We start from the raw sequence: 144,179 nt of genomic DNA, 5'->3' as shown, positions 1-144,179 counted from the left end.
CATGCTTTGGAGGAGCTATCCCCATGCACCTCAGCGCTGAATAAAAGCATACCTACTTTACAACTTTAACTAGTTGCGGAGTATGTCCGCTTATCACTTCGGCGAGCCAGGCAGGAGGCCTCTGTCCGGCTGCAGGATCGGCCGAGGGGTGCACATCCTCGGTGCCACCGCTGCTTGCCTGGAGGAGCTCCGCTTCCCGTCTGCTCACTGCGGGGACAGACAACGACCTGTGCCGGCTGCGGAGAAACGGTATGTTTGGGGTTATGGTAACTTAGGGGGCCTGTAAGGCGTACGTGTGTCCCGGGGTGCTGGTAAGGCGTGCAGAGACGTCTGGCGCACAGCGAAGTTCCCCTTGGGAGGTGGCTTGCAAGCGGGGGGCTCGCCGGCCGATAGAGCGGCTGCCAGCGATCCTGGGAGCGGATCGGGTGAGCCCGGGTTTTCCTGCATCCCGAGTTTTGGGAGCCCGGACCTGCCAAGGGAAGCAGGTGAAGGGTAAGCGAACCCACCAGGGTTCTGCTGCATCTCAGTTCTGAGAACCATGACCGTAAGAAGTTCTGAGAACCATGACCATAAGAAGCAGGAGGAGGGTAAGCGGAACCATAGTGGGAGTGTGTGGGATCCCATGTGTAAGTTTGTGTTTCTGTGTGGCTGAGATGTAGCATAGCTACGAAGCGAGTGTGGAGTCTATCCGCGCATCAACTCAACAGTCCCAATGTGCTCATACTCATTCATTAGTGCCATAAAAACCTTGAGATTTGTTTAGTAAGTCTTGATATGCAGAATACTTTACTTTCATTTTAAATGGACTTGTGTCAAGGCCTTTCTGACATTATATCTGTATAAAACTTGAAGCTATGAGCTTTCGAACTGTGTTTAAAATAACTTTGTCAAGGCATATTTGAGCGTTTATTGCTGTATTAAACCACTTTTTATTGTGTCATAAAATGCAGAGACAATATTTACACTTCCAAATATTTTAAACTTGCAGCCAAGGCCTTTAGAAAAGATGTAAGATTGGCATCCCTCACTATGAGGTGTTGTTTCATGCAGATACTGCTGTGTCATCCTCTCATTACTGTGTGGATGTTTTTGCTGGAGTATAAATAACATTTTGGTTAATACATCTTCTGTGGGTAGGGAGCTTACCTGATAGGCAGCCCTTACTGGAAGGCTTGCTTTCCTCTGAATTGATCTTGTCCAACAGTGTCTGGCTTTGTACACAAACCCTTGCTAAGCTTTCAGTCTGCACTCTGGCTGTGCTAAGTTGTCTCATACCTGTTGGTATACAAAGCTCAGAAGAGATTACTGGTTGGACAATGCTGATATTTTAGAGCTGTAATCTGGAAACAGACTGCTCCAATGCTGTACTGACTGCCATGTCTGTAACAGCCAGTTCAGGCTATGCTGTATTGCTCCAGAATTAGGAGCTATAGTGGCTTGGCAGAACAGAGGACACAGATGAAATCTGTGCCTCTCAATTAGTTGGTCATGGCAGAAGAATCCCATTCTCTTCCCAGTGTCAAGTGACATGGGGAAAAGATGGGCTGCTGTGAGGTTGTGCTAAGTAAACCCTCTTCTGTGTACTGAAGAATTTGTAAGAGTACTTAAAATGCTTCTATGTTCACAAAACTGAAGTGTGCTCCTCAAAATTGACCTGCTTGGCAAGATCTGGACTTTGATATCATGCTCTTATGGAAAAGAACACCTAGGGAACTGGTTCAACTTTCAGTTATGTTTCTTGGATCTTTACAATTTGGTGTAAAAGTGACTCTGTAACCAACAAAACTAAGGAATCTTCTTTCTTTCCCTTCTGTCCTATTAAGAAACCTCCTGTTCAAGTTTGGCAGTGTCTAATCAAGACTCTGGCCTTCCTTTAACAAGATCAGGGCTAAGATGTCTCTCTTCTACCCACTAGTTAGTTTCCTAATGCGTATAAGAAATTAACAACTCTCAGCTCTGATAATTTGCCGATTTTATTGAAATACAGATGACAGTTTTGAGTTTGGTCTCTCATAACCAAAGACCTTCACTGGCTTTTGGGTACCTATTTTAAGTGTCATCCTGTAAAGAAAGTGTCAAATGTGTGTGTGATATCTGTTGTTTATGGTTAACTTTAGAGTGATCTAGGGGGCTGTGAAGGACAGTTCCAGATTTGTTATTGTTCTTGGCTTTTTTACTCCTTTGGCACCATTTTGGAGTGATTTTCTCCACCCCCCTTCTGATTGTGCTCTAAAAGGTGCAAGAAAAACAGTTTCAGCAGTTGAATAGTCAGCAGTAATATCTCTAGTTCCTTTGTCTTCCCCCTCCTGCAATCTCTTGGTTGCCTTTGCCCTCATTTCACATCAAGGGATCTCCTGAAAAAATGGATAGCGTATGTCCTATCCCCAGGAATGTTTGTCTCTTAGAAGTACCTTTACCTCACTTTAATTCACGTTGTTTCATTTACTTACAATATCATACAGTGCACCAGAAGTACCACAAACATCTCTGGTGCAAGACAGGTGGTCAGAAACCACTGTCTGCTGAGGTACATGTTTTGAATGATCTGACAATGGTTGGGAACTGCACAACTCTGAGCCTGGGCTATTACCATGTATTTGTTCTTATGGGGGAGAGGAAGACACTGCTTGCTTTATCTTAACTTAAAAATAACATTATCTATGCTTTGAAGAAGCAAAATGTGTGTGCCTAGCCCTGTTCTTTGTGTCATTGTGAGCTGAATGTTCTGTAAGGCTTTAAAAAATCGTTCTGGTATTTGCATATCTTCTTTTGCAATGGATAGATTCAACATGTTAACAGTTCTAAGATTTCCTTTTTATTGTGCTGATGTAATAAGTTGTTATATTATATGGCATGTTGAACATAGTATTTGGTGGTCTTGGTAGTCTCAGATATTGCCTCTGTCTCTCTGCTTTTACTTCCCACCCACCTAATCTGCTTATGATGAAAAGAAGTAAATGTAGTTTCTTAGCTCTTACAATGCCTGCCTGTCACAGTATTTAAATGTCTTGCCTCCCCCATTTTAGCCATTCCTAATTCACTGGAATAAAGTTTATTATATAACTAAAAGCTTGAATTAGATTAGAGCTTGGTCAGCAGGTGATTTTCTACTTGCCATGTAATGATGGGCTGTTTTCTTAAGGATTCTTACTTGGTAGTGGTGCTTGAAGTTCAAAACCACCATGGCACATGGTGTGATGGAATTCTTGGTTTTGAGAGTCATTTGTATGAGTTTATAGCTGGAGTGCAGAAGTCCATTCTTGGGCTGAGATCTGCTTTTTATAATGAATTTGTTGTTCAAAGAAGCTTTTATTCTTTCCCAATTTAATCATTATGCATATTTAATAGGTTTAGCTATGCAATAAATTACAGGTGTTACAGTTTCACTTTTTTGTTAATGCAAAAATTATGATATCATTTTTAAATTGAGCTCTGCAAGTCTCTAAACCGAACAGCTCCCTTCAGATGTTTGTAATTCAGGCTTGCATAAACCATGAAACCTATGTTCAGCCATATCGTCTGAATCTGAATAATCTTTCGTACCTTTTGTGGTTGTTGACTAATATTTTGAGGTCATGATCCAACAAAACACTTATATACCCACAGCAGTTAATATTGCTGTTGAATAAAACACACGAGTACTTGAAGACTGGAGCCAGAAGAGCAGTTAAATGTGAGGATATTTTGTTTTCACTGTTTTCCTTCACTGGTATAATGAGATGACACCTTGCCTTTAGTACATTTGTAAAACAAGCTCAGCCATTTCAAATCCTGCTAGTTTATTACGCTCATCTGAATGTGTGGTTCTTTAGAGTATGAAACAGAGCTGGCTTCCAGCTCTAGAGAAGGGTGAAGTTTGGACAAAATTTAAGGGGTTTCTGTAGGATATAGTGTGGGGTTGTTGTTTAATAGGAGCTGAGTAAAGGACATTCAATTTTGTGAATGGTTTTTGTTTGTTGAATGAGGTTGTTGGTTTGCTCTGAGATTGGATTTTCGGTTTGTATGCCAAGGATTTATAGAAGCACATTATATAAAGTCAAAGTAGGAAATCGGATAAAGCACAGCCCAACCCAATTAACCAATGCCACAAGGCCTGCAGGATTTGGGATTGGTACCAGTGATGATTTTGGACAAATGATTTAGTTTAGTCTCAATATACTTTTCTATAAAATGGACTCAACATTATTTTCTTGCTCCAAAAGCATGGTGAGTCATAATTAACTGCTGGTTTGTAAAAGTTATGTGAATGTCTGCTGTGAAGTGGGTACAGTGTGGATGGCCCTGATAGGACTAGAGCATTCTGAGATATAATGGCTTTCTGATTTCATGAGAAATTAGAGGTAGGGGTAAATACATCCTGCCAGTGCCACACTCTGGAAGATTTCAGTGTCTTGTCACTGAATCAACTTCATAATAATAAATATGTTATAGATATAAATAAATAATCTAGTTCTGTTACATTTGCACTATCTTTGCAAGATTCCTTTCTCAGTTAGTGCCAATCTGCAGATACCTTGTAGCTCAATCTGAAATACAGTGGTTAATGGCTCTAGGAGCTGGAGTTAAGGCGATGGACTGACCAAAGTGGTTTATAATCTGATTCGTCTTCAGTCTTCTGATGCTTTTTCTGAGCAATTTGACTTTAAGAATGATTCTTACCTATGTTTTTTTTGTTTTGTTTTTTAATTTATTTCTGTGAAAAGTAAGAAAAGAAACAAAACATAATTTAGCTTTATTATGTGAACTTCTTCCTTACCTCTATACACAGCTGGCTAATTGGCCACTCTGCACCTCCTTGGGGGCTCTCAAGGTGCAAGAGAAAAATGCCTATAGGCATTTTGGATGCAAACATACCTGCATTTATCTCATTTTCCTCACTAGAAAAATAATAGTGGAAGGGTTTGGTGAAAAGTTTTTTGTTGTAAAGGGCTTTGATAAATTCTATAATTGAGTTAGTCAGAAACTTCTTAGGGCTCCATCAAGTGTGCAAGAAGTGCTTTTGGTTAAACTTTGGGAGTGAACTGATAAAAGATAAAACCCCTTAATCACAGTGAACATCTGGAATTCTGTTTTGTTTGGTACCTGCAAAATAACCAGCCACCATGAAAGGCTGCACAAAATGGCTGTCCCTTAGCTCCCTCAGACACCGGTGGAGTGGAGGAACCCCCTGGGGTGTGTTATCAAACACTGTTAGGAAGGGAATAAACACACAGGGAATAAACAGTGAGGTTTGTGTTTCCTATTACAAAGGCATAAACACACGACAGGCTAAACCCAAAGCGTGAGGTGTCTCTGCCCACGGCAGCGCCCTCAGCCGGCACTGAGCCGCCATTAGCCTCTTTCAACAGGGAAGGCGGGAGAGGGGGCGGTTGAGGCGGGAGGGGGGGATGAGGCGGGAGGGGGGGGGGGGGACGGGAAAGGCAAGGCACCGGAGGAGACGCCCTGCCATTGGCTGGGTTCTTCGCGGGCTAGGAAAGCTAGCCTATCAGAGCGTTCGGCGGGAAGGGGGGGCTATAAATGAATGCAGCGGGAGAGGGTTACCTCAGAGCTCTGAGGGGAACAGAGGAGAGAGGAGGTGCGCGGAGCCCCCGCATTTGCCGTTAGTGCCTTAGACATTAATGGATGGGTGTGGTGGGAGGCAGAGGCTTTTAGCAACTTAGGAGGGATGTATGAAGGACTTTTCCCACCACCATCCAAGTGGGAATGAGAAAGGAATTCTCATGCATAACTGAAGAGAAAGTGAGGGGAAAGGGGGGAGGTGTGCTGGCTTGAGGAGGGCAAAATGGTGAAAAAGAGAGCTGACATTGGAAAAAATTGGAAAGGTGCTGGCAGAGGGGAAAAAAGGAAGTTGGGAGACAAATCTAGAGGGAAGGTGAAACATTACACTGCACTAATGTCTTGTTTGTGTATAGAGATCAGATTATTACTCCAAATAATATATTTTACCTCAGAGTAGCTTTTAAAACATACTCATCTGAGAGAACCTGGTGTTGTCTTTCCAAAACAGAATGCAGCTGAACTTAAAGAAAAAGCAACATTGAGCAAGAAGAAGAACAGCGTCCGGCAGAAGAGGGGGCACAAGAAAGGCACCCTGGGCAAAGGGACCCCCTGTGGGCACAGGGGGAGGTCACGTAAGAGCATGATGGCACCTTTGGGGTGCCGTGAGGAATGTTGTGTGCTGGGCGACCTCCCTGTAAGCAGGGCTCAGGTCTTTGCTACTGTTGGTTTTGGCCTTTGGCCGTGTTGCTCCTTTGGCTGCCCGGAGAGCGTGGCAACCCTGTAAGGAGGGTGAGAGCCAGCGTCTCCGCACCCGAGGGGGAAATGGAGCTCTCTGGACCCCCAGGCCACCCTGTAAGCAGGGGAGGGCCATTTCCCTGCCCAACTTCTCTGCCCCAGCAGCTTTCTGCCTGCTGGTGGCCTACCCAGCGTGACCCCCTGTTGTCAGGGCGTGTCACAGCATTTGCCCCTTGGCCTGTTGAAGTTCTCTGGCTTCCACACAGGCCTGGGCATGGTCTGAGGCTTTCCTCTCTTGCTGGTGAGTAGGGTGAAACCCCAGACATTGGCTGCACAGAGACCGTCTCCCTTTTTGGGACGTTCTGTTTTGTGTGTCTTGTCCTTGTCAATCAATGTGTGTGAGTGGTGAGGGAGTGAGTGAGCTTATCCTTTAGGCCCCTGTTTTAATTGCTGCAGCTTAGCTTAAACCTCCCTGGAGGGAGAGCAGGGATCTGTGCAGTAACAGGGGGGTCCCCTCTAAGTCCATGAGCGGAGGGACGGTCTGGACTCGCCCCTTCTTTCCAAGGACGGTGCCAAGCCACTTAGTTGTGGTGCAGGCAATGCGACCTGCCTGTAGTCAGGACCTGGGTCTCTGCCTGCATGGCTGCCTGTCCTGCTGGTGACCTGCCAGCGTGACCCCCTGTTGTCAGGGTGTGTCGCAGTATTTTCCCCTTGGCGTGTTGAAGGTCTCCAGCTTCCACGCACAGTCCCAATCTGTGGAGCCCTTTGTTCCCTGGAGCAGCCCCAGCCTGCTTTAAGCAGGGCATGGGAGGCTGTTCTTAGCCAGCCCACAGGAACGAGCCCTCCCTCGCCCTTTAGAGGGTGCAGGTTGAGGAAATGCAGTGCCACAGGTTGCAGGCCCACCTTTGGCTGGGCTGACCTCCCCCTGGTTGGGGTCGAGGTTGTGCGCTGGGCTCCTGAAGGACTACGTGATGAAAATGATGATGATGATGATGATAATGATAATGACAATGATAATGATGATGATGATGATGATGATGATAATGATGATAATGATAATGACAATGATAATGACAATGATAATGATAATGGTAATGGTAATGTTGATGGTGTGGTGCAGCCAGGAGGCCCGCCCGTAACTCGGACGCAGGTCGGAGCCTTGGGCTCCCTGGAGCTTATTTGGGAATGTCTGGCCCTAGTCTTTGAGAGGCTCGGGGCTGTATCCGCCAGTCCCCCGGCCTTTAGCTCTGAAGCTCCGGTACCTGGCTGTGGAGTCTCGTTCCTGTTGGTGCAGGGGGAAGGCCGAGCTCTGCGGCTCCCTGGGTGTGGACCAGCCTGTAAGCAGGTCCTGGGTCTGGGAGCCTTTGTGCTCCCTCAGCTGGCAGCCTGTGTGGTGTGACCGCCCCGCTAGTGGGGTGAGGGTGAAGGTGCCCCTCAGTCGGAGAGAAGGAGCCTCCGAATGCCTTAAGGACCAGGGCCACCCTGTAAGTCAGGGCCCGGCCATGAGTCCTGGGCGCTTTACAGTGCAGGCCACGGCTCGGGCCCCCTGTGAGCAGGGGTGCGCAGCCTCTGTGGCCGTTGCTTTGCATGCCCAGCGGATTTGCCCAGGGTGCCCGCCTGCGAGCCCGGCTCTAGCCCCGGCCAGAACTCTGCGGCGCATCAGTGCGGTGAGCCAGGCTGAAATTGAGGGAGGGTGTGCGGGCGGGTGGGTGAGTGGGTGGGCTGGTGGTGCCTTGAGGAGCTCCCTCCAGGGCTATGGATCCACGTTTCCTTCAGGGAGAAGAGTTGGCCCTTCCCAGAGCTAATGACATTTTCCTTCCTTGGCAGAAGCTGTCAGAGAAGAGAGAAGAGGCGGCGTGTCAAGAGAAGAGAGAAGAGGCTGCGTGTCAAGAGAGAAGAGGCGGCGTGTCAAGAGAAGAGAGAAGAGGCGGCGTGTGGAACGGCGAGGCGAGGAGCGGCGTGGGGCAGAAGAGGGGGCACGAGAAAGGCACCCTGGGCAAAGGGACCCCCTGTGGGCACAGGGGGAGGTCACGTAAGAGCATGATGGCACCTTTGGGGTGCCGTGAGGAATGTTGTGTGCTGGGCGACCTCCCTGTAAGCAGGGCTCAGGTCTTTGCTACTGTTGGTTTTGGCCTTTGGCCGTGTTGCTCCTTTGGCTGCCCGGAGAGCGTGGCAACCCTGTAAGGAGGGTGAGAGCCAGCGTCTCCGCACCCGAGGGGGAAATGGAGCTCTCTGGACCCCCAGGCCACCCTGTAAGCAGGGGAGGGCCATTTCCCTGCCCAACTTCTCTGCCCCAGCAGCTTTCTGCCTGCTGGTGGCCTACCCAGCGTGACCCCCTGTTGTCAGGGCGTGTCACAGCATTTGCCCCTTGGCCTGTTGAAGTTCTCTGGCTTCCACACAGGCCTGGGCATGGTCTGAGGCTTTCCTCTCTTGCTGGTGAGTAGGGTGAAACCCCAGACATTGGCTGCACAGAGACCGTCTCCCTTTTTGGGACGTTCTGTTTTGTGTGTCTTGTCCTTGTCAATCAATGTGTGTGAGTGGTGAGGGAGTGAGTGAGCTTATCCTTTAGGCCCCTGTTTTAATTGCTGCAGCTTAGCTTAAACCTCCCTGGAGGGAGAGCAGGGATCTGTGCAGTAACAGGGGGGTCCCCTCTAAGTCCATGAGCGGAGGGACGGTCTGGACTCGCCCCTTCTTTCCAAGGACGGTGCCAAGCCACTTAGTTGTGGTGCAGGCAATGCGACCTGCCTGTAGTCAGGACCTGGGTCTCTGCCTGCATGGCTGCCTGTCCTGCTGGTGACCTGCCAGCGTGACCCCCTGTTGTCAGGGTGTGTCGCAGTATTTTCCCCTTGGCGTGTTGAAGGTCTCCAGCTTCCACGCACAGTCCCAATCTGTGGAGCCCTTTGTTCCCTGGAGCAGCCCCAGCCTGCTTTAAGCAGGGCATGGGAGGCTGTTCTTAGCCAGCCCACAGGAACGAGCCCTCCCTCGCCCTTTAGAGGGTGCAGGTTGAGGAAATGCAGTGCCACAGGTTGCAGGCCCACCTTTGGCTGGGCTGACCTCCTCCTGGTTGGGGTCGAGGTTGTGCGCTGGGCTCCTGAAGGACTACGTGATGAAAATGATGATGATGATGATGATAATGATAATGACAATGATAATGATGATGATGATGATGATGATAATGATGATAATGATAATGACAATGATAATGACAATGATAATGGTAATGTTGATGGTGTGGTGCAGCCAGGAGGCCCGCCCGTAACTCGGACGCAGGTCGGAGCCTTGGGCTCCCTGGAGCTTATTTGGGAATGTCTGGCCCTAGTCTTTGAGAGGCTCGGGGCTGTATCCGCCAGTCCCCCGGCCTTTAGCTCTGAAGCTCCGGTACCTGGCTGTGGAGTCTCGTTCCTGTTGGTGCAGGGGGAAGGCCGAGCTCTGCGGCTCCCTGGGTGTGGACCAGCCTGTAAGCAGGTCCTGGGTCTGGGAGCCTTTGTGCTCCCTCAGCTGGCAGCCTGTGTGGTGTGACCGCCCCGCTAGTGGGGTGAGGGTGAAGGTGCCCCTCAGTCGGAGAGAAGGAGCCTCCGAATGCCTTAAGGACCAGGGCCACCCTGTAAGTCAGGGCCCGGCCATGAGTCCTGGGCGCTTTACAGTGCAGGCCACGGCTCGGGCCCCCTGTGAGCAGGGGTGCGCAGCCTCTGTGGCCGTTGCTTTGCATGCCCAGCGGATTTGCCCAGGGTGCCCGCCTGCGAGCCCGGCTCTCGCCCCGGCCAGAACTCTGGGGCGCATCTGTGCGGTGAGCCAGGCTGAAATTGCGGGCGGGTGTGCGGGCGGGTGGGTGAGTGGGTGGGCTGGTGGTGCCTTGAGGAGCTCCCTCCAGGGCTATGGATCCACGTTTCCTTCAGGGAGAAGAGTTGGCCCTTCCCAGAGCTAATGACATTTTCCTTCCTTGGCAGAAGCTGTCAGAGAAGAGAGAAGAGGCGGCGTGTCAAGAGAGAAGAGGCGTCGTGTGGAACGGCGAGGAGCGGCGTGGGGCAGAAGAGGGGGCACGAGAAAGGCACCCTGGGCAAAGGGACCCCCTGTGGGCACAGGGGGAGGTCACGTAAGAGCATGATGGCACCTTTGGGGTGCCGTGAGGAATGTTGTGTGCTGGGCGACCTCCCTGTAAGCAGGGCTCAGGTCTTTGCTACTGTTGGTTTTGGCCTTTGGCCGTGTTGCTCCTTTGGCTGCCCGGAGAGCGTGGCAACCCTGTAAGGAGGGTGAGAGCCAGCGTCTCCGCACCCGAGGGGGAAATGGAGCTCTCTGGACCCCCAGGCCACCCTGTAAGCAGGGGAGGGCCATTTCCCTGCCCAACTTCTCTGCCCCAGCAGCTTTCTGCCTGCTGGTGGCCTACCCAGCGTGACCCCCTGTTGTCAGGGCGTGTCACAGCATTTGCCCCTTGGCCTGTTGAAGTTCTCTGGCTTCCACACAGGCCTGGGCATGGTCTGAGGCTTTCCTCTCTTGCTGGTGAGTAGGGTGAAACCCCAGACATTGGCTGCACAGAGACCGTCTCCCTTTTTGGGACGTTCTGTTTTGTGTGTCTTGTCCTTGTCAATCAATGTGTGTGAGTGGTGAGGGAGTGAGTGAGCTTATCCTTTAGGCCCCTGTTTTAATTGCTGCAGCTTAGCTTAAACCTCCCTGGAGGGAGAGCAGGGATCTGTGCAGTAACAGGGGGGTCCCCTCTAAGTCCATGAGCGGAGGGACGGTCTGGACTCGCCCCTTCTTTCCAAGGACGGTGCCAAGCCACTTAGTTGTGGTGCAGGCAATGCGACCTGCCTGTAGTCAGGACCTGGGTCTCTGCCTGCATGGCTGCCTGTCCTGCTGGTGACCTGCCAGCGTGACCCCCTGTTGTCAGGGTGTGTCGCAGTATTTTCCCCTTGGCGTGTTGAAGGTCTCCAGCTTCCACGCACAGTCCCAATCTGTGGAGCCCTTTGTTCCCTGGAGCAGCCCCAGCCTGCTTTAAGCAGGGCATGGGAGGCTGTTCTTAGCCAGCCCACAGGAACGAGCCCTCCCTCGCCCTTTAGAGGGTGCAGGTTGAGGAAATGCAGTGCCACAGGTTGCAGGCCCACCTTTGGCTGGGCTGACCTCCTCCTGGTTGGGGTCGAGGTTGTGCGCTGGGCTCCTGAAGGACTACGTGATGAAAATGATGATGATGATGATGATAATGATAATGACAATGATAATGATGATGATGATGATGATGATAATGATGATAATGATAATGACAATGATAATGACAATGATAATGATAATGTTGATGGTGTGGTGCAGCCAGGAGGCCCGCCCGTAACTCGGACGCAGGTCGGAGCCTTGGGCTCCCTGGAGCTTATTTGGGAATGTCTGGCCCTAGTCTTTGAGAGGCTCGGGGCTGTATCCACCAGTCCCCCGGCCTTTAGCTCTGAAGCTCCGGTACCTGGCTGTGGAGTCTCGTTCCTGTTGGTGCAGGGGGAAGGCCGAGCTCTGCGGCTCCCTGGGTGTGGACCAGCCTGTAAGCAGGTCCTGGGTCTGGGAGCCTTTGTGCTCCCTCAGCTGGCAGCCTGTGTGGTGTGACCGCCCCGCTAGTGGGGTGAGGGTGAAGGTGCCCCTCAGTCGGAGAGAAGGAGCCTCCGAATGCCTTAAGGACCAGGGCCACCCTGTAAGTCAGGGCCCGGCCATGAGTCCTGGGCGCTTTACAGTGCAGGCCACGGCTCGGGCCCCCTGTGAGCAGGGGTGCGCAGCCTCTGTGGCCGTTGCTTTGCATGCCCAGCGGATTTGCCCAGGGTGCCCGCCTGCGAGCCCGGCTCTAGCCCCGGCCAGAACTCTGCGGCGCATCAGTGCGGTGAGCCAGGCTGAAATTGAGGGAGGGTGTGCGGGCGGGTGGGTGAGTGGGTGGGCTGGTGGTGCCTTGAGGAGCTCCCTCCAGGGCTATGGATCCACGTTTCCTTCAGGGAGAAGAGTTGGCCCTTCCCAGAGCTAATGACATTTTCCTTCCTTGGCAGAAGCTGTCAGAGAAGAGAGAAGAGGCGGCGTGTCAAGAGAAGAGAGAAGAGGCTGCGTGTCAAGAGAGAAGAGGCGGCGTGTCAAGAGAAGAGAGAAGAGGCGTCGTGTGGAACGGCGAGGAGCGGCGTGGGGCAGAAGAGGGGGCACGAGAAAGGCACCCTGGGCAAAGGGACCCCCTGTGGGCACAGGGGGAGGTCACGTAAGAGCATGATGGCACCTTTGGGGTGCCGTGAGGAATGTTGTGTGCTGGGCGACCTCCCTGTAAGCAGGGCTCAGGTCTTTGCTACTGTTGGTTTTGGCCTTTGGCCGTGTTGCTCCTTTGGCTGCCCGGAGAGCGTGGCAACCCTGTAAGGAGGGTGAGAGCCAGCGTCTCCGCACCCGAGGGGGAAATGGAGCTCTCTGGACCCCCAGGCCACCCTGTAAGCAGGGGAGGGCCATTTCCCTGCCCAACTTCTCTGCCCCAGCAGCTTTCTGCCTGCTGGTGGCCTACCCAGCGTGACCCCCTGTTGTCAGGGCGTGTCACAGCATTTGCCCCTTGGCCTGTTGAAGTTCTCTGGCTTCCACACAGGCCTGGGCATGGTCTGAGGCTCTTCCTCTCTTGCTGGTGAGTAGGGTGAAACCCCAGACATTGGCTGCACAGAGACCGTCTCCCTTTTTGGGACGTTCTGTTTTGTGTGTCTTGTCCTTGTCAATCAATGTGTGTGAGTGGTGAGGGAGTGAGTGAGCTTATCCTTTAGGCCCCTGTTTTAATTGCTGCAGCTTAGCTTAAACCTCCCTGGAGGGAGAGCAGGGATCTGTGCAGTAACAGGGGGGTCCCCTCTAAGTCCATGAGCGGAGGGACGGTCTGGACTCGCCCCTTCTTTCCAAGGACGGTGCCAAGCCACTTAGTTGTGGTGCAGGCAATGCGACCTGCCTGTAGTCAGGACCTGGGTCTCTGCCTGCATGGCTGCCTGTCCTGCTGGTGACCTGCCAGCGTGACCCCCTGTTGTCAGGGTGTGTCGCAGTATTTTCCCCTTGGCGTGTTGAAGGTCTCCAGCTTCCACGCACAGTCCCAATCTGTGGAGCCCTTTGTTCCCTGGAGCAGCCCCAGCCTGCTTTAAGCAGGGCATGGGAGGCTGTTCTTAGCCAGCCCACAGGAACGAGCCCTCCCTCGCCCTTTAGAGGGTGCAGGTTGAGGAAATGCAGTGCCACAGGTTGCAGGCCCACCTTTGGCTGGGCTGACCTCCTCCTGGTTGGGGTCGAGGTTGTGCGCTGGGCTCCTGAAGGACTACGTGATGAAAATGATGATGATGATGATGATAATGATAATGACAATGATAATGATGATGATGATGATGATGATGATAATGATGATAATGATAATGACAATGATAATGACAATGATAATGATAATGTTGATGGTGTGGTGCAGCCAGGAGGCCCGCCCGTAACTCGGACGCAGGTCGGAGCCTTGGGCTCCCTGGAGCTTATTTGGGAATGTCTGGCCCTAGTCTTTGAGAGGCTCGGGGCTGTATCCGCCAGTCCCCCGGCCTTTAGCTCTGAAGCTCCGGTACCTGGCTGTGGAGTCTCGTTCCTGTTGGTGCAGGGGGAAGGCCGAGCTCTGCGGCTCCCTGGGTGTGGACCAGCCTGTAAGCAGGTCCTGGGTCTGGGAGCCTTTGTGCTCCCTCAGCTGGCAGCCTGTGTGGTGTGACCGCCCCGCTAGTGGGGTGAGGGTGAAGGTGCCCCTCAGTCGGAGAGAAGGAGCCTCCGAATGCCTTAAGGACCAGGGCCACCCTGTAAGTCAGGGCCCGGCCATGAGTCCTGGGCGCTTTACAGTGCAGGCCACGGCTCGGGCCCCCTGTGAGCAGGGGTGCGCAGCCTCTGTGGCCGTTGCTTTGCATGCCCAGCGGATTTGCCCAGGGTGCCCGCCTGCGAGCCCGGCTCTAGCCCCGGCCAGAACTCTGCGGCGCATCAGTGCGGTGAGCCAGGCTGAAATTGTGGGAGGGTGTGCGGGCGGGTGGGTGAGTGGGTGGGCTGGTGGTGCCTTGAGGAGCTCCCTCCAGGGCTATGGATCCACGTTTCCTTCAGGGAGAAGAGTTGGCCCTTCCCAGAGCTAATGACATTTTCCTTCCTTGGCAGAAGCTGTCAGAGAAGAGAGAAGAGGCGGCGTGTCAAGAGAAGAGAGAAGAGGCTGCGTGTCAAGAGAGAAGAGGCGGCGTGTCAAGAGAAGAGAGAAGAGGCGTCGTGTGGAACGGCGAGGCGAGGAGCGGCGTGGGGCAGAAGAGGGGGCACGAGAAAGGCACCCTGGGCAAAGGGACCCCCTGTGGGCACAGGGGGAGGTCACGTAAGAGCATGATGGCACCTTTGGGGTGCCGTGAGGAATGTTGTGTGCTGGGCGACCTCCCTGTAAGCAGGGCTCAGGTCTTTGCTACTGTTGGTTTTGGCCTTTGGCCGTGTTGCTCCTTTGGCTGCCCGGAGAGCGTGGCAACCCTGTAAGGAGGGTGAGAGCCAGCGTCTCCGCACCCGAGGGGGAAATGGAGCTCTCTGGACCCCCAGGCCACCCTGTAAGCAGGGGAGGGCCATTTCCCTGCCCACCTTCTCTGCCCCAGCAGCTTTCTGCCTGCTGGTGGCCTACCCAGCGTGACCCCCTGTTGTCAGGGCGTGTCACAGCATTTGCCCCTTGGCCTGTTGAAGTTCTCTGGCTTCCACACAGGCCTGGGCATGGTCTGAGGCTTTCCTCTCTTGCTGGTGAGTAGGGTGAAACCCCAGACATTGGCTGCACAGAGACCGTCTCCCTTTTTGGGACGTTCTGTTTTGTGTGTCTTGTCCTTGTCAATCAATGTGTGTGAGTGGTGAGGGAGTGAGTGAGCTTATCCTTTAGGCCCCTGTTTTAATTGCTGCAGCTTAGCTTAAACCTCCCTGGAGGGAGAGCAGGGATCTGTGCAGTAACAGGGGGGTCCCCTCTAAGTCCATGAGCGGAGGGACGGTCTGGACTCGCCCCTTCTTTCCAAGGACGGTGCCAAGCCACTTAGTTGTGGTGCAGGCAATGCGACCTGCCTGTAGTCAGGACCTGGGTCTCTGCCTGCATGGCTGCCTGTCCTGCTGGTGACCTGCCAGCGTGACCCCCTGTTGTCAGGGTGTGTCGCAGTATTTTCCCCTTGGCGTGTTGAAGGTCTCCAGCTTCCACGCACAGTCCCAATCTGTGGAGCCCTTTGTTCCCTGGAGCAGCCCCAGCCTGCTTTAAGCAGGGCATGGGAGGCTGTTCTTAGCCAGCCCACAGGAACGAGCCCTCCCTCGCCCTTTAGAGGGTGCAGGTTGAGGAAATGCAGTGCCACAGGTTGCAGGCCCACCTTTGGCTGGGCTGACCTCCCCCTGGTTGGGGTCGAGGTTGTGCGCTGGGCTCCTGAAGGACTACGTGATGAAAATGATGATGATGATGATGATAATGATAATGACAATGATAATGATGATGATGATGATGATAATGATGATAATGATAATGACAATGATAATGATAATGACAATGATAATGATAATGGTAATGGTAATGTTGATGGTGTGGTGCAGCCAGGAGGCCCGCCCGTAACTCGGACGCAGGTCGGAGCCTTGGGCTCCCTGGAGCTTATTTGGGAATGTCTGGCCCTAGTCTTTGAGAGGCTCGGGGCTGTATCCGCCAGTCCCCCGGCCTTTAGCTCTGAAGCTCCGGTACCTGGCTGTGGAGTCTCGTTCCTGTTGGTGCAGGGGGAAGGCCGAGCTCTGCGGCTCCCTGGGTGTGGACCAGCCTGTAAGCAGGTCCTGGGTCTGGGAGCCTTTGTGCTCCCTCAGCTGGCAGCCTGTGTGGTGTGACCGCCCCGCTAGTGGGGTGAGGGTGAAGGTGCCCCTCAATCGGAGAGAAGGAGCCTCCGAATGCCTTAAGGACCAGGGCCACCCTGTAAGTCAGGGCCCGGCCATGAGTCCTGGGCGCTTTACAGTGCAGGCCACGGCTCGGGCCCCCTGTGAGCAGGGGTGCGCAGCCTCTGTGGCCGTTGCTTTGCATGCCCAGCGGATTTGCCCAGGGTGCCTGCCTGCGAGCCCGGCTCTAGCCCCGGCCAGAACTCTGCGGCGCATCTGTGCGGTGAGCCAGGCTGAAATTGAGGGAGGGTGTGCGGGCGGGTGGGTGAGTGGGTGGGCTGGTGGTGCCTTGAGGAGCTCCCTCCAGGGCTATGGATCCACGTTTCCTTCAGGGAGAAGAGTTGGCCCTTCCCAGAGCTAATGACATTTTCCTTCCTTGGCAGAAGCTGTCAGAGAAGAGAGAAGAGGCAGCGTGTCAAGAGAAGAGAGAAGAGGCTGCGTGTCAAGAGAAGAGAGAAGAGGCGGCGTGTCAAGAGAAGAGAGAAGAGGCGGCGTGTGGAACGGCGAGGCGAGGAGCGGCGTGGGGCAGAAGAGGGGGCACGAGAAAGGCACCCTGGGCAAAGGGACCCCCTGTGGGCACAGGGGGAGGTCACGTAAGAGCATGATGGCACCTTTGGGGTGCCGTGAGGAATGTTGTGTGCTGGGCGACCTCCCTGTAAGCAGGGCTCAGGTCTTTGCTACTGTCGGTTTTGGCCTTTGGCCGTGTTGCTCCTTTGGCTGCCCGGAGAGCGTGGCAACCCTGTAAGGAGGGTGAGAGCCAGCGTCTCCGCACCCGAGGGGGAAATGGAGCTCTCTTGGAGCCCCCAGGCCACCCTGTAAGCAGGGGAGGGCCATTTCCCTGCCCAACTTCTCTGCCTGCATGGCTGCCTCTGCTGCTGGTGGCCTACCCAGCATGACCCCCTTTTAGTAATCTGGCTATAAAAGCATAAGGTCAAGAATGGAAGATGGGATTAGCAATATTACTTTCCTAAAACTTTCTCATTACTTCTCAGTTAAGTGGTTTTATTACTTTGCAGCTCATGCCTTGATTCCCCCCATTCCCTCACCATCTTTTCTTGTTTTGTTCTTACTCTTTGAAGTGATTTGATAATTTAGCAAAGTGGAGAAGCAGCTATCTCTCTTTTACGTTAGGAAAGCTGAAGTCTTGTCAGTTGCTGTAGTTACTCTTCCCACCAATTCCAAGAATCGCACTTTGTATGGTGAAAAAGGAATTAAGGAGCAGGTCAGTTGTTTCCTACCAAAGAAATCCATTCAAGGAAGGAGAAACTCTTTTTTTTTTCGTGAAGTATGAGTTTTGGGTTTAGTTACAGTTCCCCAGCTCCGGAGTTGCCATTCATTGTAAGTAATAAAGCAAAGGTGACAAAAATCATCAGTGTTTTAGTGTTAATTTATTTTTAGTTCTGCAAAGAACTTGAAACAATGAGTTATTTGTTGGGTCTCACTGCTGCTCGAAGCCTCTTCATCCTACAGCAAGTGTGGTGTGCTTAAGGAAGTTAAAAGATCGCGTGGCCTGCTGAGCATAACAGGTTTTAACCACTTGAGGATCTGTTTTGATGAAATAGGAAAAGGCCAAACAGCATCATTCTTAAGAGAAAATATGTCAACAGGTAAGTATTTGGAGAATGCATAATAACCTGGGAGCATTAAGCATGAAAAATGCACATCCTAATTCAATTACAAGAAATAGCAGACTGAAGAAAGAAGGGCTCACTGGTGTTTTGTAGTTAATAGCACAGCCATCCCTTAGGATTTTTGAGAGGCTGGAGTTGGTGCTGCCAAGTTCATTGTGCATTTGGATTATTTGTAGTTTTTTTTTTTTAAATTGAGCTATTCATGATTAGTTTCTCATTTACAGCCATGTGGCTCCATCGAATCACCCTGAAAGGTTAGTTATGAAACATTTATTTCATGGGTAGCACCAAAGCAGAATCAGGACAGCTTTAAATGGGAGGCTGACTAGATACTGACAAATATGATTACAACCAATATTTGGTTAAAAAAAAACCCCAACCTTGCAATTCATCCTTGACTAAAGATGTAGGTATATTTCCATATATAAGCATTTGTGTGAGGGTGGAGCTGAAGCCTAAGAAGCTATGTGATAAAGAGAAACAACTTGCATTAATGGGGATGGAACATCTACTTTGACAACTGGGAACATTTATAAACTTTTATTGTGTTTACCCTATGTTGAAAACAACTATGAGAGTTACAAAACGACAGCTGATTGTAGGTTTGAGTTTATTTGCAAACTTTACAAAATCAAATAAATTACAGCTACTGTTTAAAGCTATTAACTACACTTATCATCAGCAGACTTTGCTTGTGGTTTAATTCAATGATGGCAATATATTCCACCTTGGAAAAAAGGAAGGGCTAATATATTCAAACTAAGGGTTATCCAAGGCTCTAATTATCTTAGAGTACCTCTGTCGATTTGCAAATTAATCACATTCTTCAAACTGTACAAAGCAACAACAGCCCATGCATGATCTCATACTCCTAAGTTAGCATAATGTTTACAGTGATACAGCATTGTCAGAGTTTAAATATCTTGATCTAAACAATTTGACTTCAAAATTGCCCATCTTCAGTTGTTTTCCTTGTGGCAGCCTTCCTGTTTTGCCTTATGGAACTTGCTCTTAAGGTGGGGATTACAAATGGTAGCATCTTTCCACCTTTTTGAAGTACCAATGGGAAAAACATGGAAGTCAGATGCTTATGTTATCCAGTAATATTGTGAAGTCCTTCAGTTTTTCAAGTAAAAAATAGATTTGTCTTGGCAGAAATAGATGCGTAAGATAGTAGTCAAAATGGAGAAATCAACTTTAATTCCTCAGTGATAAGCATGTGTAATAAATAATAAAATATTATTCCTGGCCAAAAAGTTGAGTTTCCAGTTCATGGGAAACTTCACTGTATAGAACTTCCCATGGACTGCAAATTGAGGTTATTTTGTCAGAGATGGATGCTCAAGTTTCCAGAACGCACAGCAAGGTATGTTCCCCAAGCCCTGTAGCTGCAGCAAAGCTGACAGAACTGCATCAACTAAGCCATTTCTAGGACAATGTGAGAGAATGTAAAGGCTCACTGGACTGTCTTGGAGGTGTGTGCTGAAATCCTGTGAGCATGGACCTGGGAGAGTTTGCCTGGTGGGCTTCTCCCAGAGCTACTCATCCTGTGATGTGGCATCTAGAATGTTAGTGGTATTGAATTTCTCTGTGTGAACACTGAGCAGAATCTACACAGCCCAGGCTGCTGAAGCCCTGTCCTGCACATCCTCCCAAATGCAAAGACCTTGGAAGGCAGCAGCATGGCCTTCACAGTGTTTGTTGAGGGGATTCTAATGTGTTTGATACGTGGCTCTTTTCAGTCTCTTCTGCTGTTTTTGCTCTTTGTATCCATGGAATTGGACTGGAACTAGAATGAGTTTAACCCTAGGTTGGTTTTGGTTTGTTTTTTTTTTTAATACCTGGTGAGCAGACTGAAAAAGGTATCAGCTTTCTAGGTGTAGCTCTACCATATCTTTATTTGATGCTGATGTTCTTTGAATCTGAAAAGGGTATCAAAAGGTATTTTGAGGGTATCAAAAGAATATTGAGGGTATCAAAAGAATAAAAAGTCAACTTACGTGAATTAAAAGCTTGGGTGGATTGAATGAAAATGTGATAATATCACAAAAAAGGTGCATTTGTAGTTCAGGAACATAAATTCACTTTGCATATAACATAAACATACTAATACATGTCTCTTAAATATGTTTAAAGCTATATACTACAGAAAAGTATAGTTTATGTAGCAACATATACCATTCAAAGCAAGTATTATAAAGCTAATAGGCATGTTTTACAGGCAGAGAGAATGTATACAAACCTAGTCTACAAAGTGGATGAAGCCATTATGTAAATCTAAAGTTGTCAGAGTGATCTATTATAACTATTTCTACTGTCAGCTGTTCCACATAGTGCAAATTCAGAAACGTACTCATCCTGATAGGGGAGAGTGTTTAGATATTATTCCAACTATTTATTAATTTTCCTGATTTCTACAGCGCCTATCGCAATGATCATTTTTGTTCTGGGGATTAGTGCAAAAAGCAGAAGGTGAAAATGAAAAGCTAACAAAAGGTGTCATGTTCATGACTTGATTATAAATCAAAGGTTATGAAGGAATGACATGGCTCAGAGAATGGGTGCTGGAGGCCAGTCTTTCAGCAGAGGGTCATGTTTAGAAACTAGAACAGGTGGGAGGGAACATAATGTCATTACTGATGGTGTTTGTCACCTATATGAGAGAGAATGTGCTCTCCATTCAGTCCCTAGTATGCTGCATACAAATAAAGGATCTAAGTGGGCAGTAATGTGAACCTTGCTGGCATTCTCTGCAAAGAGGTTGTGGGCTACTGTTTTGGCATCCAGAACTAGTTGCTGAATGTTTCTTGTCTCTTTTCACACAGAAGATGCTTCTCTAGGCTTAGGAGTGAGGCAGTATTTAAAAGGTTTTCCTGTCACTAATGTTGCTGCTTTTTTTTCATGGTGTGCTGCTAGAAATCTGTCAGTTCAGTTACAAATGCTATTCAAACATTTCAACTATATCCTCACTGTGAAAGTTACTTTAATTGTCTTGCTGTGTCTGCTTTCCTTTTAAAAGGTAAAGTAAAATATGTTGCTGCATCCTGACAGTTGTGCTTCTTCCCAAGGAGCAGGAAAGCTCACAGCTTTGAGCCAGGTCCTACAAAATTTATTATCCATTTCATGTGTTAGAATTTGACAAAAAGAAGTACATTAGACACCATTGTGAAGTCAACATATGTAAGTCTGAAAGGATTTAACCAGCTATATAGGCAGGAAATAATAAGGAAATCATTGGTTTCTTTGCTGTAAGGTCTGTCTTGTTACTTAGAGTTGGGGTTTAGAGTTTATGTTTTGTTTAAGTTTACTGCAAAATTTTCTTTGAGCCTGCAAAACATTCCTGACACATTTGTTGTTGAAACAGACAGAGATGTTTCCACCAAGCCCCATAGTTTTCATAAAATGCCATATTTTTCAGAGTATCATATAATTAGAGAAAATAGGCAATAATTAAACATCCCATCCAATCTGTAGACAGCGAATAAAACCATCAAAAGCTGTTAGCACTGAGCAGCTGAATATTGCTTGACATTATCATTTGCACAGATGAGATATATGTTACAAAGGGCATCTTAACATTTTGAGTCTTTACCTAACTTCACTTTGTAGTTTCTAGCTTTTTCCTCTGGATTATCATTTGGGGTGGAGGGACCTACACTGAACCAGGGCTTTGCTGTTTGCCTGTTCAGACAAAGAGCATGAGTTTAGTGACTTTTTCTCTATTTTATTCTGCAGCAGTTTTGTGTGTGTATTTGTATTTTGTGTTTGTATTACTGAGGCTGATCTGGAACTTTGTGCAGGATTTTTTATTGTGCAGTTATGGTTCCCTTGTGTTGCCAGCCATTAACAGCCGGCTTATTCCTTTAATAAACAGTTTATACATGTATGTATCGAAACAAAATACATGCTGGATATCTGGTCCTGTAAAAATAAAACAGAATGTTCCCAGTCTTCCTGAGGGTAACAGAAGTATTTTAGAATAAATTTTATCCCGAGTGTTGAACTTCTGAATGTTCAGGCATTACAATGATTAATTCTTTTCATTAAAGATAAAGAAGCCAAGCTGAAAAATGATATGTTTACAGATCTGTACTGAGGCTCTTCTAAGCACTAGTATGTATTCCTTCCATCTTTCTATAAAAGCATGAGCATTATGATCAGTGGGGATATCGCTAGTTCTCATCCAGAGCATGTCATTGCAAAAATAGTGTAGATCCCCAAGAAATCAGTGTGAGCTATGCTATGCTTTTATGACTTTTATGGGAGAGAGTTGAGTTCCACTAGATAGGATTTCAGAACAGCAGACAGTTCTGGTCATAGTATTTTGGGATAAAATTGTTCATTTCTGAAGCTCTTTTAACATTGGTAACCATACTTGAAATTGTCTTTAAAAGTCTATTTTTGGTAAAGCAGTTTCCTCTAAGTGGCATCCAGCTGACAGGTGTTTGTAGTAACAAAAGTTCATTAATCCTTCCTGATTATTGAAGAATGTTGTCTTAAGACAGAAATAAACTGCATACAGTCTGAACAGATTTAGTTAACCTTCTGGTATGGACTGTATAAGGAAGCATCTAATCCTCCTCATACTCTATATAATATAGAACTTTCAGTCTACAGGAATGTAATTTAAAGGATGAAGCATAAGCTCACTTTATGGCTAACCTTAAAGTATTGTTGTGTTGTAATGTTGTCTAATCCATTTGTCAGACCAGGGTTTCTATGTTGTCTTAGTTCCTCCTCTCTCCAGAAGATGCTGGGCTTACCAGAGTTAACCAGCAAGGGAACACTTTCTCTACCATTTTCATGGTCTGATAGCCTCCAGCTAGTTTTCAGTTTATGGAAAGAGAGGATTACTGTGTCCTGAGGATAGAACTACAAAGGGCAATCTGTGATAGTTTTGAGTTTCTGTAAAATTTATTTCTACCTTTCCAACAGATCTTTTTCTTCCTTTTATGCTCTTCCAGAAATGGACAGTAAGTAGCTCAATCAGGTGCTCCATAGGATCTCTGAAAAACATTGCCTCTTTTTCTCCTAAATTCATGTTACGTAAAACCATGTTTACGTTGTGCTCATCATTTGTGCTTCCTTGTTTCTCCAATTTCCTCCTCCCTCTCCTCATCTGCCATAATAGTAACAGGATAAAACAATAAAAAAACCCACACCAAAACCCAAACAAAACACCCCCCCAAAACCAGCACAAACCCCCCCCACAAGCAAACAAACCCCAACCTTTGCCTCTTTCCCTCCCTTCCCCCCCGAAAAAAACCCACACCAAAACCCTTTCAAGTGAATTATATCACAATTTGAGATATATTGTTGGAGTTAATAATTCGTTTTTATATTCTGTTCCATAGAAATTTTAATGTGAAATGGTTCTTTAATTCCCCATCACACTTGGTCATTGCTCTTTTCTCTCATCTCTACAGAATCTTTCTACTCTGTAGAAATTTAAAGACCCAGCTTAATTGCCCAAAAGGTTTAATCTTGTTTGGTATCTTGTTTCTGGTGGCAATATCTAGTTTTTCCTCTTTGTTTCTGTTTTATAATGGGAGAAATGCAAAATGTGGACCCTTCTGAAAAAGGTGGTGTTGAGATTCTCCTTTCAGTGAAGTTTGTTCTGTTGTAATCAGTGTATCAAATTCAGTCCACAAAGAATCAGAATCCAAAGTGCTCACATTTCAAGTAATAGCCCTGGCTTCCCACAGATTTCTGGAGTTGAGTGTCCTTACAGCTACATGTCCCTTTCTTTAGACTCAGGAAAGCTGCTTTTCTCATTGCCTGGTTATTTCTTTCCCTCTCAATGACTTTTAAAGTATTTTACACAAACTGGAAAAGTAACAGCAGGAAACAAGAGAAAACCACCTAAGTATAATGTCTGGGCACACTCCTGGGAGATGCTAAGGTACAAGTTCAAACCCTCTCAATTAATTAGTATGGCTCCCAAATCCCAGATAAGTACCTGACTAAAAAGCTAAAACATAAACCTTTAAAACGTTTCCAATAGTAAAGGAAGGTAAATGCTATTTGTGCTTTCAATAACGAGTATCTTACCTGAATTGATGAACAGAAGGCTTAGCTCTCTGTGTCTGATGTAGGTGGCTCTTTTGCTGATTTTGCTATTTTTCTGAAAGGTAATGTAACGATACAGATTACTTTTTTAATTATTATTATTAATAATAGACTGACATTGCATACATTGTCATGGATAGATAATCAGTTCAAGTCTGGCCAGAAAATGGTCAGTGCAGTTCTGCATAGCTGGCTGTTGCGTCCTGTGGTGGTCAGCATATTCATAGAAGACATAGAAAAGGGAATGAGCAGTGGTGATGACACAAGACATTTGTCAGGACAAGGGTAAACTGAAGAATGGCTGAAAGACTTTCTGAGAGTGAGACTGGGCAATAAAATTCAAGTGTAAAATCCCAAGTGACTATAATGGGGAAAGGCAGTCTAGATTCATGTATGAAATGGTGGATTGCCAGCTGACCTTTACCATTCAGGAGTTAAATCTGGACTAGTGATACCTATAGAAATGTAAGGATTTTTCATGCTTTGTAAATATTTTGTTAGACTCTTAATTCTTTTTTGTAGCCTTTTTGTGAATACATCAGATGAAAAATCATGGCATCTTTCCCTCCACAGTAGATAATGACTAGCATGTAACTTGGATTCCTTTTAGAACATGACTGATTACAACTAAAATTGTATAGCATGACTCATCAGCTGATAATTAGATCTCTCCTCATACCGTACCTAAGTCATGTCACCATAATCTGTAATGATAAAGGAAAGAATGACTGATTTCATGATTTTGCCAGGCAGAAGCTACAGTTTTCTAATACAGTCACAATAAAGAAATGGATAGTTTTTTCATGTCTTGACTTGCATATTTTCACACCTTTCATTCCAAGCATTCTTGCTGTCCTTTGTTTTTTTTCCCCCTCCAACTTCCTGTCTTGCACTCGTTATTTCCCACCAGCAAACAAAACTAAATGAGGATCAGGAAGGGAGCTATGGCTTCAGTATGGACAGACGTTTTTAAAGACTTACATGACAGAGTGTGAGCATTACAGGGCTGAATTCTCTTGGGTCAGAGGACAAGAGCAGGGAAAACAAAATCTCACTGCGCGTGCCCTTCATTGCACAATAACCCCCAACCAGGTACTCAGCCAAGGTTCATCTCTACCACCATGGCACTGGTGACATGGGGGTGTACCCCCACATTGCCTAATCTGCTGCAGTAGCCTGTGTAGGTTCCAGTTATCCAATGTAAATGCAGGGCTATTAGACTTGGATTAGTCTGCAGTACAAGAGGTTTAAGCTAACACGCATAATCTTTGCCACAGGCTGGAAGCATATTTAGTTACCATCCCTTTTTTGATGTACAGCTCCTTGCTACACCACAGTAACTTGATTGCATGGCCTAGACCTTTGTCGCTAAAGTAGTGAATCATCTGGGAACCACTGCCTTGCACCAAACACCAACAAGCTCATTATTATTCTTTTCTGCAAAACCAATTAAAATAATTACAGAAATGTCAATAGGGAATGTTAATAGGCGATGAGTAAGATATTGGTGCTATCAATCACTGGGAGCACCTCTAGCAGGAACTTTTCTTATGGGGGAGATACTAAGAGGCATCTTTGAGCACTAGCAGTGAAAGAGTGACAGAGAGCCCTGGCTGTAACATTTAATGAGTGCAAGCACCCTGCCTACACCCCCATCAGGAGTCCACGGTCCCTGCAAATCACAGCCTGCTAGTGGGAGAAGTGGGAAACCATGTTTATCTTGGAGCTTGCCCAGAAAACAGCTGTGGGACATCTACGAATGACATGTGCAATGGGTAAGGTGCAAATGAAATCAACAGAGTATCACAAATGGGAATGCTTTCGAGCTGTGCTGGTTCCTTGGACAGTTATGTCCCATTGCTTTGCACTTCCCTGTGGTTGCATTTGTCTGTGCTGCATTCTCATGTTGCTGATGGAGTTACTGCTTGTGGCCTTTCTCCTCCTTGCTCTGTCCTACTCCTCCTTTTGCAGTTCTTCTGCCCCTTTCTCCTCCCTTGGCCTTTCTTCTACTCTCTTTCTTCTGCACTTGACTTCTCCTTCTACACTGCTGTCCATTTGTCCTTTCTCAACCCTTGTTCTGCTCTTCTCATGCATCTTTCTTCAGTCCTTTCTCCTCCTGTTGCCCTTTTCCTGCCTCTGGAGTTCTCCTCTCCCCCCCCCCTTTGCTATCTCTGAGGTGCTTTTCAGAGTAGGTTGAAAGCCCATCCCTTGCAGGCTGCTAGGGCAAATCACAGCTACAATAAGTTACAGTAAGTTACAATAAGCTACAATGAGCTACAATAAGCAGCACCAGGAGCTACTGAAGCTTATTTCTCCGAGCATAAGAAACAGTTTACCGAAGCAGAGTCCTTCCAGCACCAGAAGCCAGAGGAGATGTGAACGGAGTACATGTAAATAACGGCTCAAAGAGCACAAAAGCAGCACGAGAACCAAGTACCAGGTGGAACATTGGGCACTCACGGCAGCAAACCTACAAGCAGAGGGTGCAGCAGCTCCGAATCCCAGCGTTCCCGCAGAGCTCCAGCAGAGCGGCCGCAGCCTCCGTGCCTCGGGGGCTCTGGAACAAACAAGCAGGCTCCGGCTCCCGGACCCCTCTTATAGGGGAGGGGCTCTGGGAGCGTGAGCTCCCATTGGCTGCTCGTAAATGAGCCCCCATACAAATGCTCCTGGGAGATCCGGTCGGGAAACATTCGGGAGCAGTCCTTGCATCAACAAGTACCGGGTTCGGAGCTCCGCGGCTTGGATCGGCTCAGCTCTTCCGCAGCAGCAACATCATCATCATCATCATGCGTTCTCTTGGGAGGAGGAGCTGGGGACGCTTCGGGACGAGCTGCAGTTCTGCTTCGGTCTCTGGTAGGATCCAACGTTTTATGATTTTTTAGGGGTCCTAGGACTTTCCACGTCGATGTTGACATAGGGCTGCGCAGCAGTGGCTGTCGAACTTCGCATGGGCTTTTGCTAGCGGCAGTGGATCTGTGTTGGTTTTTGCTCCCCCAAATGTCTTGTTTTCCCACTGAAAACTTAGCAGAAGTTTTTTGCAAATACATATAGGAATTTTTCTTTTATATTTGCTGCAGAGAAATGTACTCAGAGATCAATGTGATGAGATGAAAGCCATTTATTACTAAGCATCTATCCTTTTTATACTGTTGTCTGCATCTGTTTACAACAGCTTGGGGTTTTATAATTGGATATGTATGCAATAACTTAATTAAGACAATACCTAGCTCTATTAAGGTTGGATACATATTTGTTTGCTGAATTAAAGTTGGATACATATTTGATTGCTGTGTTAAGACTGGTTACGTATTTGATTGCTGTGTTAAGATTGGTTACGTATTTGATTGCTGTATTAAGATTGGTTACATATTCAATAGCTTGTTATATTAGTGGATCCATGTGCAATGTAGCACAAAGGAACTAGTATACAATTGGTTAAATTAAGTGTATGGTGACCAAGCTTTTAGAAGTTGCTAGCAGTTCAATATTGTGTTTTGGCCCATACCAGTTTCTTCTTATTGTGCTTGTATTGTTACTTTTGCTTCTTTCCCCATGGCTTTTTCCATTCTCAGTTCATGTCAAGCTCCATGTAGGCACTTCCTGACTTGGGAACGTGGCCTTTCTTTGCTAAAAAACCATCTACCTATAAGTTTACTGAAAATAGTCTATCTAATGGTAACATCCTGTGAACTGAGTTTCCAGACCTGGTATTTCCATTAGATGATAAGATAATTAGTTTTCTTCCCCTGCAGAAGCTTTCTAGCACTTTTTTTTCAGTTTCACTTCATTCAGACCCGTGAGCATCTAGTAGTTATTTCCTTTCCTAAGCATGTGTCCTTTCTTCAGGTGGGTAGTGAAAGCAGACAGGTTGTGCTGGTTCTTATTTGCTGTCCTACTGTTCTTAAGAACTTGCTGGTATGAAGAAGTTGTGTGATCCAAATGCATTTTAAATCCGCTTATAAAAGAAGCATTCTAAGAGGCACTTCATTGGAAAACAAGAAGCTGTCCTGTCCCACTTAAACCAACCAAAAAGCCCCAGACCCTTACATTTCTTCTTTTGCTCTTTGTTATTTGAATTTCCCTTAAATACAGCTACAGTTTTGTTCTCCTTATGCTTGCTGTTCAGCCTCCAGCCCCACAGTCTGCATGTTCTGGTGTATGTCATCAACCCTAGATGCTCAGAGCAGGTTTCTGATGCTTTGCTTGTCAGTGAATGGTGATAAGACCTCTCTTACTTGAGATTTTGAGTATCTGTGTGGTAGGGGTTAGGCTGGAGTTAGTTCTCTGGCCCTTGTTTAAGGGACTGGAGAGAAATAGTGATTTGCAAATGCCTACCTTAGGATGAAACAGATGACATTTCACAACTCTTCTCTCTGTTGCTCTCTAATTGGAGCTTAAAGAAGTAGTTCGAATGTAGATTTCTGCATTGTAGATATCTAAAAAGTAATGTGAAAGGAATCCTGCTGTGCTGTGGAGGTGCTGAGAGCAGGGGAGATAAAATCTGTTTCTTCTTTTGTCAGAAAAGCAACCTCCATCCCTTATTTCTGGCATGGTTCCACAGGCTTTCCAAGTCAGGTGACTCAGAATTCCTGATCAGTTGGATGAGTGAGGGGCATCAATGCCTCCTTATGCATTGGGGTTGATGGTCTTGTGCAGGTGTTTAACCTTCAGCTGGAAGGCCAGAAACACTGGCGGCTCTATAAACCAATGGTGCCTTTAGCTAGGGAATATAACGTTGAATCAGAAGACAGGATTGGGAATCCCATGCATTAGTTGATATTGAAGTTGTTATAATTGGATTATTGTATGTGGCCTGGGTTGTGGTTTCCAGAAAAGTAGGCACATGTAAAATGGTCTGTTTGTTGAAGGCAGTATTCTGAATGATGGTGGTTGTGAAGTTGAGGGGAGGGTTGGTGCACAAAAGGCCAGGAGCACAAGAGATTTGGGTGCCAGTTGTCTGACCTATCCTTTTTCAAAGGCTTCATTTGCTGTAGTATTTAAGCAATGGACTCCTTGGTTATTTCTGGGAATTGTCAGTGTTCTCCAAGTTGGGCATCCTGACTCCTGGATCACGTCTGTGGAGTTGTGTGCATGAAAAACCCTAGCCTTGTATATGGTTATGAAACATGTTAATGCTTTTACATGCTGTCTGTAATCCATCAGGCTGATCCTTCTATGCACTGAGACTTACTGCTTTACCAAGAGTTGTCACTGTTCTGGTGAATCAGTTTGAAATATTTACCCTTGGCTGTTAAACAAAAGCATGAACTAAACCCCAGATTAATTTTATGTGTTAGTTGGGTTTGGTTTTCTTTCCTCTTCCCTAAACCCCAAAGCAGTTATGACTGTTTTTGTTATTTGGAATGAAAAGAGCATTTAATGAAGGTTAATGAATGCAGCCCATTGGTCAGCAAGGCATCTTATCCTTGTCCCATTCTGCTCTATGTGCTTGGCTTTTGAGGCATGGTGTTGATCCTGCAGACAGCACCACTCACTTGGAAGCTTCATTAGTTTCTGTGCCTTGTGGCCTGTCTGTAGGACCTCTCTCTGCAAGGTCTCTGCTCTTCCCATTGTTCAGTCCTGCCTTTGGCTGTAGGTAGTTCCTGTATGACACATTTGATGTGATACTGACATCATGAGCTGTGTAGTTTAACAGCTGGGAATGTTTGCAAGTGTCCTGACCTATTGAGTGATACAAAACCTAGTAAATTACAAGTCCTTTTTTAATTTTGGGAACATTTTGGGCTGGACTTCAATGCCTTTGATTTTTATGGAGTAATGATGTTTGTCACAAGCCATTTTGCTGGCATTAATGGGGTGACAGTGCTTGCTTCTGGAAAGGGCTTATGAATGATATAAGGTGGTTTTTATGGTTATTCTGTTTGATGTTGTGCAGTTCTCATGACCCATTTGTGCTGTCACATTCTCATTGTTTGTCTGGAGCAGTCTCTGACTGGGATGCTCTCAGATTCCCTGCCCAAACATCTTGCTAGAATATTTCTGTTCTTGTTTTGTGTTCCTGCTGCAGTCTGCCTTCCTTGGGCAGTGTAGAACAAATAGACCATTTAGAGAGTGTACTGGTGGTGTTCTCCCTTCTGACCAAAACCTGGTAGGCGATTGAGAGCCAAGCATGCTGCTTTGTGTATGAGGTCCTAGCAGGCTGTGGCAGGGACTGGTTTGTTATCTGATGTCAAGCACAGCTTACTTGACAGGAGGTGATCTCTCCTTTTTCTGTATGGTTTTCCATTTTGATTTCCTGGTACTTCTCCCTTGTTCTCCCCTTCTTCCTTCAGTTAAGAGATAAGGCAGCAAAGTGATCAGATCTGCATTGTCTCTTGTCCCATGCTCTGTCCTCCCCCAGCCTGGCTCTTGCCACCTGGAATCTGAAGATGCTGGTTATTTTAATGGCAGTGTTGTGATTACTGGCTCATGTGAATGGTGGTGATGAGACTGTCCAGTAGACAATATGATCAATAAGAGCTGGACTTTGCAGTGAAGAGTGCTTGGAAAAATGGTGATCCCCTCTTTTTAGTGGTAGGCATAGGGAGCTGCAGCAGGAAATAACTGCTTTTGCAGACTAGTTTGTCACCGCTCTGGTAGATGTTCATGGCTCTTGGTGTTCCCCTGTGTGACCCTTCCTTTGGTTTACTTTCTTGCTGAGGATGTGCAACATAGCAAATGAAGAGAGTTAAAAATACTGTTAGTTGGATAGTGTAGTCCCAGTACTGGTAAGGAAGGCAGTTTATTAAAGAGAGACCAGCTTGCTTCAGAGCAAGTAGATCATACAAAGCTGATGTGTGATGCTTGTGAGAAAGGGGAAAGGAAACTTGATCTTGCCAAGTGCTGTGAAGCCTCATATTCTAAAGAGGCCTTTCAGTGAGAACTCAGGTAGCATTCACTTGTAATGTATTTGTGTTACAGTTCCCTGGGCTCTAAGTAGGTGATGGGACTGAATTTAGGGAATGGTAAAATTAAAATGGAATCAGATTTCACCTCTATTACTATATGAATTTTGACTGTGCTACCCAACTACATAAATGCTTATAGGAGAAGCCAAAAATAAACTGATTTTTGCTTCTTGGAGGCAATTTTGAGTTTTTTGTGCTTTTCTCTTATGTTGACTTCCCTTGAGTCTAAATTTTTATCAGTGTGGAGATTTAATTGAGATTAGTGAGAAGAAAGATGGGTGGGAGGAAGGTTATACCTGTTCAAGTGCTTTAACTGGAAGTTTCAGACAACAGTATTGTAACAGATTAATATCTTAATAGAATATTTGGCTTTCCTTGTGGGATATTGACCTTTTGACGTGATTTACCAAATTTACTTTGTATTGCTCCTCTGCTAACCCATTGTATTGTCAGCATGTATATATTGAGATGTGTTGTCAGCATGTATATACTGAGATGTATTGTTCATCTCAGCTGCTTGTCTCCTCTATGCAGCTCAGTTGGGGTATGCTTGTTCAATCATGGTACAAGCTTGCTTCCTATTTTCAGACTGGTGTATAGTAAATGTTGACAGTAAATTGGACAGTTTAAGGTATTGGACTTCTGGCTTAAGAGAGTTTCTATGTTATTAGTTTCTATTAGTTTCCGTGTTATTAAAGAGTACAGTGGCAGATCTCTTACTTTGTGACTTTAAAGAACAGCTGTTGTCAGTCTGTCTGCTCAGGGACTATTGTCTCTATTTTGACCACATTTAGGTTTGACCAAGTGCCCTGAATCAGTTCATTTTCTGGCAGCCAGGTGACTTGCTGTACTTCCCAAGAGGGACTATTCACTGAGCTGGCCCTCCTCCTGGGATCTCCTATTCTACACAAGTGACCATCAGTACCTAGCAAAACAAGTAAGTGTCAGAATTAAGTCTGTAGTAAAGATAAAAGCTGATTTAAGGATGTGATAACCCTGAGTGCATTACTTCCTCCAATAGAAGTGTGTGGAAAGTATGGTAAATGACAAAATGTCACACACTTAATTGTGTGCAGTGAGGCCGTATGCGTGTGCAGTTGGATAATAATGTTTTCTTCATTCACAGAGGTTGGCTTTAAGCTCAACCCACCGGTGGATGGCAAGTTCCTGAATGAGAACAAACCGGACCCTTGTCAAGCCAGTCCCTTCCCTCTGTGCCACTGACCTGGAGCTAGTGAGAATGCACATACAGTTTAGAGTGAGTTATTGCGTGGGGCTGCAGAGTGGTAATGGAAGGGCTAGAAGCATGAAGCAGATTTGGAATTGGAGCTCTGTGTTTCCAGCTTTGACATCAGTTTTCTGTTTTATTTCAGTGCAACTATTTTAGTCATTATAATTATTATTCTTTTTATTAATTCCTGTCCTTCAGCTCTTGTTGTGGTCTCTTATTGGATGCACTTCCTGGCCTTGTGTTTGATACAGCAAAATAAGTGGTGCTGGGGACAAGCATACGGAGGAAGCTGCTTATGGTAAGTAGGTGGAACTAGAGGGAATAACAGTGCATCCATGTGGAACTTCAGCTCTGTGGCAAGTGTGTATCTTGTTGATCTGCTTTGAAAGCTCAGGGCAAAGGCACTACCTTGTCCAGCAGCACAATCACTTCTCTTGAAGTCATTGACTCTTCAGAGGTTTGCTCTATCTGAAGCATTGTCTGCTTTTTTGCACTGCCTTCCTTTGGTATCACAGTGTCCTTGGATAGGTTGCTTCCTTATAAATGTAATGGTGTTTGCTTTGGTTGCTTCCTTATAAATGTAATGGTGTTTGCTTTGGAACAGTCAGACAAGCTTAGCTCCTGTTGGGCCAAGCTTTTGCATGTTTAGAAGCCAGCTAAGCTGTAAATTGTTCTGTGATCTCATTGCAGGAGTCCTGTTGTGTTGCCGGTCAGCACACAAAGAACAGGTCCCTTTTTCAGCTACACCAGCAAGTCTTCGGGCACAGCAGGGAGCTGTGGAGCGGGAGAAAATGAACATGGGATTTGGTGTGTGAACAGCTCATGGGGAATGCGTAGAAGAAAAGGTTGTGTTGGGAGTAAATGTTGACCTCTGCAAAGCTGAGGAATGTCCAGGTTTTTGCTGCGATACTGAACCTCTTTCTCTTTAGGCTAATCTGTTTAGCTTGAATCCATGTGGGTAACTATGTGCATGTTTAGCAGGTGGATGGAGCTGACTCAAGGAGAAAGCTGAGCAGCCTTGGATACTGAGCTCTGATTGGTGAGTCTAGAGGTTAGTACTGTTTACAAAGCTCATGTGTACAACTTGTTTGTTATTGTATTTGTAAAATTGTATATTTTGTAATCTTGTATTTGTAAAACCACAGTAGGAAACTACAGCCTTGGCAGAGACCATTCTGTGCATGAGAACATGGGAAATTACAGAGGCCTGACAAGACAATTGACCTTGGATATGCTAGCCAAAAATCGTCTTACATTACAGTAACAAGGCTTAGGGTATCAGGATCGCTCACAACGTGGCCTTGGCTCTTGAAGAATTCCACAAATCACCTTCTTGGTTTTGAGGGATCCAGATACCCTTTACAGCTTCTTCTGTTAGCAGTTCTTGTCCCAACTGAACTGCTCCTCCAAGTCCTGGATTTACCCCCAGGTTACAAACTGCTCTAATGCTTTTCTTTTTCCCACTCCTCAGCTCTAGTGTCCATCCAGGCCATTCCACCGGGGGAGCACTGGGATCCGAATTGGAGGGCAGTTCATCTGAACATGGGGACCAAACTTGTTTCAGAAGTGGCTCACCCTGCTGTAAGTGGCTACAAAATGGTTTTTGCTTTAACTCTTTCTTGCCTGAAATGTTAAACTGCTACTGATGACAACTTCTACATGAACCTGACAACAAAAAGTATCCAGAACAGCATCTGCCTCAACACACACAGAGGGGATCCCACCTCACCCAACTACAATATGGGAACCACAGAACCCAGACCATCATTATCCCAGCTCTGCAGCCATCTGACTTCCGCAGCGCCAGGACAGCGTCGATTCCAGCCGGCTCCTACCCCCTCATTCCCGATCGGATTTCGAGCCCTCTGGGAAGGTCACCGGTCTGCAGGTCACCTTTCGGATGCCGCTCGTCGACGCAGGAGTCACAGAGAACGTGGAGACCATCAATGGGATCAAGGAATGGCCAGAGTTTATTAGATACAGTGCTCTTCTTATACCCTTACAGCCTTATGTAACAGCCTTGGATAGTGAGCTCTAATTGCTTAGTGTGGAGGTTACTACCATTTACAGAGCTAATGTTTATAACTTGTTTGTTATTGTATCTGTAGAACTGTATTTGTATGTTTTGTAGTATTGTATTTGTAAAACCACAGTGGGAAACTACAGCCTTGGCAGAGATCATTCTGTGCACGAGAACATGGGAAATTACAGAGGCCTGACAAGACAATTGACCTTGGTTATGCCTGCTTGAATGTTCTTACATGACAGTAACAAGGCTGAGGGTATCAGGATCGCTCACTACGTGGCCTTGGCTCTTGAAGAATTCCACAAATCCCCTTCTTGGTTTTGAGGGATCCAGATACTCTTTACAGCTTCTTCTGTTAGCAGTTCTCTGTCCCAAGCTGAACTGCTCATCCAAGTCCTTGTGATTTACCCCCAGGTTACAAACTGCTCTAATGCTTTTCTTTTTCCTACTCCTCAGCTCCAGTGTCCATCCAGGCCATTCCACCGGGGGAGCACTGGGATCCGAATTGGAGGGCAGTTCATCTGAACATGGGGACCAAACTTGTTTCAGAAGTGGCTCACCCTGCTGTAAGTGGCTATAAAATGGTTTTTGCTTTAACTCTTTCTTGCCTGAAATGTTAAACTGCTACTGATGACAACTTCTACATGAACCTGACAACAAAAAGTATCCAGAACAGCATCTGCCTCAACACACACAGAGGGGATCCCACCTCACCCAACTACAATATGGGAACCACAGAACCCAGACCATCATTATCCCAGCTCTGCAGCCATCTGACTTCCGCAGCGCCAGGACAGCATCGATTCCAGCCGGCTCCTACCCCCTCATTCCCGATTGGACTTCGAGCCCTCCGGGAAGGTCACCAGTCTGCAGGTCCCCGTTCGGACGCCGCTCGTCGACGCAGGAGTCACAGAGAACGTGGAGACCATCAACGGGATCAAGCAATGGCCAGAGTTTATTAGATACAGTGCTCTTCTTATACCCTTACAGCCTTATGTAACAGCCTTGGATGGGAGGGACTACTGATTTCTGTACTTGTATGGCTTGTTTCTGTACCCCTATGATATTTTCCTCCCTGAATATAACTTGTTATAATTGTTGTCTGAATAAAAAAGAGAGGGTTGAGTTGGATGGGATGGACCATTGATTTTGTACTGGTTGTTTTTGTACCCCTATGATGTTTTCTTCCCTGGCTCTAAGTTGTTATAATTGTCTGAACTGAAAAAGGAGAGGGTTGGGGTGGATGGGACTGACTATTGATCTTGTATTGGTTGTTTCTGTATCTCTATGATGTTTTCCTCCCTGAATATAACTTGCTATAATTGTTGTCTTAACTGAAAAAGGAGAGGGTTGGGGTGGATATGACGGACTATTGATTTTGTATGGGTTTTTTCTGTACCCCTATGATGTTTTCCTCCCTGGCTATAACTTGATATAATTGTTGGCTGAACTGAAAAAGGAGAGGGTGGGGGTGGATGAGATGGAGTATTCATCTTGTACTTGTATGGGTTGTTTTTGTATCTATATGATGTTTTCCTCCCTGACTATATCTTGTTTTTTATTGTTGTCTTAACTGGAAAAGGAGAGGGTGAGGGTGGATGGGATAGACTATTGATCTTGTATTGGTTGTTTCTGTACCCCTATGATGTTTTCCTCCCTGACTGTTACTTGTTACAATTGCTGTGTGTATAAAAAATAGAAGGTTGAGTTGGATGCAATGTACCATTGATCTTGTACTGGTTGTTTCTCTACCTCTATGATGTTTTTCTCACTGACTGTTACTTGTTATAATTGCTGTGTGTATAAAAAAGAGAAGGTTGACTTGGATGCAATGTACCATTGATCTTGTACTTGTTGTTTCTGTACCTCTATGATGTTTTCTTCCTTGGCTGTAACTTGTTATAATTGTTGTCAGAATTGAAAAAGGAGAGGGTGAGGGTCGGTGGGATGAAATATTGATCTTGTACTTGTATTGGTTGTTTCTGTACCCCTATGATGTCTCCTTCCCTGACTATAACTTGTAATATTTGTTGTCTTAACTGAAAAAGGAGAGGGTGAGGGTGTATGTCACAGACTATTGATCTTGTACTTGTATGGATTGTTTCTGTACCCCTATGATGCTTTCTTCCCTGGCTGTAACTTGTTATAATTGTTGTCTGAATAAAAAAGAAAAGGTTGAGTTGAAAGGGATGGACCATTGATCTTGTACTGGTTGTTTCTGTACCCCTATGATGTTTTCCTCACTGACTGTAACTTCTTATAATTCTTGTCTGATTAAAAAAGAGGGGCTTGAGTTGGATGAGATGGACCATAGATCTTGTACTGGTTGTTTCTGTACCACTATGATGTTTTCCTCCCTGACTATTACTTGTTATAATTGCTGTGTGTATAAAAAAAAGATAAGGTTGACTTGGATGCAATGTACCATTGATCTTGTACTGGTTGTTTCTGTACCCCTATGATGTTTTCCTCGCTGACTATTACTTCTTATAATTGCTGTGTGTATAAAACAGAGAAGGTTGAGTTGGATGCAATGGACCATTGATCTTGTACTGGTTGTTTCTGTACCCCTATGATGTTTTCCTCGCTGACTATAACTTGTTATAATTATTGTCTGAATAAAAAGGAGAAGGTTGACTTGGATGCAATGGACCATTGATCTTGTACTGGTTGTTTCTGTACCTCTATGATGTTTTCCTCACTGACTGTAACTTGTTATAATTGTTGTGTGAATAAGAAAGAGAAGTTTGAGTTGGATGCAATGGACCATTGATCTTGTACTGGTTGTTTCTGTACCTCTATGATGTTTTCTTCCTTGGCTGTAACTTTTTATAATTGTTGTGTGAATAAAAAGGAGAAGGTTGAGTTGGATGCAATGGACCATTGATCTTGTACTGGTTGTTTCTGTACCTCTATGATGTTTTCCTCACTGACTGTAACTTGTTATAATTGTTGTGTGTATAAAAAAGAGAAGGTTGAGTTGGATGCAATGGACCATTGATCTTGTACTGCTTGTTTCTGTACCTCTATGATGTTTTCCTCACTGACTGTAACTTGTTATAATTGTTGTGTGAATAAGAAAGAGAAGGTTGAGTTGGATGCAATGGACCATTGATCTTGTACTGGTTGTTTCTGTACCTCTATGATGTTTTCCTCCCTGACTGTGGCTTGTTATAATTGCTGTGTGTATAAGAAAGAGAAGGTTGAGTTTGATGCAATGTACCATTGATCTTGTACTGGTTGTTTCTGTACCCCTATGATGTTTTCTTTCCTGGCTGTAACTTGTTACAATTGTTGTCTGAACTGAAAAAGGAGAGGGTTGGGGTGGATGGGATGGAGTATTGATCTTGTACTTGTATTGGTTGTTTCTGTACCCCTATGATGTTTCCCTCCCTGAATGTAACTTGTTATAATTGTTGTCTGAACTGAAAAATGAGAGGGTGAGGGTGGATGGGACGGACTATTGATTTTGTACTGCTTGTTTCTGTACCCCTAAGATGTTTTCCTTGCTGACTATAACTTGTTATAATTATTGTCTGAATAAAAAAGAGAAGGTTGAGTTTGATGCAATGGACCATTGATCTTGTACTGGTTGTTTCTGTACCTCTATGATGTTTTCCTCGCTGATTTTAACTTGTTATAATTGCTGTTTGTATAAAAAAGAGAAGGTTCACTTGGATGCAATGGACCATTGATCTTGTACTGGTTGTTTCTGTACCCCTATGATGTTTTCCTCGCTGATTTTAAGTTGTTATAATTATTGTCTGAATATAAAAGAGAATGTTGAGTTGGATGCAATGGACCATTGATATTGTACTGGTTGTTTCTGTACCTTTATGATGTTTTCTTCACTGACTGTAACTTGTTATAATTACTGTCTGAATAAAAAAGAGAAGGTTGACTTGGATGCAATGTACCATTGATGTTGTACTGGTTGTTTCTGTACCCCTATGATGTTTATCCTCAGCTGACTGTTACTTGTTATAATTGCTGTATGTAATAAAAATGAGAAGGTTGAGTTGGGATGTAATGTGACCATTAGATCTTGTACTGGTTGTTTCTGTACCTCTATGATGTTTTCTTTCCTGGCTGTAACTTGTTACAATTGTTGTCTTAATAAAAAAAAATTGAGTTGGTGTCTTATTCCTGTGTGTCTCTGCATCGTTTGGATATTGTTCCTGTTTTGCAGGTAAGTGCTACAGGTAAGTCGATTAGATTGGTAGACTGCTAGATGGCAGGCAGGCTGATAGAGTCATGGCAGGCAGGCTGATAGAGAGATGGCAGGCAGGCTTTTAGAGAGATGGCAGGCTCTTAGAGAGATGGCAGGTAGGCTCATAGAGACATGGCAGGCAGCCTGATAGAGATATGGCAGGTAGGCTGATAGAGAGATGGCAGGCAGGGTCATAGACAGGTTTCTGGCTTCTGCCTTGTGCCTTCTGTGTTTTGCCTTGTGCCTTCTGTGTTTTGCCTTGTGCCTTCTGTGTTTTGCCTTGTGCCTTTTGTCTTTTGCCTTGTGCCTTTTGTCTTTTGCCTTGTGCCCTGTGGACCGCACTTTTTCTACTACTATACTCTTTACTCTTTTATACTATATATATACACTATAGACTAGTATATATACTATATACTATACTAGTATATATAGTAGTATATATACTACTTTACCTATAGTAGTACTTACTAAAGTAGTAAAGTACTACTATAGGTAAAGTAGTATATATACTACTATATATACTAGTATAGTTTTTAGTATATATATTCGTATATAGCGTATATATATAGTATAAAAGAGTAAAGAGTATAGTAGTAGAAAAATTGCTGTCCACAGGGCAGAAGGCAGAAGGCAGAAGGCAGAAGGCAGAAGGCAGAAGGCAGAAGGCAGAAGGCAGAAGGCAGAAGGCAGAAGGCAGAAGGCAGAAGGCAGAAGGCAGAAGGCAGAAGGCAGAAGGCAGAAGGCAGAAGGCAGAAGGCAGAAGGCAGAAGGCAGAAGGCAGAAGGCAGAAGGCAGAAGGCAGAAGGCAGAAGGCAGAAGGCAGAAGGCAGAAGGCAGAAGGCAGAAGGCAGAAGGCAGAAGGCAGAAGGCAGAAGGCAGAAGGCAGAAGGCAGAAGGCAGAAGGCAGAAGGCAGAAGGCAGAAGGCAGAAGGCAGAAGGCAGAAGGCAGAAGGCAGAAGGCAGAAGGCAGAAGGCAGAAGGCAGAAGGCAGAAGGCAGAAGGCAGAAGGCAGAAGGCAGAAGGCAGAAGGCAGAAGGCAGAAGGCAGAAGGCAGAAGGCAGAAGGCAGAAGGCAGAAGGCAGAAGGCAGAAGGCAGAAGGCAGAAGGCAGAAGGCAGAAGGCAGAAGGCAGAAGGCAGAAGGCAGAAGGCAGAAGGCAGAAGGCAGAAGGCAGAAGGCAGAAGGCAGAAGGCAGAAGGCAGAAGGCAGAAGGCAGAAGGCAGAAGGCAGAAGGCAGAAGGCAGAAGGCAGAAGGCAGAAGGCAGAAGGCAGAAGGCAGAAGGCAGAAGGCAGAAGGCAGAAGGCAGAAGGCAGAAGGCAGAAGGCAGAAGGCAGAAGGCAGAAGGCAGAAGGCAGAAGGCAGAAGGCAGAAGGCAGAAGGCAGAAGGCAGAAGGCAGAAGGCAGAAGGCAGAAGGCAGAAGGCAGAAGGCAGAAGGCAGAAGGCAGAAGGCAGAAGGCAGAAGGCAGAAGGCAGAAGGCAGAAGGCAGAAGGCAGAAGGCAGAAGGCAGAAGGCAGAAGGCAGAAGGCAGAAGGCAGAAGGCAGAAGGCAGAAGGCAGAAGGCAGAAGGCAGAAGGCAGAAGGCAGAAGGCAGAAGGCAGAAGGCAGAAGGCAGAAGGCAGAAGGCAGAAGGCAGAAGGCAGAAGGCAGAAGGCAGAAGGCAGAAGGCAGAAGGCAGAAGGCAGAAGGCAGAAGGCAGAAGGCAGAAGGCAGAAGGCAGAAGGCAGAAGGCAGAAGGCAGAAGGCAGAAGGCAGAAGGCAGAAGGCAGAAGGCAGAAGGCAGAAGGCAGAAGGCAGAAGGCAGAAGGCAGAAGGCAGAAGGCAGAAGGCAGAAGGCAGAAGGCAGAAGGCAGAAGGCAGAAGGCAGAAGGCAGAAGGCAGAAGGCAGAAGGCAGAAGGCAGAAGGCAGAAGGCAGAAGGCAGAAGGCAGAAGGCAGAAGGCAGAAGGCAGAAGGCAGAAGGCAGAAGGCAGAAGGCAGAAGGCAGAAGGCAGAAGGCAGAAGGCAGAAGGCAGAAGGCAGAAGGCAGAAGGCAGAAGGCAGAAGGCAGAAGGCAGAAGGCAGAAGGCAGAAGGCAGAAGGCAGAAGGCAGAAGGCAGAAGGCAGAAGGCAGAAGGCAGAAGGCAGAAGGCAGAAGGCAGAAGGCAGAAGGCAGAAGGCAGAAGGCAGAAGGCAGAAGGCAGAAGGCAGAAGGCAGAAGGCAGAAGGCAGAAGGCAGAAGGCAGAAGGCAGAAGGCAGAAGGCAGAAGGCAGAAGGCAGAAGGCAGAAGGCAGAAGGCAGAAGGCAGAAGGCAGAAGGCAGAAGGCAGAAGGCAGAAGGCAGAAGGCAGAAGGCAGAAGGCAGAAGGCAGAAGGCAGAAGGCAGAAGGCAGAAGGCAGAAGGCAGAAGGCAGAAGGCAGAAGGCAGAAGGCAGAAGGCAGAAGGCAGAAGGCAGAAGGCAGAAGGCAGAAGGCAGAAGGCAGAAGGCAGAAGGCAGAAGGCAGAAGGCAGAAGGCAGAAGGCAGAAGGCAGAAGGCAGAAGGCAGAAGGCAGAAGGCAGAAGGCAGAAGGCAGAAGGCAGAAGGCAGAAGGCAGAAGGCAGAAGGCAGAAGGCAGAAGGCAGAAGGCAGAAGGCAGAAGGCAGAAGGCAGAAGGCAGAAGGCAGAAGGCAGAAGGCAGAAGGCAGAAGGCAGAAGGCAGAAGGCAGAAGGCAGAAGGCAGAAGGCAGAAGGCAGAAGGCAGAAGGCAGAAGGCAGAAGGCAGAAGGCAGAAGGCAGAAGGCAGAAGGCAGAAGGCAGAAGGCAGAAGGCAGAAGGCAGAAGGCAGAAGGCAGAAGGCAGAAGGCAGAAGGCAGAAGGCAGAAGGCAGAAGGCAGAAGGCAGAAGGCAGAAGGCAGAAGGCAGAAGGCAGAAGGCAGAAGGCAGAAGGCAGAAGGCAGAAGGCAGAAGGCAGAAGGCAGAAGGCAGAAGGCAGAAGGCAGAAGGCAGAAGGCAGAAGGCAGAAGGCAGAAGGCAGAAGGCAGAAGGCAGAAGGCAGAAGGCAGAAGGCAGAAGGCAGAAGGCAGAAGGCAGAAGGCAGAAGGCAGAAGGCAGAAGGCAGAAGGCAGAAGGCAGAAGGCAGAAGGCAGAAGGCAGAAGGCAGAAGGCAGAAGGCAGAAGGCAGAAGGCAGAAGGCAGAAGGCAGAAGGCAGAAGGCAGAAGGCAGAAGGCAGAAGGCAGAAGGCAGAAGGCAGAAGGCAGAAGGCAGAAGGCAGAAGGCAGAAGGCAGAAGGCAGAAGGCAGAAGGCAGAAGGCAGAAGGCAGAAGGCAGAAGGCAGAAGGCAGAAGGCAGAAGGCAGAAGGCAGAAGGCAGAAGGCAGAAGGCAGAAGGCAGAAGGCAGAAGGCAGAAGGCAGAAGGCAGAAGGCAGAAGGCAGAAACGCAGCCCTCATATTCTGGTCTGCATAGGCAGAGGAGCCGAGGTCTGCCTGGTCTACCCGCACCCCCCACCACACACAGCAGCCCTCATATTCTTCTGGTCTGCATAGGCAGAGGAGCCGAGGTCTGCCTGGTCTACCCGCACCCCCCACCACACACAGCAGCCCTCATATTCTTCTGGTCTGCATAGGCAGAGCCGAGGTCTGCCTGGTCTACCCGCACCCCCCACCACACACAGCAGCCCTCATATTCTTCTGGTCTGCATAGGCAGAGCCGAGGTCTGCCTGGTCTACCCGCACCCCCCACCACACACAGCAGCCCTCATATTCTTCTGGTCTGCATAGGCAGAGGAGCCGAGGTCTGCCTGGTCTACCCGCACCCCCCACCACACACAGCAGCCCTCATATTCTTCTGGTCTGCATAGGCAGAGAGCCGAGGTCTGCCTGGTCTACCCGCACCCCCCACCACACACAGCAGCCCTCATATTCTTCTGGTCTGCATAGGCAGAGCCGAGGTCTGCCTGGTCTACCCGCACCCCCCACCACACACAGCAGCCCTCATATTCTTCTGGTCTGCATAGGCAGAGCCGAGGTCTGCCTGGTCTACCCGCACCCCCCACCACACACAGCAGCCCTCATATTCTTCTGGTCTGCATAGGCAGAGCCGAGGTCTGCCTGGTCTACCCGCACCCCCCACCACACACAGCAGCCCTCATATTCTTCTGGTCTGCATAGGCAGAGCCGAGGTCTGCCTGGTCTACCCGCACCCCCCACCACACACAGCAGCCCTCATATTCTTCTGGTCTGCATAGGCAGAGCCGAGGTCTGCCTGGTCTACCCGCACCCCCCACCACACACAGCAGCCCTCATATTCTTCTGGTCTGCATAGGCAGAGCCGAGGTCTGCCTGGTCTACCCGCACCCCCCACCACACACAGCAGCCCTCATATTCTTCTGGTCTGCATAGGCAGAGCCGAGGTCTGCCTGGTCTACCCGCACCCCCCACCACACACAGCAGCCCTCATATTCTTCTGGTCTGCATAGGCAGAGCCGAGGTCTGCCTGGTCTACCCGCACCCCCCACCACACACAGCAGCCCTCATATTCTTCTGGTCTGCATAGGCAGAGCCGAGGTCTGCCTGGTCTACCCGCACCCCCCACCACACACAGCAGCCCTCATATTCTTCTGGTCTGCATAGGCAGAGCCGAGGTCTGCCTGGTCTACCCGCACCCCCCACCACACACAGCAGCCCTCATATTCTTCTGGTCTGCATAGGCAGAGCCGAGGTCTGCCTGGTCTACCCGCACCCCCCCACCACACACAGCAGCCCTCATATTCTTCTGGTCTGCATAGGCAGAGCCGAGGTCTGCCTGGTCTACCCGCACCCCCCACCACACACAGCAGCCCTCATATTCTTCTGGTCTGCATAGGCAGAGCCGAGGTCTGCCTGGTCTACCCGCACCCCCCACCACACACAGCAGCCCTCATATTCTTCTGGTCTGCATAGGCAGAGCCGAGGTCTGCCTGGTCTACCCGCACCCCCCACCACACACAGCAGCCCTCATATTCTTCTGGTCTGCATAGGCAGAGCCGAGGTCTGCCTGGTCTACCCGCACCCCCCACCACACACAGCAGCCCTCATATTCTTCTGGTCTGCATAGGCAGAGCCGAGGTCTGCCTGGTCTACCCGCACCCCCCACCACACACAGCAGCCCTCATATTCTTCTGGTCTGCATAGGCAGAGCCGAGGTCTGCCTGGTCTACCCGCACCCCCCACCACACACAGCAGCCCTCATATTCTTCTGGTCTGCATAGGCAGAGCCGAGGTCTGCCTGGTCTACCCGCACCCCCCACCACACACAGCAGCCCTCATATTCTTCTGGTCTGCATAGGCAGAGCCGAGGTCTGCCTGGTCTACCCGCACCCCCCACCACACACAGCAGCCCTCATATTCTTCTGGTCTGCATAGGCAGAGCCGAGGTCTGCCTGGTCTACCCGCACCCCCCACCACACACAGCAGCCCTCATATTCTTCTGGTCTGCATAGGCAGAGCCGAGGTCTGCCTGGTCTACCCGCACCCCCCACCACACACAGCAGCCCTCATATTCTTCTGGTCTGCATAGGCAGAGAGCCGAGGTCTGCCTGGTCTACCCGCACCCCCCACCACACACAGCAGCCCTCATATTCTTCTGGTCTGCATAGGCAGAGGAGCCGAGGTCTGCCTGGTCTACCCGCACCCCCCACCACACACAGCAGCCCTCATATTCTTCTGGTCTGCATAGGCAGAGAGCCGAGGTCTGCCTGGTCTACCCGCACCCCCCACCACACACAGCAGCCCTCATATTCTTCTGGTCTGCATAGGCAGAGAGCCGAGGTCTGCCTGGTCTACCCGCACCCCCCACCACACACAGCAGCCCTCATATTCTTCTGGTCTGCATAGGCAGAGGAGCCGAGGTCTGCCTGGTCTACCCGCACCCCCCACCACACACAGCAGCCCTCATATTCTGGTCTGCATAGGCAGAGAGCCGAGGTCTGCCTGGTCTACCCGCACCCCCCACCACACACAGCAGCCCTCATATTCTGGTCTGCATAGGCAGAGGAGCCGAGGTCTGCCTGGTCTACCCGCACCCCCCACCACACACAGCAGCCCTCATTTTCTGGTCTGCATTGGCAGAGGAGCCGAGGTCTGCCTGGTCTACCCGCACCCCCCACCACACACAGCAGCCCTCATATCTTCTGGTCTGCATAGGCAGAGCCGAGGTCTGCCTGGTCTACCCGCACCCCCCACCACACACAGCAGCCCTCATATTCTTCTGGTCTGCATAGGCAGAGCCGAGGTCTGCCTGGTCTACCCGCACCCCCCACCACACACAGCAGCCCTCATATTCTGGTCTGCATAGGCAGAGCCGAGGTCTGCCTGGTCTACCCGCACCCCCCACCACACACAGCAGCCCTCATATTCTTCTGGTCTGCATAGGCAGAGCCGAGGTCTGCCTGGTCTACCCGCACCCCCCACCACACACAGCAGCCCTCATATTCTTCTGGTCTGCATAGGCAGAGCCGAGGTCTGCCTGGTCTACCCGCACCCCCCACCACACACAGCAGCCCTCATATTCTTCTGGTCTGCATAGGCAGAGCCGAGGTCTGCCTGGTCTACCCGCACCCCCCACCACACACAGCAGCCCTCATATTCTGGTCTGCATAGGCAGAGGAGCCGAGGTCTGCCTGGTCTACCCGCACCCCCCACCACACACAGCAGCCCTCATATTCTGGTCTGCATAGGCAGAGGAGCCGAGGTCTGCCTGGTCTACCCGCACCCCCCACCACACACAGCAGCCCTCATATTCTGGTCTGCATAGGCAGAGGAGCCGAGGTCTGCCTGGTCTACCCGCACCCCCCACCACACACAGCAGCCCTCATATTCTGGTCTGCATAGGCAGAGGAGCCGAGGTCTGCCTGGTCTACCCGCACCCCCCACCACACACAGCAGCCCTCATACCTCACCCATGATGCCACACTTTACGTGTGTGTCATAAGTTGCGTGTTTCATAGTGTGCGATCTAGAACCTCCCCAATACCTAGAACCTCCCCAAAACCTAGAACCTCCCCAAAATCTAGAACCGCCCCGAAACCTAGAACCTCCCCAAAATCTAGAACCGCCCCGAAATACACGTCCCGCGTCCTCTGGGCGATCTGGAACCGCCCCAAAACCTAGAACCGCCCCAAAACCTAGAACCTCCCCAAAATCTAGAACCGCCCCGAAATACACGTCCCGCGTCCTCTGGGCGACCTGGAACCTCCCCAAAACCTAGAACCTCCCCTAAATCTAGAACCGCCCCAAAACCTAGAACCGCCCCAAAAATCCAAGTGCCCCTGTCTGCGCAAGTGTGGAAGATCACAAAGTGTTTGGTTTTTCTGTGTCTTGCATATTTTCACGTTACATTGCAGTGTTGGTGTACGCAGTCTTTGAGCAATTGAAAGCATCTTTTTTTATTGTGAGTCACAAATAGCAATATTTATTTTTAGTAATTATTTAATAAATAATTTTATTTATTAAATTTTAATAATTAATTAATACTGGAAAAAAATTATGAAAAAATATCTAACAATGAATGGCACGTTATAATTATCATCTATCTACTTACCTGTCTACCCATCTATCCTCTCTATCTATCATGTACCTATCATCTATCTGTTTACCTATCATCTATCTATTGATCATCTGTCTACCTATCAATCATCTATCATTTATCTGTCTACCTATCATCTATCTATCAGATCTGTCTACTTATGTATCAGTCTATCTATCATCTGTCCACCTATCATTTATCTATCATCTACCTGTCTACTTATCTGTCGTCTATGTCTACCTGTCTGTCATCTGTCTATCATCTGTCATCTACCTGTCATCCCTCATCTACCTATCATCTATCTACCTATTATCAATCTATCATCTATGTATCATCGGTCATCTACCTGTCATTTGTCATCTATATATCTGTCAACTATCTCTCTACCTATCATCTATCTGTCTACCTATCTATCTACCCATCTATCTTCTGTCTACCTATCTATCTGTATACCTATCATCTATCATCTGTCTCTTACCTACCTATTCTCTATCATCTACCTCCCTATCATCTGTCTACCTATCTATCATCTGTCTACCTATCATCTATCTGCCTACCTATCTGTCTCCCTATCTGTTTACCTATCATCTGTCTACCTACCATCTATCTGTCTACCTATTTGTCTGCCTACCTATCCATCTCCATCTCTATCATCTATCTCTCCACCTGTCTGTCTGCCTACCTCTGTCTCCATATCTATCTATCATCTATCTACCTATCATCTATCCATCTACTTATCTATCATCTGTCTATCATCTATCTATCATCTGTCTACCTATCTGTCTCCATATCTATCATCTACCTGTTATCTATCATTTATCTGTCTACCTATCATCTATCATAAATCTATATATCTGTCTAGCTAGCTATCATGTATCTTTCTATCATCTAGCTATCATCTACCTATCATCTGTCATCTGTCTACTTATCTGTCTCCATATCTATCATCTACCTGTCATCTATCAACTATCATCTGTCTATCATTTGTCTGTCTATCTATCATCTATCATAAATCTATCTACCATCTATCTGTCTAGCTATCATCTATCAACTATCATCCGTCTACCTATCATCTGTCTATCATCTATTATCTATCATCTGTCTACCTATCCATCATCTGTCTGTCTATCAACCTATCACCTATCATCTACCAATCATCTACCTATCATCTATCTGTCTACCCATCTACCTATCATCTGTCTACCTATCATCTATCTATCAGTCGATCTATCATCTGTCTACCTATAGTACATATACTATATACTTGCCTCATCTATCTGTCTACTTATCTATAATCTACCTATCAGATCTATCATCTATTTGTCTACCTATGTCTGTCATCTATCATCTACCTGTCTGTCTCCCTATCTATCATGTACCTATCATCTATCATATAACTATCATCTATCATGGACTCATCTATCATCTGTCTATCAGCTATCCTGTACCTATGTATCATCTATCAGCTATCGTGTACCCACCTATCATCTATCAGCTATTGTGTACCTATCTATCATGGACTCATCTATCATGTACCCATCTATCATCTATCAGCTATTGTGTACCCATCTATCAGCTCTCCTGTACCTATGTATCATCTATCAGCTATCATGTACCTATCTATCATCTATCGTGTACCCATCTATCAGCTATCAGCTATCGTGTACCCATCTATCACCTATCACTGACTCACCGACTCGTCTATCACCGACTCGTCTATCACCAACACACCTATCACAGACTGATGGACTCATCTATCATGGACTCATCTACTCATCTATATGTTTCCATAGGTATCATCTGTCTACCTATCATCTATCTGTCTACCTATCATTATCTATCAGCCTATCATCTATCTGTCTGTCTATCAGATCTGTCTATCATCTATCATATATCTATCTGACATCTAGCATCTATCTATCTACCTACCTGTTTCCATATCTATCAGCTGTCTACCTACCTATCTGTTATGTATCTGTCTAGCTATGTATCATTATCTGTCTATCATCTGTCTGTCTATGAGATCTGTCTGCCTATCTGTCTACCTATCTAATCGACTTACCTGCAATACTTACCTGCAAAACAGAAACAACATCCAAACCATACACAGCCTCACAGGAATAAGACACCCACTCCATTTTTTTTATTAAGACAACAATTATAACAAGTTACAGTCAGTGAGGAAAACATCATAGGGGTACAGAAACAACCAGTACAAGTACAAGATCAATAGTCAGTCCCATCCACCCCAACCCCCTCCTTTTTTATGGAGAGAATTGTAACAATTCTACTCAGGGAAGAAAACATCATAGTGGTACAGAAACAACCCATACAAGATCAATGGTCCATCCCATCCACCCTCACCCTCTCCTTTTTCAGTTAAGGCAACAATTATAAAAAGTATAAAAAAACCCTAATTAAAAGCCATTTCCCAGTCCAATCACACATACAGCAGAGAAAGGGCACACCAGCCCCACATACTTTGCCTTGCAGTGGTACTTCTGTGGCAGCACTTCATGGCACTTGGAAAACAGACACAATTTGCTCCAGAATCTTCACAGGCAGGGACAGAGCTGAAGAGCAGCATTCCTTCTACAGAGCCCAAAGAGCAACTGAGGCCCAGAGCTGGGTTTAAATCCTGGGTGTGGTCTGGTGCACAGGTGAGGCTGTTTAGGGTCATTAAGGCTTACTAATGCCCTCAGTGCCTTAAGGAGGCACCTAAGAGCAATGGAAAATCCTAGTTCTATCCACAGGGCCCACAGAGTGAGGTGTGATTGCAGTGTTGTGATGGGGTTTTGTTCCATCTGTTAGCTGGTTGGTCTTCTTCCTCACCCAGCCCCAGACACATTCTATCAAATGAATGTTCTGTGCATGAGAAGACGCAACCACTTCATTGGTGTGTGATTCAGTAAATCCTCTTGGAGACTTTATGATTCTGTTCAGTTCTGGGAGACTTTGGAAATCCATCACTACATCAAAGTAAATGCCTTGCTGCTAATAGAATAAATGTTTCTAGATAGAATGTAAATGAGACAAATGTATGCATTAGAGGACATTTAAGGAACTTTGAGTGGCTGGGTGCATGGAGTGAGCCTCATTTTAAAAACTGGCTTTTTGACACAATTTGATAACAAGTAATAAGCTCAGTTTCTGGTTCTCTTCTAATCTGACATGTAGCGAATTGTTATTAAATGTGTGTTCTGCATCACGCATGAAGCACACTCAGTTAAGGGGGTAGTAGTGGTGGCCTGTCTGGTTTATTTGCATCCCACCTGCTTCCTTTCCTACCTTCCCCATGGAAGGAGGTGGTTCTCCCCTGTCTGGCACTCCGCTGTGAGGGAATGCTGAAGTCAGCCTTGCTTAGCACTGAATGATGCCAGCTTGAGGATGCTTCCCTCTGCCAGAAGAGTGTGGGAGACTTTCAGGGGTTAGGAGAAGTATGAGACTAGAAGTCATGTACCTCCTGTGTTCCCTTCATCATCTTCTGCCTGGAGAAGAACCTGTTTGAAAAGCCTCTATTGGGCAGTCCTTGCAAACAGACACCTTGATGGAGATACCCAGAACACATCTGCACAGATGTGGCTGACACAGGAGGTCATGATCTCATTTAATGTCACTGCTTTATCTAAACTGAGGTAATTACATATATATGGCTGGCTAAAATGTCCCCAATGCTTTGCCTTTGGTCACCTCAAACCTAAGTACTTTATTTCTGCAGAAGGCCTCACCTTCTGGCCACAACATTATCATGTTACTGTGCAAGTGTTTAATAGCTGTTTTGGGCAACCTGGTCTGGTGGGAGGTGTCCCTGCCCATGGCAGGGGCTGGAACTAGATGGTGTTTAAGGTCCCTTCCAACCCAAACCATTCTGTGATTCTATATCCATCGCAGTAGAGCTATAGTTTGGTATTACTACTTCTGGGAACTTAAGAGTTGCTTGGGAAGCCCACAGGGTGTTTTTGCATGCTGCTGCCTTTGCAGACAGACCCATTAGGGTGCTCCACACTCAGTGGCACATTCCTATGCAGCCATAAACAGGGAACCAGAGTTCCCAACCTTAAAACAAGAGGATCAGCTCTTTCCCCCGTTCCTTGCTGTGCCTTTAAACTGTTTGTGAGCAGGGAATCTTTTTCTCCCCATGTGCAGTAAACTGAACTCAAGCAGTGTAACAGAATCAGGTGTGCAGGGCCCCCCAAGGTTCATTGCTAAGGGACTTTTTTAACCATGCCATGAGCAGAAGTGTGTGATGAGCTTTGGGAAGGTTTCACTTGCCTGCCGGGCATATGCTTTTCTGCAAGCAAGTGCTGATGCTCTCCACTCCCTGACCCAGCCCCATTTGAAGGCCCAAACCCATACACCCCCACTGAGCACTGAGCCCCCATGGCTCTGTGGGACTTTTCATCCCAGCTGGACTCTATGGAAGCAAACCTGGAGGACTGGAGTCTGCACAAACGCGAGGCCTGGGTAAGTGCCCTCCCTTGTGCTGTTCTTGCAAATGGAGACTGCAGACAAGCGAGTGAAGACATACTTCGGTTTTATTGTCATTTAGGCATGGATAGAAACATTAACTCTTTTGCACTCTTGGTTCCTGAAACGTGCCCATAGTGAACTCAGAGCAGTGAAAAACCCAGCTCCCAGGACTGGCAATTTAAAGTGCATAGGAGAACCAGCAGAATCCCAAAAGGTGAGGAGCTGTTTTATTTCCTTGTCCATAGCTGTGGAAGTTGAAGGACTTTTCTTCTCCTCTCCCCTGTGTTCCCCAGACTGTGGCATGAAAGTGTTCAGCCCTTCCCTATGCTTTCCCTTTGCTCTTCGGAGGTTTCTTCTCTGCATTTAAGGACTATGTGTAGTGTTATAAACACAGACAGGTGATGTTTGCACGCTCCTGCACAGGACTCGGTTACCGCTGGTCCTGGTCAGAGTCATGCCCACTGCATTGGTGGTGGCTGTTTCCTAGAAAGTACATATCACTTGGCAGTGTTCTTGCACCAAAAGATCCATTTGTACAGAAAGGAACTTTTTTGTGTGTTCACCTTTTATTTTTGGAAAAAATGGTGTTTAAAAATCTTAGAATTTTTTAAACAAAATTCTAAAAAGGAAAGAACAAAATCACAATATTTACACAGATAACAGAATGGCTTTGCCATGCAAAACAAATGGTTTTTTCCCCCATTTTACTTTGGTTGAAATATTAACCGAGATTGTAATTTTTTGTCTTTTTTTGCCAAATAAAACAGTAACAAATCAAAATTTAGAGGCATAAACCAGGATTTCCCTCTAATATGCAGCATAGAGTTTAAAGGACATCTTCTGTATTTTAATCCATGCCAATGCACTACAGGAAGCTTTTATTAAGACATCAGTCACTACCGCCCAGACATTTAACATTTTACAAATTTACAAGTAACAGTGTTTTTTCTTCCCCCTAAATAATGCAAAAGTGGCAAAATACAATTCCTAACGCCCATCTTTTTCTGCTAGTTATTTATTCTTTTTTGCCTACCACTCTATAAAAACTCACTTTTTCCCTGGATATTTGTAAGTGGAAACCTGATGTTCTGCTTACTCTACTGTTCCCCTCCATCAAAGCCACCTGTTACTGTCTTTCAGACTCATCTTCTGCCTAAGATCAAACTTCTCTCCCTTAAGTACAACTTTCTGTTGGCCATTCACCCTCTAACTTCTGATCAGTCCCATTCTAAAAACTCCCTCAAGCATAAAACAAGTTTATAAAGTTACAAACTTGAATGTAACTAAAGGTACAGAGACATTTCATTGTTACAATTATATGTACTGTTCGATAAATTAGGTACCAGTTAAAAACACTAGAATTATCTCAAGGTGCATTCAATATCTGTAGCATAGTTAACAAAAACACACTATATATATATATATATATATTCTATTTTTGTGGAAAAAAAATGCAGCTTTGATATGACCACTTTTTAAAAAAAGGTTTCCAATTCTGACTGGTATCATTGTGAAATGAAGGAAAGGTACAGTACTTTAAGGCAGCAGATAACATAAAGGAATCAAAATTAATCCACAATTCTGGCTCCTTATCCTAACTCTAACATGAAAGATGACTGTTAACGTTATCAATCAGCTGTGTCATGCTCTAGAAGAAAAGGACAATTAGCCACCATCTGTACACAGGCTAGGAATTGTCATTGTTTTCCTTGCTTTCATAGGCAGACTTCTTTGTGGAAACTCCTTGTTCCCTTTCTGTCTGCTCAGCTTCGCACGGCTTTTTAAGCATTCACTGTTATTACCAATTCAGATTATTGTTGTCACAGCTGTCACCCTTCCCCATCACTGTGATTTCAGGGAATGAAGAAGGAGTTTGACATTTCCCTTTAAGACAGTTTTACACTCTAGATACTTGCTACCAAGCAGAGGCTTCACTGATAACAATCAGAATTAGACATGTACCTGCTCAAAGGGTGTCATAAAAACAACCGAAATAAACCCATTACACTATACATCAGATTAACAGCAACTCCCAGAACAAAGCCTTACAGTGTATAAAAATAGCTACGTAAAACTTTACATAAAGGCAAACAAAAAAGAAATCTTCAGTGCAGACATTTACAAAACCATATTTCAAACAGAACACAACATGGTGACCGATACCATGGCTGTTGCCAACATTAGTTTGTTGGGGTAGTTTTAGCTTGAGATAATCGTGTTTAAAATCCTTTGAAAGCTTGGGAATATGATCTGTTTAATACTCGAACCATGAATAGCTGTCACTTCTTCGTATATGTTTAAATACAATCCACATTCATGCTTCAATTGATCTATATGTATTCTCTGCAAACAGGAAAGATAAAGACACTTAAACATTTGGAAATATGTTAACCAACTTAACTACTCAGTATTGAACCTTCAGATAAACAGCTACATGAATAGTGCTTTCTTCTATCACTCAGTGATGACAATATGTGCTTTCATGATAAAAATAGCTGTTGCAATATTATTCCCACTAAATCCAGTAGGTTTATCTGGTAAGTAATGGATTTATGTCCATTTCATTTATGTAGATCTATGGATCTGAAGAAATAAAATAGGTAGAGCAAAAGATTGCACCAAAGGCACACGATGTTATTTCAACTCCTGTATTCAATGAATACCCCCAGGTGGCTTCAGCTCCATCACCTCACCTCAATATCCCCATGTTACAGAAGGTACCAGGTCCAAAAAAATATACAAAACAAGCCCTAACTAAAAAGATGACAGAATTTTCCCACAGAAAACTGCAGTAGAAATACTGGGTTATTTACATGGCCACTCGTTCAGAATCCAGATTTACTTCTGTGCCACTTTCAGATCATTCACAGGGCATAATTTTGGTATTCTCAATCCCCTTTTCCAAAGTAGTAAAACTAATAATTTCAGACAATAGTGATATATTTAAATTATTGAGAGCTGCCCTTATTTAAATAAGGAACTTTTTAATGTAAATAACGGAATGTCATAATTCCACTATATGCTTTAAACCCAGGCTATCTCAAGCAGGTATCCAATGCTGTTTCCTTAAGATCAGGACTGTCTACAGCTTTCCTGTTGAGGCACTCACAATGCAGAGCTGGTTGGGTGCTCCAGTCTGTCTGTCCTCATACTACACCACTCAAAGTATCACTCCAGTGCCTAACCTCTGAAAGGTGAGCACCAGACTCCATGCTACAACTGTGATCACTAAAAAAGAAACGGTGGACAAAGAGATGTTAAATGCTGCAATAGGAAATGCTTACCTGGGGTGATGTCTGACACATTTTCTCTTAAGTTTCAGGTTTATGATTGTTTTCTTCTAGTTTTTTGTTCTCTTCTATATTTCCAAGGTCTTTGTCTACATGTTTTGATGCTGTCCTGTAATGCAAAAATAAGGTCATTTTTTGCATGCCTGCAGCATTTTGCTCCATTCTGTCTCCTCCCCTCTCAGTAAAACAGAGAACTCTTACAGTTCTGAGCAGAGCAAAAAGCTTGCATATGTCTGTAAACAGCTCAATAGCATTGGTTCCCTGCTGGCAGTAGCACCACAGGAAGTACTGCAGCAGGGTCATGTATTTGGGTTTGATTTACTTCTTGAGGAATCCAGAATTATCCTGAGGTAGCATTTAGTGAGGTTAAACCAGTTGTGCAGATACATGTTTCTTGGCAAGTTCACTGTGTAGCTTGTTCCAATAAACAAGAGTTTGCTTTAATGTACTCAAATGTTACAAGTGTGGCTAAGGTATCTTGATCACCATAGCAATCTTGTGTGTACTTGCAGGAATTGACTTTCAGAGCCAGTACCAAGCACAGGCTCTATAGATGTGAAGAAATTACTGCATTTTCTGGAAACGCCAGGAAAATCACCCAGTCTGGCTTCTCGATCTGTGCTGGCTGTGACTGGCAAGCTCTGGGTAAAGGAGAGACTGTAAATGTCGAGGAAGAAAACAAGGGGTATGCCTCATGTAGTATAGCAGGTCTTCCTTAATGCGAGTGGTGGGTATGAATTAATGAGTTAAGTGCTTAGTTTAGCTTAGCACAATAAAACCATTGCACCATTCATTTAACTTGTGAGAAGCCTCACTCTCTGCCAAGGTGAAAGATTCCTGCAGTGCTGTGATAACATTCTGAAGGCCACAATTTTTACAATGTAAATGGGCAAATGTGTTTGTGTGGGCCTAGGTAAATCCTTTGTGTCAAAGCAGATTATCCCATGCGCCTTTTTTTCCTCATGGATAATTTGTTTCCCCTACAGAAAAGTACTGTCTGTTGTGACAGATTCATGCATATGCTCACTCTTGTTCCAGGGTGAAGACCTGTAGTGACACTGACTTGCAAAGTACAATGAGGACACGGGTTAGCAAGGTCGTATGACACGTCACGCTGACACCATGCAGGTATGTACCTCTCGAAGTGGCTGATCGGAGTTTCTGCTAGTGGAGTGTTTCTGTGCACATCCTGCATCTGAGCAAAGGCTGAGAGCAGCATCTGAGCCCTATGAGTGCCCTGAACTGAAGTAGCCTTGAAGGGTAATATTAAGAGAGTACAGTTCGGTTCCTTGTCTCAGAAGAGCTTCTGAAGGGGTGCGAATGCACCTCACCCTCCACAGCTCTCGGTGCACTGTGGAAATGCTGCTCTCTAGGCTGGGGAGCAGAGGTGGAGCGCTAAGGGATCATGGGATTTTGAGCCCCAAATCCCACAGATTACACTGAAGGGCATCCCTGTAAAACAGTTTCAATTTTAGTGCAGGTCATTTCCCAAGTGCCTTTAAGTTTAAATGTTCCAAAGCTGCATTTACCTTTCACTACCGGTTTTAGAGTGAGTCTCTTATGTATGTGTCTGGAAGGTGTCTGGGCTGAACAGCCACAGAGATCTGAACTCCTACTTAGCACAGGCACAGGAAAAAGATGGAAAGTTGAAAGAATCTGGACTTGGGCATCTACCTGAGCTGAAATGAGTTGGAGCAAGAAAGCAGTATCATGCATGTCTGCACTCATGTAAACACTTATGTCTGCTCTTGCAGACAAGAGAGTGGACTGGACAGGGTATTAGCACTGCTCCCCGTGCTCCTTTTTTTTGCCTCTTATCAAGAGGTTTCCAGTGCCCAAAGCAGACTGACCTTACATGATGTGACACTTAAGAACAGAGGGACCTCTAACTGGCATTACTGGTCTTCGATTAGGTTAAATTTATTCAATGGCCAAGCCAGGGAGATTCTGCAGTGTTATCAGTTTCTGATTTTTGAAGTGCTCTATTTTAGTGTCTGCATTCAATGAAACTGTTCCCCCCTCACTAAATGTCACCTCTGTTTTCCTAAAGCCAAAACTGGTGAAAATGGGACATTTCAAAGGCAGCACTCTGACTCTGAATGAGGCAGGCGATTCAGAACTCTTTTGGAGGATGCTGTATACGCTTGCCTGGAAGGACAGCAGCAGTAGTTTTTCATGTCTGACAATTGGATTTAGATTTTCAGCACAGCTGTTTAATTCTGATGGGTTTGTGAACTTGCTGACTTTTATTTTTATTCCCCAAATACTGATATCTAGGCATATTCACCACCTCAGCACAAGCAAATCTGTTGCCTTTTTTAGTGCCATCTCAATAGCGTTATGAAGAGACAGGAGAGTAATTCTGCACTGAGTTGCAGCAGTGTGATCCATTGGCAGAGGAATAGCTGACCCTGGCATGGCACCAATCCTCGGAGCTCCACAGACATGGCCTGGGTTTGTAACAGAGAAATGGCTCAAAATCGCTTCCTGAGGTGACTTGGGGCAGAGGGAAAATAGTCCCTTGCCAGTTTAACATTCAACAACAGCTGTTCTTTATGGGTTTTGTGCATTACCTCCTATCAGCTTGCTCCATTTCCAACTCAAGAATGACTTCCTGATGCTATCAAAGCAGCTGGGCAACACGGTCCAAATGGAAAGAAATAGTCCTGAGAATTTACCAAAAAGAGCAAGAAAGCCCCTTTGCTGAGGCCACTCACGCACTTTGACGTTCTCTACAGCCCCACAAACAGCCCGTATCTTAGTATGCCCTGGCCATGGTTTTCTTATGTCTCTCAACTGTTTTTTGGGTTTATTTTTTTAATTCATCTGTAAAACATGGATCAGTCTGAGCTCTTGCTAAAATTATGACTCACATTTTACTTTTACCTGAGCTTGCTCTTCAGGAAAAAATTATCCTCAGGGAATCCTAATCACAACCTCTCCATAAGCAGTACCACAGTGAGGTTTTCAGTTTTCTTTGGAGTGTGTGTGTGTGCTGAGGGGCTGTCATTCTCACAGATTTTGTTCAGGTATTGCTAATGGTGTTGTTTGCTTTTAATATAAAGACCATTTCCCACCTCAGTTATTTTGCCTGCTGTAGAGACTGCATATAGATGATGCAGAAACTGCTGTTGTGATTTAATTCCTAATTTCTTTTGTTCTCACAAATCTAGGCCTCGCCCCCAGCATTGGTTAAGGAAGATAATCTGCTGCGTTCTTTCTCCTCTGTTCCCAAGTCTGTGATAATGACAGGTAAGAAGAATACACATCAGTGTAGTTCTGGGTGCTGAAGCAAGAGCCATGTATCGCTTTTGAAAGGCATGTTACGCACTCAACTGCATCGCTGCAGAAGGCTTTCTAGGAGGTAGTGGTCTTATGAACTGACACTTTCAGAGAGGTTTGTAACTATGTCGTCTCCCTGCAAGTGATCTGCATGAAAACAGTACAAATGCTGGTCCTAAAACATGCAGCGAGTTTCCTCCCTCTCTGGCCTGCCACACTTAGATTCATATGCTTATTTCCTATAAATTATCAGAAAAGCAGAATTGCTATGCTTCAGGTGTTCAGTTTCAGAGGCACTAATATCAGTCTTGATTACTATGGCCTACGAATAATGTCAAGAGTTTGGTATGCTGTGAGTATGAACAATCTTAAGACTGCTGCTGTGCTTCAATTTGCCCAGCTCCATTTCCCTTCACTGCATTTTAAACCACTTTAACCTTGCTCTAGCCTCAAGTGACTTGAGATTTGTTCCCCTCCAAGCCCAAGGATCAAAAATGGGACAAAGGTCCAATCTACGTGTAACACTCCCATGAACAGGGAGACATGGTGCTGGGTGTATTATTTCCTTTCTAAACCTTTCATTTCTGTTGTACTCTCAGCTGTTTCTAGCAAGGTGAAAATGTCATGTAAGGGACTTACTGAAGATGGGTGTCCTAGAATCACTCAGCTGAGGTCTGACACATTAGTTTTTAGAACGATTGTGAATTGCTAAGTTATATTCTGTTTAGCAAAATTAGTCTAAAATATCCTTTATGGAAAAAGGAGAAATCTCTAGAAAATGTGTCTTTTTGGCCTTCTGCTCAGATGAAGGAGAAACATGGCATGCTGGGGTAGGTAGCCTCAACTCTTTATCCAACAGGGGGCTGAGTTCAGGACGTGGAATACACAAGCCCCTCATTTATAGGATAATATCCATAGTGAAAATAATGGGGCAATAATTAGCTGTTGCATCAAGTAGAGCTGAGGAAGTGAATAACAATATAAGTGATTTATTGTGAATATACTCCCAAGCTACAGGTGGAATTCCTACTTAGCGTGGATGACAAGACAATCGGAGATTATACAAACCACAACACCAATAATGAACAAACAAGTAATGTTTTTCTTGCCTCGGTAGACTTGGAATGCTCTGTCCTGCCGCCTTCTCAGACTGTCTTTTGGCGTCACTTTGGGGACAGAGATGAGGTGAGTTACTGTTCATGAGTGGGTTCACAAAATAACTGCTAACTGTTGGCTTGTATAGAGGTGGAGGGGTTGTGATTAGTCACAGGCTGTTTACAGGTGGAAGGGCCTTTTTGCAGGGTCTACTTCTAGGCTCTAATTCAAAATGAAAACTGTCAGAATAGGTACTGACAGCACTTGCTCCTGCAGGTATGGCGTGCTGAAAGCAGGGAGGATAACAACAGATCAACTCAAATATATACTGCAAACAGGAGATTTTAAGCCATTATGCATCAATTAAGGGTTTCAGAAGCCACAACCCTATCTTAATGATGGGAGACTACTATTTAACTATAAAGGGATTTTTATTTTGTTCGCACTGAACCTGTCTCAGTAATTCTAGCTCTGGTATTTACTCTAAGCTTGCAGGAGGGAAGATGAGCATGAGGAGGTGGTGTCCATTTAGAATATGCTGTATTCTATCTTTCAAGCTGGAGAAGTTCTCTGAAATCATAACCTCATCTCAGCAAAGGACATGCTATATTTTAAGCTCATTAGCTCTCCCTATACTACATAACAGAAGATAACCCAAACCAGTGAACCACAGTTTCATGATTCCACATTCTGATATTCAAAAAGGAAAGACAAAAGGCAATTATTCTAGGCATTATTACACCTGCTCAGTTATGGCTGGAGTAAAATCCTATGTATTATCCCAAAAAGAGTATTTGCAAGCAGATGGAGAATTCCTTGTTGTACTTACACATGAAGACTTTTGTTCATAATAAAATCCCATTGTGTATTTTAGATCTCATTTGATCTAATTTTAACAAAAGGTCACAGAAAGAACAACTGAACTTTAAGATTGCTTCTCTGCCTGTACTGATTTGTGCACGGTATGCATAAAACTACCTTAATCTTCCCTGCAAAGATATAGCTGTAAGAACCTTTTGGAAAAGAAGCTTGCCCTCAGTTCTCCATGAAGACAGATGTATGGGGGTAAGGACAAATGGCACCCGGTTACGGCCATGCTTAAAAAGACTGAGAAACATGGTTACTTTTTGAGATCATCCAGTCTCAAGCAAGCCTGTGTAATGATGAAGAAACTTGAAAGCTAGCTGGCCTCACTGGCAAATCCTGTTCCTATGTCTGGGATGGATAAAACGTATTGATTTAGATGACATCAGCAACACAAGGTCTGTCATTCTCAATTTTACTTCAGTGATCTCAAAGTGCACATGCACAAATAAATCAATTAAGGGTCTCTCTTCTCCCTCAGATGCTGTAAACCTGATAAATTCTGTCATTTATTCTATTTTTAAAGCACACAAGCTACACAAGCTCTAAATGGAGGCCGGTTTCTAACACCAGTAAAGCCACACAGAAATGACATCCCACAATTAAGTAGCAGGTACTGTATTTAAATGCAAAAATAAGCACAGACTTGGCTGTAATGAAAGAAAATCTCTTTACAGGTGTTGAGCTACGAAACGTCCTGGATCACCACTTCCAGCAAATGAGGCCTGTGAAGCATTAGGACAAACTAACCAGAGGTAAGAAGTTTTGTTCTTCTACCTACTTTATCAACTTTTCCTCAGACAACTGGAATGCTGCAGGGAGGAAAACATGTAAGCCATACATACATTTCTGCTCATCATTATTCTCTATTTAGTATCAAGTTTTCCATAAATTCTTACTTTGATTTCTTCACATAGAGCCAGTAGATAACACCTGCAACCAGAGCAGCCAGCAGAAGACCGACTACAATCCCCACTATTAGTTTGGCCTGGTCATTAACCTTTTCACTATTGTCATCTGAAGCAAAGAAGAAAAGTCCATGAGGTGAAAGCATTACACGGTTTTAAAGAATTTCCATCAAAAACAAGAGAAAGGATCTGAAAGTCAACATTAAAAGGAAAAATAAAGGAGGCATTGTTTTTAAATAAGCTTCAGGACTGGTGAGGCTGCACCCTGAATACAGTGTTCAGGTCTGGGCCCGGCACTGCAAGACAGACATTGAGTAGCTGCAGTGGATCTAGAGAAGGGCAACAAAGCTGATGAAGAGCCTGGAGAACAAGTCTTGTGAAAAGCAGGTGAGGGAACTGGGGAGGTTTAGTTTGGGGAAGAGAAGGCTCAGAAAGAAAGGAGGCTGTAGTGAGGTGGGGGTCAGTCTCTTCTCCCAAGTAACAAGCCATAGGACAAGACGTAACAGCCTCAAGCTGTGCCAGGGGAGGTTTACATTGGATATTAGGAAAAATTTGGTCTCCAAAAGGGTGCTCAGGCACTGGAACAGGCTGCCCAGAACAGTGGTGGAATCACCATCTCTGCAAGTGTTCAAAAAGCATGCAGATGGGCCCCTTAGTGATATTGTTTAGTGGTGGACTTGGCAGTCCTGGGGTAATGTTTTGACTTGATGACCTTAAAGGTCTTTTCCAACCTAGTTGATGCTATGAGGCTTAGTCAGTCATGGCCCCCGCTATTTCAAATCAAATACATCTCTGAGGGACTGTGGAAATTGTTCAATGGCACTACATAGGTCTAGAACCGAGACAAGTAACACAAAAAGTTATGGAGACAGAAAACCATACGTACCATTTCTGTCCTCTGGCTCATCGTATTCTGGAATGTTTACTGGAATGAAAAGATATTACCATTAAATTAAAGACAAAATGTATTATAGCAGAACATCACATTTAATTGCCTATTTACAGCAATGACAGAAACAGAAACTTAATGTGTCTGCCAAATAACAAGGCAATTAATCTTATTGTTAAACAGAAATCTTGCCTTCAGAACTGTAACATATCCGATTGAAGAACCTTATTCAAAACCTGTAATATTGATTCAGAAATGTTTCTGACTCAGTATTTCCATGCTACCCTTCCACAAACTATCCTAGCACCACCTGTCATCATTGAAAAAGTGGCACTGATTAAAGCTCAGGACGGCTGATTTCTGTTCCAAGATGAGTTATATCAGTGATAATAAACTGGAATCTGGAGACTAAAAGATGGTGTTAATATCGTCATTAAGAATGTTGCCTCTTGAATAATGTGTTATTCTGCAATATTTCTGTACCATTATTTTGTGCTATTACTTTGTAATACTATTTACTTTTGTAAATAACATACTGCATACATGAGATTGTCTTCATAACTTCCTTGGCTAGCTAAGTGACTTCAGAAAACTATCAATAAATGTTAGGTACTAATGATACAGAGTGGATTTACAATTGTTTGACTTAGAAAAGGTCAAATATTTGTTTTACCAGCATCACCACACAGACCCACTCTTCATGTGAATGTAAAGGGGGTATTTTAAGTGATACTGTAACTGTAAGGGAATGGTCTTTACAAGACATTCACTGGCAGAGACGTTCAGAGAGGTCACAGTCCTTTCGAGCTCATTTTCGGCAATGCAAGTTAAAGTCACATTTTCCTCAGGAGCAATTATAATTTTACTGGAGAATTTTCCATTAACATATTTGGTCTCCTCTGTCTGAAAAGGTAAAACATGAAGATTACTTTCCTTGAAAATGCAAAGAACAATGCATGCGTTATCTGTATTACACACTGTGAAAATGTATAGAGGGAAATAACTTTCAACCCATATTTCAGTTTTCAAGCTACGGCAATAGAAATAATGCATTATTTCATTAGTATTTGTACAGAAACACTTTTGCTAAGATATTCGGCTATAGCTGTATTTTGTATCCTTATGTACATTTTGTATACTTATATAAAACGTAGCTACAGATGAAAAAGTGCTTTTTGAGAGCACTTAAAAAGTTAAAGAGGCCTTTGTCAGGAAATTAACCACGTTCTATGTTTGCTTTTGGGGTTTTGGTTATAAAAAAAATACTCCAAGTAATAAAACTCTTAAACAAAAACCCCCAAACACTTAGGGTCTAATTTCTCTCTTGCTACCAAGTTTTCCACTTCCAGTCTTCTGAGTTATGACAAAAGTAATAATAAAGGTACTTGCTTTATTTATGATGCTTCCAGTGCCAGTAACTGTCCATTGCACCGCTGGTTTGGGGAAACCTTCCACATGGCAGACAATCGTTTTAGACATTTTATTCGTGTTAGTTTTCTTTGTCATCTTGATCTGAGGTTTTCCTATACAACAACATTACAGTTAACCACTCTGAAAAGGACAATAATCATAGCTGTCTATCTGCTCTGTTACCTTCCACAATAAGTTTAAGTGTCTTTCTTTTCTTTAAACCTTCAACCCCCTGTAGAGTAGTTTCACAGATGTAGTTTCCAGCATCTTGATACTGAAGACTTGAAAATGATGGACTCGTTTGCATTCTGGTATTGTCCTGATAACAGAAGGAGTTAATCTCTGAGAATTCCAATTCACAGTACATGAATTTCTAAATGACAAATGTGACTTCTCTCAAACTTTAGCAGATCAGAGCTTCACTCTCAAAGTGTTCCCCCATTAGTGACTAAATTCGTATACGTGGTAGGAAGACAACAAGAGAAGTAGAAAGTACTGAAGATTTCTGACATTTCTGTAAGCTACATTGTTAATAAATACAAGGCATAAACGCACTGTAACACAGACAAATAAAATGTGAACATCACAAACCTGACTGCCTTAAAATACTGAACTGTCAAAAAATGTCTGAAAGAGTGGCAGCCTTGCCAGATAGATAAATGATAGATAGATGATGATAATCATAATGTCCCATTCATTGTTAGAAAATTTTTCTTTCTTTTCCATAAAAATAAATTATTTCTATAAAAATAATTATGGATGTTTTGTGACCCACAATAAAAAAGGTGCTTTCAATCGCTCAGAGTGTACATACACCAACACTGCAACGTAACGTGAAAATACCCAAGCCACAGACAACCAAAAACTTTGTGATCTTCCACTCTTCCCACTTGGAATCCACATAAATTTTGGGACACTCTATAGAATCGCCCTTGCCTTGCCTTGGAAATCACTCCAGAACCTACCTTGATCCAAAACACAGTGGCATTTCTGCTCGAGGAAATCGTGCAGGACACAGGCAGAGCTTCCCCAACCTTTTTGGTCACTTCTCCACTGGGAGTGAGCTGCACATCCAGATCTGCCACAGAAAGAACACGTGTCAGACGTTCACCCCAAGACTGTTTTACTCTGTGTCCAGGCTTTGCCTGACCTGTTTTGACTCCAGGGTCACTACAGCAGTTTTACTTGAGTCTGACACAAGACAGGGTGAAACCAGTAAGAGAAAGATCATGGAACACTTCTCTGTTTTCTATTATATAGATCTGGTGGTTTAGTGATTTCTTTGAAGATCCTACACTGAGAAAGCAGAGTTTGGCAAGCTAAACCTCTGGTTTGCTTCCCCTCTCATGGTTCCTTGCTTGTAAGCCAAGTTGCTTGGTGTGCACGACAGATGCACACACACACGCACACTCACAGACGCATGCTATCAAAAGGCAAGCACACGTGGTTGCATCATGGATATTGTCCTTGCTGGGAAAGGACTACAAAACTCCCCTTTTGGCTTTTAAGCAGACTAAAAAAAAGGATTAAAAAAAGGGGTAAAAATCACAGTTGGTAGAGGAAAGGGAAAACAGTGAGTTTTCCACAACAAAACAGTGAAGTCAGCTCTAGGTTTCATTCAGTGGTTGCCCTGGGTACACTATGGTAATCAAAGGCAGAACTTGAGGGAACAACAAGGGTCCATCATGTACTATTAGTCTATATTATTATCTGTGTTACAAGTCTAATACCTAGCCTGAAAGGTCACAAGAATTGTACTTTCATCTCTGCAAAGACCTTACCAACAAGATAAAATGGCATTTTGTTTCTGTATTCCTATGGGGATTCCTCACATGGCCTCCCCACACTTGTACATGCAACCAAACTAACAAGATTCTCCAGACCTCAGCATTGCTTCAACAAGCAAACAAAAGACCTAAACAAAACCCAGAATTAAGAACAGGACGCAGTCAGGGAGCACTGATACACAGATTCAGTGTACAGGATGGTTTCTCTTGCTCTGTTATTCTAGAGCACACAATACCAAGGCAGAGGGGTGGTTGAAGACAAAGCTAAGAGGTTTTTATTCCCTGCCCTCAGGATGAGTTTTCTTCAGCTTCTACTGCAACTTTTTGTTCTCTGGAGCAAGCAAACACCTCAAACCTCAGCGATCATCAAAGACCATACAGGAGGGATGCTATGACAGCATGCCTGTGACACCCCTACCCTGGTTTTTTGCCTGGGGGGTTATAACAGACTACAGTCCCTCTCACACAATGGTCTGGGTTGCTTTAGAAGTTCAGGAGAATGTACAGTGTGTGCGGTGAACCCCATACCTCTGAGCAGTATTTCTACAGTGACTTAAGAAGCAAGTACAGAATTAAGCTACTGTTTAGCACAGGATCCCTGCTAGGAACTCTACAGAAGCAAATCTCATTTGGATTAATATTCTGCCAGGTTATCTGTAGGCTCCACAAAGCAACATAGAGACTTCTACCTCTCAACTTATATGCTCTATCAAGTAAATCATTTCTTCTTGGTACACAAGTGTGAGCAGAAAATATTTCTTGCATTCGGAAGACTGTCAAAATTCATCTTCCTTGCCACTAAAAGAGAAAAACTTTGTTGCAAAGATTTTTCCATACATTTCCTGTTTGGCTTTGAACCCTTCTTCATAAACAAACTTTTCATCAGGCACCATTTTCAATATATGATAGCTCTTAATGTGGTCTCACTTGAAGTCTTGCATTGATTTCAGTACTGTCTGTGCATACCAAGTAGGACAGGGAACAGACAGAGAATGCATTTGGCATGTATTAACACATCATGTGCGAGAGGTATGGAATTAATGTGGGGAAGAATGTAGCAAACATTTCTGTTGTGAAACTCTATTGCCCTTACAGGACAGGCTCCCAGCATTTAAAGGAGGTCTACAAAGGAATACTGTGCTGCAACTGGGAAAACTATGCACAGCTCTTGCCTGTAGTCTCAACTCCCTAAATATACCAGCAAACAACCAGAAAGTTCTCCAAGTATACTGAGAATAGATTTTTCCATGCGACATTTAAAAGGAGATTTTCCCTGTCTTTGCAATGAGCCTATAGCACAAGACTATTAGAAGTACCTACAGAGAAACACAAATGCTAAAGCCTGTGATTTACTGGAAGGTTTGCCAACCTATTTCCCCAAAAAGCACATTTTAGCAGAAAGGAAAGCATCACACAGATCAGGTTCCACAGCCCTGCTCCATACTGGGTTTTACATGCAGAAACAACTACAGGAAGAGATAAAAGGAACTGTGAGTCAAAACAGTCGTCTGCTTCTTCATAGCTGAAGGAAGGAATGCCCATCCTGTACCGCTAGATTCTTTCCTTACCATGCACAGTGTTCTCTACTATAGCAGTTCTTAAGTGGTGGTAAGAAGGCTTTGCCCCTGCAGGCTTCCATCATCTGACCCTGACCAAACTCACTCAAGAAGCAGAGCTGGCAGGAAGTTAACAACCCAAACCCACATCAATCCTGTCGGGATGCACCCTCTGTGGAGGGACAAACAGCACCAACTGCAAGCACTTGGATATGCCAGACCTTAAACTGAGACCGTGCTGCACAGATCCTGCACCTGCTCTGGGGACAAGAGCTCAGGTTGTCAGGTTTTCCCTTATGTTCTGTGGGTAGAGGAAGAGGCTCTTTCTTACCCCCTTGCTTTACCTTATACATAAAACACTGAGTAATTGGGATGCTTTAATCTCACAATTCGCATTCATATATCATCAGATATTCTGCTACAAAAAATATTTAAGGTCTATAACATGCTGATGTACTCTCATACCAGTGCAACACACTTTGCCCTAACCTAGACACTGAAAGGAACCAGTGTAATTATAATGCTCAATAAAATCTGTTTGGGGAAAAGCACAAGAGTTGAAACGTAACAAATCACTATCAGTAGTTTCACAGATTTAAACTGAAATGATTATATTGCCTGATTCTTGTTGTGGTTTTGGGTTGGGGTTTTTGTAGTTTTGGTTGTTTGTGGGGTTGGGTTTTTTGTTTCATTTGTTTTTTTAAGTGAAAAGAAGAAAATCTGAAGTGCCAAGATTGGATGTGAGGAAACAAAAGCCCCAACTCAGAACAAAGGCTTTGTCAGTGTAAGAACATACACAGCAATATTCACCCATATGTGAAAAAGTAAGCAATAAAGCAAAAGACTGAGAAAAAGTGGGATTTGATAGGTGTTAATAAGTATTATTTGGAGGGCAAAAAACCATTATGCAGTCATTTAAAAAAATAAAATCTATTTAAAAATAATAATCTATTTAAAATAATATTAAAATAAATATAAATTTAAGTTTAAAATAAAATTAAAATAATAAATCTATTTAAAAAATAAAAGCTATAGCACCAAAAATATATATAAATACATTACAAGGAGAAAGCAGTAAAAATTACGGAGTTATGCTGGAAAGCTGATATAATGCAGGCAATTAAAAGATGCATGAGGATATTACAGAGCATCTAAGAGGTTTATGACTTTTTCAGGGGAGCTCTTCTCACAAGCAAACATGCTGCGTAAATGCTTTAGACCAGCATACAGCAAGATACTGAACCTGCTTAAAGATAACGCATGGTCTGGGCATTCAAGGGTTTCAGAACTACTCCAGGTCACTGAGCCTCACTTAAGCAAAGGCTTTACTGCAGATAGAGGTGTTGTAACAAAAGCAAAATGACACAAAATGAACCATAATTGATGAGAAGCAGTAGGGTCCTTCAGTGTACCTATGAGTTCTGGGTAGCTGTTCTAGCTGCCAACACTGGAAAGACTTCTGTCAAGAAAATACATGCTTCCCTTCTGTAGTAAAGCTCTTCTGACATGCAGACAAAATAGCGGCGAAAGGAAAACTGTCTTGTTATAAATAACTTGGAGCTGAGGAAGCCATTCTTTAGCCTAACTATTTATGGAAGTACAAGCAGACATGAAATCCACTTGGAGTAAAATAAAAGGGTCAGTTCTACCACAGTGAACTACCAGCAAGCTACCTTCGTTACTGAGCAGCTAGTGGCAGTAGTACAGAGCTCTCTTCACATCTTACATACCCAGGCTCCTGGCAAAGAGAAGGACTGGGAAGGAAAACAGCAGATGACCTTATTAAATGCAAAATATTCATTAAATGGAATAGTGTAATTATTCATGTACAGACATTTTCAGCACGAATTGTTCCTTTTCCAAGGAAAAAATTTAAACCCACGTATACAAACATGAGTTTTCTTTTCATATAAAGCATTATCACTGTGGAAGCCTTTAAACTTCGTTATCCATCACGTCCCTCCAAACCTGGAAGACTACAGACAACCACTTTTTTTAGGGGAAACCTAGAACCATTGGCCTGAGTCTCAAGTCATAGCCTGTGCTGGTACAGCCAAGTTCTGGAGCATTTCCTGCTCTTGTTTTCTCACATAAAGAGATCAAAAGCAACTATTGAAAAGCTATCCTTGTTTCAATGGTTCAACCAGTCCAGTGAGTGATTTCAAAGCACTGCAGATGAAGTATGACTAAATACTCTAATATCCAGCAAAAGAAACTCTACTGAGTGCTGTAGCTCTCATGATTCTGGGAAAAGGGAAAAAAGTAACTTGTCCTGTGTGAACATAAGGAATTCCTGAGTCTCTTCCCTTGACTTACACATTAACTTCACTGAGGGAAGATGTGAGGATATAAGACTAATGTGCATTTGACTATGAAGAATAACTTTCACTGATACCAGTGGGCCTGTCTGTACATGTTTGAGTACATTCCAAGGCACAGCTGAAGCATAACAATTTGCCATTTATACGTTCACATGAGTGAAACAGAGTACCAGAACTTTCACTGTATGTGAAAGTGCAATAATATCACAAAGTATACAACAGTTACATAAAGAGAAGCTATCTTGGTCAATGAACGAAGAAACTTAAGGTTCTCAAACAGAAATACATTAGAAAATATAAAAACACCCTAACACCACTTCAACAACATAGAATCGTAGAATAGTTAGGGTTGGAAAGGACCTTAAGATCATGTAGTTCCAAACCCCCTGCCATGGGCAGTGACACCTCACACTAAACCATGTCACCCAAGGCTTCATCCAACCTGGTCTTGAACACTGCCAGGGATGGAGCATTCACAACCTCCCTGGACAACCCATTCCAGTACCTCAGCACCCTCACAGGAAAGAATTTCTTCCTTAGATCCAAACTAAACCTCCCCTGTTTAAGTTTCAACCCGTTACCCCTTGTCCTATCACTACAGTCCCTAATGAAGAGTCCCTCCCCAGCATCCCTGTAGCCCCCTTCAGATACTGGAAGGCTGCTATGAGGTCTCCACGCAGCCTTCTCTTCTCCAGGCTGAACAGCCTCAACTTTCTCAGCCTGTCTCCATACAGGAGCTGCTCCAGTCCTCTGATCATCCTTGTGGCCTCCTCTGGACTTGTTCCAACAGTTCCATGTCCTTTTTATGTTGAGGACACCAGAACTGTACACAATGCTCCAAGTGAGGTCTCACAAGAGCAGAGCAGAGGGGCAGGATCACCTCCTTAGACCTGCTGGTCACACTCCTTTTGATGCAGCCCAGGATACGGTTGCTTTCTGGGCTGTGAGCACACACTGAAGCTGGCTCATGTTCATTTTCTCATTGACCAACACCCCCAAGTCCTTCTCTGCAGGGCTGCTCTGAATTTCCTTTTTGCCCAACCTGTAGCTGTGCCTGGGAATGCTCTGACCCGGGTGTAGGACCTTGCACAGTTCTCCTACATGTTAACTAGACTGATCTACCTACATAAAGCAGAGAGAGAGAGAGCATCCCAGAAGGTCCAAGAGAGGTCTGTATCCTAACTAGGAGTGCAAAATTCAATGACTTACAGTGCACAGTGATGGTGGTCGAGTCCATCATGCTTTTGTCAGTCAGAGCACACTTATATTCTCCTGTTGCATTTCGCCTCACATCTGTCATTACGTAAGTATCTGAGCTTCTTATGCCTTCTGTTTCTCCCTGTGGATGGAAAACAGAACATCTATTGCATATGAGCCTGCTAAAAACATTTGTTTCTTATGAGGATTTTTCTTATTAAAGGGTAGTGAAATACTCCAGAATACGTATAGACACAGCACACTGAAGTGTAATTACCTGTTAGTAATACTAAGGTTTATTTCCTGCATGACATCAGAGTATTAAAAACCACCTACAATTAAGAGCTTACTCTTTTAATTGAATGATTAACTTCTTTTAAGAGGATATTAATATACAAAATCCGAACATTTAGCAGAAAGAAAATGGGAGAAAGCAGGAGACACAGTGTTGCAGAAACCACAACAGCAGAACAAATTGTGTTTCTAAATCTGTATCTGAAATTATATATTCAGTTTAGGAAAAATCATTAAGTGTACTGCAGTGCACAGTTTTTAAACAGCGCAAACCAACCTTGCTCTATCCATATCACGGTATGGAGTCTGTTAGGGTATACACTACTTTATATGTATTTGTCTACAAGAACTGGTGTTTTGAATTAGGCAGCAAGCATTGCTTTCTGGCTGTCCAGTTCTCCAGTTCCCCCCCGTCCCAATTACAACTGACTGATTTAAACTACCTTTGAAACAAACGTAGAACAAACCCCTAATTTGTATCTCTGAATTCAGAAACAGATTTAATATACCCATGAGTCTGGCAAAGAAATCACCAATTCCAACTCACCTACAGAAAAAGGACTGGTATCAGGTAGAGGGAGACTGAAGGTAAGACAAACTTGGGTGCTTAGCTCACTCACTGTGATAGCAGAGCAAGGGGAGATACCACATACTGCCTTCCTTGGCAGTGGGTTCCCAGGGTGACTCACTGAATCTAAATGGCTGTTATAAGACAGGAGGACTTCAGCTCCTAGTTTCCCTTGCTGCTCTTTAGCCATTCAAACATGCCAGGGGTCCAAAGTGGATGAGGATTACGCTCAAAAGGTGACATGCAGTTTTGGAAATACCTTGAAGCATGTCACTGCCTCTGGCCTCCCTCAAAAACAGCTCTGCTTGCTACTGCAGTAGGAACAAAAAGGGATATAAAATAGGAAGAGAAGCAGGACTAGGAATATAAAGCCTCATTTGCCTGTGGATTTCACCAATACTAAGATTAATGGTACTATGCAACTTATGCATTTGACAGATTTTTTTCTACCCTTTCTTCTGTGCTGTCACACTTGTTCTTTTTGGTGTTGTTATGCCAACAATTAATAAATTAACTGAAGAAAAGAAATTGCACAAAGATTCATCTGTGAAAGTAAAAAAAAAACCAGCTGAATTGATTTCCTGTACTTTCCCTGCTAGGTCTTTGCTTGTTATGACAACAGATGAGACGGTTTCATTCAAGATGCTGAATGGCTTTAGTCAAAACTGCTTCTTAACAGAATAGCAGATGATGGAAAATGAACTAAGTAATTTTTAGTGGGTCCAAGCCTCAAGAAACTTCAGGTAGGTGGGGTGTAAGAGATGCTTCTTCAGAATAACTTGCCAACTCACGATAGGTATTCTGAGAGTCAGCTGCAATGGCTGATGTCTATCTTGACGTTTTGTTGCATTGAATTCCCTCCTTCATTTGTTAGAGAAACCACAGATACACTGGCATGCAGCAGTATCTGTAGGAAGGGATGATACAGAGTATTTCACTACACAGTGACATCAAGGCAGGACTTACTGGAATGTAAAACAGGAACTCCTGTGGAGGAGGGTTGCCATTTCCTGAGCACTTCAGAGTGATGTTATCGCCTTCTTTAACCGTACTACTGTGTGACAGCACTTGAATAGTCACCTTCTCTGTTGGATCTGTGAAGGAAATGTACACATTTAACAGCTTCCACAAAAAACCTGCACTCTTACACTATGCAGACAATATTCATGGCCAAAGAGTACATGATTTTATCATCCAGCAGGTGAAGGTATTCACACATGTAAAAAGAACTGACGTTAATCACACTTTCTGCATTTTTGCCAATGAAGTAAGTGCAAATAAGCCATATGATTTCATTCATTTCTGTTCACCAAAATACCTGTACCTGAAACAGCAATGATTACAACCATGTCATGTACTTCAAAGGAAAAAACCCCTGATGGGTACAAACAGTTCCATGGTGTGATTTCATTATGAGACGTTAACTTGTTCTCCATGAAGCTTACTTTTTGGAGGACTGCAGCAATCAGAAGAACAACTGAAGCTCTCCATGCCTTGCATCAGTACTAGATAATAACCTTCTTGCATTAAAAAGAAAGAAATATGAACTAAGTGACTATGTTCAGCCTATTCTATATGCTGAACACTACGGGCTTTCAGAAATATGAATCTGGTGAACATAATAGGACCCTTAACATAGTCAACAAAACTGAAAATGTAACATACTTCTGTCATGTTCAGTGAAGTTGGACTATAACTTACATTTCACAATGGTAATTTTTTAAACAGAGACAGAATATATTTAATAGATACTGTTCTTTTCAAGTAGAAACCTAAATATATTTAAAAAGGAAAAAAGAGGAAAATGAACAGAAGTACAGGAACAGGGGCAGACAGCTCTCCATGCTTTAGCTTTAACGGATAAATAAATCCCACCAAAGATGCCAGTCTTGCATCAAGACACAGTAGAGCACATCTTATTAGACACTAAAAAAGAAATTACATAGCAGAGAAACCCTTGCCTGACAGTTGATTTTGTATGGTTAGTGAAGCGTGTGCTTCACAGCCCTGCCGACCCTTAAGGCATTCATCCTGTCTGTCTTCTGCTGTGGGATTTCTCAATAACACAAACTGCATTTTGCTGTGGCCTCTTAATGACTGAGAACCCCAACACAGCATCCTGCCTCCTCATAGGAGGATGGGTATTGGGTTTCAACAAGCTACATCCTCCCTCCTTCAGATACAGTAGCCTCGACTCCCTTCCATGTCCAAACAGCTCCCATTTCAGCACCTTTGGAGCTGAAGCTGTCTCAAGAATGAAAAGGGATGAGGCATCCCCGCACATGGCAGGCAGATTGGAACTACATGATCTTGAGGTCCTTTCCAACCTTAACTATTCTATGATTCTATGAATTATAATGAAGATGACTTTTAGGATTTTAATTTGGAACAGGTTTTCCCACAGAGATGAACAGAATGGGATTAAAAATGGACAGATAAGAATGACTTCTTAAAAATCACCAGTCTTCCCTGCTGGAATATGTTACATTTCTATCTCCTGCAATCAACCAGGAGCAAATCTTTGATTTCATACTCCAAACTGGAAAAAAAAAGTATTTACAGAAGTAGAGAACAAATCAGTGTTTTGTTACTTAAGGTGAAGAGGTCATCCTTTTGAGGAAAGCACAACCTGATGACAGGAAAACAGCGTTCAGTGCAATGCTGAGCGCTGCTTAGCACAGGTAATGCGCTCCCTTACTTTCACAAATAAACAAGAGGAGCCTGGGGAAGCTGTATCTTGCCTCTCAGTGGCACATATCCCCAGCCTGGCCCACCTTACCATGTGTTTCTCTAAACCTGAGAGTCTGCTTTCCACAACAGCACAAGTCTGGGATCCAAAAGACAGTTACTCACTAAACGAATGCTGCTATCCCAGATCCACCATGGCCACAACTGCGTAATTGCAAGGGAGACACCAGTGCTGGAAGTAGCATGAATATAAAGTGTCTGACTCTAACCTGTTATGTAATCAAATTTATCCCAACCTTGGAAGACCTGTATTCAAGCGCATTACAGAGTTGTTACACAAGGTACAGCAAGATCCCATTAGCCGTTGGACTGTATACTTAGACTGCATCACTCACAGAATCCCAAGGGTTGGAAGGGACCTCAAAAGATCATCTAGTCCAACCCCCCTGCAAGAGCAGGGTAACCTAGAGTACATCACACAGGAACTTGTCCAGGCAGGCCTTGAATATCTCTAATGTAGGAGACTCCCAAAACAAGGACTTCTGAAACCCTCTTCCCCCCTTCTCTAATTGCTACCACCAACTATGACCTTTCCTTGCCAACAGCCCATTTCTTTTATCCAAAGGAGAATGACAATTTCCACAAAGCTGCTTTAGGACTTAGGCCAGCTGGAAGTCACTATTTATAGATTTTCTATGTAAAAATCTACCAGTATTCAAATGATACATTTTAAATGTAAAAATCAGCAGTTTACAGCTGTATACAAGCTACTGCATTATGTGCAAGGTAGTCTGCCTGCATTAGCTGTTTGGTGCTGTCTCTGCAAAAATGACAACATTTTAGTATACTAAAAACCACATTGTATATTTATTGCGTATTTCAGGGGGTACAAAGAGTCACTGATCAACCACTCTAACCTCTGCTAGAGCTCTGAAAAGTGTGTTTCACTAAGCTTTTGTGGCTACCACTTTCATCTTGTCAACACAGTCCTGAGATTCAGCATTCTAATGTTAGGAAGAAGTATCAGGTATATCTGAAGTAAAAATTACACAGAGTGTACTCAGGCCTTCTTGCTGCAAATCAGCTTTGAAGAAACCATCTCAACAGGCAAGCAACAATGTCTGTAATTCTGTAGAATGTCTCTGATTCTGTTTCCCACACCCAAGTTAGACTCCATAAAATAACAAGTGCTTTCTAATAACTTACAGTGAACATCGAAGACAACTGGTTCAGACTGTATTGTTTTCTGGCCAGATGGTCCATAATATGTCACAATGCAGGTGAACCTGGCGTTCGCATCTTCCTTTGTTGGCTTGTACTGAAGAGATGATGTCATGGTGAAGAGTTCAGTTGACTTGTCCACAATCTTCTGCAAATTTATGATCACAACTGAAAAGGAAATAGTGTTTCAGTGTCACACAGGCAAACCTGCAGCCTTTTTTCCTACATGTTATTGCTTACTCTGTATTGGTTATCAGGATACAAACAGGCAAGCAACACAACAAATTACCCAAGAGACTGTACAGTTTTCCTCTAGTATTGCCACTGATGTACATCAGGAACGTGTTATCAACAACAAAGTCCTAACATGCTGTACATCTCAGAGCAAATCAAACCAGAAAACTAACTGTAAACTGGTGGGGGTTTTAATACAAATCTCAGCTCAATCTTTAAGCAGAAAGAAGGTCTCAAAAATCCTGGGAAAAACAGTTTTTAGGATCATATTTACAACTGAATTTTGTAAGTATTGTCTACTTTATGGAAGGTAAAATATTGTGGTCTGATTAGCCTGTCAAAATCAAATTTGAAAGAGAGTGAGAAAACAATCATTCTTTGTAAATATCCTGGAAAATTAAGACCTGCATAAAGACATGATTATCTACATGTTCCAAACACAATATTGGCCAGGTATGAAACTGAGACAGTTAACACCTAATAAGAAGCTGGAAATTAGATTCAGGTTTCCACTAGCTACACAGGCTCAAGAATAGCTTTGCAATAGTATTAACAAAGGCAACCCTCATTCCCCATGATGTAGTTTTAAAGCTGGAACTGAAAGGAAGAGATTATATGGCATAGCTTGGGTGCTTTGAATGGCCTACAAGCTTCATTCCAGTTTCATCTTTCCAGGAGTTTTCATTAAAGGAATAATATATTAAACTAAAGTAGAGCAACTCTTACAAAGACAGTTCTTCACGCATACACCTGCCTGAGGATTTAGAGATCTTGCCTATTATTGAAACATACCTTCTTCTATGGGCTGCAAAACTCTCCCATTTTTGTACCACGTAACATTGCCTTCAGGATAACTGTCTCTTGCAACGCACTCCCCAAGCTGCAAGAACAGACAGGAATTAGTTGCTGTTTCTCTCCTCTATGTTTTAACATAAATTCAGTTTTTGCTTATGGTGCTTTGGGTAAAAATTTCTCATAGGTTCAAACGCTTAATCCCAACCGTTTTCCTTAAATAGGACAAAACCCATCAACAAGGCTTAGGTGCAGTTTGGAAGAGGGTTTGTTGGTGGGCCTAAGACAAGGATGGGCCAGTACAGCAGTGGTGAGGGAACTGGCTATAGACCACGATCTCTCACAGACACACATGCACCCTTCTCTGAGCCTCATCCCAACACCTTTCTCCATGTTGACTTCAGGCAGCTGTCAGGCACAAAACGTGGAGGGAGAATGATGCTCTTACCATTTGTAGCTTCTCTGTTTCTAAGAAGTCTGCTTGATGCAAGATTTCTGGTTGAGAGGGTTGTTCTAAAACATAAATAGGATAAATGTACTAGTGAAGGGAGCACAAACAGCTGTTGGAAAAACAGAATGTTACTAAAGAGCCCTCATGGACTTTGCCGTTACAAGGAAAAAGTGAGATACTTGTATTTCAGTATTAGCAAATGGATTGAAAAGGGAAAAGCCATCACTTTAAAACATGTCATAATGAATTCCACGGGTTCTGACAACACATTTTTTAGCCAGGCAGACCAGTGCGGCACCTGGGAAGGGAACTTGATCTGATTTATGTGATACACACGCTGGAGAAGATACGAGTGGTATAGAAACGATAGCAACAGAAAAGCAGCTTTACTGTGGGTATTACTGTAGCTGAGCTGTCACATTATAAAGGAACCAATTCAACGTAATCAATCTAATGTTTACTTTTCTAACTGTGATTGTTACTTGTAAGAAATTCAGATGATAGAGATAAATGTAATTACTTAAACTGATTCTGAGTTAGTTATGACTTCCTTAAAAAAATATAAACTTTTTCTTCAGTGCCAGTATGTCTTCTTATTTGCTTTTATTATGGTAGATGGACCTCTTAGCCTGCCAAAGTGGAGGATCTATCAATGTTTCCATCATAAAAGAGTACTTTCTAGAGACTATATAACTTGTCTGTTAAAATAGTTTGGCATGAAGCCCGGAATGCAAATTTTTTATCTTCAAAAGAGACAGTTTTCCCCACAATTTTATGGGGAGATGGGAAAAGCAAGGGGGAAAAAAAAAAATCAATGTTTATACAGTTAAAAAGCGCCTCTGCACCTAGCTATACTGCATTAAAATGCATTCATATTATATACTTTTACAGACGGAAACATCTTCAACCATGCCAGCTTATGGAAATCAAGCTCTACAATAAATAATGTGTGTGTGCCACTAATCCCAGCCCAAAGTGAACTTACTACCTTGCCAAAATCTCTACCCACTGATGAGCTGATGTGCAGGTGTGCTGTTCCTGCCATCACAGAGATTGCAAGCCAGCATGTTTCAACAATAATCCATTTGCTCTGTAGGCGTGTGCGTTTATATGTGTGTATTTGTGTGCATACAAACGCACACATATTGTTCACTTGGAAGACTACACCAGAATGGAACAAGAACAGCTCAAAAAGGAAATGAAAGGCAATAAAAGAACCTATTAACTTGACAGTTTAAAAAACTCAAACAACCAAAAAGAAATCAATGCTATACACCAAAACCATCACAGTTTCTCCAAAGGGCTAGTAAAGATTATTCTTTTAAGATATGTGCATACTTATTTCTCCTTTGCTACTTTTAATGGAAAAACGTTAACCTAGTCTCTGTAAGAACCTGTCAAGGACAAAACCTTTTAATGTTAATTCAAGCAAGTGTGGTTTCACAACACCATTAACAGGCTTTCTGGTTCAGATTTTTGGGTTCCATAAACATTCACAGTTTCATTGCCTGTTACAAATCACCAGCTGGTTAAGCTAAAACACCCTTCCTTGCCTCAGCTTTGCTTCCTTTCATCTCCTATCTCCCTCAGGTCTGGTTTGAGAAGAACACTTTTTGGTCCTTTGGGCTTCCCAGCCCTGCAATGCTCCTACTGAAGGAAAGGGAAGACTCCTGCTCTGTAGCCCTGTGTGGTTCTCCCTGTTTGAATGACCTGGTCACTGAGCAGAGAAATGTACCAGTTGAGAAGCAGCCACATTCTCCCTCAGAGGAGCCTCTGACAGCAAATACCCACTGCCAGATTCCCACAGCCACAGCACGTGCACCAAGGTAATTCCCGACAGAAGACTTATTTGGCATTTACTAGCTCAGGGTATGAAGCAAGAAGAAACTGTAAACTTGGCAGCAGCAGAGCCCACTTTCGTGGGTTTGCAGCTTCAGCCCACTGCTTATCTCTCAGTTTAAAAGCATGCCAGAGTATTTTGCAACTCTGTATAGATCCTATAATAGGGGGGAAAAAGCTTACTGCCTGCAAAAACCAAGCATGGCCATTTAATTCCACTAAAAAGATGCTGACAGATCCATCTGGAAAGCTGGTAGAGCTTGTTTGAGCAGTCCAGTAAATGAGACTAGCAGGTGGTACCTGTGCAATGAACCATTTCAGCTCCTTAGTTCTGAGTTAATCAGGTAGCACAGTTGAGGACATGACAAGCTCCAGTAAAACCCAGTGTCAGGCACCACTTCTGGGATACAGCTGAGTTTCAGGTGCACAAGATTTTGGTTTACGAGGGTCCGCACTGCTGCAGTTTAGCTCTGTATCTGTGGTTCAATAAGTTAGAAACTCTGCTGGTTAAATAAATGAAGCCTGCAGGCTATTCTTAACTCTTTTGTAATTAGAACAAGCAAGCCAGAAAGCAAGCAAGCAAAAATGAAAAACCAGAAACCAGACGTAAGGAAGTGAAACACAAAGAAATGTTAAAATAACCCTAAATAAAGTTGTGAACTCAACATTAAAAGCTGCAAGGGTTATTGCTCTTTGTAGTGCTAAGTTTGCCACAGTACGTGTGGCATCCTCTAACCTAACCTTCTCTCACAAATAGAAGATTTCTCTATTAGTACTAATGCATACAATAAAACATACAAGCTGTGCTCTGAAACAGGGGGAACACAAAATGGAATATATAAACTTTTAGAATTAGTTTTAAGCAATGTTAAGTTTGATGGCTTTGTAACAGTAGCAAAGGAAAATTACTGAGGTGCATAATACATAGAAAAACAATAGAGTACAGCTGGAGAACATCCTGGCACAAGATAAATCATTAGAGTTGATGTAGTCTTAAGAAAAACAGTCTAGAAGAACAGGATGCAGGAATAAGGAGTATCTGGGAATAGCAGGTGTCCAGGATAGGCTACGGGTAAACTAACCGAGGAGGACAGGAGGGTTATTATATCTCTAGTGCTAACAAACCAATTAAACTGGTACAAGCATCTACTGCGCGTGCTTCAAAGGCTGCCAGAAGTGATGAAGATTGTTGGAAGAAGTAAACGACCCTCAGAGACCAGCACCACAATTCTGTACACATGCGGGGAGCTTTCTGGAAAGTGATGTAATCCATACGTAGCCTCATGAATATGTATGTATGTCCAGGGAATATAGAAAGACAGCTTGTGTAGCAATAGGGAGACACGTTAGAAGGAGCTATCCCCCGTGCCTCCTGGTGCAGCAATAAAGAATACCTGCTTGTCAGCTTGAACACTTTGTTGGCAAGTTTGTTCCTGCAGTTGTCTCCGAATCCACCCCTTGGCTGAGTTAGCCTTGTGTTAATATTTAGTACAATACACAGTAATTCAAGCAGTTAGCATTTAATTTTACTGTATACCACTTTCTCATCTACCTATTTACTGCTGCGTGGTAAGTAAACATGATAATTCTTCATCATTTCCTTTGAAGCACTGTGCTCACTATGTGTGCTCTGAGCACACTCCTCCCTATTGTCATTAATTCAATTGTTCCTGCAGTCAAATTGAAAGTGAAACAAAGGAACAGAATTACTGTTGATTCCTAATCTAGCTTCAAATTCACTTATGCCACCAACAGACATCCCTGATGACTCTGACACCTTCTGCACAAGGCTGTCCTTCCAAAGCATGACTTAGCATTTTTCAAGCAGAAGTGTGATCTCTTTGAAACTGTCCATCCCTGCAGGCAACACACTGCCACAACAGACTTACTCTGTGTAAAGCTGCATCTGAAGAGCACCAAAGGCTAAAATACCCCACCATATAAAAACATGAAGCTGAGGAAGAGACCCACTGCAGTCACAGGGCAGCATTTACAGATGCTAACCTTTGTCCTTCAGACCTGTGCCCCTAAAAAGGGGGCTGAGTCAGGGTTTGCAGGATTACATTTCTGTCCTGAATCAGCACTGGGAAAAGGCCAGTTTTGTCCACACTCCTGTATGACCTGAGCACGACTGTGCCCCAGAGCACAGGGGTTTGCACTGCAGATCAGCCTTGCAGTTGGGTTATAGCAGTATCACTAAAACTTTGCTGTGCTCTAAGAGGGAACTGCAAATCGGTATTCCCCCTGGTAGCTCTGGAGAGGACAGAATAAGCATCTGGGGCTGGCAGCTCATTTTCCAGCCTCTCACTCTCTCCCTCGCAGTTTGTACCATTGCATATAGGCTGCTAAGTGCTGCTTTAAACCTCTCCCCTGATCTCATCTTGCAGACTGCACACAGTTAATGCTTCCCTCCTGCAGAAAAATTCACTTGGACAACAAATGGAAAATAATCAGTGCTAATTTTACAGTTTTCATTTCCAAGGCCAAATGACATCATATAAGTGAGTCATTATCAAAGCCTAAAATTCTCTTTGAGCCAGCATTTATCATGAATAAACTGCAAGTGCAGGCAGTCCTGTTACATAAATGCCACCAGTAGATTACATTCTGGAAAGCTGCAGAGATTTGCTAGTCTTAGTAATTGACTCAGCCAAACTTACTTTCTTGGCTTTAATCTTTCCCTTAAACAAAAGTTTCTGTACTTTACAATTGAGATGCTGATGAATGTTAATGGTAGTAACAACTAGATCTACTTACTGAAGACTTTGACTATCATTGGCTCTTCAAATACATCATCTTCTGTAACAAGCATACATACAAATCTCTTTTCATCACTGATTCTTGCATTCTTGATGGTTAATGTATAGTTTTCTGAGAGACTCAACCTGTCTTTGTACTCTGGTACATCATCATACTGCACGGTTTTTTTTGTTGATGATCTGAAGGCAATAAATACTGGAGATCCATTCGGCATTTCCTATAATAAAAAGATAAATACCTCTAGTTTGCACACTCATTTAGAAGTTCCTGAAGATCTGCAATTGGTACAAATGCATCATTTGATAGCAAAATCTGATAACTACATCAGATGGGTTTTTTCCTGATTAATTTCTGCTATACAAACTAGAAATTCAATGTAATACAAGAGCTAGTTTAAGACTGCTGTGGTACACACAGAGAATATCATCAGTAGAGATCATTTCAATCCCTTGGCTCAATCTCAGCATAGCAGAGGGCCTTCTCTGATGAGGCCTGCTGGTTCTGGCACCAGCTACTCTGTACAAAAAGAAGTACTTGAAACAGAAGCATTCTGTTGAGCTTGACTTGGAAGCTTCAGTTTCCTTTTTCTTTCCATGATTGTTTTACGTATTCACACTGTCTGTCTGGGATATACAGACTTCATTCCAAATGCAGGATTTAATCAGGCAAAAGTGCCTATTTTATTCTAAATTAGTTTTTAACTATTTTTTTGTTTGCTTTGAAAGGAGCCAGGAGCTTGTGGCATGGGACTATACATAAATCAAATGTTGTTACTTATGCATGCCCCAATAATCTGCAAAACACCATTTTCTAGACTTCCTCCTTGTATTAATCAGTATTTGCTGTTACCATCCTAAGAAGAAATACAAAGTTGACAACCTTGCACAAGACTCCCATACAAAAAATAACCATTTTTGAGAGACAAAGTTACAGGTGGAGTTCTGCAGGATTTGATTCCCCCCATCCTTACACACAGAGCAGGCATGGGTTCTGTTTGCCCGTAGTTAAAGTGAGGTGAAAGGCTGACTCTATGTTCACTATTGTGCTGGGAGCTGAAGGAGGTTTCCATTCTCTTTTATCCCTTGCACCTTGCAGCACTCATACAAGCTGCATTCCTAGCACAAAACCTCAGCTTGACTGCAGAGGCTGCAAAAGCAGGAAGATGCTGTTACAAGAGATGGGTGCTGCCAGAGATGGGCAAGGAGCAAGAGGCAACAGCTAAAGTGAAGGTTCAATTCCCTTACAGTCTTTCTCCTTCTCCCACTTTCAAATCACTCTAGATGTCTGTCACACAGGAAAGAAAGTATTGCCTTGACTTGGTACACAGGAAACTGGCTGTCAAGGTCAAAAGAGTTCTTAACTCTAAGCCTACCCAGTGCTCCTGGGCTCCCACCAGGAACATGAATTGCTGCTCCCAAAGCAGCAGAGCAGCAAATGTAGTTCCTTCTTCTTCCAATGAAATATTCACCTAGCCAAAACCCCTAACATCTGCTCACACACCAAGCACTGCCTGGCTGGGAGATGACCTGGGAGAACAGATACCATTTTTACTTGGTTATATGCACTGTGTCAAGAATTTATACAATAGCAACTAGATGGGCTCTTTTGTATGTTGGGTTTCACGTCCCTTTCCACTTAGAAGAAGCTATACCATTTGCTGCTTGGTACTTGTCTGAGATGAGCAATCCAAATGCACCAGACAGAGATAATGAGTTTCTTTTCCCTCAAAATAGCCTTGGATCTTCATATAGACTTGTGTCTTCCCCCAAAAAGCCAGCAGACTAAAACAAACACACTGCAAAATGCAGGCAACTGCATCTTCTGAGACCTTATGTGAAACAGTTCACTGAACTTTTTGGCATAACATTCCCCACTGACTTCTGCCATCACTTCCCAAAACATGTTTGTAGAGAAGGAACTCTTGAGTGGATGAGGGCTGCAAGAGCTGCAAACCTCCAGGTACAAAGGAAGGAGCTGGGAAGGATTATGACACACCTCCCAGCAGCAGACCAGGATAATGTAAAACAGTCTGGTAGATGCCATTTACAAAGAGAGAACTACATAATTATAAATCCACTGTTAGAGTAGAAATCACCTGAACTTCACAGAAGCAAGAAAACCAACTGTGCTGATGTCAGTCTGAAAAGCATAAGGGTTTTGGTATTCTGGTGTTTTTCAGTATGCATGCCTTCAAGGTTTCATTTGACTGATATGCTTATTCTCCCTTTGGCCTGGGGTACCAATCGCATATAGAAGCGCATCAGGTGATGTTCCTACTTCAAGCTGACCAAGAGAACCAAGAGGACACCGTGTTTTCACCTTTGTCTTCTGTGCATCAGAAACAGCAGAGTGAAACTACCAGAAACTCTAAGATCTGCTCTGCCCTCTTCTTCAGCATCCATTAAATACAATACAGCATGAAACAGTGTTCAGTGACTGTCAGACCAACCAAGCAAGGGACGTCGCTTTCCCAGGGACAAAGCACTGTCCTGCTTCAGGCAGCCCACTTCAGAAGTACTCAAATGTACAACGATGGCTCTATCAAGCAAGTGAGACACCACTGGGTAAAGTGCCAGATCTCTAATACAGGTTGGCAGAAAACTCCCAAATAATTATTTCTCTTGAACAATGAGATTAATTCCTCAAACTCTACCCTTGGCAGGAATTCTGCAGATTGGAATCTTGTAGCTTTACAACCACAGGAATGAATGTCTGGATCTGAGGCAGAAATCCTACCAATTGGAATCTTGTGATCTCACACACAAAAAATATAACACACCAGCTTTAGTGAATGTAAGGTAAGCTATACTTACATATTTCCATTTTCCAAACATAAGACCATCTGGTACTTCTAGACGACAAGGCATAGTAATAGTATCTCCATATACTGCATTTACTGTGTACAATCCCAGAGCTGGAGGAGAAACAGAAACAATTTTAAGTGTTTTCTTCAGTCCCCATATGCTAGCTAACATGTGGTTCACAGCTATTACAAATAGAGCCACCTCCTTGACAAATGGTTATTTTCCAGCATGTAGGATTTATACCCAAACCTCTAATAAAATAGTATTCCTGTCATTAACTTTGTTCATTTAAACATTACAACCTTTTTGGACCCACATTTCCTGCTAAAGTCAAGTGGGTACATTTCCAAACAGGACTGCACCCACTCAATCAGATGAATGTGTGTATCGCCATCAGTAACCACAGCTATTGTCTCAAACTTAAAACTTCAGGAGAAGGGAAAACCCTTAACCTTTATTCATCTCAAACCCCAGCCACTTCTGCCTGCAGAGCTTGTGCTGCAATGCAATACTGTGAGGAGGCCAGCAGACAAGTGATGCTCTGACTGCTGCACTGTATTGAACACTTGGAAGAAAAAAAATCAAACAATGTTATTCAAATGCTGGGTACCCTTAAACTCGGGAAACAAACTAGTTCATACATTCAGATTTGGGAAAAGTGAAGTACTTCCATGAATTATTTAAGAACAGCTTTTTTGGAAAGCTCAGCACAATATTGTTGTGCTAATGCATACAAATTTACAGTATAAAACTGACCCACTTATTGCCCAAAACATGTGAATTGAACAAAAAAGCACCCCCCAAAGTGACGAAATGTTACAACACAAGAAGCTTAAAGGGAAAGCTGTTACAACTTGGTGCATTTGCTCTAATGCAACTGCTTTGTTCCTATTTTCTGTATTTGCCCCTGCTCCTTGCACTGGAGGAAGGTTTTGCCTCTGGTGCTTGCCTGGTGTCACTGAGTGTATTGCTGCCTGCTCTTACCCAGATGTCTGCAGCTTTTGTCAGTGTCTTCTGCCCAAGACTCAGGATCTCTCCCACTTTGCTCTCCCTTCATTTGCAACTGGAGCTGCAAAATGAAGGGCTTGCTGCCAAAGAAACCTTATTTAAGGGAGAGCAGCAGGATGCTGGTGATGTAGCCAGAGCCCCAAAGACATCCATTCCTTATAGAAACATTACTTTTCCAGGGGATTCAGCCCTTATTGCTAGAGCTGGAAAAATCAAACCCATTCCCATGCACCCCCAAGGACCTGAGCCTCAGATCACTTACCTCTCCCCAAACCCCAAGGCAGCTAGTTACTGTGATGGCCTGACAATTACACTGACTGCAGATGAGCTCTCTATAGGGAGAGTTTTCCCAACAGATTACTTTTCTTTCAACAAAATCATGTCTTTTCAAAAAGCTGAACACTGACTCCCGTGCCTACAATTCCAGTTAGAACGACTCCACAGCATTCTCCTCAGGTGAGGATTTCAAAGCTTACTGTTAGCATCATATATGCCATTTGTATCACAGTAATAAGTGAGGCTGTGACTTGGGTTCTGTGGTAATGCACACAAAAACAGTACTCCAAAATCTTTCCTTAGAGATGCTTACAACCTGGTCAACATTCCACAGTAAGGCAGAGAAACAGGCAAACAGGCTGGAGGGACCAAAGGAACGCAAGAGCTGACAGGCACTGCTACCTGCATGTATCTTAAACTTCCTTTCCTTCACACTGCTCCTTTCCAACTGAACAACTGCTGATCTTCTGGTTCTGTTATACAATTAGTCACAAACATGTTACTCACACTACAAGGGCTGCATACTCTCATTTGCTGTGCCGTTTACAAAGACCAGCAGTTCTCTAAGTGACAAGAGCTCAGCCCACTAGATGGTGCTGAGTAAGAGCAGCCTTTAAACTAAAAACTAAACCAGCTAAGTCTGATTTTATGGAAATAGGACCAATGTTTCACAACTGTACATGGAAGTAAAATTTGAAGCTGGGAACAAATTCTTCCCTTGGCCCTCACTTACACTCACCCTCATTTTGATCTCCAGGAAGGGAACAATGCAGCTTTGGCTTTGCAGGTTGAATCCTAATTTTCACTCCTGTTGAGAGTTAGGAAAAAGCAGTCCTTTGCATTCCTCTCTCCCGTGGATGTGAAAGTACATGAGGTTTGCAAATACACACTCTATTAGTAAGCTGGTTAGTTCCCATTCAAATTCCAGTTTAGTGTCATTTGGTAATTTGAATTCTGTAATGGTATTTTGCATTACATGGAAAACCTGAAACTGCTCCTCCTGCTAGGACATACTCCTTGTCATTAGGGAAAAACAAAAGGACCCTGCGGATCTGTGAGGATGTTCTCCCCTATACACCTGTTCAAACCCCGCAAGTCCCTAATGCAGTGAGCATCCGTCCCTGGAGAACTGACAAACAGCTTCCTGAATGTGAATGAAACTGTTTCTGGCAATGATTTACATTTATCATTCAGAGCAGGTAATCAGTGAATGGCCTGATAAAAGGCAAGACTGGCCTCTGATTTCAGAAAACCTCTTTCATCTCAAAAGCATTCCTTACGGTGAACAAACCACCCCAAAATCATGTCTTGCCATAAATTCTGCCGTTTTCTAGGAATCTGTTAACACAGAACCAAAACCACACAAGTTTTACTTTAAATGCACAGAAATGATCCTTACAAGAATACAAGAGCCCTGCTCTAAAATTTTCTCCTCCCACTTCTGTAGCAACAAATACAGGACATTCAAGGAGTGCAAACTAGCTGAGTAACTGCAAACTTCCACTGCAGGAGCTGCAGTAATTGTCACAAAGCAACCTGCAAAACCTTACCTTTAAGAAACAAACCCAGCAACTCCTCTCTGCTGCTACCGGGTATACTTGTCAAATGATGGGAAGAAGAAGAAAATTGAATGACTGCTTAATGATACAACAGACCTTACCATCAGCCATCATTTCTTGAGAGCCCTTGACATAATTCCCAGCTCATTCTAAAGAAATTAAATAATAGATATATAAAGCAAGATCTACAGATATAGAATGAATTGCTCCATGCCCTAACACCACACAGGGTCAATGTCAAGGCCCTCCTACCTCATTAATTGCAGGAGAGCACATAGACAACTATTGGGAATAATACTTACAAGAAATTACTAGACATCATATCTGTGTTTCTGATGCACCTTTAAGAGCCCAGCCAGCTCCCCTGTGTTGACGCAGGAGTCATGGACAACGGGGAGACCATCAATGTGATCAAGCCGTTACCAAAGTTTATTCAGATACAGTGCTCCCTTTATACCCTTCCACCCTTAAGTTTCTTATGTAACAGCCTTGGATACTGAGCTCTAATTGGTTAGTCTAGGGGTTACTACCATTTACAAAGCTAATGTTTATCACCTGTTATAATTGCAATTAAATACCTTACTCTAAAAACACAGTGGGAAACTACAACCTTGGCAGAGATCATTCTCTGCATGTTTTCAGTGGAAAATTCCAGAGGCCTAACAAGACAATTGACCTTGCTTATGCCTGCCAAAAATCTCCTTACTTTACAGTAATAAGGCTCAGGGTATGGGGATCGCTCACTACGTGGCCTCTTCACATGAGCTACAAGAGGCACTCTTACGCACAGCTCGCACAGACATGCCTGTGGTCATTAATCTTCTGCCAGCACTGAAAACACAAGATACACTTCAGGATATCAAAAGATGGGTTAAAGCAAGCAAAACATCAACAGGCTTGTGTTATCAAGATTCATGCAATAAAACAGGTCCCATTTCAGTTTGGTGCTATGATCATTTCCTGTATCAGACACTGGGGCATCACAGTAGGGAAGCAGGGTTAATACTTCCAAGAAAATTCTACCATTGATTATGCTTGTCATACAAATATGATTAAAACCAAAAGACTGCATGTTTGTGGATATGCTATCTGATATAGATAAACACTATATAGTTTCTTATCTCTACCTGTTTAAACAGTGAAACAAATCCATATAAGGGTAATTAGGACTTCAAAGGACTACTAGTTACAAGAGAATCAACTCAAGGGAAATTAACTTCAGATAAATATATCCAATAGTATTCAATGTAACAAACGCTTGTAAATCAACATAACAGAACTTGCTGAAGGGTTTCTTATACTTTATCATAGTATTCCTTCAATGAGCTTTAAAACCTGAATAATATTAGAGCCTAGGCAATTTTAACACCAAAGGAAAAAAATTCCTTTATGATCATCTAAGCACTGATGCAATGGACTGCAATTACCCTTTGGAATCATCCCTGTTAACTTCAGCTCTTTGAAGATGTGAAGCAATTGAATGGGAATGCACATTTGGGGTTGTTTTCCTTTTTTTGGGGGTGGGGGAAAGATCCAACCCAAAACATGGTTGGGATGCTGAATTTCTTTTGACAAGCTGGTCAAAGAAATGCCTACGTAACTCCAAAGACACAAGTAAGTCAAGCCCACACAAACAGAACTATTTCTGTGCTTAACACTGATGTTGGCAAGTACTCAGGGCAGATTAAGAAGATGGAGCTTGGCACCCAGCAATATCAAAGCATCAGGCAGTACACATCAGGAAACAGGCTAAGTATTTAAAGCTAAGAAGATAGTAAAACCACCAGAGAGCAGGCATTAAATGCCATCAGAACTCTGCTATCATTAGCCTACAGGAAGCGTAATGCTTGTTTAAAACAGCTTTTCCTTACAAATGAGGAAAAACTCCTGAAAGAAACATGTCAACATTTCAGAAACCCTTTTTTCTATGAGCACTTAATAAATACTATGCTCCTACTCCTAAGTCCATCAAATGTTTTCCTTATCAGTACAAAGAAATGAACTATAATTAGAAACCAGATAACTTATCCCATCTGACCAAGCCTGCAAGGGTCTATCACCTCATCAGTAAAGAAAGCCTCAGCCCCCTCCTCAAGAGGACTGAGGTCAGTGCATGCTTCTCCCTGGTGTTTTGCTCTATAGCTTAGCCAGTTGTGCATCACATGGGATGCAGAGTTCTTCTACACATGCATGTAGCTCGGCTTTCCACATAATCCTAAATGCCAGCTCAAGGCTGAGGCCTTCATGAGTTTAGGTCAAAAATCCCATGGAGCACTTTAACCACAGTGTTTAAAGTCCTACAACATGCCCAAATAAAACTCTAGGACTTATCACTAACTGATCACAAACAGACTACTGCTGTTTATTTCACTAAGGGCTATTCAATCTGCCAGGCAGAGGTCTTAGAAGGTTCTGTCCTTCCAAGAGCAGATGGTACAACGCATAGTTTACAGGGGTTACTGTAAGCTTTACCCTAGGGATGTTCACACTGAGTGCTTCTCTGAACACTTGCTATCATCATCGCTGCTAAAGGAGTACACAGGGGTACATAGAGAAGAAAAGCTTTTTCCAGTCTGAATGTACCAAAACACCTAGAATGCATCTAAATAATGATGACTAATAACCTTTTCTCAGGTTAGGAACATCAAATATTATATACAAAGCAATAATCATGACAGTAATTACAATCATCAGAAGTGTCTAGCATTTTTCATAGGTATACAAAAGAAATTTGTCCATAGTCATACCAATTTAAATTTCAAATGTCCATTAAATGCATTCTTTGTCACTTAGAGTAAAACATATATTGCTTTCCAAGTTAGGAAAGCTTTCAAACTACATAAAAAGAGCTGTTCTAGCATAAGCTTCTGCAAAGCCTGAGACCAAATGAGCAGCTCAAAGCTCAGTAATTGATGCAAAATGCTACCGCAAAATGCTACCACAAAATATATTACTTGTGTCAGCACATCAACCTTCCCACCTTCCCACCTCAGCCTCTCTTCCAATGCCCAGCTCCAAGAAGACAAAGGAAACTGCTAAGTCTAGCTCTGAAATGGGACCAGGAAAGCTGCGTTTTGCTTGGCAGCAATAAGCACATCTCTGCTCTTTAATCTTATCCTTTTAAATTGGGAAGGCTCCAAAATCTCCTAAAGAACTGGAAGGAAAACCCATGAAAGCCACCACTGCCTTTGTGCCGCATGGGCTTTGTTATAGCAAAATGTTCTTTTCAAAGGGAAATCCTAAGCTGCTTTCCACAAACCACTACCCCAAAACATCACCTGGGATTTCTATGGCTTTCTAATCACACTATTTTATGGAAACCCTAGCTTTTGGCTCAGAATTCTGCAACTCTATTTCTGGATTTGATGCTAATCCAAAACCAGTTTGTTTTGCAGGCTGATGTTTTCAAGTCTTTTGAGTAGATCTTACAGGTTTTAAAAGGTTACATATATAGTGGTGGTGGCATCAAAAGGAAAAAAAGTAGTGCAATTCTAAGCCATTGCAAATAGGAGCAAACAGTGAAAAAACACCTACTTAAAAATGCTTGAATCAGTATAAGGCTAGCAGAGACTGATTTCACAAGCTCCGGGTGGAACCATGTCAGAAGACATGTCCAACATTGGCAAGCTGTGGTCAGCATCAGTAACTTTAGCTGTGTTTTCTATGAGCACTGAAAAGCCTCTGTTAATGATTTACTTTAATGCAAGCTTTTACAAAACATTGCTTAAGATAGTTCCCATAACTCAGAGTGAGGATGGCCAACACATCTTCTTATAAATACTTCTGTTCAAACTGCAGCCATGACTAAAGGAGCTATGAGTAATTTCTTTGACATACTAGAAAATGGAATTTACTTGATGAAAATAGTTACCAGCATATGGTGTGATTTTTTACAAGCAGTCTGGCACATCTGCCAGGGAAGTGAGTTGCAGCTTACTCAAGTTTGATGATACAAGCTATCTGCCAAGAGATGAGCAGCAAATGTGGCAAAATAGCTTCTGAGTCAATACTGCGATGAGTTTTAACTTTAAAGGGTATAGCTATAGGCAAAATGGGATTAACGAGACCTTTGTAGCTTGGTGGAACTTCTCATTCCTTCTGCAGTTGGCCTCTGGCTGCTCCTGCAGTGTACTTCTATTACACTTCTGGTTGCCCTTCTAAAGCACTTACCCATTTGCTAAAACTACTAGCAACGCTGCAGTGTATCCAATAGTTTAAAGGGACATAAAAGCTTTTATAAATCAAATAAAATCAGCAGCTCAAAAAACAATTATCTAAAATCCTCCATTGTATTTTGCTATGAATTCTTTTTCCCTTTCACAAAAAGGAAAGCCAATAGACAGCATACTAAAAAAAGAGCTCTTGCTTTTTCATAATTTGATATTGACACTGTGGCTCAATACACCCCACAGGCTAATAGTGCAGAAAAAAACCCACCATCATTTATACACAAATGCTGAATAAAAAGCTAAACAGTACATGCTTTTCACATCAAAACTAGAGAGATTTTGTTTTGCTACTGCAAATAAGAGTAAATTACCTGTCATCCTAGAGTTTAAGTCAATGCCAAGTTGACAGTGCACCAAGGGAGAAAGAGGAGGCTGAACTTTTGCCTCTTGCATCCTTCTCCTTGTGTGTGCACTGCTGCTTCATTGCACCAAGAAGCCTGGGAAATGAGGCTGCTGTCGTGGTGGCACTGGACTGGAGATGGCAAATGGGGCTGAAACCTGCTGGCTCCTTCCTGGAGCATCTGGAAGCAAATGGACTGTTTCTCATAGGGGGAGACACTAAGGCTCCCCCTTCTTACCACAGCCACTAACCTCTACCCACCATCACAGCCTGCACAGGATGAAGCCAATGGGAAAAAGCAAGCACAAGACAACAAAGAGGCACATCCCACTTGGTCAACTGCTGTTTCTGAGAAAGTATGTGCACAGCACTGTGTTAAGACTTTGCTGGGATCACCATTTAACAAAACCAGCAGTGTGCCTGAGTTCCCAACCCAGGGTGTTCCTCTCCAACTATGGAAAACACAGGGTTAAGAAAAAGCTTTATTTCACACACATTATGGCCCACATATGCTAATAAAACATATGCTAGTGAAGTATATGCTAGCTTGTCTATCTGCAAGTATCCCTTGTAAGTACATCGCTTTAGATTTTGGCCTGTGAGGATCCATAAGGAGGTATGAGGACAAGGAGCAGACGGACCTTCCATATACGGTTAGTTAACAAGTTAGGCACTAAGAAATGTATGCTTATTGATCTATGCTAAGAAAAAGGCCAGATCTCTACTATTAACTATGTTCCAGATTTGCAAACCTTACTCTCTCCATTACTTGCACATTCACCCGGGGCATTTGCTTACTCATGCAAAACTATCCTATGGTCCAGCTCCCTAGCTTGTTATCCAATACCACTATTCCCCTCTGCAGCAAAGAGGGCTTCCAGCAGGCAGAGAAGCATCTGAGAAGAGAAAGCATCAGTTCTGGTTTTCCTTCTTTACTAGTGCTCTGAAACATTTGCAGAAGTCCCAGTCCTGAAATCATGCATCAAACACTGTGCATCACAAACACTTTCTTCCTACCTGCCCTTCAAAGGCTGTGAGGTAAGCAGATAGACAGTGTCCTGCCACACTTCCCTACTGCAGTCACACTTACCAGATCTGTTTATTCCCAAAGAAACCAGCTAGACTTCACCAACAGAGCAAATCAGAACTCGTGACTGTAATATGCGTAATGTGCACAGAATGTTATTTTCAGTGACTGAACATCATTTACTTGTGGCAAAAACCAAGCGCTGATCACCTCAAAGGAAGAAGAGAAAGAAGAGAAAGGCTTACACAAGTTTCAACTTTCAAGGGCACAGATGAAAGACACATTTATCCTTCTGTAACACTGAGTGGGTGGAAAAGCTTTCAGGAGAAAATGTCCAGTCCTTCTAAATTAAGAAGGAAAGTAGGCTGCTAAACAGAAAGTGTGAGCTTTATGTGCCACCAGGTGGTTCTGGTGGGATGGACACTCCCTCCCAGCTGACAATAGGCTGTTGGCTGCTCCATCTGTTTTCTAACTGCATTCCCTACTGATAAGAGAGAGGACAAAGTGATGCAGATAAGATGAATATAGCCATCCTGAACCATCAACAGGTCTTTGTTACCTGGAGACAAGACCTATCATTTCACCCATAGCAAAAACGACATAGGTGTGTGAGGGAAAAAGTTAATTGAAAGACTAATGCTATAAATCCTTGTGGTTTATGCTAAAATAAGTGACTGACAGCTCCTCCGAGGCTCTCTTTAGATTTAATAGGCTCCTCACAGACATGGCTTTTGAAACTTCACTGATGCCTGTAGCCAGCCCTGGTACTGGCAGCTGTCTGCTGCTGTAGGAGGATGAGCTGAAGCAGATGTGCACTTACACCAATGGGAGAAATCAGCACTACCTTTGTTTCTGAAAGCTTAATCTCTGCCTGCCTTTCTCAAGCAGTCTGCTGAAAATCAAGAGGTGTGCCAACAGCACACACTGCAAACTACACATGAAGAGAAAGAGTTAACATTACACAGACTTTTATACAATGATGAAACATAGACAAGGATAGGGAAATACGTAAAGCTGGTGTGACCTTGGTGCCCATCGTTTCCACTTGTGGATATTACTGATGTGAGATGGTATGAAATGCTGCTAAATACCAGGTCTGTTTCCACCTCATATATATATATATATATATGTACATGCATATATAAGCTAGCACCTGATGTGCTATTAGCATAAATTATTTTACCAAAACCCCCAACCATTGCTTAAAATACTGCTGCATACATAGAACTGCTGGAAAGGACCATACAACTGCAGCTCAAAGGTGGTGGATGGGCTTACAGCTCACAATGATTTTCCAATACACTATGACATTAGAACATAGGGGTACTGTCCAGTTATTGAACAAATGTCTGTAAGCCTCAGCTGCCTCCTGGAAAAATACACGAGGGGTTAGAAAATGCAAAGTAGGGCTCATATTCCATTTTCAATTAATATATGAGTTACTTTCTACATTTTTAACCTGCAGGCATTGCTTTCTGTAGATAAAGTATTGATATAAAGTTTGAAAGCAGCAGCATATATTTTCAGGCCTATCTGTACTCCCCAAATGGTACCAAAGAGTAACTGTAAGTGTGCACAAATGGAAGCAACACAGAAGTTCAGTCTTTCAAGTATTTACACTTATTTATCCTTGAGAACAGTCCCACAGCACAAAGATGAGGGCACAAAACATCAGCACTACTGCTAGAAAACAGGTCTGCTGACTGGGTTTCCCTCCCTGTTATTATACATACTGTGGTAACTTCATGAACGCCCAGGACCCCATTTATATGATAATAAAGAGGCAAGACCAAAAAATTGCTCAGGGACCCAGCCCAACCTGCGTTCAGTGAAGCACTTCAGGACCCCATGGCATCACTGTTACTTCCAGAGCACAACCCCTGCTCAATAAGCCCCCTAAACCCATGCATGCAAAACGCACCTCTACCACCAATAAAACCTGGTATATGGTCTGCAGGAACAGAAGAACTGTGTAGCCAGGTGATACACTGTGCTGGCTTTAGGGAAGGCATTCTCTCCATGCCACTTGTTTCAACTTAGTCCTGGCAGTATCAGAAACAACAGCAGCTGCACAGCCATGGATGCTGTGTGAGTTTAGATTTCCATGTGAATGGTTGAGTAAACAGCAATGCCTTCAGAGCAGTCCACCTCAGTTAGATGTGTGGGCTCCTGCACAGACTGGCCACATTATGTTGTCATTGAAACTCTCTGTAAACACACATCCTGGTGTGGAAGACAGATGTTTTCTCTATATACCTGTCAGAAACTCTTTGTGGAGAAGGCGATTGTGTGTTAGCATGACAGCTTCTGCAGTGCATCGTGCTCCTGTGAAATGCATTAATGCCCAGCTGCACTTTTCAGTACAGTTCAACATGCTGTTTTGACCTACACATTTGGGCCACAGTTACCATTTCCTTATCTAGGCACTGCTTCAGCCCATATTGCCAGCCCTCCCTGAGCAAGAACACAGAAGACAGGTTTCCTGAGTTATTTTCCTTTGTGGCAGAACCTTTTACCTGTACACTGCTAGTTATCCATTTTTTGACAGTAACCATGTACTCAGAGCATTACCATATTGAAACAGCCACTGAAGACAAGATGTTTACAACCACAAGCCAAGCACATAAGCTACTGCAATGCCAGGCTGAAGTACGTCACCTACCAAAGCGGAGAGCCTTCATGCCCATCTTTATACTGCAGTACTGCAAAGTACATAAGAGGTACCTTACTTCTTTCCCAAGAGCCATCTGGTGCTTTCTGCCAAGAAACAGCATTCACAAAGGGCCCAGCAAGGGACCTCTTCAGCTTTTGGCAAGTTAAAAGCATCCTGGAGTCAGTCACAGGTTGTCTTGCTGCACTGCCTCTCTCAAAGCCATCACACTGAGAGGACTCCTAGAGCACCCCACTACCTACAGCCCTTCCTAACCCCTACTATGTATAAAGAGGAACGTGATCCTGCTGGGTACCTGGCAGAAAGCACTTCTGAAAGGCTGAAACAATCTCACAGCTACTTCAAGCCATCTCTTAGTGCCAGGAGGGGTGCTGGCATGGCTCAGTGGGGCTAAGGATCTGGCCCCCAAAGAGAAAAGCCTTGTTATTCTGTCTTTTGTTAGGAAGCAGAACACTTTGATAGTCTCTAGCTACTGTAAAGGCACTGATTAGCACATATATGTAACAAAAAATGCCTAATTATTCTAAAGAAATCTTGAAAACTAATTATTAGTTCTGGAATCCTTTTTGGAGCCAGATGGTGCCCTTCCCAAAATACCAACTCTAGAGAATTATTTATATGAGCTTTGACCACATCTGAATAGCTCAGAGAATGATGTATGTTTTTAATGCCCTGATACTGACAACAAAGTCTTCTTACTCTAAATTAATGGGAAACAAGTGTCGCACAGCAAAGATAAAAGTGACTTTGCAAAGCTTTATTCTTTGGAATCTGCCTTTTTTAGGAGACCAAGGTCCTTGCAGAAATGTCAGCATCCTCACAGAAATGTCAACATCAACATGTTTGACTGAACAGAGGGATGTCGCAGCACGTGTGTGTGCTCACGATGTGTGATACAGGTTGTCTATGCATGGGGGAAATCAATGGTATTTGAGATAATGTATCTAATTTTATGTTGGTCTTAACTGGGTCTTGCAAAGAAAACCCCGAACTAATAAAGAACAACCCAGACCCACTACATAGGCAATCAAACAAAGCCCTTGAGTAACCGATGCCACCATCCTCCAGTAAAGCAGCAGCTGCCTTTAGCTTCTCACAGGTACAAATCTGGGTTTTTTAAAGCTGATTTTCATTGTTTAACTTTTTCATATGCTGTTTTCTTAAATGTGTTTGATATGCAAACACAATCTGAAAGATAGATGTTCACAGCCTAAACCAAACCACCGAACAGTGAGGAGGCTGGGTTCTGAGACCCAGTGTAGTCCCCTTGGAGCAGGGCTTTAACGCAGCCCTGCTCACCAGCTGGTCCCCAGTCATTCCTTCCCACAAAGAGCAGGACAGGGACCTCTGAACAGGAACCTGCAGCTTCTGCACACAAGGGCTGTGAACCTGGACCTTCAGAAACAGCACAAAAGTATCTTCTTAAAAGTAAGAGCCTACAGATCCCAAACTTTCCACATACAGATTGCTGTTTTCACACTTGCCCATAGACATAACTGCTTTTATCCTTGTTTGAAAACAGCACAGGAAAGCTCTGCAGACATGCAACACCTTGCCCACCATGGTGAGGAGAGCTGTTGCCAAGAGGCAGGAGTGGTAGGAAGACACAATGGACAGTTGGCACAAAGAAGCTTTGAATTACGGAACAGACCCCCAGGCTGCAGAGCTGTAAGAGGGTTTCTGCAGCACCATTCACATTATACCCTTGGCATTATCCTAAGGCACTGTTTAATAAGCATCAAACCTCTGCTTTGAGGTGAAATACCAACAAGTCCCTAAAAGTAGCTCCACACCTGACCCTGCCTTCTGTGCACCAACAGCTGCTCCAAGAGTCATTTTTCCTCTTTGGACAGCCATATAAGCACCTGAAATTTGCTGCTGCAGCCTTGAAATGAGTCCAACATAAAATTAATATCCACTGTATCTGCTTAAAAAAATCCTCACTGTATTAAGTACTCCATGATCAAAACAAGGCACATTAAATCAGGCTGAATGCATGTTAGTAGGTCTTCATTATCTAGATTTATCTTAGGTACACATCATTTCTTTCTCATTAAATTGCAATATGAGCCATTTTGTACATATAAAAATATTAAAACATATTTTCTTCTCAAAATGACTAAAATGTGATAAAAGCCCACACAATACTTGCCTTGCCTTCATGTTTTCAAGAGTACCATATGGCTTGTCTGAATCCCTCAGCAAGAGGTTTTCTGAATTCAAACTAATTTGATTTGGCAGCTCCTTCTTTAGAAGATGTAAATTCCCTTAACACCTTTTAAATTACATTCTGTTTCACAAAACATCGTTTTCTTGTCCGAAGTTCAAGCAAGCTTTTAGAGGGGTTTCGTTTTCATTGTAAAGTCTTCAGAGCTCTTAGAACTGGCAGTAGTGTCATTTTCACATATAGTATCTCTCAAAGTCTTAGTATAGGTGCGCTGTGCCTCCCCTGTATCTCATGATACCAGCACTGCAAGGTCTAGAGGATGTGGGAATCTCTTAAACAGACCTGCACTCTGAGTAAGAAAGCAAAGCAAAGGAGAAGAGCACATTGCACAGATTCAAGAGACTTTAAAACCCAACATGTCCAGGGCTTGCAGCCACAAGTTCTGTGATAGCACAAAGACCCACTCTGAAAAGTCCAGTCAGACAAAATAGACACCAACAGCAACAGCTATTTCATGTTTCTCTAGGTCTGGCTTAGACAAATGACACCTGTAAGGTCTCCTGTGAGCAAACCCCCATGGATGCTACCACCAAAGGCTATTGAAAAACAAAGTATTAGGAAGGACACACAGTCTGTATCCTTTGGTGCAAGGCATTTCACTAAGAGCAAGTGATTCAATAGCATACCCAGTGATGTACTGTTTTGCTCTACAGCTATAAACACAAGTATCTACATATCTTTTAGTCCATAGTCATCTCATCTTTATGATTTCAATAAGGAAAGTATACAAAAGGGAAGCACACCCAGTAAAGCTGTCCCTAGACAATAGAGAATAGGTAAATTACCCTATTCTAGAGAAGAAAAAGCAAGAGAAACTACAGAACAGAAAGTCTTAAAAGCCACATATATACTTTAATTCAGTTAACTATTAACAAAGAGCATTTATAAATCAGACTCCTCAAAAAGTCTTAATACAATGAGAAATATATCTCTGCATAAGCATGACAGCACAGCCATTAGCATAAATTTAGAGGCACTATTGCTTTTGAGGTGATCAGAGTGCCCTATAATGGATAAATCTGATTTCCTGATGTTTCCCTTCAATCACACTCAGAAGATATCCAACTCAGCATCCCAAAGTTAAGCAAAACAAATTACACAACTATTTATGACTATTATGTCTCTGCACAACATAACCCCCCAAATTCCATTGCCATGGAGAAGTGAAATTCTACAATGTGGTGCAAACCTACAGAGTAATTTACTAATTCTATTAAAATTGCAATTAATACATTTAGGGACAGGAAAGAAACACAACCCAACACAACAGTCTTCACAAATCAGTAAATTCAAACCTGCAAGCTGTCATATTAAATAAAGTAAGTTTTTCCTTACTATCTGAAGCTCTCTCAAGTTCCTAGAAAAGAGAAACCAAAACTCTTCTACATACTTTGAAATCATTTCTTTAACTCAAAGCTTTTGAATAAGGATTTCTAATAAGATGTTTAAAAGAGTTTAACCTTAGTTGTGGATTTCTTCAGCTTGCTCTAGGAATTTAGGCCTCTTACCTTAGGAAACAAACCAACCAGAGACAGATGAAGAGCACAGACCCTTCCATGTCTGTCAAACACACACATGTGCTGTAAATTCAGAGCATTTTCCCTAGCTTTTAAAAGGTGTCAGCAAGCAACTCCCCATCCACGACAGGATCCCCAAGACAAGTTGCTGATAGCCACAATCTCCACACTTTCCTCACTCTTTTCCTGCTCAGTTGGAGAACACTATGGAGTGCCAAGTGTTCCCTCTGTGTGCACGTAAAGTAAAAGTCCAGGATATAACTCAGCTGGCATTTCACCAGCTAAACATGAATTGGCCTCATCTCCATATGGAAGAAACACACAACAGGACATTAAAGGGGAAGTAAAAACCACAGAGGGAGCCCATTATAGACCTAACCCACATGCTTTTTCACTACATCTGTCTCCCAACATAATCATGCTGCACCCTAAAAACAGTGCTACAAAGGTAAGCTGTATAAATGCTTTTCTTTTTTTCCCCTGTAGAACATGCCTGAAATCCTCTGTGTTATATTAAGCAGTCTTAAGGCCCATCACACAAGTTTTAAAGGGAACCAAGTAACAATTTCTTTACTCCACTTACCTGCATCTGTTGTCATGTCTGCCAGGAGCAACATAAATGCTCCCAGTGCTCCTTTTGGTTTTTCACTTGTTGCTTGCAAGCCTAAAACGCTAACAGTAACATGCCCCAAAAAGCTAGCTCTTACCATGTACAGAAGCAGCACTCCCAATTCTGGTGTACATCACTTACAACTTCCTTTTATACTGAGGGTTTTAGAAGAGGTGGGAATACAAAGCATGAGCAGAAGGCTAGTTAAACACAGATGTTTAGGTTTAGTCAGCTCTGGGTGAATATGTACCCACTGTGCACCTTAAAGAGACTGGAGAATCACAGACTTATAGAAAAGGCTGGGTTGAAGAGGGTTTTGGAGGTCAGCTAGCCTAACCTTCTGTTCAAAGGAGGGCCCAGATTAGGTTTTTCATGGCAAAGTAAATTCTTAAATATTCATAGTGAAATACTGGTTTTATCCAATTTTCCTTTTCCAACTAGGTAACAAGAGTAAGAACACTCAAACATCAGATAGGTCCTGACTTTAATGAAGGTCTTTCATTATGATCAATTTTCATTCAGTAAATCTTTCCACTTAAGGAATAAGAACTTCTAATGTAACTTAGAAGCTAAAAGCAAGGTTAAAAAGTTGCTCCAAACCCACAATCTTCCTGCTCTAGAGTTTTAGAACAATGTGGAGACAACATCACCAATAAAGACACAGCTCCACAGACTTGAGCAAAGAAAGCATCCTAGACACCCTGTATTCCAGGTGCCACTGAGTGCAAAGCTCAAGCCACTGCACTGTTTTCTAGTCACAGAGAGAAAGAATATGCTCACCTGGTTTAGAATTACTGTGAGACAGTGGAGGCTGTACTCGAGTACCTCTTTTGTTTTAGTCTTGGGTCTGTCTAAAGCTTACTGATGCCATTCAACTTCAGTAAGTGTTGGACCAAATCCACACGTGAGAATACAAGCAGCTTTATAAAGGCTTTGCCAATCTCAAAGCCTGCTCAAGAAGCAGCTGGTCATTAACTGTAAAGGAGAGGTTGTTCTTTTTAACTTGTAATGATCCTCCTCCAGGACCAGAACAAACATTGTGAGGTCCTTAATCCACAGTTAAGGTTAATCAGTTTTAACAATTTCCTAATCAGCTAAAATGTGTCTGATATTGATGAGAATGGAAGCAGAATATGGTCTAGATTAACTGAAGGGCAAATTAACTTTTCATCTGAACCCTGGAACACCAGGAAAAGCACAACTGAAAGCAGGAACACTTGTGTCCTGAAGAGTAAGGAAAGATCTGAAACACACTCTGGGCAGAACAACTACAGTAAAGGCACTTGGAAAGAGAAGAATTACAACCAATCAAGACTGGAAGGCTCAAAGGGTGGTTCCATTAAGAAACTCAATGTCAGATTAAGACCACAGGGAAGAAAGATCTTCTGAATGTCAGATTTGTTCAAAGGAGTATTTTAAGAGGAAAAAAATATAGAAGAAAATGCGCCTTCAAGTTGTGAAAGACAGCTTTCTTTCCCCCTGAACTCTACATCTGATTGCTAAAATAGGTGCTATTTGCACTTTAAGTAGCCACCTCTATGGATTTTATCAAAGACTTCTAGTGGGAAACCAGGATCACCATCTACTTGTTAGGAAGAATTACACCAGTAGTGTAAGAGATGCCTAGATGGCCAGTCTCCAAAACACATGGCTAACAGCTGGAAGGGCACTTCATCTACTAAGGCTATGATTAACTATCCTGAATTTGATGCTGAGTAGTAAGAGAAACACACTCTGCAGCCAAAAGATGAAATCAAGAACTTAATGTTTTATTGTGAAAGAAATCATTCTGTAGCACATATGCAGACAGGACACAATCTATAGATGGTATACCATCAAGTGCGTATGAAGAAATGCCTCACTTGATTGGTATCATAACCTATCACTAACCATAGTATCTGTTATGGTAACAGGTAATGTTGCTTGAAACACTATCTGCAACAAATCAAATGAAACCCATCTCCAAAACAATTATTAGGAAAAAAATACTGATTTACTATTTAAGTAATGTCACTCCAAAGCTATTTGAAATTATATGTTCTTGTTACTCCAGGTTGCTCTCATAAATACCACAGAAATAAGCAGATAAAAATCTAGTAACAACAAAAAAAAAACCCAGTTAAAAATGGTAAGGAAGTAGAAGTGACTAAACAACAAGTGGTTAGGTACCAAACCAATTTAACTAATGAGTTTCTACCTGAATTGAATGTGATTCAATCCCAAGCACAAAGTGCACAGGTCCCATGTAAAACTGTGTCATGCTATACAATAAAATTTCAAAGAACATTTAAAAAAACTTCTTCTGACTCTATTAAACCACCAAATACTTTGAGGATCTTAAACTTCCCAATCTGTAAAGAGACTTTTGGGTAAGCCATTAAAACATTCTCTATTGAGTTTTTCACAGAAAATTATGGAGACCAATATATCTCATGTATCTGCCAAAACTGCAGTGTAGTAGGATGGGTTTTGTGAACGTTGTGGCCTCTGTGTTTCAGCAATGTCAAGATCCTCTTTTTCTTAGTATACAAATGAATTCTGAGTCATGAACTGACTTGAGCTGTACAAATAAGTTGTTTCTAGCAGTACCAGGAGCATACAGCAAATCTACAATAAAAATGCAGCTGAACACACTACCACTCTTGCCTTTTCTGTTTGTGCTGTAAAATTGCCATTTCAGCTCCTCCACAAGCGGTTTAAGCTACACCCCTGCTTTTCTCACTTTAAAAGGCAGGTATTATCAAGGCTAAGTATGCATCTCAAACTTTACTGATATTCTGTATGCTGATGTAAAGCTTACCTACTATTTTGTTATTGAAACACAGAGTCACGAACTCATAAACTGAAGATATTTATCACATTGTATGTATTTGTAACCCCCAGCAGAACCATCTACAGCCATTTTATTACTCTAAGAAAAATAACACAGCAGTAATCTCAGGTACAACTCATCTCACCTGATTAATTACCTCAACTGTAATTACCTTCGGTATAGGCTTTCAGACCCCTCTAGCATCACCTTTATGCTCAGGTAAGAGAAAAAGGCCCTTCTAGGGAACCAATAATGAATAGTCTTCCTTACAGTGTATCACACCCTCTTTAGTGTGAGCAAACACAGGCTAGACAGCTGGCTGAGATGTACACATCCCCAAGCTGTCAGAGAAAGTCCAAATAAAAACAGATTAAAAACAAGCAAACAACCCCACAAACCAACAACAACAAAAGCTGACAAGAAGAGCAGTCATTACAGAAGTTGTAACTGAAGCTGACAGTCAAATACACTGTGCACAAGCTTATGACTGTTTCCAGCCCTGCCTTGGATGCTGGGTACCATCTACATACCTGAAGGTATCAGAAGTCCTCCCTGCAGAGCAGGTCTACCCACTGAACCCACACTCACTACTGCTCCACATTGGCTCATACAGCAGACATCCTCCCTTAGCAGTGCAATCATACAACTCTGGGTATCCGAGGAGGGCCACATACACAAAACACCACTATAGTATTATGAAGCCTGAAAGACTGTTCACTTATTTATCAGGTTTTGTTTCACGTGCTTGTAAAAAAGCATTCTAGTTCCCATCACACTCATGCTGATTTTGTAGAGTCACTTGTTTGGAAGCTGAAATGCTGCATAAACAGTTCCAGCATTTTACAATCTTTGCAGACAAAAAGTAAAGGTTTCTAAGTAAAAATGCTGACATGAACTTGCTGCAAGCGCTGCCAATATCTTTACAGTTATACAACTAGAAAAAAAATACACATTTGCAGAATGATGTAACAGATCAGTGTTGAGAACATTACTTTTCACTGATAACAACTGATAGATTTCTTTCCCCAAAGACCAGCAGGTATTTTACTGACATCAAATACAGAAGAGAATGATACCCAGGCATTTCAGCTAGTGTGTGGTATTGAAACATTCAAAGCGTTTAGAAGATGTAACAATGACACCAATGTATAAACCAATGTCATTGGGGCATCCAGATTAAGCAAATGATATATAAAGATTCTCTAGATATCTCTGTTAAAAAGCTCCATAAGTTTTGAAAGACATTATTACCCTAAGTCACCAAGATTAAAAAATTAAGTACAATGTTCTATGTTACTTCTTGAAATTACTATAATAGCCTCAATTAATAATAACTAGAGTTACTAACACCATTTTGCTGTCAGCAAATACCAAAGGAATTCTTGGTGGACTTCTGTGACACTGATTTTGCCCTCACAAGAAGGAAATAAATGTTGTAAAGTAGATGAAAATAAAATATATTACACCTACCATTTTAAGACAACAATTAAAGATGTATTAATTGAATTTTCAAAGGAAAGCATATTCCTGTGAGAAAGATAGGATTAAAGAAACAAGTCCTTTCTGCTACTCACTGCTCTTTTAACACAGAAGGAAAGTATGTGTTTTTCTATAACTCACACAAAGATTGTGTTTCAAAGCAAGAATCTCAAGTTTTGTCTCACCTGTGCTCAGACAAAGTTTCCCAAGGAACATTTTGGTGTGAGACAAGCAATTTCAATAAAACAGATTAATATTTATCTCCCATCCCAAGCAATATCATTGTCATCTTTCACATGCTCTCCCTCACACACTGTAAGCTGCTACCTTTTACAGAGCTACTGGCTCTTTTCCATTTCTTCATGATCTTCTCCAGCTGATCTAGGCTCTCTTTCCAATACACATGGCCTTTCAAACTTAGCATTTCTGCAGTAAAAGACCAGCCTAACTGAACTGGACTGAAGACTATCTCCCAAAGCAATGAAGAGCAGGGGGACTTGCTTTGAGACACAGCCAAGAACCTTCTAGTTCCAATGTTTAAATGTGCTATTGTCCATCTCAGTCTGATGTCCTGTTGTAACAAATCCTATTCTGCAGACTGCCCTAACACAGCACCTAAGCATGTTTGTTTTGCTAGTGTATCAGGATTACTTGAATCAGTATCCTCTGTCCTTTAGTGGGAAATAAAGGGATCTGCATTATTTACTAACTCAGTTATTCTGCCACCTCAGAATATCAGGATCAGGTATTTGGATGGATATCTAGCTGCTCTACTGGACAAAGAAATTAGCTGCTATCAATTGATCTGGGGGATGCTTACAGGAATTTCATTTTCTCACATATCACAGCACAGACTGACCAACTGTTGTCCCTCATACCAGTAACTGGATTAACTTTATTAACCCATATGTGGCCTGTCACAGGGAAGGATAAATGCTGCAGTTCTTTGGTGAGATCACAAAGTAACATACAGAAATTGTCTTTCCATCCTCATACAAGCACTGATAACTTCTGTGATACCACAGGTTGTTCACTCTGTTTAACCTGATGGCAGAGAATAATATTGATGGGATGAAGATGGATTTTACATACCCTAACCTATGTCTTCATTTTCTTCCTACAGCAAAAGTAACAATTGAAGTATTTAAGCATAATCTGTACTACCATCCAAGAATCAAGGGTGGAACAAAGTACACTTGGTGAAAATTACCTCGATGTACTGCATTAAGTTCACTGGACAGGTACTCTCTCCAGAGTTTTATTTTCTGCTCTATTTGCAGTCCTTTTGTGAGCACTGCATCTAAGCCAAGAGCAAACAAATCGTCCTTATGACTGCTGTATTTTACATCCCTTCTGCAGTACAAAAGCTGCCTCTGTAAGGTATGTGACAACAGACTGTAAAAGTTTACAGGCATGACTTTACCTTGGCTCTCTTCCACTGCCACATGCAGGCTTTAAATTCAGCAGTTGAGGTACAGCATAAAAGCAATTCCTCCCAGAAGAGTTATATGCACAGAGGAGTGGGCTTTTTCTTCTGAGCCTTGGAGACTTGAGTGCAAGAAAGAGGATACTCACAAAGGCAGACAGGGTGAGATAGAGTGGCTTTGTTTGGGCTTTTATTTTTTATTGGGTAGGTAACTGTTTTACAGTCAATTAAAATGAAACATTTTATTTCCAAATCAAGACACATGCTCTTGACCATGAAATGAGAGCAAACAGACTGGAGGCTAACTCTGCCACTCTCCTCCCCTGCAGGTCCAGTACTATGCAAAATGCTTAAGCCAGAGGAGAGCAGAAACAGTACTCTGGAGAGACTTGGGCCACAGATGTATTCCCATATCATAAGAACTCCAGACTACAACAACTCTAACTTCATGTGACAACATAAAAAATTAGAAGTTTTGAGGCAATTTTAAGTGCATCGGTTGTTCCTGAGAGATGCCAAAAAGCTATTTAAGAAAAGAAACCCTGCACACTTACTGGCTTACTAATACATGATCTTGTCAGAATTACTCTTGCATGCAGCAGGACTACCCAAGTGATCGGTTCTTCAAGATACAGCTATGCAAAAGCCCTCAGGCTATTCTGCTGATGAACTTTAAAAGCATACCTAATCCTGGCTGTGTTTCTGGTCAGGAAGCACTTGCTTCCCTAGCTCTGAGACAGAGGAGAAGCATTAGGTCACAGAAGCATCAAGAGCTTCAGTGGAGAGTCCTTTGCTGACAGTTTTGCTTTCCAATCCCTCTATACCATTTTGATCTATCCACTACTCCTTCTCTTCTCTGTAGAAGAGACCAGGCCACATCTCCTCACCATAAAGTTTCCAAAACCAGAGTGGGAAAGGCAAGCAAGAGCAGACAGCTCATCCAGTCACATTCCCTGTTCCTCCTGCCCTTTGCCTTCCCAAGCAACAAACTAGATGCTCTGAACAGAAAGCAAGCCAGTACGTTTTCTATAGATGTCTCTGTTCCACTGCTCAGAAGTGCATACACACATTCAAAACAGAGGACAAGGCCAGAGGTTTCACCTGAACCTCTAGCAACTAGCTCTAGAGAGATTAATATTAATTAATTACATCTTGCTTCATAAATCCAGCAGACAACATGACACGTACTACACTGGTTTCAACAATGCTAGAGAAAGAAAATTAGCTGACAAAGGGGAAAGAATTGTCACTTCATCTTTTTTCCATTTCAGATTAATTGCAAAACGTGTACCAGTGTGCTGTGAAAATGCTGAAGTCAATATAAAAACCTGTACATGCAAGGACCCCCCTGTATTTTAAAGTTTAATTTCATACCATTTGATTTCTAAATAACGAATTGTTTAAATGAATCAATTTACAGGCATTTCTGCTATGTCTATATAAGCTACCTAGAAAGAGTCCTGTTACAATTCCTATTTTTCAGGCACAGAAGCTGGACAAAATAAAAGAGAAAAATTAAGTAACAGAGGTTCAAGCTTAGAGAGTCTCAGCTTCATATCTATCTAAGTAATGAACATTAAAGGTCCCATCAGACCACAGTTCTGCATGTTTATATACAAGGCCACCAGCCTGACAGACACAAACACTTCTGCAAGCATATCAATTCACTGGCCTGGTATCAATAGGACCAGCAAGCAGGAAAGAGAGGATTAACTGAAGGAAGGACCTTGGAAGTACCATGCTACACACCACAGGGAGGCAGCATCTCCTGGCAACCTAGGTAGCCTCAGCAGTTCCCATTTCCAAAGTAGCTGGAAGAGATATGCAAATGGTGACTCTATGTTTGTAATTAGCAAAAGCTAAATGTTAAGGATGCTACTTAATAGACTGAAATTCGCAAGGTTAAGGTAATGGGACTCAACTCCACTGCATCAGCTCCAGCAGCTGTCAAGTCCTTCAACTCCACACCCTGGTTCAAATGGAGTAAGCTATTCATTGCTTTCTACATAGTCACAAGAGCTAGCCTGCTGTGTGTGAAGCTTCAGACAAGAAGAAGAAACAAAATGACATCCAGAATATTTAGTTAACTTGTACAGATCACATAACTCCTGGATTGAGAATGCAGGCTTACACATAGAGAACTCTGAAAGAAAGGCTGGTATAAGAGTCTATGAATTATACATGTCTATGTGGCAATAAATCCATTTCTGGTGCCAAATTAGTTTTCCACCTTACACTACCAAGCCCTTGGGAAAATCTTGCTCCAGTTATTCAAAATCATCATGATTCACCTTTGGCAGATGCTTAGCAAGATTAGTACAACACTTGGTACCTTATTTCAGTGTTGAATTCGGATGAGAATGGGATATAGGAACTAAAACACACAGCTTCTTCAAAGCAACACTCCTGAACAATAACATAAAAATCACTGGCACATTTAGAGAAGATGGAGTACTATTTATTGTCTTTATTGATGATATTTCTTATTGCCTTTAGTGATTATATTTCTTATGGCAATTACCAACAGCTTCTCAGGAGGATCCTGAGACAAGGAAAGCTTCAGGAGTGGGAACTGAGCAAGTGACAAATTACAGTAAGATGTGCCAAGCCTTCTAGCACAGAGACTTTCAAACTCTACCCTCCAAGTTATTTCTGCCTGAAGAAGAAAAGTCCAAAACCAGAAGTCCCTGGTCAAAAACCCACAGGAAAAAACCCAAACACCCCAAGCACAAAACCCACAAAAGAAACAGGCAATTCAGTGTACTTTTCTCCTTCCTTCTCTCAGAAGAACAAAGCACATTATACCTGCCAATATAACAGTTTATTTCAATGAAACTACCCAGATGATCTATTTGCTAGTGAAAGTAGGGGCTTACAAAGACCCCTGTAGACAAAATACATCAAAAAGGCATATATAGTTTTTCTTATATTGATATTTTCATACAATGTTGTTGGACAAAGGTACAAAGAAGTTATGGTTGGCATAATGAGCGACAACATTACGATTATACATTCATATGTATAATAGAGGCCATGCTACAAAGCAATCAATAATTTAGAGCATTGCCCTAACAAAAAACCAACTGTCTTACACAGTATGAAAAGGATATGCCGTACTCACAAGTACTGTCTGCTTTAAACAACTCAAGTGGCCTCACCTAAGCCATCATTTTTCTGAAAAACACACAACTGAGAAATGGTTCCCTGATAAAAACACTGAACATTAAGTTCTGGTGCTTTGCATTGTCATTCATACAGTCATTTTTATGAAAGTGGACTTCTCTATATTGAGAATTCAAGAGTCATATTACAGCTCTCTGCATAGAGTGTACCCTTAGAGGTTTGATTTCAAAAGCGAGATATCATATTGTATATTCCCTGCTGACAAGCAGTCAGTCAGAGCCTATTACATCACTCTTTGAAGAGTGGTAAAGGAAATGCAGGCAAAGCCCTGAAGTGATTTGATAAACGATTCTGTTAGTTTGGCACCAGTGTGTCTGGTATCCCATACTTACGATACACAGCATACCAAGCACAGAGTATTAGATTCCTGCTATTTTGTGTCAACAAGAAATGAATGCTGGGACACAAGCTTTTGTAGTAAAGTATGGGAGGAGAGAAAATCAGATGGGAGCACAATACACTTCCCAAACAAGTAAGGAAATCATTGAACTGTGTTAGCATTATGTATTGCTAACAGGCTGCCATTAGGAAAAAAAGTCACAATTCAGAAAACAAACTCCAAGCATATCCCCATTGCACCAGCATAACCCAGTTTGCAACCTCATCTAATTTACTATTAGAGAAACTTCCCAAACCAAAGGGGATAAAAAGATCTTTTTCTTCTCTTAGAATACATTTTATGTAATCTTCACATATATCCAGCATCAAGACTATAATCATTGATTACATCACCAACCAGTTTCTCCTTGTTCAAGAGTCACAGAGCAGGAAAATATTGCCCCTGGCTGGTCCATTAGCATCCGTATTAACAAAAGAAGAAAGTAATTCAAAGTGTACTTCAGTATCAATTTTATAATTCTAAGGTATTAAATCCTGTGTAAATTATAGATTTAGTGGAAAATGCATTTAAATTGCCTCTAGACTTTAAAGTCTCTTGGTATTTAAGTGATTTAATGTAGCTATTTTGCTCAGACATATAACTTGGGGCCATAAGAATTCAGATACTGAGCTGTACTTGATACCAGTGGTCACTGTATCCAGACTTACAGCAGTGATGAGCCTTTCAATGTCTTGAGATTAGTCCACATATTAGAAAAAATAATGTAATTTGAACTTCCAGGCAAAGAAATAGTTTGGTATTAAAGCTTATGGCAAAGTACAAGAAAATAAATGACTGAGCTAAAAAATACTATAATCAGTATTTCAACTCTTTTTACTTAGTTTATCTAAAGGAAACAGATATGTGCAATGAATAAAAATGTCCCTTCTGCAGCATTTCAGTATTAGAAAAATATACACTTGAGCACACAAGTTAAATATTGGCAGAGGGAATCCTGCATTTGAATATATGGCAGTGTTGCAAGTCATGATAAACCCAAAAGAAAAAACACAAAAGAGTGCCTGAGTCTTCTTTTTATGAAACAGCACACTTTTGAATGAGGAAGGATAAAGAAGAATATTTCCTTCACAGTTAAAGCATTCTCTAACTAATTTACTATTGGCAAAAGGCTTTCTTAGCCCCCTTTAGACAGCAGTGTTTTTTGTGTGACAAAGGGCAACCTTTTTGTTCTAGCCCAACTGAAGCACCAGGTAGCAGTAATATTTCTCTTCTTTAGCAGTGCCATCCTTGATACATTTTTGGATGAGGCTCCCATTTAACATACTCAGCTATGTCTGATGTAGATGACTGTCTGCTAGGAAGAAGACGGATGACCTCTCTATATTACTGTGTAAGGGACCTACACTGATTTTGCAATACCATCTTTTCACTCTTTGGGTTCATGGTCCAGCATTTTTGTCAGCAGTACCACTTCTCATTTGCTTTCTGAGAAGACTCCCTGCTGGATGAAAAGCCATAATGGGTTTTGCTCATCTACAATAAAGAGTCATTTGTGGAGCCTTGTGTCCAGTGGAAACAAAGCTCATGTAATCATACCAAGTTGTGTACCTGTCCATCAGCTGAGCCCTAATTACTTTAGCCTGAAAACATCTCAGAGTTGATACACAGCTGTCAGCCTCAAGGATCTTAAGTACTTAGAATTTTCTTACTTAACAGAGTACTATATTAAACCCACATTCATCTGAATTTGTTCCCCTTTGGGGAAATTAAGTCATGTCTGGCTGATTCTCCTTGGAAGTGTAAGGGTTATTATGGAGAGAACCTCAGGGTTTCAGCAGTCTGAAGAGACAGAAAGGAGACGTGGGACAGACAACATGAAACCATTTGAAAGAGACTTCATTATTTCTTCTCCCTGCTGATGAACATGCTGAATTAGGAATCAATATTAACTTGTATAGTCTAACCAACACAATCAAGATGTACAGTAGCATGTCCTGAGCTGTCTTCTGGGAAAGACCACCCTTGACAACTAAATTTCTGTAAAAGAACTGTATAGAGAAATATATGATAAATAAATGTCAATTGCCCTTTCCATACCTCCAGGTTGATTTTACCTGCTCCATTCTCACACAGGTTTCATTCATTCATACTCTTTTAACCACAGACTTTGAAGTACCAAAGCACATGTGCCCAAGTGGTCTGGCCAGCATCTCCTGTGCACAACACTGGTTTGAATGTCAGTATCCTGAATTATCATTCTCAGATAAACAGTTGGGGTCAACACTTGTTAGAGCACAGTCCTTTGCTTCAAAGTGTTGCTTACTTCAGCCTCCATAAATCTTAGGAGAGCTGCTTGTTCACTGGTTATTGCTCCTTGTTTGTCTGAAATAGCTCCCTCATGAGCTAACAGGTAAGAAAAACCACAGGGGTGATATGCTGCAACCTCACTGTCATCAGCCTATTGCTGGCATAGGACAGTGTTCTGAGTAGTCACCTACATTGTTGTCTGAGCAGAGTGCAAGCCTTCTGCTCTTGCTAAACCCTATATTCCTCTTGCTACTAAAATGGTGTCCTGGGAGCAGTAACCTCAAACTGTCTATTACCAAGACAAGCCCTTCTTTCATTTCTCATCCTGCTCTTTCCTTTGGCTCTTCACAGAAGCAAACACATACACAGAGCACTTCCACACCCACATCATTCATACAATTGTCATAAACCTAACTAAATTCAAAGTATTAAGACTGAAATGTGCAATTTCCCTTCCAAGTTCACATAACTACTACAAAGTAATCAAGACTTGTCACTTTGAAGATGGTATTCTTTACATTCCTGGTATTTTGAGGGTCTGAATAACCCCGTAGGTGTGTTAAGGCTCAACTTTGACAGCTGACTTCTCTGTAAAATCCCAGAACAACCCCCCCCCCCCTTCACTCTCTGCTAGACACCTGCAGAGAACTTCAAGATGTTTTACACACAGGACATATACAAAGATCCAGTACCCAAAATGCATCAGTACCTGTGTTTATAGCAATTGCCAAGATGAAAACCCTCTATATTAACTACATCTGCAGGTTGCTGGTTTTGCATCTAGAAAAGGTAAAAATCAATCCTCATATTGTCAGTGTTAATGAAATACATGCAATCAGCATAACTGATGTCACTTTTTTCTTTACTTTCTCCTGGTACTTAATAAACATGTGATGATGTCATGGTTTATCAGTACACTTCAAAAGACTTATGATAATGACTAAGGCACAGAACCTTTTCAGCATTGATATGACACATCATTTCTATGGGTTTTGTCTATTAGAATTGTCTCTGGAACCTGCACCCAGACCCTGAAAGGCTGATTCGTTCAATTAAGCTAATAGAGAAAAAAATAAAGCCTATCTCAACCTTCACTTGACATTAACAGAAGTGTTTGCATGGCACAGCTCCTGGCTTTCCTAGCTAGCGGAGCCTCTACAACACAACCCATTAATTAAACAGTGCTGAGAAGCTAACACTGAAGGTTACTGATTAATTGTATGTTAGAGCTGTCTCATCAAGTACCCAAGGCAATAAACAAATACAAAGATAAATTATACACTGATTAACACAATTATTTAGGTTTATGTTTAACTGCTTGCTTGCCACACAGCAGACTTGAACTTGGGTAAACAAGGTGGGAGGGTAATCAGGATCACTTACTATATTTCCCAACTGGCTATTATGGCTATTTTCCCTTGAAGTGAAATACATTACCATAAATCCTACTTCATGCATGGCCATCACACAGGCAATATATGCTGAATAAGCAGCCATACAACATTCACTCACCATGTATTTTTGAGTACTACTGCTTACTAATGCACATATCCAAGGGCTTAAATTCAGCATTGCAAACAGCTGCTAGCCTTCATTAAGAAAAACCAAGCAATCTACTCTGAATATTACAGCCTTATAAGAGGACAAGATTCAGATTCAGAGATCACCATCAGCCTTTTCTCTAATTCACAGGCTCTTTGTCTAACAGCAAACCCCTTATTTCAAGAATCTTTGCTTCAATGTCTGAATTTCCAAGAGCCAAACCTCAGCACTTGGTAAGGCTATTTTCATGGCATCATCACATAAGTCATTTCCCCATTCAACAGTACCAAGAGATGAACACTAAAATGTGCCCTCACTCCATAGTTTGTGTTGTTTGTATACAGCACAAAAGAAATCTCTGCCTTGTAAGCATTGGGGCAAGTTTACCCTTATGGTTCACATAGGTCTTTTGAAGAAAATACTTTAGGAAGGGCTCCTAAACAAGAACACTCCAGACTCATTCCTATTTTTCTCCAGGTCACCAAAAGCAGAAGTTTATCTCCCCTAGAAGTGTCACCAATTCTCCTCCCAGATCTGCTACCCAGGTCTGATTCATACCAGGAGGTCAATGAGAAGACTCTGCTCCTTCTGTGTCAACCATCCACTTCTCTTCTGAAGTGAAAAATAAAGTATCTGTGCCTCACAGAAGGGAACAATAACTGAAGTCCAATGGCTTCTACCCATTCCCTGGTGCTTTCCCTGGAACTTCCACTGTGACACAGAAAAATTTATTAGCATTTTTAATGGGGAAAGCCCTTTGTCTGTCTGCTCTTAATATAGTCTGCATGACAGTCCAAGTACAACTCTTTCTTCTTGTCCTGTACTCCTCTTATAAACCACTGCATATAACCACAGTCAAACCTGTCATTAAACAACTTCTCACCCATGAGTGAGACAGTTCAAACTTTCTTTCAGTATCTAACTAGACCCATTTTCCATCTATATTACACTACTTTAAAAAGGACTCCCTGCCCCAATGTGCATAAGAGGCTCAAGCACATGGTCACACAGCTGACCCTATCTCCTCTAGTTATACATCCTCCACAGCTCGTAACAAGATCCACAGCAAACAGTGAATGCTCCCTTTTCTGCAGGGCTGGTGTGCATCACATGTGACAGCTCCAGCAGGAACATCTTCCCCTGCCTTCAAGCAACTGCTATTTGAAGCTGCTCAGGGGGGCTAAAAATAAAGCATCTTCAGAAAACAGTTGATCAACATGAAGTAAAAGAGGTCAAAGGCTGCTTGACATCATCACTGAATATTGTAATAAAACATTAAGATTTGGTCCATTTACATTGATAAGTCACAAATTTCATACTAGTGCCATGGTCTATATTTTTTCTCTACATTAAAATTACCTTTAGAATTCCCCCCCCTTCTTTTTTCTAATAAATGTGGTTGCAATTACAATCAATCACCAACAAACAACCCCATCCCTTATCTCCTGAATTATGGATTATGTGACATCAGTGTAAATTACACATTCAAAAATCTGTCTTGCCTTGTTTCCAAAAGTGGTTAATTATATAACATTAGAGAACTTTTGCAAGGCTAATTTTCATAAGAATCTTCAGATGTGCAACAGCCTGTTTCCTTTAGAAAACAATTTCCACCCAGCAGAACAAGAACAGTGGGAACATCCCAACACTGAGCTTCATCCATGTATTTACCAAACCTGCAAAGATGGACTTCACACACAAACCAGCACCTATCCAACCACTCTGAACTCTCAAACACATTGGCTTCAGCCCCCTGGGTTTCCAAGTGTTACATGAGAGTGTGTGTGCTCTCATGCATTTTTAGACTAAGCTTGCATCTGGAACACCTGCTCTGCCCATTCTTACACACATACAACATGCTGAAGCAGGCAGCCTACCTTCAACAAATGCTCCTACCCATTGAAAGAAAACACATTTAACCAGCCAAATGCAGGCAACATATACTTGTAAAAGATGCTGAGTGACCATCACTGTTAGAACACAAACGTATCAATCCTCTGCCATTAAAAAAATCTCATTGTACATTAGCTCCACAGCCAGATACAGAGATGACATGGGTTGGGTTTTTTAACTTCTTTCTCCCACATTGGTTTAAGCTTAGGCATTTAGCCTCTTACACTGTTAGTGTAGAGGCTATTGTTCCACAAGTTTAGCTTGTTTCCTTAATATTGACCTTTTAGAAAGGTAAGCTAATTTTAGAGTAACCAATACACTTGACTCTTCTGTCACGCATAGAACAACTTTTATTCCAGTTCTTTAAAACATGGTAAGGAAAAAAGATTGTTAAAGTCCGTTAGACTCATCAATCTCTGGGTAATGCATTGTCAACCATTTCAGCATTAACTTTAAGTCTGTCTCTTTAAAGGTTGCTCCCTTCAACTTAAGAAGGACTGAAAACATCCATAAAAAGGAGACTTCTTCCTTAGCGTCTCAAGACTGAAAGCTTTGCTGACTCCCACAATTAACTCCTTACTCCAGAGCAACAATCTTTTTAGCATAGGCTCTGTTCCAAGGCTTCCACCTCCGAGTACGTTCCCATTACTGATCTAGTCCCACAGCGTCTGTCCTATACGTTCCCATTCAGAAACTTCAAACGCTGCCTGCACAGTGAGCAGAAGACTATGGTCTCGGGACCATTTTAACAGCCTTTGTAAGGCAGCACTGTTGTATTCTAGTCCTCTCTTAGAGAGAAAATGTTGGAGGAGCTTCATTCAGCAAACCTGACTGGACAAGCCTTTCACAAGAAACAAGTTGTGTGCACGGTTTATACAGCTGTACATTGCTTCCTGACTGAATACCTGAAAAGGTTATGCATGGAGCACATACTCAGGAAAAAAGCATAGGCAAAATAATCCCCTCCTTAGGGGCCTCTATTAAAATGGTAGCCAGGTATTTAAGAACCAACACAAGGCACAGAACACAAGTAATCTCAAATCTTAACAGCATGCACAGACTCTTCACAGTCCTTACTTAAGAAACAGCAACGAAGTTGTCACTCTTCTTCAACAAAGCCATACCTTCTTAATGGCCTCCAATAGCAAAGCCCAAATATTAAATCTGAGAAACACTCACGATGACATTCACATGGATTAAAAAGGCACAATTTTGTGTTAGGCTGTTTATGCTAAAGCATTGAAGTTTTGATGTTTCCACGCAGGAATTTCAAAAGAGCCTATCTGTGGGTGTTTTTTGATGGATTATGTATCATAAAGAGCAGTGAGTTGTTAAGAAAAAGCTACAGTGGGGTTCAAGATTTGTGTTTTTCATTTACCAACAATGACCCAAAACTTAAAATTATTGCATTCGGTGTACTGCAACCTGGCAGCACCCTCATAACCTTCCTCCTACAGTAACAGATCTAATTGCATATCTTGCTATGAAATCCAGTTACTTTAAAACACCCTTAGAACAGAAATTAGCTTCATTGTTGCCCTTATTGTATCATCACTAAATTGCACCTGTGCAAGTGCCTAACTGCTTTAATTATAGGTTTATAGGATGAATGCCTCAGAAAGTAACTATCTGCACTACATAAAGATGATTAGGGCAATTACTCTTGGGTAAAAGCATTTAACACCATGTCAAAACCACACAGCCTTTGCGTATTTGTTAACTACACTGTTTCTGTTGTTGCCTTCAACTGTCTTCATCCAAACAGGGAAGTTACTGTCAGGAAAACCAGAAGAAAGTAGCTTTTCTAGCTTCATTTTCTTTCCTCCCCCTTCTTTTAATGCTGGCACTAGACTCCATCCGCAGCTTACAAAGCGTTTGCAATTCACAAAGACACTTGTAAACAGGAGTTGCAGAGGAATAAAAACCCCCAAGAACAAAACCAAAACATGGCATCCTCTGTAGCAGAGGACTGAAATCCTAATAAACATCCTGCTACTCCAAATAGAAATTGCCTCTGTTTTAACTTTTAACTAACAACTTGGGAGTGAGAAAATTCTGACCAAAAAAACCTTTGCAAACCTCTCAATGCCCCAGATATGAAACATCTTTACAACAAAATAGTGCTGTTGATATCTTTAGAAATTCCAGCTTTCTCTCAGATTTTTCTTACGTTAACAGACTCTGTACTGATGGGTCTGTGTGGAGAACAGCTGCAAAGGAAGTGTTCAGCACCAACATCACTACTGCAAGCACACACCAGTAAGCTCGTACACTTGTATTCAGTGGTCACACTGAGACTTCAGAATCTTGCCCTGTTTATGAACCAGAAGACTTTCCTGAATAACAGCTTCCTGTTCAGGTGTCTGAGGTTAAATACTTGAATGGGGTCACAAAGCAATATTAAAATTAGATAGTTTAAAACACTGAGTCTGCAGATGTAAGATTATTTTCTAGTTCTATCTTTCAAAACCTAAAGCTTTATTTCAGAACAGCTTAATGGAGAAATATTAATGGAGGGTTTGTCTGCAAACCCCCATCTGTTTGCTCCCCAGACACAACCACATCCATCAGGATGGGGTGGGGTAAGATCACATAGGGCCAGGGTAGATGTTCCCTGTGCCCACACGCCCTTTGGCAGTTTTGCACGTGCTCCAGCACAGGCCATGACAAAGCACAGCTGCCAAAGAACACCACCACAGAAACCCTGTTTTCATGTGAATAGGAAATGGCTTCAGTTATGGTTGGTTCAGACTTGGTTGAGTTAATAAAGAACAAAACAAAGCAGTGAAATATGGATGCACTGACCTACACTTTCTGCAATAAACCATTAAGCAAACCTGCATATTTACTCTGCAATTTAAATTACTGCTTCATAAGTACAGCAATGAGAACGTCTTAGCAAGACCACTTCGTGTATTCCCATAAGTAGGGTTCATCAAACTTCTAGAGTTGGCATAAATTAATATGGAGAAGATTTACAGGCTTAAGAGATTTTTCCCAATTTGTTTTTTACACATTTGCTAATAACTGTACTTCACTTGTACTTTTGTATATCTCTATATCTATATATCAGTATATTTAGTATATTTCTTTTTCAACACCATCTAAAAACCCCCTGAAATACAAAATATCTCACTGGGTTGAGATTAGCTCCTTTGATACTTCTGAGTTTGCAAAGTAGCCCAAAAGTTTAATCTGTGACCCCACATTTTCTAGAATCACACAAAACTGCCAGCACATTCCAACGCTCCATTCACACTCTTTGTTTAACAAGTACAGTTAAATGTGACGTTGCTTCAATGCTCCCCTTTGTAGCTCTACTAATTACTGCACACTTTTTAACAAGGCAATCACCAAAAAGATACATTCACAGCTTTATCAAACACCAAGAACTCTCAGACATACTTTAATTTGAATCATACAGGGAAAAAGAACAGTCTGCTTATTACTGGTCTCTGTCCTAATAAACCAAATGCTTTCATATACTTGTAATTAGGCAATTGCTACCACACACAGAATTACAGTGTTGAAACCCAGACGTGTGAAAATGTTGAACCAGGGAAGTTCTCCAAGTGCTTAGACCAGCCCATGCCATTATACACATCATTCATCACGTAGAACTGGCCAGTGTAATCCCCAGAGTCTGATACAGATGTTGAGGGATCAGACTACACCGTCTTTCAGAAGGCTTCAAGTGTGCACCTGTAAACTCCCTCATTATTTTTTCACTGACCTCACTTTTAAGGCTTCAAGAACTGACATTCATAGCACACAGTACACTTGATACGTTTGCGTACCAGCATCCAGCCTGTCTGTTCAGAAATATGTAGTTTACTTTTATAGAAAAAAAAGGAAAAATCGCCTATTAAAAAACCCCAACATTTCATTGTTTTGGCCATTGGTTAGAAGAGACCCATTCAGATTCAGTATCTGTCCCTACACTAACATTTTAGATGGTACTAGAGAATTCAAAATGCATTTGCAACCTAAGCACACAGCATTTTTAGAAAGCTATAAAGCTTAGCCGTTGTGGGATATGAACAGTGCTTCATAACAGCTTTTAAAATGGCCATGAAAACTTCACACTTCAGATAACAACAGCCTAATGCTTCATAGCCTGACATCACCTTTACACAACACATTTCTTCCTACTAAACTCTGTGAAAGAACAAAACCAAACCCAATCCACCTACATTCTAACGATTACATCTTTGGACTTCCAAGAAGTAATCTAAGCAATTCGGGACGTGAAGTCTGCCAAAGAGGAAGAAATAAACATCCCCAGCAGTCACAAAATGACTTCATCTAATTCCTGCCTTCTCTGCTCACTAATGGAGATGGAAGTCCATTCATTAGGACTGTAGTGGCGACTTCAAGTTTGTGGAATAAGGCTCCTGCCTCCAAGGATCTTGCTTTCCAACAGAAATCTCTCTTCTCACATCAGATTCATGCAAGCAAGCTGCACATCACAGCCATAATCCACAATTTAGAAACAAGAAGCATATGCACTGGCACAAACAGAAAGGTTTGAAAGCAAGGAACCATGGCTGGGCAGTGACTGCTTCATGCTTTGGTATTTCAAACCATAGCCAGTTCAAAAGAAAACACTCTCCCCCCCTCCAAAATCTGCTGCTTTTGTTAAAGGGAACAAAACTATACAAAAATCCCACACCCAAGCCCTCCCCACTACACACCAATGTTTACAGGCCCATTGCAAAGAACACCAACCACAAGACAGGTAAAAGCACGCACTTCTTTCTCCTCCGTCAGCTTTTGGGACTGTTTCAGACCCTCGGGTTCAGTTTCTTCAGCTGGCTGCACATCATAGCAGCAACCCCAGCTGCAAGACCACAGAGCCACAAAAAGCCATGACCCTCCCTGTCTTTCTGCATGAGCTGTCTGTATGGAAATGACTTCTGGGGGTTAAGATGCTTCTGCTGCAGCGCATGCTCATGAATATACATGGGGTGGCTGTTCAGAGCTCCCGCACTGCCCCACAGCTCAGGTACTGACCAAGGGGCCTCAGACTGCTATCTCCAGCTCCTCAGACAATTACACCATGGCTCCCATGCCAAACACCAATTGCTCTTAGGAAAAGCTGAGCATCTTTAATGCCTTTGTGAAGCCTTTTCTTCTGGTTTTGCTCACATTGCTGAAATGCTTCATATTTAGTATATCAGGTTTTATTTTCATGAAAGATTCTAATATTTGAGTTTCTGGCTTAGACAGCTGAAGCCCAAAGTCTTCATCTGCACAGATCAACTCCTTTTAGCAGACAGGTCTCTAACTCTGATTGTCTTATGTATGCTTTCTATCAGTTTTGATCACTTCAGCTGTCCTTTCCTTCCACATCCCTCCCACACAAGGTGGGAGTGGGAAAAAGGCAGCAAAGCATACTACTTATTGTTTTAACAGTCTCTTCCCACACAACCGTAACAAGACAATTTATACTCTGAGTATTTGAATAAGATTACAAGAATTTGTTTGAGGAATCACAGTAAACATGCAGGAGATGTCCAGTTTTAGCTTTGCATATTTTTAAGCTCTATTTGAAGATGACTTTGGAAGCTGTGCACATCAACATAAAACTTACTTTACAGCGAGATGCTATTTCAGTATAAACTACATCTTTCCACCTTCTCTTGGAGATTTACTTCAGCATAAGGAAAAATGACAAAACTGAATTTAACAGCTACCCTGAAAAACTGAAAAGTCGTATTATACAGTTCATATTATAGCTCTATGTCTGAAAGTAAAACAGAGATTTAAGGATTTACTTGTTTTCCCCTCAACAGCCTATTCTCCTGACATTTGTCTTAAACTGGTAGTGGGAAACAAAAAACCCTCTCCCACACTGTATATAGTTTTTCCTCATTAAGAGTCACAATTACCACTCCCCAGAGAAGTCAGTGCAGAGGTTTTCAGGGTATTTCTACACTTTTTCAGGGTTATCTGCATTATTTAAAAAGTATAAACACCCCAAGACAACAAAGAAACTAAACTGAATAAGCAAGTTTAAATAAGCCAGTTTAGCACTTCAATACTGCACAATCTCTGCTATGTAAGAGTAATACAACATTCACAGATCATCACTGCCTGCTACTGCAGGGAACTGGCTGTTATAATGAAGGAGGCAGCACTGGCCATCACTGGTTGCCTTATGCTTTATCACCTCACCACCAATTTCCTTCTGCTGGAGAGAATACAAAAGCAAGGCATTCTACTTATCTACTGTATTGTTTTGTGTTATGAACCATGAGTTTTGTTCCCTAACTCTGATGTCAAACATCCAACTCCAAAGGATTATGCCTTACAGCATCAATATTGTTTGGGGTTTATTTCCTTCACATTTGCTTGGTTTGGGCATGGCTGGATTTGGTTTTTTCCATTGGTGTTTGTTTGTTTGTTTCAGAAATCCAGAAGAAATGACTTCCACTGCCATTTCTGACCTCGGTTAAACAGCCAGGGTCAGCTAATGTTTACTGGAAATATACAGTAGCAAATATTTGACCATAAACTATAGACACACAAATATAAAGCTAGCATGAGTCTCATTACAGTGCCATTTTTGAAAGTGAAGTCCAACTGTGTGTCACTCCAAAGAATTATACATGGCTCCCTATTTAAATCAATTAGAGGACAGAATTCCCTCCCTCCCCTCTCTTCTTCATTTTATCTCTGCACTTGCACTGTGTGGGCAGCGGCAAGAAATGACACATGTTAAGATAAGGAAAGCCATTAGTCCTGATTCCATAATAGCAAGGGAGTACACCCTGCCTGTTTGGAACCAGCTCTTCGTGTTGGTTCATAAGTGCACAAAATGAGCAACCTTTCTTCCAGCTAAGTGAGAAATAGCAGGGCATTGCTTTACTGGCATTCAGAGAAATTACTGCTTATTTTCACTAACAAAGAGGACAAATAATTGCTGGATATACAGAGTAGCACAGGAAAGATATTCAGGATCATTCTCCTCTCAGAACGCTGGTTAATCAATAATCTTCCACCAGGTTTTAGTGTTGTTACTTTCTCAAACATTCTTCCCCTTTAAAAGATAAGCAACTATAACAGACACTTGTATCCCAAATTAGTGAAACTAAAGGAGTAGGCAGACCCTCCAGAAACAGGGCATTGCTCAGTCCAGCTTCCTCACTGTGCAGACACCCCCATCTCACATCAGTAACTTATTCGCTCTGCTCCCTCGAGGTCTAATTACTCAGCAGCAAAAGGAAAAATCTGGGGGGTTTTAATGTGTGTGTGGGGAGAGCTGGATGTGTATAAAAACCCTAAAAAAAACCCACAAAAAAACCCACAAAAATGAAAAACTACAACAACAAAAAACCTTGTGTCTCACAAGCGTTACTGAGACACTGGAAATACCAACTTGGGTTTCTTCACTCATCAGAAGCTCTCATGAATCAAACTGTGAAGTGCTTAGATCCCTTCTGCTGTCCTACAGAAATGCTGTATGTATGGCTGAAAACAGTGGATTTGAGACACTGATAAAAGAATATAAGAAACCACATCATGCTGACTTTTCATGTAGGTATTTTCCAGCATTTTCACATACCTTCCTTTCTCATTCATCTCCTACCTCTCCCACAACATTACTTTTCTATTGAGTTTATACCCCATAAAACATTCATATATTAATTTTATCCCTTAATAATACAGTCAAGAAAAGTTATTTCTTCTGAAATGCTGTAAAAAGTGATTATGCTTTTACCGTCAAAATTCCTTTATATTCATTGTCTCAAACTTGCCCAAACTTTATCTCCAACTACGTGAATTCTTCTGTTTTCAATGAACAGATGTTGTGGTGGCTGGCGGGGGGAGCGTGTGCTCATCTTGGATGCTTTCACAGCGAGCTGAATTGTGTCCTAAGGTACCAGGTATTGATTCTGAAATCTAAGACATCTCTTCAGGGTTGGTATTGGACTGATCCTGTTCAACATCTTTGTTGGTGACATGGATGGTGGGATTGAGTGTGCCCTCTGCAAGTTTGCCAGTGACACCAAGCTGTGTGGAGTGGTCGAGAAGGAAGGGATAGGATCCAGAGGGACCATGACAAGCTGGAGAAGTGGGCCATGAAATTCAACAAGGCCAAGAGCAAGGTTCTACACCTGGCTGGGGCCAATCCCAAGCACAAATCCAGGCTGGGTGAAGAATGGATTGAGAGCAGCCCTGAGGAGAAAGATTTGGGAGTGTTGGTTGATGAGAAGCTCAGTGCGACCCGGCAGTGCGCACTCACAGCCTAAAAAGCCAACCCATTGCTGGGTTGCATCAAAAGGAGCAGGTCCAGCAGGTCAAGGGAGGTGACTCTCCCCCTCTATTCTGTTCCTTGCAAGACGCCACCTGGAGCACTGTGTTCAGTTCTGGCATCCCCAGTACAAGAAGGATGTGGATCTGCTCAAGGAAATCCAGAGGAGGGCCATGAAGACTGTCAGAGGCTGGAGCACCATCTGTGAAGATGGGCTGGCAGAGCTGGGGCTGCTCAGCCCGGAGAAGAGAAGGCTCAAGGGAGACCTTAGAGCAGCCTTCCAGTAACACTAAGGGGGCCTACAAGAAGGATGGAGAGAGACTGTACAAAGGCATGTAGCAAACAGGACAAGGCAGAATGGTTTTATATTGAAAGAGGGTAGATTTAGGTCAGATCTTGGGAAGAAATTCTTCCCTGTGAGGGTGGTGAGGCACTAGAACAGCCTGCCCCAAGAAGTTGTGGACACCCCATCCCTGGCAATGTCAAAGGCCAGGTTGGACACAGGGGCTTGGAGCAACCTGCTCTAGTGGAAGGGGTCCCTGTCCATGGCAGGGGGTTGGAGCTGTATGAGCTTAAAGGTCCTTTCCAACCTAAATCATTCTATGATATTATTGTCTGTGACAATGTGGACATAGACTCAATGATCCAAAAATGCCCCTTCCAGGTTTTTTTTTGCTAACATCATTATGAATCTTCCCAAATGAAGTCCCAACATGGGCATGAACAGTCACTTCACCCAAACACACTGTGCCCTCTGGCTTGAAATCAGCAGTGAACACTTGAACTGGAAATGTAAGACTCCTCTGGGCCTACTTCTGTTCTCCAGTCTGCTCAGGTTTCAAACAAACTCTGCCACAAGGAACTTCTTGCTGCCCAGCCCCTGTTATGTGCTGCCCAGCCCCCTACCAAAACCTTGTCTCTGTATCTCCCTCCTCTCCCATGTCTTGGCTGTATTCTTGTTCAAAATACTTACGTGTCTCCTCTGAATTTACCTGAGCTAGAACATGCTCAAACCTGGTGCTTCAAGCAGATGCTTTAGGGGCTGCCAGGAGCATGTGACATACCAGGTAGCCTAGCACCTTTCCATGCTGCACTGGGGATGCACCAGCAACCTGAGAAGGTGTGGATCCATCTTTGGTCATGCTTTGTCCTCTGCCTTCTCCTCCCCCTTTTCCTTCTCCTTTCCCCCTTTCATTCTTTATCTTGAAAGGTACCTCCAAAAGAGAAGGGTTCTGAAGTGGTATTTTACAAGTGACATACTGTTGCTTTTTCAGCATTTAATAAGACAGTTTAACAGCAAGTATTTATTTGCCTACATCTTCCACCTGCAATTTGTTAGTGATGATACCAGTGCTGCCAAGCTGTAAGTTTTCTCCCCAAAAAAGTGGTATTAAACTAACTTCTAAATTACATACTTAATTTCATGTGTCTTCTCCTACATCTTCTAAAAATATACAGAAATACTTCTTTTGCTCAGTAGATGTAATGTAATTTGGTTCTGTGTAGTAGGGCCTGTCAGTGAATCATCTCTGCTTAACCCACACATCTCATTTACCACATACTACAGTTTTTCAAGACCACTAACAAGTAAAATACCAAACCTGCTGCTCTCCACACCAATGCAAAGAAGAAAACCCAACGCTTCTGTACAAAACCTTACCACAAGTCTGGAAATTCCAGGTTTGAGATTGGAAACAAACACCAAGAACATTTTGAAAACATAAGCCAAAATTCTGAACAAGAAACCTGGAACTTGCCCCTATACAGATATAAAGAGCTGTTTCTGGAGGCTGCAGTAAGGAAGGTTCAAGTAAGAAAAGCATACCATTTTCTAATGGAGCATCTGATTCAAAGTTCCTATTTGTTCACTCAAATGCAAATTAAACTAGCCAAAGCACAAATACCTGGTCTGAGACACCACTTCTAACAAGGCATCCACTTAACATGGATGCTTTCTATACTTATTTACATATTTAAATTTGAATCTAGACAAAAAAAGACCAACCCTGACAAGGCATATGCAAGTTTGACTTAATGGTCCTCGATGTAGATGGTAAAATAAGCTACAAAACCAGCAGAGCAGACAAACAGGAGTTCCAAGATTTGTGGGGTTTTACAAAATGCTTTAAGAACATCTTTGAGACAGACATGACCAATTTTGTCACTGTCTGTGAAGAGTTTTCCTCTCAGTGAAAGAACTGCAATTGCAGACATCAGCACAGAGTGTGATATGGTATGACCACAGGTAGGTGAAAGGACAGAAGAGGTCCTTAATCTGAACTATAACAGCTTTTATTCTACTTACAAATGACTTTATGCTCTTAGCTCCCATAAACACCTTTCAAATTCCCACTAATGAAGAGCTGAAGTTCTTCAATGATCACTCCTGCAGACACCTGGGTCAAAAGGCTCCCTGCTCCCTGCACAGAAACAAGCAGCCTCTACAGCAGTTTGACACACTGCACTACCCAAGCAGTTAAATGCCACACTCAAGGGCTCCAAACGCAAGTAAGTGTGACCCATTCCATTCCCAGCAGATGCCCACAGCTCAGGAGCAAGCGGATCCTTCTCACAGGTTAAGTGGGTGGTTGTAGTGGGTTGACCCTGGGTGGACACCAGGTGCCTATCAAAGCCTCTTTACCAATCCTTCCTCAGCTGGACAAGGGGCACAAAATGTAACCAAAGGCTTATAGGTTGAGATAAGGACAGGGAGAGATCACTCAGCAATTACCATCATGGGGAAAACAGACTCAACTTGAGGAAAATTAATTCAATATATTGACATTCAAATCAGAGTAAGATAATGAGAAAATGAAAACAAATCTTAACACCTTTTCCCTGCCTTCCCTTCTTCCCAGGTTTAACTTCACTCCCAAATTCTGTACCTCCTCCTACCCAGTGGTGCTGAGGGATGCGGAACGGAAGTTGCAGTCAGTTCATCACACACTGTCTCTGCTGCTCCTTCCTCCTCAGGGGGAGGACTCCTCACACTCGTCCCCTGCTCCAGCATGGGGTCCCTCCCATGGGAGACAGCTCTCAATGAACTTCTCCAGCATGAGTCCTTCACACAGGCTGCAGCTCTTTACCACCTGCTCCAGCATGGGTTCCATGGATGCAGTCCTTCAGGAACAGACTGCTCTAGGGTGGGCTTCCCACCTCTCTCCCAGCTGCTGTTGTGCAGGGGTTTGGGTTGTTTTCCTCCCTGTTTAAATATGTTATCCCAGAGGTGCTACCACCATGGCTGACAGGTTTGGCCTTGGCCAGTGACAAGTCCATCTTGGAGCTGGCTGGCATTGGCTCTTTCAGACACAGGGGAAGCTTCTGGCAGCTTCTCATAGAAACACCTTTGTAGCCCAGCATCACCAGAATCCTGCCAGGCAAACCCAATACATTGGCTCACATAAAGGCAGCTCTCTTCAAGGCAATCTTGTCCTACCTAAACCAGATGTGTGCATCTGCACTACTGATCCAATCTGCTCATAGCCCACTTAAGTGACAAGGAGCAAAGCCCTCCAGACAACATTGTGTGCTTTGACACTAACAAGCCAAATTAATGCAGTAGCATAAATAATCTCTTACTGCCCTCTCTCTCATAGAAATCTATCAATCTTGTTCAATGCCATGTTCTCCCAGGTCAACACATTTCACCAGGGCCCAGAAGAGATGCTCTGATTTTACGTTGGAAGCATACAGATGTCATGTCACTTCATTTTGCAAAGGGCACCTGGATCAAAAGCAAAATACATACATGTCTTCCCTACACACACACTCTCCTCATCTTACTCCTGTTTAGTGTCTTCTGAAGTCTACAAAATACTTCAATAACTGATCATCAGGATAAATTTACAGCAAAAATTAATGTTAATAATATTCACTGCAGAGAATGACAAAGGTTTATTGGAAATTACCTTATGTTGGTAGGAGTGGGGAGTTTGGGGTTTTTGTTGTGGTTTTGTTGGGTTTTTTTACATCACTTTTATTTATGGAAAAGATTTCTATAATGGCCTTCATTCCCTCAGATTTTCTTTTCCTTCATCTTTCACTTACATTTTCCATCTCTATCCAATTTTTCCTTTTATCCAGTGAGAGTCCCTTTACAGGCTCCTTAATTTCTTTCATTCTGTCATTTTAGGTGATGATGGGAATGACTTCCATTGAGCTGTCCAGAAGTGAGCCAGCCAGTTACAGATCCCCCAGCCCACCATGGGGCAGAGCACTGCTTCACAAACACAGCAGCATTTGCTAGTGCTCACTCGAGGATCCTTGCACAACCCCAAGCAGCATTAGCACCCCAGAACACCATTGCCAGAATAAACTTGCCCTGCCCTGTAATTCCCTGCTCACCAGAAAGTTTATTAAGCCATCTATGTGATCTGGATTCCTCTCACTATGATTTGTACGGAAAGTTGGGGCAACTTGAGAACATGTGCACAATCCTGGAGAACAGAACAGCCCCACTAAATATAGATATCGAAACTGAATGAGAATCAAACCAGAGAGGCTAGCAGAGGTTGCTATTCCTAGCATCACTTCCCGTTAAACAGAGATTTCTGGTAAATAAAGGTATCAAGTGTACCAAGACAATGCTTTCGTTTTCACTGCTTCTGCAATCTGCACCTGGCAGTTGAGTCTCCCAGTGAGGACCTGAGAAGCAAAAAACAGACCGACAACAGAAATCTACAGGCTTAGAAGGGCTGATCATCAAGATCTACATAAATATTACAAATCACTTTGAAAAGCAGAGGAGCAGGAAGCCACTTTTAAGTCAGATAATAAAACCAGATGATCCTGAGACAGAAAATTGAAGCAGTTAACAACAGCTTAACTAGCACTAAAATACACTGCAATAGAAAAACTAAGCCGTCTATAAAAGCTAGCCTTGAAAAAGAAGCAACAGATACCTCTGGTAAATAACTGTAAAATGAACACAGAACAAGGGCTTTTTTATAATTAATGTATGTTTTTACATGAGCAAACTCTCAACAGGTAGAGCAAGATGTTTCAGTATTTATCACTGTAAACTCTAAGAATTAACCTAAAAAGGCACAAGACCCTCATTTTCACAAGAAATTAAACAAACAAATGGAATATCTTACTGGTAAATAATGGCCTGGCCAGCAAAGAAACGTGATCTAGCCATTTCTGACAGCTGCACTTTCAGATTCAAAGGACTACAGCGCACACAAGATCTTTTGTTAGTACTGCAGCGTGTGGCTCTGACAGGATACACTGCCATCCAGCAGAGAAGCAACTGAAACAAAGCCTGCTGAAGCCTCAGAAATACCATCATAAAAGAGTCAATAAGGAAACAACAATGCTAGAACGAGTGAAGAAAACCTGAAGGATTGTTTGATAACAAGGTAAAAAGGTACTTTAAGAATAGGAACATGAAAGCTTGTGTATGAACAGCAGCAGCTTGAATGGGCTGGCAGGACTGGGAGACTGGCAATTTTATGGCACAATGTGCTCCTAGCCTGCCACCAGCAACAGGTAACTTTTGCACTCAAAAGCATTTTGGATCTTTACTGAGAAAGTCAGAGGAAAACAGAAATAATAATAAAGGAGGTTATCTTTAGTTACTGTCCCCCTTATCACTCAATGCTGCCCATGATGTGGATAAACAAACCTTGCAGGGATGCAAACCTCCTTGAAATTCTCAAAGCTGAAAGCAATCTATGCTTACAAGTGTGTGGAGGGGGAACGTGTTGACTAATGAGAAAGCATACTCCATCATCTTCGTCATGGGATGTATGCAAATTGTGCTTAGACGCTGAAGGGGTCAATCCTCATCTTGTACAAGCTAGTTTAAAAGACTTCAGGGAAGAGAAACATTTCTCCCTCATCCCCCTAAAACAGTGTGTAGAAATACACTGATATAATTTGTAGGCATTTACTGAAAATTATCACAGCTTCTAACCTTTGCTAACAAGTTCCAGGGCTAGGTAATTGATTATAAAAATGAAACTGCATTTACCATTTGCTAGCTTCTGATAAGCACCAGCTATATAATTGATTCTCACTTTCAGTATGCATCCAATTACACTAATATGAAAGCCTGTATGTGAAACATTGATATTTCATCTAACCGCCTGTTTCACTGCCTATTTTTCCTCTATGAACAAAGACTGAATATCACCACAAAAAACTGTATTGATGGCTTCAGTGTTTATGGTGTTAATACTGGGTAAATGAGCCAAGATGCAATGAGATGAAAAATCACCTGAAGTTAATATTGGTCTGGGAGGGAATGTAAGAGACAGGAGCCATCAGTCATAATGCCACAAGTTTCCCAAGCAGATCTGTGTCACAGGAATCTGGTGAATCCTGCAATCCTGTGTCTCTGTTGGCACCATCACTGGAGAGAGCACTCAGAGCTCCAGCAGGACCAAAAGGGAATGGGCAGTCTACTTCCACAGCTCCAAAGTTACACCTCTGAATAATCACCCCCCCACACACACCTTTCTGTGAGCTTCTCTGAAGACACACAAAAACCACTCCAGCCTTTATTTCTTTCACTTATTCTCTTTTTGCTTTTCCTTCTCTTTTCTTGTTTCAACTTCCATTCATTTTTGTCCATGTGTTTATGGAAACATAAAAGCCTTAACACATTTCCTCTATTAAACATCACCAACAGTGAGACTCCACCCCTTGTTTTCTCCTTTAACACCTGCAAAAGGACTACAATCTGAGGCATATTTTAGCAGACACATTCTGACTAATTAGCTGTATCAGAATAGTCTGCTAGTATAAACACAGCTCATTTCCTGCCAGCATAGGAAGCAATTCTCCCTCCTTCTTCCTCTCCCTTGCTTTGCTTTTGACAGTGCAGCCTGCTCATGGAAGCACATTCATGCTAGTGCCTGGGCTAGTATAGAAGCATCAGGGAAGCACATATTATAGTCTTGAACAATGAGATCCTCTAATAAAATGTTGCCTTTAAAGACTGTAAGATAATTAGCCCTAATTATTCTACCTGATAGTTTATCTGATGTGTTTCCTCTCTAGATCTTTGCCAAAAAAATCTCGTGTTTAATGGCCCACAGGGAGAAAAGAAAAGCATCTTCCTCTCCTTTACATAGTCTCCTGCTGGCCTAGTGCACAAGGCTCTCCACATGGTCACTTACACAAATAGGTCAACGCAAATGACTTTGAACCCTCAACGTGTTAACTTTTGCTGGACTCTTGACTCACAATTTACATCTGATCACTTTTCTCCATGCCTTAATTATTCCTAGACTGGGAATATTCTGCAATCAAACACTCTGAGGTGTTGTTCGAGATGACAGGAGAGCCTATGATTAAAAGATTTATGTTATTATAGGCATAGTTAGAGCAAGGCAAAAAAAAAAATCCCTATTTTTTCCTTACCACTGTTCAGATCTTCACTCCAATTCTTTCTTCAGACAACTTCAAACAGAAAGCACCACGTCTAAAAACCCTCAGTCTTCCACTGAGGTACCTGTCCATTGCAGAGGACAGGGTGTTGAATAACTCCCAGTTTCTCCCAGTAAGCCTTCTGTAGCTCTTGCTTCCTATCACAATCTTAGGCACTGTAAGCCAAGACTTCACAGGTGTCCACTTATGTCAAGACAGTGTTTTGATTATTTAAGTCTCTTGTAGTTAGTCACAGTGACCCTTTATATCCATTTTGGTCATCCCATCCAATGAAAATTGATCTTCATAATCTAACCAAACATGCTTCTCTGAAAGCTAACATTGAAAAAAGTATGCAAGTTTATTTTAAATAGCAGTAACAATAAAGCACTACACCATCCTGTTGAAAAGTGGGACACAAACAACCCATGAATGGGGCCATAACTTAAGTGGTCTACACTGCAAAATAAACAAGTAATCATCACAGAATTTGATAGCCATGCATTTAAACATACCCTAACCTCAAAACTAGTAAGAGGCATAACTATAAAAATACATCTCCCATGTTAAGTCTCATAAAAGTGCCAAAACCGCAAATCTGCTCTGAAGGATTTCCTCACATTTTAATTAACAATCATAAAAATAAAGCGATGAGATAATCTCGCTCTATACAGAAGCATTTTCTTCATTTAAAGTTATACCCAAGAAAGCTTCATAAGCTGCATGTTCCCTGCTGACAGCACCAAAAAAAATATCCTTTCTCATATATTTTATATGTGGAAAAAACAATTTAAAAACAGAGGCTTAAAAAGTCAGCTGAAAAGGTGAACTTGAATCATACTCAGGACAACTGAACTAGATCAAATCCCTACCTGTAGTGCTTCCCTGCAAGCCATGCTAGCCAGACATCCTCTGCAAGGAGCAGAAAGATGCTACAACTCACAGACAGTGACCAGCCCCTTGAGAGCCTCTACAGCATCATTTATGGCTTACCATGTCCTCTTGGGCCCTCTGTAGGGACCCTACTTCTAGCTTAAGAGTTAAGTCTTTAAGAATATATTTAAATACTCGAACCATTTCAAAGCTGGGTTTTAAAACACATGCTGGATCATGGCCTACAACCATTACATTAGCTTCATTTCTGGACTTTGTGACTTGGCACAACTGCTGTTGCAGGCTCACAGTGTCTGTCAGCTACCACAATCTGATGCTCTCCACTTCAGCCACCGACACAGCACAAAAGGCTCACACTACAAAATGGTCGACAGCTGCAGATTCCACAGCAGTGGGTCACAGAGCCACATTTATCACAGTGCTCATATACAACAGCCAATGTTAGAATGTGGTTTTACCAATTCCACAGAAATGTCAGAGTATGGGCTGCTTTGTTCCAGAGATCTGACTTCCCTGACTATCTTAAATGACCACAATATAAGGTGCACGGTACTCCAGAACACAGCTAATGGCTTAACAGGACAGCACCAGACATTTAGATGACCCAGTGATTATGCTCAGCGTACACTATCCTCTCCCTGACACATCACCTCATACACCAAACCTCCTGCAAGAACACATACAGGGTTTTTCCCTCCCACCCCAAATAAAGATAAAAGCTCATTGGCATGAACAGCTTTCCATGTTATCTACACTAACCCAAGAGTGCAGAAAGGAGGTTGTCCAGAAGGGCTGCATCAGTCCAGACAGTCGCCCAACAAGCACAGGTTATGGAAGCCCTTGGTAGGAGCACTTCAGGTTTGAGAAATCCTGTGGGGAAGCAGATGTCTTCCCAAGGGAGGAAATAACAGTGGGCCCTTGGCTTCCTTCCTCTAACCCCCCAACAGCACTGCCACTGCCTCCTCAGCATGGGAAAGCTCCTCCTGCCATCAACAGGGCCACTCCTCCTGTGCAGGCAGCATCCTTCTAAAGGCTTCCCCGATGACATCCCATCCTCCCCAGCCTCCACTGCAATGACTCCTTTCCATAATTTTGCCATATTATTTCCTTGCACAGGCTTTAGGGATATACCTGGTTTAAGATGCTGGAAGTAAGCTATCTGCCTTGTTTGTGCATGCCACTCCCTGCAGAGATGCTGACCCATGTCTTTGGCCCTACCATCAGTTACAGACAGCAAGCTTCTCTTTCAGCTAGTTCATGTGTGCTCCAGTCAATAACATGTGCTTAGAGAGCAATGGGCAAAAAATGAACTTTCAAGTATAAAACCTTTATGCACCTTCATCAAAGATCCAAAGTGCTGCTCTTGCAATATTAAATACTCTAGCTTTCCTTAACCATTCTGACCTCAAAAGCCTTCACTCTGTGAAACCTACAGCTCCCAAACATTACTAGTCAATGACACAGTGCAGTTACCAAACAATGCTAGCAAAACAACATTTTCTATTTCTCAGCCTGAAATGTTTACAAATATCTTTTGATGTTCAAGTGCAGTTTACAAATAAAAAATGCCTCTATTACCTTGTTTTGTTTTCTTTAAACTGAAGATCTTACACTTGTTCCCTTAAACACCAGGTGGTAATAAAAACCAGTGGGTAAGAGTTTCAGCATTCCATTTCTGTGCCTTTTCCCCTTTCCAATGGTCTTGGGAAGACAAGTTCAGAGGCCCTCCAAACAAAACAGTAGAAAAGCAGAAGCTTTTTTACTGTGAATCCTCATGCACAGGGATAAAACAGCATCCCAAAGGGATCACTGCTGCTGGACCTCCCTGAGCTCTCTGACCTGGGATGTGTGCTGCTCAGGATCATATCACATGGCAATTCCCACCCTTTGAGCCTTGCAGGGCACAGTTTGGCTACCCTGACACAGGGAGAACTCTTTAACATACTGGTAGAGCTGCAAGGGTAACTTGTACAAGGTTAAGCAGTGCAGACTCACAAACAGCATGTTGGCAACAGCAATTACCAAGAAGGTGCATCCATTGCAGCAGCAGACGATATAAAACATCTGAGCCTTGCAGTTGCAACTAAAGCATTACCAAGTATTGACTATGTCCTGAAGTGTAGCTCAAGCAAAGGCAATACGCCATTAGAAACATAAAAGATCATTTATTCACCACTAGAGTACCACATTTTAATCACTCAAACCATCTTAAATGCAATGCGTTCTGTGGTACTTTCACCCTGGCTTAACAGTCCAGGAGTGCTGACTTGTCCAAGGGAAAAGGGGCTCTTTCCAAGCCTCTTTCAGTGCCAATTCACAACAGTTTCCTTCTCTCTGCAAACATCACTGTGTGAGAAGCCTGGCTTAGAGTGTCACTTACTCCAGAGACAATTATCATTTTCATCTTTCATTACATGATATTAAAACAACCACCAAACAAAACCCAGAATAAGAAAAACCCCAAGCACCCAAAACAGAAAACACACACCTGAACAAATACACCCAACCCTCAACCCTCAGCCTTCTCTGAGCACAGGGAATCCAAGACACTTTATGGGGTTTTCCTCTCCTTAAATTGCCATTGAGGAGGATAATGGGAAACTGATGAGCTGAGCATTTTATTAGCAGATGGAAGACTTCAGTCTTAACTTCACACCTGGAATTAATGCAAGCCTAGATAAACTTCTGCTTTAACTACTACCTATCCTTCTCCTTTCCTAAGCATAGGATAATGGTCCAGCTTTAAAGAAAAAAGAAAGAACCCAGAACAACAAAAACACTACTAAAAAATCCCACCAAAACCCCCATCCAGACTTTATGGAAGGTTTTAGCAAGAAAATAAAAGACTTTTGTTGCAATGCTCCAACTTAAAGCTTCTATTACCATTTCATATTAACATGGTCCCTTGAGCTCTATGTAGAGCTTACCAACCTGTCACAGAGCTTGCAGACTATGCACCACTAGCCTTTCTATGGTTAGGAGAAAAGTCTGTGCTGTACAGTATGTCCAAAATAGTTATTCCATTGTACAAACAGAGCCTCTTCACGAGGAATCACAGTCCCCAGCACGCTCAGCACCCTGCTCTTCTGCACTCACATGAAAAGCTTCTCAATTACCGCTGTTTATAGATGACACCTCAAATGAAGACTAGCAATCAGTTGAAAAGCAAGAAAGAGCAACCTATTGATGGTTTTTGTGAATTAGAATGTACATCTAATGCAAGGCACCCTACCATACCAAGAGGGATAGGATTTTATATATATTTATGCTAAACTTCCAGATGTGAAGCTTCTACATGGCCCTCAGGAACAACCATATATACAACTGTAACAGTAACTCACTTCAAGAAACAGTTTAAAATCACTTCTGACCAGAAAAATTAAGATGCTTTTGGGCTGAACCATCACCTTCAGTTTTCAAAACTACTCCCACATCTAATAAAACCAGACTAGTCCAGATAAAATGAATTAAGCTGTCCCTGCTCCTTTCCAGTTGTGGCTATCATCCCTCATAACACCCTGCCTTTTTCTTCTGGCAGCTCACACTTGCTCATTCAGCATTCATTAAACGAATACACTGAGTTATTCATTCCCCTATGCCCTGTGCCACTGATGCAATGGAAGGAGAGACAAAGATTGTGAGCATACCGATTATGCTGAAGGCCATCCTTCCTCATCACTGCTGTACTTGCAGATGTACGTGACGATTAAGAAGTGACCCGCAGAGTGCTTTGCACACCATTCAGAGCAGGAGAAAAAATGAGGCACCCCTAAAGTAAGTGAGCAACTCTCTGAAGCAGTTCAGAGGGAATTTCTTGTGCTTGGAGGAATACAGACCCTTCCCTTCCCCTTTTATGTAGTGGAATGGAAACAGCTGCCATGGACAACACAGGTGCCCACCATTACAAAGAGTTGCTGACCTCTGGCTCTGGAGCTGTATGCTGTCCAAGAGTGATGCCACAGCCGTCAGCTGCCACGCTGGCTGCAGCAGTGCTCCAAGTCCCTGTCTGTGTGACGATGACAGCCAGCAGGCTCTTCAGAGCCTAACACAGCCAGTGTGCCTCAGCACCCAGTGACATTGCCACTTCCACAGCAAGACCTCTGAGAAAGCCCAACTCTTATTTCTGCAGCTCCAATCCTCGCTTTGGCTCTCTGGCGCACATGATACATCTCTTCTGGCCCATATTAGCCAGTATTCTGATACTAGCAATATCAGTATTTTAGCAATATCAATAATATAGCAATAGTTCGATACAGCAGACCACAATGCTTGCCTTCCCTGGTCCTACACCAGCTTCCTTGTGGCTGCAGACACCCAAGGGCTCACAGCTCTCTTGAGATAAGAGCTTTCTAACAAAGCAAGAAAACTCTACATTAAGATGCACAGAATAAATTCTGTGAATCTAAACCAAATAATGGTTAACCTGCTGCTTCCACATCCATGGTTATCAGCTTTGCAACATGCTGCTTATTTTCCACTATTTCAAAAGCTTTGGAGTCCCTCACCCCCTGCTGCCCAGAAGCTGTGCAGAAGTTTTGCCTTTAACACTGCAGGGTAGTTAAAGCGATAAGCAATGACAAGAAATGACCTGCAGACATAACTGAGTCCGGATGAAATACCAGAACCTGACCCTTACCAAACCTGCAGGCAAACTTTCAAATGCCCCACACCAACATCAGAGATCCACACAGGCACTTAGGAACTTGCTGCTGTGGGGCACCACACATTAACTGGAGTTAAATCTCTAGGGTAAAGGCTGTACTTAGGACTTCAAAGCTAAGACAGAACCTGTTGCATCATTCAATAGTAGTGTAAGGAGAAAGGTCAAAGTAAACTGTGGACCAGTTGCCCCTCAAAAGCCACGTCAAGAGCTACACTTTTTGCATATTTCACACAAAAATGCACTTACATTGGCAACAAAGATGCAAGAGGTAAATTTATGCAGCTGAATTTATGCAGCCATGATTTGTTTACGTATTGGTGGCTGCTTCAAACCACAGAACTGTCTGCACAGCAAGCTCTGCATTACTAAAGGCAGGGCTCAAGATTAGCAGTAAGTTGTGCAGTAGTTGAGAATTGAGGAATAAGGTTAAACAAACTTGACATAGATCTCAGTCATGAGTTAAAGTTGGAGAAACTATCCCCTTTCTAACCTTTCAAACTGCCACTAGTAAGATGCAAGTGTTCTCTTGATTTACATCACTAGCTGTCAGCACACCGCTTCGTTGGCAGTCGAAGCATTCAACTTCCCCAGTTTGAGAAAGCAAATCCCACAATGCTGTGTCAATGACTGACTTTTAAGATACTACTTACCCTACGCTCCATACACAAGCACTTGTTATACAACTTGATGTGCAGTATCAAGGATGAAGAAATTAATTCAGAATCCCTCTCTCTACTGAAGTTATATGGCTACCCTGAAGTTCCCCAAATCCTGCTGAAATATTCCATTCTTCATCCTTGTCTGTTCCATGTATGGCACTGTAGGTAAAAGCCATTTTCAACTCTGTTCTCCAAAACAACTAGAATAAGCCAACAAACAAACATGATTTTGCCTGGATGAATCACCCAACATGCTTTGCTACATGCATGCTGGTTTATGCATTTCATGACATTCCATACCAGAAGGGAATAATACCCAGGCTAATACTCTAGATAACCAACAACAAAATAATTCAGAAACTGCAATTAAAGAAGTGCATCTCACAATACTATTAAGACCTCACACTTGCATTCAACCATCTGTTTTTAAGCCCAGTCCAAACTGGGTATTCTCTGTAAGCTACCTAGTTACAGAGCTTTATGTGAACATTTACCATACCCCCCCCCAAGACAAATCACATCAACACTCCCTTGCCTTTCTCAAATATGAGCCTTCACAATTCTTCCTGGGCAGCATGCTAACTCACTCACCAGTACGTTCTTGGAACATAAGTTGTTCCACTTTCTAAAAAACAAAACCAAACCAAATTAAAAAAAAAACAACCCAAAACCAACCAAAACACCCCCCAAATAAACCAAAACTCACATAAAAAACCAAAATCTTAGATATATAAATTTATATATAAATAATATATATAAAAATATATAATTACATATAAAATACCACATTTAACTCCAGCTGTACACAAGCTACATCTATTTCATTATCAAATAGCTACAGTTATTTTCTCTAGTTAAATTGGGGGGGTGTTGAAAAATACACAACTTTTGCACAAATCAAACGATAAATGGCATTTGTGCTGGACTTGTCCGACTGAAGCCTTCATTACAAGTTTTATTGAGGGTGATCCAATTCAAAGGTTTTTTTTAAGTAGGGATGGTCCTTAATGGGGCTTCATAATTGGTTTAAAACCAGTCTGATGATCCAGTAAAGATCATCAAGTAAAGTAATTCCAGTCAAGTAAAGGATCCAAGGAAAATGTAAAGCCCTAGCTGGCTGTGAGGACCTGTTACCAGCTTTCTGTATGTACCTGTTTCTGTATTAGAGCCACAGAATGGGTTAAAAGGATACCAGCACATAACTAAACTGGCTTTCTTTTCGGATAGCCCAGAACCCAGACTGTTTACAGAATGATGGACGTATTTCAGTTTTATCACCTTTGAAGAACTTGCTGAAAGAATAATTCTTTGTTAAATAAAGTTCTTACTCAATCCATCCCTTTCTCTTGCCACAATAGTTTTATCTAGTACAGCCATATCCTTATCCTGCTTATACCCTATTACCATGCAACACCACTTGGCCAATTTCTTCCCTGGAAAGTACCCTCTTTTTACTCTAACTCTTTTTGAGTTTCTTCATGAAGCCCAGGGAAAGGTCATTTAAAAACCTGATTCTGTGGCATACCCATTTAAAACACACACAATGCCTTGCTCCAAAAGGGAAGCATCTCTAATTGAGTCATCTTTTGGGGTTTGTCTATTATGTGATTCAGATTTGCCCTTCCTTCTCCTTCATGCAACAAGAAGCTTGTGATGAAAGTAAGATGCCTTCAGAAACAAAGCCTGGCACCACAGAATACTGCAAAGAAACAAAAGACTTTTAATATAACTTTTAAGCTGAAGCCAGATGTCTGGGAAAATCAGACACACTGCTTCAGCAGAGAGGTAGTGGAGCTCCCTCTATTGAACTAGCTGCCAATATCTCTTCAAGTTTAAAGGATGCCAACTGTGGTCAGAATCAATGTTCTGTTAAAAACCCAAAGCCTTCCAGCCCAGCCAGCTGGGATGCACCCACCAGGTAACACTATGTGAGCACCAGCCAAGGGAAGGGGACCACCGCAGTACAGAGCTTCTGACACATGCCACAATGTCTCTCCCCTGGGGACTTCTGTCCATGAGACCTGAGGTGATGTTTAAAATCTGGCTGCTGTTTGAGTGCTCTCCCTCAGGACCCAAGTTGCTACAACAAATACCCATGCTTAACGATGCCAGGAGGTGCTACAGATGGGGCTGCCACAGCAGAAACCAATAAGGGGTTAACTATGCAGAGTAAAACTTAACTGAAAGCAGATGATTTGGATATATAAACTGCCAAATCACTCATTAAATCACAAATGCACTTTTTGCTTCTTATCAAGGGAACAGCTTAGTATTTCTATTGCTATTGAAAGCACTTGAAACGCTTTCTAACCAAACATTACAGAACTGTTCTAACCCCTGATAACCTCTAAAAATCATACCCTAAAGCTGCAGGCGTTCTCTCTCACTCTCTCCACTGTTTTATCCCTTTCTGTTTCTACCTCCCAGAAGAGGCACATTTCTTATCAGCAACAAAAGTACCAGTTCAATAGAAACAGCAGTTGTTTTAGTAAGCAAATATTTCAGCAGTTGTTTTACTAAGTAAATATTTATTTGCCTTTCTGAGACCTATATGGATGAGAAGAAAGGCAATTCCATCTTAGATGAGACATATTCCTCAGAAGAGCCAGCCACCACTTTGGAGGAGCAGACTAATATCCACTGGTGTAGGAGCAACTATGATCCAAGCCATCCTCAATAAAACACAATGGGAAGAAGAAAGGCAAAACAAAACTGGGAAATAAAGGGAAAAAACTTGTTCGGATCACTGCCAGTAGTGCAGTGTCAGCATATCAGTTGTACCACAACCTCCTCTTTAAAAGATTCATTTTCAAGCATATTAAAGACAGGAATGTACAGCCTCCTTTAATATCCATCCTGTTCTTATTAAAGAAAAGATGCAGAACGTGTAGGTCAGAGAAGGCTCAACAACTGCAAATCAAGGGGAGCTGTCAACCCTCACAGTTTTCCTGGGAAAAACCACGTTCTGCTCAATTCAATTCTAATTATCACCCTACAGCATTTACAGTTCTTGAAGAGTCTCATTTGAGCATCGGTGCATGGAAGCAGAACTGTTTTTCTTGAAAGCAGAGGAGCTCAAGAGGAATCAGCACATGGCAACAGGTCCTCAATTCTCTTACATTCACTTTCTAATAAAAAGATAACTGTGTTACTGGAGGAAAAATATAGACCCCAGCCAATCCAGAAGAACCCTGAGGAGCACTGAATACAGAGCCTGAAGACTATGGGGTTTAGATAAGGCAATCTCTCTCAACACTCTAGCCCTGTATCAGTCTTCACACAGCTATACTATAAGCTGTGTGAAAACAAAACCCTAACAAACAAAACAAACCAGTTTCCACAATCAGCATGGTAACATAAAACAAAATACATAAATGTGTGAAACCCCAGAGGAACAAGCACTGCAGACCAGACCCTGAGCCAATTTATATCTGACCATCATGCTGATGGTCACGTAGTGCAGGCCACATAAAGGGGAAACGGAACATTGATCATCTAGATCCAATTACAAATTATAGCTCCTACGAAGTCCATTCTGTGTCTCAAGCATTAATAGGCTCACAGTATGTACAGACAGACCTGGCTCCTCTGCAGCTGGTTTCCTATTCAGCAATGTGCTTTGGTTTCACTCAACCAGTCCAAAACCACTTTGTCAAAAATACTCTTTGGAAAGTCCCTGTGGTAGCCCTACAGAAAGGGATACCTTTCTACAGAAAGCCTGTGGTGATGTGATGTCTGACCAGCCAACACACTGAAACTATTGACACTACAATAATGCCTGTTTTGATATGAGATCCTTATGCGCCATATGTAATCAGGTATGACATGGATATCTGCAGTGAGCACTTACAGCTTAGCAGCATAAAACACACTAGAGAGGTAGGAGATGTGTAAAAACAGTAGTTTCATTCTGATAACACAGATGTAATTTGGATTACGTAAAACAATGTTATTTTCTTTCTTTTCTCTGTCATGCATCATCTTGCATAAATACTCAGAGAGATTCTGTTCCCTGAAACTTTAGGCCAGAAATAAGCCAAACAAGTTAACTCTCACTACAAAGGCAGTTGGAACTATTTACCCTGGGATTTACCCATTAGCATCGTAGGTTACTTTCAGGAAGGAGAATGGATGGTACTGTAAGGATGGGTGTTACTCTAACATAGGTTGCAAAGTGGAAATAAGACATCTTGGAATTAAATATGACTTATGATAGAGATATTTATTTAGTGAACATAACATATTTTCTCCAGTAAAAATCAATGGGCTGAAACTTCAGAGACTGAATGATTTCTGTTGTTGCCCTCTGCCTTACGAGAGGTGCTAGAAAGCCAGCAGAGTACAAGAAAGATAATTCATGTTAAGAGACTTTTCCAGCATATTCATGCCAAAAGAAGAAGCAAACAAGATTGGTTTTAAACATATTGAGCACTTCTCAAAGCAAATGACTTGACAACTTATAACCCACCTAAAAATTAGTCTGCCTTTGCTACCTATGTACTGGGCCACAGACACACAGGGTGTTGGAACATAGGTACATGGTTCAGCTGTTTCCCGACTTCAGTTTCAGAAAACACATGTAAATTTCAGATCTGAACACAGAAACCCAGCTTTCCTAGATCAATGTCACACCATATATACCAGTGTCATGGTTTGAGCATGTTTTAAGGGTGTTTTTGTTCAAGGTTTTTTCCAGCCAGGTGGAGGAGGGGCGTCCGGGAGGAAGGAGAGACAGGACACCTGACCCAGGCTAGCCCATGAGGTATTCCATACCATAGCACATGATGCCCAGGATGCATACTAGGAAAAAGAGGGCTGGAGGGGGAGAGAAATAGCATGCGGTGCTCGGCCGGGCAGGGTGGAGTGAGTTATGGATCGGTGGCTGGTGGGGTGTTGTATTCTTTGCGCTTGTTATTGGCTGTATCATTATTGTGTTATGCCTTAGTTATTAAACCGTTCTTATCTCAACCTGTGGGGGCTACATTCCTTGGATTCTCCTTCCTAACTCTCCGGGAGTTGGGGGACTTGGTTTAAACCACGACATTTTTGGCGCCCAACGTGGGGCACTAGGGATTGAGATATGAACAGATCTGAGCGGATTTATGGTCTCTTGTCACAATGCTGATTTATTGGCTCTTAGAGGTTTTTCTCTGGATCTCGTGGTTTCGGGATTTTGCCGGGTACTTTGTGTATGGATTGGATGTGTTTGTGTTTGTCGATCATGGGGCTTGGACTAGGGTTTTTGTTTCACTGTACTTTGTGTCGGAGGCTTGTAATACGGTGGGGCTCCCGCAGCAGGGGGGGATGGACGTGGCCGTGGACTTGGACTTGTACCAGGCCGTCCCACTGCTCTTCGCCGTCCTTGTCCTTATCCTCGTCGTCGTCTGCGTGGAGCTGCGTGAAGCCAGGAAGGAGTGGCCCCGGGAGCTGCCGGCAGCTGAGGCTGCCAGGGAGAGCGGCACCGGGAGCCAAAAAGCTGTGGCAGAGCAGCGGGAGCAGGCAGGGGAGGAGCGGAGCAGGGCGGTAGCTGAGCAGCGGGACCAGGCAGCGGGGGAGGTGAGTCCCTCGGCCGTTCCCGACCCCCCGACGGCCGAGGGTGTCCCCCGGAAGTCGCCCACCGACCCCCAGCAGGATGCAGGAGACCACGCAGCACTTCCCATCAAGGCAGAGAAGGAAGATCCGGACTCAGGAGGAGAGAAGCTGGTGGTGGGAGAACTGGCAAGCAGGGCAGCTACATCAGCCCCAGTCACAAAAGTTAAGCAGAGTCAGGTTTGGGTTATGTCTAAGGTTAGACAAGTACATAGGAGCACCAGTAGACTGTCCCCAAGGCTGGACAGTCATGAGTGGCAGGGCATGTGGGACAGTATGGCCAAGTATCTGATCCACTGGGCCCCTCCAGTGCTTCGGAAGCATTGGAAGTGGAAGGCAGCTGTATGGAGTCCCCAGCAGCAAGCTGTAGAACTGCTGAAGGTGATGGTGAATGATTTTGAGCCTGGTGGGCCCAGATACTTCAGGCCATCATTCCAGAGATGCAACATAGAGATGTCTCATGATCGAGGGGTGGACTTAAGAGTGATAGTGTATTGAAAATGTGGGATCTGGGCATGATGTGAATAGTATGGAATAAGGGGTGGATAATGTCATGGTTTGAGCATGTTTTGAGGGTGTTTTTGTTCAAGGTTTTTTCCAGCCAGGTGGAGGAGGGGAGTCTGGGAGGAAGGAGAGAGAGGACACCTGACCCAGGCTAGCCCATGAGGTATTCCATACCATAGCACGTGATGCCCAGGATGCATACTGGGAAAGAGAGGGCTGGAGGGGGAGAGAAATAGCATGCGGTGCTCGGCCGGGCAGGGTGGAGTGAGTTATGGATTGGTGGCTGGTGGGGTGTTGTATTCTTTTCGCTTGTTATTGGCTGTATCATTATTATTGTGTTATGCCTTAGTTATTAAACCGTTCTTATCTCAATCTGTGGGGGCTACATTCCTTGGATTCTCCTTCCTAACTCTCCGGGAGTTGGGGGACTTGGTTTAAACCACGACAACCAGTAAAATAAAACCACCAAAAAGCACGGTCCAGAGTGAGAGCACAGCCTCATGTGGATAAGAAGACTATACATTACAGCCTCCCTACCCCTACGCAATGTAGCAATATGTAACAAGTCTGTAGTAATAATGTATTAAAACATAGTATGAGAGACTCTGAGCTTCACAGTTACACTTCACCAGAATTAGGGGGAAGTTACAAAGATCATGATTAGTTCCTGATTAAGAGTTGACTTTCTTTTCACATACAGAATATTTCCTCTAGATCAGTGTAAGACTTTAATTGATGTTCTCATTTAGTCCAACTTAAAGGTAGTCTCTCCACACCAAATGCAGGCTTGGACCCCCTCCTTTTTTAAATGGGTATATTCCTAGCCAAGTTATTCTGTGAAGAAACTCCCAATCACCAGTCTGCTTGAATACTGCTGGAGATATCTACACCTGATGCACACCAGCTTTTAATATGCTCTTAATACCTTATCTATTGCTTTCTATATGCAAGCCTGAAAGGAAACTCCCAAAAGCCAAGCACCTGAAGTAATAGATCCTGAATTTGTTGTAGATAACAGCAAATTAGCTATCTAAAGCAGCAGAAATATCAAGCAGAAATAAATGTGAAGTCTATAGTAAAATCTTTTATACATATTTTTATGTTTAAGGATCCTCTATATTCCCCAGAAGAAACAGAACTAGAGGCTTAAATGTTATACCAGGTTTTCCAGGCATTTCCAGCAGTACAGGGAGTTTCTAAGCTGAGGTGGGGTTGGTTTCTCCCCATATGTATCTGCCTATACAGCCCGAGCTTCTCCTTGAGAGGACATAAAACAAATGAAGAGCAGAAAGAGAGAGGTAAATGGCTTTACCTCCAATCTATTTAGATCATATTTGGGCAAGTCCTACCTTTTTATACACCCACATCAACACAACCCTTCAAATTTAATACTTTACGGTTTCAAGTTCCCCTCAATGGGAAAACGTAGACAGTAGCACAATCAGCGAGATCAATTCACATTTACTGAGACCAATCTCTCCCCAGGAGCCAACTCCTGCTCCTCAGAAGCTGAGGTGGTTCTCTCCTGATGTTTCACATGGCTTCAAGATTGCATAAAATTAACTATCTTTCCTGAACACTTTTTCTGCATCACAGAAACCAGTATCATCTGTAAGCTCTGCCACCAAGTCAGGTATGGTTTATGTCCTACAGTGACTGTATTTACCAAAGGAAAAGCCTAGCAAAACAGCCTGGCACACTGCTTACGATTCCAATATTACTTTTCCTTCTGTTTGGAGCTTTTTGACTTGTCTAATTGAAATGAAAGCTTCAGCAACCCTACCTTATTGCTGGACCTAGTTCCTACTTAACTAGAGCTTGCACAAAACGAACAGAAACACATCTAGTGAAAAAGGTCCGTAGTTATCCTTCGTGCCAATGAGAACACGCTGCATGTAAATGGTTAAGCGGAGAGCCCGTAATCATGAGGCACAGGCCAGGAGTGAAAACGCACCGACTCCAACCCTTCTGCAAACCCTTCCCGGTTGCAAAGGCAGGCACGTAAAGGCAAACCCGTTCCTTAAAGCAGTACAGAACGCGACCACAGGCTGACGCTCTTTCTACAAGAGTAACGAGCCGTTCCCCGCGCTGAATGCGGAGCTCCTCACTTCACAGCTTCTCCCTCAGACTTCGCTTGCACTCTAAATATTGACAAAACAAAACCTACGAACACCTCACGGCCAAAACAGCCGCAAGACAATCAGGGTGCTGAGCACTACCTGCGCTTCCCCACTGCCCTACCGCCCCAAGGGACCACTGACGGAACGGGAGCGAGAGGGAAGTTACCCACGCGATCCCGACCCGGCGCACGGAGCGGGGAGGACGAGGGGACCCGGCGGCGGGGCCGCTCCTCGCCCGCATGCAGCGCCGTCGGCACGGAGCGGAGCCGCGGCTGAAGGGCCGAAGTTGCCGGGGGCTCTCTGCGGAGACGTGCGGCTCACACCGAACGGCAAACGGGAGCCGCAGCGAGCCGCGGCTCTCCCCGCACCGGGGGCAGCCCCTGGCAACGCCCCGGCGGGACCCCGCCGCGCTGCCCACGGGAACAGGCGACAGCCCTCCCGCACCCCCCATCATCACCGGGGCAGCTTCTGCCTTGCCCTCCGGAGCGGCGGCACAATCCCGCTCCGCCGGCCACCCTCAGCCGCACTCCCCCAGGGCCGGCAGCGGGGGCACAGAGCACCAGCCCCAGCCCGCTCCCTGCCGGGGCGAAACAGGATAGCGAGGGCACCAGCAGCGGGGCGGACCCCGGAGCATGGCTGCGAGCAGACCCCGAGATCGGTGTCGGGGCGCTCCGGAGAACGGAAAGGGGAACGGGGGGGGCGAGCGGCTCCGCACCAACCGCTGCAGCCCCAACCGCCCCTCCGTCGAGTTAAGCATGGCCAGGACAGTGCGGTCGCTCCCTGCCGCGGACGGGCGCTCACCTGGCGGCAGGCAGAGGGCTGCGAGCAGCAGGCAGAGCAGCGGACGGCGGAGGCAGGAGGCGCAGGCGGCGGCGGGGGGCTCCATCCTCCCGCTGCCCGTGGCGGGGCTGGCCCGAGGGGGGCTCCTGCTCCAGCCGAGTGAAGCGGACGCTTCTCGTCCTCCGCGGCGGCAGCAGCGGTAACGTCCCGGGGCTGGCGGTGGGGCGGCTGCTCGCCCTCGGAGCTGCTCTGCACCGGAGCAGGTGGCGGCTTCCGTCTGGCAGCCGAGCGGCGCTCCAGGACTGAGCTACGGAGGCAGAGGAGGAGCCGGCTCAGCCCGGCCCCCTGTGCGCCCGCCCCTGCCGTCCAGCGGGGCGGAGGAACGAGAGCCGCGGGGGAAGGCACGGGCAGCCCGGCGCTCGGTGCGGGGACGCGGGTCCTGCCTGGCCCGGGGATGAGCCGGG

At 43.4% G+C, this 144,179-nt stretch overlaps 1 protein-coding gene and 1 long non-coding RNA gene across 3 annotated transcripts; one reads left to right on the top strand and one right to left on the bottom strand.

Annotated features, from left to right (window-relative positions):
- The first annotated feature begins 32,679 nt into the window (after positions 1–32,679).
- Positions 32,680–34,786, top strand: LOC117436298 (uncharacterized). Of its 2 annotated transcripts, none has more exons than XR_004549722.1 (3): positions 32,680–33,003; positions 34,435–34,544; positions 34,643–34,786. It is a non-coding gene; the product is annotated as an uncharacterized lncRNA (long non-coding RNA). The 2 variants fall into 2 exon arrangements; XR_004549723.1 differs by lacking the exon at positions 32,680–33,003 and adding an exon at positions 33,345–33,533.
- A 15,461-nt stretch (positions 34,787–50,247) lies between these two features.
- LOC115945990 (CD166 antigen-like) lies at positions 50,248–143,778 on the bottom strand. Its single transcript, XM_034064305.1, has 16 exons — positions 143,737–143,778; positions 82,439–82,539; positions 79,623–79,842; positions 75,024–75,088; positions 74,576–74,663; positions 73,535–73,717; positions 70,607–70,734; positions 68,791–68,920; positions 62,883–62,995; positions 62,101–62,236; positions 61,897–62,030; positions 61,278–61,410; positions 60,505–60,543; positions 59,610–59,727; positions 53,464–53,578; positions 50,248–52,522 (listed from the first exon to the last, which is right to left on the bottom strand). Exons 2-15 carry the CDS (start codon positions 82,490–82,492, stop codon positions 53,491–53,493), a joined length of 1,629 nt encoding a protein of 542 aa, XP_033920196.1. The 5' UTR covers positions 82,493–82,539; positions 143,737–143,778; the 3' UTR covers positions 50,248–52,522; positions 53,464–53,490.
- Positions 143,779–144,179: the final 401 nt, after the last annotated feature.

Source organism: Melopsittacus undulatus, chromosome 6 (genome assembly GCF_012275295.1).
Source record: "Melopsittacus undulatus isolate bMelUnd1 chromosome 6, bMelUnd1.mat.Z, whole genome shotgun sequence".
In the NCBI taxonomy this organism is placed as follows: Eukaryota; Metazoa; Chordata; class Aves; order Psittaciformes; family Psittaculidae; genus Melopsittacus; species Melopsittacus undulatus.
Note: the sequence above shows the minus strand (reverse complement) of the source record. Positions and strands in the feature narration are given on the sequence as shown.

Excerpts from the sequence above, each read along its gene's own strand:
- LOC115945990 (XM_034064305.1), bottom strand. The coding sequence starts at position 82,492 with ATGCCTTGTCGTCTAGAAGTACCAGATGGTCTTATGTTTGGAAAATGG. Across the intron at positions 68,921-70,606 it reads AGTTCCTGTTTTACATTCCA|GGAGAAACAGAAGGCATAAG; the intron begins GTAAGTCCTGCC and ends TTCCATCCACAG. Across the intron at positions 62,237-62,882 it reads CCACTGTGTTTTGGATCAAG|GACAATACCAGAATGCAAAC; the intron begins GTAGGTTCTGGA and ends TTCTGTTATCAG.